This window comes from Falco peregrinus, chromosome 2 (genome assembly GCF_023634155.1).
Source record: "Falco peregrinus isolate bFalPer1 chromosome 2, bFalPer1.pri, whole genome shotgun sequence".
NCBI lineage: Eukaryota > Metazoa > Chordata > Aves > Falconiformes > Falconidae > Falco > Falco peregrinus.
This window is the reverse complement of record NC_073722.1, coordinates 97,238,429-97,375,789: the sequence shown is the minus strand read 5'-3', so window position 1 is coordinate 97,375,789 and position 137,361 is coordinate 97,238,429. Positions and strand designations below refer to the sequence as shown.

At 49.0% G+C, this 137,361-nt stretch overlaps 9 protein-coding genes and 5 non-coding genes across 16 annotated transcripts; 8 read left to right on the top strand and 6 right to left on the bottom strand.

Annotated features, from left to right (window-relative positions):
- Nucleotides 1-1,176: 1,176 nt before the first annotated feature.
- Nucleotides 1,177-3,047, bottom strand: LOC129783736 (serine/arginine repetitive matrix protein 2-like). Its single transcript, XM_055794658.1, has 4 exons — nt 2,945-3,047; nt 2,343-2,616; nt 1,677-1,755; nt 1,177-1,370 (listed from the first exon to the last, which is right to left on the bottom strand). The coding sequence occupies exons 1-4, from the start codon at nt 3,012-3,014 to the stop codon at nt 1,314-1,316; spliced, it is 480 nt and encodes a 159-aa protein (XP_055650633.1). The 5' UTR covers nt 3,015-3,047; the 3' UTR covers nt 1,177-1,313.
- Nucleotides 3,048-4,523: 1,476 nt separating this feature from the next.
- Nucleotides 4,524-7,333, bottom strand: LOC106112523 (TRAF-type zinc finger domain-containing protein 1). Its single transcript, XM_055795082.1, has 4 exons — nt 7,050-7,333; nt 6,923-6,976; nt 5,462-5,732; nt 4,524-4,603 (listed from the first exon to the last, which is right to left on the bottom strand). The coding sequence occupies exons 1-4, from the start codon at nt 7,080-7,082 to the stop codon at nt 4,524-4,526; spliced, it is 438 nt and encodes a 145-aa protein (XP_055651057.1). The 5' UTR covers nt 7,083-7,333.
- A 7,309-nt stretch (nt 7,334-14,642) lies between these two features.
- Nucleotides 14,643-17,201, bottom strand: LOC129783774 (TRAF-type zinc finger domain-containing protein 1-like). Its single transcript, XM_055795080.1, has 4 exons — nt 17,169-17,201; nt 17,042-17,095; nt 15,581-15,851; nt 14,643-14,722 (listed from the first exon to the last, which is right to left on the bottom strand). The coding sequence occupies exons 1-4, from the start codon at nt 17,199-17,201 to the stop codon at nt 14,643-14,645; spliced, it is 438 nt and encodes a 145-aa protein (XP_055651055.1).
- Nucleotides 17,186-39,163, bottom strand: LOC129783735 (acetoacetyl-CoA synthetase-like). Its single transcript, XM_055794657.1, has 9 exons — nt 38,924-39,163; nt 35,563-35,666; nt 30,940-31,060; nt 28,083-28,180; nt 24,109-24,223; nt 23,481-23,562; nt 22,753-22,900; nt 18,450-18,530; nt 17,186-17,304 (listed from the first exon to the last, which is right to left on the bottom strand). Exons 1-9 carry the CDS (start codon nt 39,039-39,041, stop codon nt 17,281-17,283), a joined length of 891 nt encoding a protein of 296 aa, XP_055650632.1. The 5' UTR covers nt 39,042-39,163; the 3' UTR covers nt 17,186-17,280.
- A 6,595-nt stretch (nt 39,164-45,758) lies between these two features.
- Nucleotides 45,759-52,465, bottom strand: LOC101912837 (uncharacterized). Its single transcript, XM_055795079.1, has 8 exons — nt 52,349-52,465; nt 51,261-51,437; nt 51,027-51,187; nt 49,673-49,968; nt 48,741-48,814; nt 47,156-47,261; nt 46,554-46,827; nt 45,759-45,966 (listed from the first exon to the last, which is right to left on the bottom strand). The coding sequence occupies exons 1-8, from the start codon at nt 52,463-52,465 to the stop codon at nt 45,759-45,761; spliced, it is 1,413 nt and encodes a 470-aa protein (XP_055651054.1).
- A 3,333-nt stretch (nt 52,466-55,798) lies between these two features.
- On the top strand, nt 55,799-62,257 carry BRI3BP (BRI3 binding protein). The gene is made up of 3 exons (XM_055795383.1): nt 55,799-56,005; nt 56,919-57,021; nt 57,678-62,257. Exons 1-3 carry the CDS (start codon nt 55,817-55,819, stop codon nt 58,094-58,096), a joined length of 711 nt encoding a protein of 236 aa, XP_055651358.1. The 5' UTR covers nt 55,799-55,816; the 3' UTR covers nt 58,097-62,257.
- A 261-nt stretch (nt 62,258-62,518) lies between these two features.
- On the top strand, nt 62,519-80,499 carry DHX37 (DEAH-box helicase 37). The gene is made up of 27 exons (XM_055795382.1): nt 62,519-62,756; nt 63,474-63,643; nt 64,749-64,861; nt 65,609-65,936; nt 66,923-67,071; nt 67,866-67,958; nt 68,433-68,529; nt 68,917-69,030; nt 69,750-69,851; nt 70,347-70,461; nt 70,791-70,886; nt 71,506-71,582; nt 72,330-72,471; nt 72,727-72,803; nt 73,398-73,630; nt 74,077-74,188; nt 74,781-74,887; nt 75,289-75,477; nt 75,605-75,729; nt 76,015-76,131; nt 76,254-76,426; nt 76,824-76,938; nt 77,372-77,509; nt 77,863-77,957; nt 78,386-78,459; nt 79,413-79,510; nt 80,104-80,499. Exons 1-27 carry the CDS (start codon nt 62,639-62,641, stop codon nt 80,184-80,186), a joined length of 3,450 nt encoding a protein of 1,149 aa, XP_055651357.1. The 5' UTR covers nt 62,519-62,638; the 3' UTR covers nt 80,187-80,499.
- A 1,397-nt stretch (nt 80,500-81,896) lies between these two features.
- Nucleotides 81,897-81,968, bottom strand: TRNAA-UGC (transfer RNA alanine (anticodon UGC)). Its single transcript has one exon. It is a non-coding gene; the product is annotated as a tRNA-Ala (tRNA).
- Nucleotides 81,969-82,130: 162 nt separating this feature from the next.
- Nucleotides 82,131-88,382, top strand: LOC101910506 (polyubiquitin). Of its 2 annotated transcripts, none has more exons than XM_055797650.1 (2): nt 82,131-82,153; nt 87,842-88,382. In XM_055797650.1, the coding sequence occupies exon 2, from the start codon at nt 87,848-87,850 to the stop codon at nt 88,307-88,309; it is 462 nt and encodes a 153-aa protein (XP_055653625.1). In that variant the 5' UTR covers nt 82,131-82,153; nt 87,842-87,847; the 3' UTR covers nt 88,310-88,382. The 2 variants fall into 2 exon arrangements, with proteins under 2 accessions (XP_055653625.1, XP_005231212.1); XM_005231155.4 differs by lacking the exon at nt 82,131-82,153 and adding an exon at nt 87,229-87,368.
- TRNAD-GUC (transfer RNA aspartic acid (anticodon GUC)) lies at nt 82,137-82,208 on the top strand. The gene has a single exon. It is a non-coding gene; the product is annotated as a tRNA-Asp (tRNA).
- On the top strand, nt 82,568-82,640 carry TRNAF-GAA (transfer RNA phenylalanine (anticodon GAA)). The gene has a single exon. It is a non-coding gene; the product is annotated as a tRNA-Phe (tRNA).
- Nucleotides 82,821-82,892, top strand: TRNAD-GUC (transfer RNA aspartic acid (anticodon GUC)). The gene has a single exon. It is a non-coding gene; the product is annotated as a tRNA-Asp (tRNA).
- On the top strand, nt 83,197-83,268 carry TRNAA-UGC (transfer RNA alanine (anticodon UGC)). Its single transcript has one exon. It is a non-coding gene; the product is annotated as a tRNA-Ala (tRNA).
- A 3,180-nt stretch (nt 88,383-91,562) lies between the features above and the next one.
- Nucleotides 91,563-111,988, top strand: SCARB1 (scavenger receptor class B member 1). 2 transcript variants are annotated; one of them, XM_055796331.1, is made up of 12 exons: nt 91,563-91,786; nt 95,649-95,806; nt 97,527-97,668; nt 98,103-98,306; nt 98,713-98,808; nt 99,398-99,510; nt 101,455-101,621; nt 102,282-102,400; nt 104,044-104,117; nt 104,998-105,049; nt 105,526-105,594; nt 108,025-111,988. In XM_055796331.1, the coding sequence occupies exons 1-12, from the start codon at nt 91,667-91,669 to the stop codon at nt 108,148-108,150; spliced, it is 1,440 nt and encodes a 479-aa protein (XP_055652306.1). In that variant the 5' UTR covers nt 91,563-91,666; the 3' UTR covers nt 108,151-111,988. The 2 variants fall into 2 exon arrangements, with proteins under 2 accessions (XP_055652306.1, XP_055652305.1); XM_055796330.1 differs by having other exon boundaries at nt 91,567-91,786; nt 105,526-105,672; nt 111,471-111,988.
- Nucleotides 111,989-137,361: the final 25,373 nt, after the last annotated feature.

Genomic DNA, 137,361 nt, shown 5'->3' with positions numbered 1-137,361 from the left:
TGAGTCAGAAAATGCTGCTAATGTCCGTCTTCTCCTTCCAGAGAGCACGTCCGAGTGGAACATATCTGCGTCTTGGCCCTGAAAGGCGTGCTGCAAAGTTACTTGATACATATTTATTACAATTAATTATTTGTGATTACAAATAACACAGACTTTGTATCGATGCTGTTTATACCTCGCTGTGTAAATGAAGCTTCTTATCCTGCAGAAACGTCACACCGGTAAATACCCTTCACCGGCTGGTTTTCTCAGAGGGATGGTCTGAGCCCTGCAAGAGGAGGAGCTCGGGGGTGGGGGCGGCACTGGCTTTTTGTTTCTTTGGTTGGTTGGGGTTTTTTAATGCCACTAGAATGGAAGTGCTGCAGCGGTTTGCCTGGAGCTCAAATGGCCTTCTAATTAAAGCTTTTTCTAATCATCATCACTTCCTTGTGCTCTAAATCACTTGACCTTGTCTGTAACAGGCTTCTTTGTCAAAGCAGAGATTGGTTTGTGATTTTTTTTTTTTTTTACAACTATCTATTCATTCAGAATGTAAAATTACACTACACAATGGCAGAACTCTGGAGCTGGGTATTAGTTCTGGCTTGGTGTGTGTCCATCTCGGTACCGTTCGCAGCATTAACCTGTTAAGTGCTCTTGGCCATGGAGTGTAACTTGCATAAAGGAGATTCTTAACATCCCTTGAGATGTATCGTGTCCTTCTTTGGGGCTGGAAAGAATTAACTCCTGGGCTGCTGCAGCTGCGCTGGTGCAGGGGAACGGAGCTGCTGGAAACAACGCTGCAGACTGTCTGGCCTCCCGCAGGTGGGGAGCTCCGGACACCCCTCTGCGGCACACGGCTCCGGGGGGCCTCACTCCGCTCGAGACTGACTGGCACAAGGGGCTCAAATCTCAGGGGGTCAGAAACACTGCGTCAGGGAGTAATCAAAGAGCCGGCACAGAAACACAGCCCAGGGGGGTTTCAAGGTCACGGTGGGGGCCGCTAGCGTGGGGTGCTACTGGTATAGATCATAGGAGTGAAAACCTGTAGTATACTTGAACACCCTAAAAGTACCTGTATATATCATGATCACTGCCTGTAGCCGCCTATGCCTATAGCCAGCTGTAGCTATAACTGCCTATACCTATCTAAATTTGTAGAAACTCGGTGACATGGCAATATAGGAATTCTCCTGTGCAAAAATAAATAATTTATTTGTAAATGACAATATCTGTAGAAATTCAATGACATGGCAACATAGTAATTTTCTTATGCTAAAAGAAATGACTTCTACTGCATGGAATTAGTCCGCAGAGGGCCGAACGTGGCTTTATCAGTTGCTGGGTCCGTTCCCCTGTGGCTGCGAAGCTGCCTGGCTCCTGGTCATCAGCTAAAGGGAAAGGGAAAAAGAACAAGTGAAAATGCTGTTTGCAAAGAGTCCCTGAGTGGAAGCCACTGATAAGAGCCTCGCTGGTGCAGGAAGGGCTGTAACATCAGCTCACGCCCCTGAACAAAGCGCCGTGAGGAGCAGCAGGGCAGGCGCTGCCCTCTCCTCCCAGCAAGCCCCGCTCAGGATGAGCCCAGCGTGCAGCGAGCCCACAGCACATCAGCCCTCAGCGCTTCATGCCGTAGCGCACCCGACGCGGGAGCGACGCCACGCGCTCTGCTCTGCTCTGCTCTGCGCTGGCTGCCTCACCTCTGGATCCGGCGCCTGCAGCTGCATGGAGCAGCCCGTGTGCTGTGTCCTGAGGCTGCTTTCTCCTTCGCTGCTGGTGCTGTCAAGGATGGAGAGGGATGCTTTCAGAGGAAGCCAGCCCACCCACGTCAGCGCTCTCACTGCTAACTGAGCACAGGTCCTTCACACCAGGGAGACTTTGCGGGGGCTGGGAGGAAGCTTCTCCTGAGCCCTGACCCACTTCTTTTGGAGCAGAACCACCAGATTGTACTCAAAGAGCAGAGAGGAAAGCTCAGGTGAGAGCGCTGCCTTGGACAGGGACCAAGGCGCTCTGCGACACTGTCTCCCAGGGACCCTTTTGCCCGTTCTACTTGGCTATAAAAGTCTACCTTTGCTGTTTGACACGCGGATAAGCACCAGCCGCGTTACATGGAGTGACACCCTTTCAGCTGCAAGCACACATGAGGGCACCCAGGTTTGCAGCGCAAGGGGACAAGGCAGAGGACTGAAATGCATTTGTCACTGCCGCCGCTGCTGGGTCGCTGCCGCCTGAAGACGCGAGTGCGCCAGGCTGAGGCTGCGCCCCTGCTCCCAGCAGAGCAAAACTTGTTCCTGCAGCGCCGCCGGCCCCTCACCCTTCGGGGCAGCCCCGGCGCGTCTGCCTGGAACGGAAGGCAGAGGTGTTACCTTGGCTGGCTCGGAGAATATCTCGATGGGCCGGACGTGAAGGGTTCCGAGCGGGAGCACTTGGCAGGCCTCTGAGGGGATGGTGACGCACCTGCACGTTCACAGGCCCCTCTCTTCCTCGCTCTGCCCCTCTTGCCGGCCGCCTTCTTCCTGGCCTTCCCTCGTGAGGTGGGAGCGGGCAGCTGTGCATTCCTGCCGGTTGCCGTTTTCCTTGGTCTCCTCGGCAGCTGGGCCTCTTCTGCAGGAGGTCCAGGCTCCTTCTTCATGCAGCGACCTGTGCGCCAAGGAGAAACATCTCCTCAGATGACACAAACACAGCGCTTCACAGAAACAGTCAATGCAGCCGGAGAGATTCAAGACCATTCAGGTAACAAAAGTAGAGCCAACTGCCATTCCAGCAGCATACAGCTTTGCAACCAAGATCTTTGAGGATACTGAGTTCTAAGGATTTCATCTTTCTTGCATAAAATGGTGGAGGATCGAAGATTTGTAAATTTTGGAGACCAAACAGGGTAACAACATCTACTGAGCTTGGAACACGCCCAGTGTTCCTGCAACGTAAAGGAAAACCGTGCGTGTGTCAGTCTGTGTTTTGCCCATACCTTGGCACTTGCTTCGTGTCCAGGGTGGCTCTGCTGATTCTTGTCTCTGCCTCTTGGCTTTAGGAGGCATGGAGTCCTCAGCTGCTGGGCGCAGCACACAGACGAGCTAAAGCAAAACAGATGTCTGTCTGTTTCCATGACAGTTTATTCAGACTTATCCCCATAAAAGCACTGCAGAGCATCCCCCCTCAGCAAGGTGAAGGTTAGTAGGGAACTGTTTGTTCGGAAGAGGGAGGTATCGTTTGCTGACACGTGCATTTGCTCTTACCCAGAGCTTAGGAAGAATGACTGGCTATCACAGGACCTGAGCAAAACTGGACCTGGCAGCATGAGCCGGTCCTGCTGAACAGAACCACCCCGTAGCTGGGGCCTTGCCGCCAGCCAGCCAACAACCCTACCTGCTCCTGTTCATGCTTGTGCCTCTCACACCTACACATGACCCTGGAAAGCCAGTGCCAAGCATGGGGAAAGCAGCCCTAGAGTCCTGTCAGGGTAGCTCTGATCAGGTTCCTGATATTGGCCTGCTATGAGTGGCATCTTAAAAACCAAATGCAAAGACAAAAATCAGTTTAACAGTGATTTCCAAGTCATGCTGCCCACAGAAGTGCCCCTCTTGGCTATCCTTGTTATAACGTCATGTTTTCCTGCCGGTTAATTGCATCGAGGAATAACAAAAGGAGACGGCAGAGACCCACAAAACAAAAATAGGAACTAGAAAGGAAAGCATCTGTTATCTTTGTGAGATAAAGTCGTCTTCCACCAGCCAGCTGCCATAGGAGGTGGATGGGACTTGTCCTTCCTGTCAGCACGACCATTTAACACGTGGTAAGCTATGAAATTTTGTCAGATCTCATTTCTATTCATACTGACTTTACTATCACCTAGGACAGGAAAGGCCCAGAAGAACCAACCAGCAAAACACAACGTCACTAGTTAGGACTGTAAGAATGCAAAAGAGCTGTGAAAGAGAAAATGAGCGAGCGTAGCGTTTTCCTAGCTTCTCTGTCCTAGCAGCGAAGCCCAGAGGACTGCCTCTTCCGCGGGCACCCCCCTCCCCGACTCTGCTCTTTAGGTGTACGGAAGCATTAAAGCACCAAGCGGTCTAGTTGGTACCTGTCCAGTGTTCTTGAACAGCAGTAACAGCTTCAGCAGCACCAAGACCTGGTGTTCTCTCCATAGCAGAAATACCAGGCAGCAATATCGAGAAGCGTCTGAATCCCCTGCTGAGCGCTGTGCGGCACTCAGCACTTCATAAACCCACCGCTCCTCGCTTAGCCTGAGCTCCCGATAGATTCACGTCCTTAACCTTTCTCTCTCTCTCTCTCTTCACATCTACCCTGCGAGACATTCCTCCATCTCCTAGATGGACAGCCTGCGTTGCCTCCTTCCCCTCTTACCTACACAGGTTACACGCCTCTGCTCCTCTCCCACCTGAGCTGTGAGCCACACATGCTGGTTTTAACATCACTCGGATGTGCAAGGCAAACATTTCTGTTGCGCAGCTCCAGGGCCTTTAGTTTAGTTTGCGTTACTAGAGCTTTCAAAATCATTATTTGTCAGTAGGTAATACAAGAAAATACTAAACCTCGTGATCCATCCGCTCATAGATAGGGTACCGCAAGCCACAACTTTGACACGGCAGGGTGACGGGCTCGTCATCTGCAAAGCAAAGCAGAGTCACATCCCCTACCAGAGAGAAGTCTGGCGCAGTTGGATCCCTACGCAACAGGCTGCTGTTCTGTGTCACAGGACGGCAACCTGAGCACACGTTAAGGCAACAGTTACTCTAGTCACACTTGCTGAATTCATTCCACATCAGCAAATCCACGCCATCCAGCGTGAGAGTAGTGTTTTGGGGTCCAAGATAGAGCCAGCGGTCTGCTAAAAAAGCCCACGACTGCCTCCAATAAATCCTTTAGCACCATTTCTCCTTCCACAACCAGCTGACGCTTCATGTCTGCCCCGCTGATAATAGTCTCAGCGATGTCCGGGACGTCACTGCAGAGATGCGCAGTGCTACAGACGTGACCCCACATCCAGATCTTACCTACCCTGCTGCTTAACCGAGGAGGAGCGCAGCTGCCGCACAACCCCAGGCAGAATGTGCCGCGAGCAAACAACTCCCGCTTTCATTGCGAAGCTCGATACTTTGAGACAAAAGAATCGGCAGTGGCCTGGGCTCTCACCCCAGGGACCTCAGCAGTCCTCTGTGTAGCTGGCTTATACCTTTGCAGTTCTGTTCCACGGGAAAATCAGCCCACTCCCAGTGGCTCTGGAGCTGTCATTACCCAGTGTTTTCCCAGAAAGAGTTACAAACCCTTACGCTTGGATCGGCTGCCAAATGTCCCATATGAAGCTGGTTATTACTCATCTCTGCACCTCACCTCGCTTCTGATTTCTTTGTGCTGCTGAAACATTGCTTCTGCTAATGTCCTTAAGGGGTGTCCCCTACACAGCTGCTATAAATCTGCTTTTCTAGCCCCTTGGGCATTCCCCACAGTGGCCCAGCACAGTTACCTGTTCCTGATTCTCTTCCACTGTGCCGGAGGTCTTGCAAATGTGCATCCTCATCCTCAAAGTCAGACGGTGCACTTCCTCGGGTTTGTACCCCCACTAGCCCGCAGACCCGAGGATGTTCTTTCAGGTCTCGCACCAGTATGTAGCGGTGGCAGTTTTCGCATTCCTCCGTCCGTGTGCTGCAGTAAAGTTCATGGTCAACCATGGCTCTCAAAGGCAGCTGTATTTCGCAGTAAGGGCAGAGGACAAGTCGCAGAAGGCACACAAACGCCTGGAAAATAGAACGAGGGATTATTCTTCACATATGGAAGAGCGAGGCAAAGGTGGAGGGAGGTTCCCCGTTTGCTGAAGAGCTGAGCGGTCCATTCTTTCTTTAGCCAGATCTAAAGCTACGCTGAAGGATAGCCTGGAGTAAGATAGCACGTGAGAAATGTGAAGACCAGCAGGCTGTGTAACCTGTGTAGTCATAAACACGCCAGCTGAAGCACTCCGAAGACTCAGGACATTCCTTTAAAACCTGTCATACTTGGACAGCAGATTCCTTCCCACTGTGCTTCTTGAAGATAGCTTTCAGGGACAGTCTCAAAACCCAGTCCTGATCCCATTGCACTGGGCACTGCTAAAAAAACTTCTCCGTGTGTGTTCTGCGAGGGAACAGATTTACAGCTCACTTACTACTCGGCAAGAATTGCTTGCCTATGTCCTTCACCCGCGACTGAATGACAGGTAAGTTGCCCTTCCAGAGGGGTTACAGAGAGATGAAAGCCCTGTTAGAATAGCAGATGCTGCAAGAATACGTCATCATTTGCTTTACAGGCAAAACTAGAACCACTACGCACAAACGTGCAGGATGAAGTGCTTCCAGGGGTTTGACCTGGTCATATCTTCACCGTTTGAAAATCCTTTGTTTGTCAGCAATAAGCAGACTTAGGTGGCACTTGCAGAGCTGTCTGCAAGGGGGGGCCATAGGAAGGGAAGGGGCTGACATTGATTACAAGATTGCCTGTGACGGCAGCCAACTGGAGTCAGAAATTGAAAAAACCCCTGTTGATTTTACAAACTCTTTTCAAAGTCTGTTGGACACCATGACTTATTAAAATGCACATGACCACTGCAGCAGTCAGAAATGCGTCATGTGAAAGGACCGGAAGAAGTGGAGTTCATCATATTCGGTGTTTCTGAAACAGCGCACCATTTTTCATCCTCATCACTAACAAGGACAAAATCACCAATTATCGCAGATAACCCTTGGATATGAAGACTTGAGCAGGCTCCACTGCTTGAAGGCAGTTTCCAACCACCTTCTCTCAGAGGGTGTGAATTTAGGGCTCGATAAAAAGGGTGCCTCAATCACAATTTGCAGTCCGGCTCCTGGCTGACAGAAAGGCTCTGGAATCGGTGCTTGGAAATGCCATCGAGTAGCTTCAAAACATCTCCTAACATCAATAGATGTTCACCAACCTTGTGGTCCTCCAAGTGTTGTTTTTCCATCTTCATCCCACACTCGCAGGTAACCTACAATAAACAGACCTCGTGAGATTAATTGCCACAGAGGACAGCAGTTTTAGAGGAGGAATGCGTTTCTCACCTCCACGTGCTCAGATGCAAAATGGTTCTTCATTTCCGAAATTGGGATGTAAACCTCGCAGTACTGGCACGCTGCAAGAAATCTGCTGCAGTGGACTTCATGAATCGTGAAATTAGAGGCAGGAATATCCTTGTTGCTATGAGAAACATCACAGAGGTTACTTTGCAGAAAATAACACTGACCACAGTTGCAAGCAGTTTTTCACAGCACAAAAATCCTAAGAAAGCTTTTGATGAATTCATGGTTTAGAGAACCGAGTAACTAAAGAGCAAGGCAAGCCCAGCCAGGCCTCCACGTTCCTTCATAGGTGGGATATTAGCGCCTATAGCATGCAAAGGTCACAATGTTCACACTACATGGAGATAAAATCAAGGGGGGTGGGCTTCATTATGAGAAAGGCAAATTTTGCAGCATAAACAAGTTATCACCAGGTTCAAGGTGATGAACTAATTAGTAAACTCATCCGTGAAGATCACAGTTTCTTCCTGAAACTAACCGGGCTATGAGAGGTCGAACAGTGCTCTGCTCGGAAAAACTACAGAACAGACCCTCTTGGGCCAGATTTGCTCAGTGAATGATAGCAGTAGCCATCTTACTCTGGAGCCAACACTCCCCCGCTCACCCCCTTCCCCAAAAAAGACTCATTTTCCTGTCTGGAGGACAAGGCAAGGCTTACAAACAGAGAAGATCCAAAAAGAACTGAGGCACTCTGAGCTTCGCCCTTGTTCCTGCCTCAGGCAGGTAGCATCCTTTCTAGACGATGCTCCCCAGACTAAAGCACAACTCAGAACACCAACATTAGTTCTATAACCTGTTGTGCCTTCCCATGTCACCAAGGAGAAAACCAGCAGAGCCGTTCAGTTTTCTCCTTGGCCAGATCCCGAGCAGGCAACAGCCCGGCAAAGCAGCAAAGTCCAACAGCAGCATCTCAACTGCACGTACACAGCTGCCTGCAAACCAGCCGGGCTGATGCTGCCAGAAACTGCTTGGAGTCCCACGTCCCTTTGGGGAAAAAAAGGGAATGTCTTTAGTTGCTTGTACTCAGGAGGTAACTTCTGAGCTGGCATCGCTGTCGGCGAATGTATTACCGACACCGGTGTGGCTGGGAAAAGGGAAGCGTCATCAGAGAGAAGCAGGAGGTGCCTCTTGGTTCTGTTTTCAACATCCCGGCTTCTGCCAGATGCTGAACCGGAACTTGGAACCATGGAGTTCACGTGTGCCTCGCTGAAAACCAAGTCTTTGTTTCTACCAAATACTTTGGTTCCTGCCTACGTGCTCAAGTCAGAAACTTGAGTCAAGGCTGAGCAGGTTGTCAGGCCCTGACACTGCAGAACCACGTGCCAGCCGTTTGTAATGAAGGGGGCATGTTCGTTAGTGAGCTGCCCCTCCCAGCCCGTGGCAGCATGTCAAGGGGATACGTATGGATGTGTGTGCAGTGATGGCTCCCGGAGACCCCTGGCAGCCTCCGCTGCATGCCTTACCAGTGACCGCACCGCAGCGTTGCCGCCTGGTTATCGGCGGCCGAGGGCATGGCTGTGTCCTGGGATGAAGAGCCGGGTTCCTCCTGCTGCCTCGGCCCCGGGCCTCCCTGGCGGGGGGCAGGTGTGTAGGGAGGAAGATGGTGAGGGAGGTGGGTGTGTAGGGGGGAAGGAAGATGGGGACGGGGGTGGGTGGGTGGGTGGGCAGGTGGCTAGGGACGTGGGTAGGTGAGCAGAGAGCTCAGGAGAGACGGCTGCGCTCTCAGCACTGCAGGGAAAGCGGCTACGGCAGTGCGAGGGGCCCGGCGCGGCGCAGCACGGGCAGAGCTGCTCCCCGCTCCTGGCTGCGGGCGCTCCCAGCTCTGCGGGGATGGGTCCAGCCCAACAACGCACCCGACAATCCACCCAACAACGCACCCAACAATCAACCCAACAATCCACGCAACAATCGACCCGCGCTCCCCAGCGCCGTGGCAACGGGCGGTGGCACGCGGCCAGGCCCCACCCCCTTTCCCGGCCGGGACCCGCCCCCTTCCCTTCCACGGCCAGGCTCCGCCCCGCCGACGCACTCGGCCCCGCCCCACTGCTCCTGGCGGTGCTTCAGCCCTGCCCCCGGGCCAGCCCGGCCGGCGGCTGCGCAATGCGGTTCCGCGCTCTCCTCATTGCGGCTGGGGCAGGGCACGAGGGCTCTTACGCGCTCTCCTTTTTGTCCTGGATCTCTGCCCTTGCAGGTGGAAGAACAAGGATGTGTACGCAACAGCGATCCACAGCTTGAGGGTGCGTGAGCTGCAGACTCCGGCGTGCATGACTGCAGCGCGTGCTGGCCTTGGGTCCATCATTCCCCTGCAGCTCCAGACTATGCTGAGCCCTCTAGAGATGGAGCTGAGGACGTGCGGGCTTCCCTACATTAAATGGAGTTCCTCGAGGTGAGGAGAACTGCAAACCTGAAGATCAAATGTGAGGAAGAGAGAAAAGCCTACACAAGTGTGTATATTCTTGTTCTGTCAGCGAATGGTGAAAAAAAAAATCAACGTGTGCGCAACAGTTGTAGAGCTAGTTGTTGGCATCCAGAGCCTGCAGCTCCTGCGCTTAGGAAAGCTGTGTTATTACCTGTCTGTCGCGTATTGCCCTTTCCAAGAGCCGGATACATGTCAGAAGAATATTTACTCTTGAATCTTGTCCATTTCCTGGTAGAAGCGTATCTGTAGCTGAGAAATGACTCGGAGTAAGCGCAAACACACGCGGAGCTGACAGAGACCAAGGGGAAAACTAAGCAGAAGGCGCGGCTGGGAGCCGCTTTGTTCCCGTCTGGGATGCGTGTTCCCAGGCAAGTGCCACAGGGAAGCGCGAAGGAGGTCGGTGGAAGTTTGTGGCGCTGGTGTTGCTGCCAGCAATGCGCTTGGGGGTTGTTCCTGGCCCGTGGATGGCGCGTTTGGTTTGGGTTTCACGCCCCCGTTCCAAGGCCTCGGCGCCTTGGGTGGACTTGCTCCCAGGGGCCGGAGAGCTGGGAATGCCGGTGTTCTCCAAGGCCGGGAGTACGGCTGTGAGTCAGAAAATGCTGCTAATGTCCGTCTTCTCCTTCCAGAGAGCACGTCCGAGTGGAACATATCTGCGTCTTGGCCCTGAAAGGCGTGCTGCAAAGTTACTTGATACATATTTATTACAATTAATTATTTGTGATTACAAATAACACAGACTTTGTATCGATGCTGTTTATACCTCGCTGTGTAAATGAAGCTTCTTATCCTGCAGAAATGTCACACCGGTAAATACCCTTCACCGGCTGGTTTTCTCAGAGGGATGGTCTGAGCCCTGCAAGAGGAGGAGCTCGGGGGTGGGGGCGGCACTGGCTTTTTGTTTCTTTGGTTGGTTGGGGTTTTTTAATGCCACTAGAATGGAAGTGCTGCAGCGGTTTGCCTGGAGCTCAAATGGCCTTCTAATTAAAGCTTTTTCTAATCATCATCACTTCCTTGTGCTCTAAATCACTTGACCTTGTCTGTAACAGGCTTCTTTGTCAAAGCAGAGATTGGTTTGTGATTATTTTTTTTTTTACAACTATCTATTCATTCAGAATGTAAAATTACACTACACAATGGCAGAACTCTGGAGCTGGGTATTAGTTCTGGCTTGGTGTGTGTCCATCTCGGTACCGTTCGCAGCATTAACCTGTTAAGTGCTCTTGGCCATGGAGTGTAACTTGCATAAAGGAGATTCTTAACATCCCTTGAGATGTATCGTGTCCTTCTTTGGGGCTGGAAAGAATTAACTCCTGGGCTGCTGCAGCTGCGCTGGTGCAGGGGAACGGAGCTGCTGGAAACAACGCTGCAGACTGTCTGGCCTCCCGCAGGTGGGGAGCTCCGGACACCCCTCTGCGGCACACGGATCCGGGGGGCCTCACTCCGCTCGAGACTGACTGGCACAAGGGGCTCAAATCTCAGGGGGTCAGAAACACTGCGTCAGGGAGTAATCAAAGAGCCGGCACAGAAACACAGCCCAGGGGGGTTTCAAGGTCACGGTGGGGGCCGCTAGCGTGGGGTGCTACTGGTATAGATCATAGGAGTGAAAACCTGTAGTATACTTGAACACCCTAAAAGTACCTGTATATATCATGATCACTGCCTGTAGCCGCCTATGCCTATAGCCAGCTGTAGCTATAACTGCCTATACCTATCTAAATTTGTAGAAACTCGGTGACATGGCAATATAGGAATTCTCCTGTGCAAAAATAAATAATTTATTTGTAAATGACAATATCTGTAGAAATTCAATGACATGGCAACATAGTAATTTTCTTATGCTAAAAGAAATGACTTCTACTGCATGGAATTAGTCCGCAGAGGGCCGAACGTGGCTTTATCAGTTGCTGGGTCCGTTCCCCTGTGGCTGCGAAGCTGCCTGGCTCCTGGTCATCAGCTAAAGGGAAAGGGAAAAAGAACAAGTGAAAATGCTGTTTGCAAAGAGTCCCTGAGTGGAAGCCACTGATAAGAGCCTCGCTGGTGCAGGAAGGGCTGTAACATCAGCTCACGCCCCTGAACAAAGCGCCGTGAGGAGCAGCAGGGCAGGCGCTGCCCTCTCCTCCCAGCAAGCCCCGCTCAGGATGAGCCCAGCGTGCAGCGAGCCCACAGCACATCAGCCCTCAGCGCTTCATGCCGCCCATGCACCAGCAGAGCCCAGCGCTGCCCACCAAGCGCTCCGCAACGGAGGCGTCCTGCAGCGCACCCGACACGGGAGCGACGCCACGCGCTCTGCTCTGTGCTGGCTGCCTCACCTCTGGATCCGGCGCCTGCAGCTGCATGGAGCAGCCCGTGTGCTGTGTCCTGAGGCTGCTTTCTCCTTCGCTGCTGGTGCTGTCAAGGATGGAGAGGGATGCTTTCAGAGGAAGCCAGCCCACCCACGTCAGCGCTCTCACTGCTAACTGAGCACAGGTCCTTCACACCAGGGAGACTTTGCGGGGGCTGGGAGGAAGCTTCTCCTGAGCCCTGACCCACTTCTTTTGGAGCAGAACCACCAGATTGTACTCAAAGAGCAGAGAGGAAAGCTCAGGTGAGAGCGCTGCCTTGGACAGGGACCAAGGCGCTCTGCGACACTGTCTCCCAGGGACCCTTTTGCCCGTTCTACTTGGCTATAAAAGTCTACCTTTGCTGTTTGACACGCGGATAAGCACCAGCCGCGTTACATGGAGTGACACCCTTTCAGCTGCAAGCACACATGAGGGCACCCAGGTTTGCAGCGCAAGGGGACAAGGCAGAGGACTGAAATGCATTTGTCACTGCCGCCGCTGCTGGGTCGCTGCCGCCTGAAGACGCGAGTGCGCCAGGCTGAGGCTGCGCCCCTGCTCCCAGCAGAGCAAAACTTGTTCCTGCAGCGCCGCCGGCCCCTCACCCTTCGGGGCAGCCCCGGCGCGTCTGCCTGGAACGGAAGGCAGAGGTGTTACCTTGGCTGGCTCGGAGAATATCTCGATGGGCCGGACGTGAAGAGTTCCGAGCGGGAGCACTTGGCAGGCCTCTGAGGGGATGGTGACGCACCTGCACGTTCACAGGCCCCTCTCTTCCTCGCTCTGCCCCTCTTGCCGGCCGCCTTCTTCCTGGCCTTCCCTCGTGAGGTGGGAGCGGGCAGCTGTGCATTCCTGCCGGTTGCCGTTTTCCTTGGTCTCCTCGGCAGCTGGGCCTCTTCTGCAGGAGGTCCAGGCTCCTTCTTCATGCAGCGACCTGTGCGCCAAGGAGAAACATCTCCTCAGATGACACAAACACAGCGCTTCACAGAAACAGTCAATGCAGCCGGAGAGATTCAAGACCATTCAGGTAACAAAAGTAGAGCCAACTGCCATTCCAGCAGCATACAGCTTTGCAACCAAGATCTTTGAGGATACTGAGTTCTAAGGATTTCATCTTTCTTGCATAAAATGGTGGAGGATCGAAGATTTGTAAATTTTGGAGACCAAACAGGGTAACAACATCTACTGAGCTTGGAACACGCCCAGTGTTCCTGCAACGTAAAGGAAAACCGTGCGTGTGTCAGTCTGTGTTTTGCCCATACCTTGGCACTTGCTTCGTGTCCAGGGTGGCTCTGCTGATTCTTGTCTCTGCCTCTTGGCTTTAGGAGGCATGGAGTCCTCAGCTGCTGGGCGCAGCACACAGACGAGCTAAAGCAAAACAGACGTCTGTCTGTTTCCATGACAGTTTATTCAGACTTATCCCCATAAAAGCACTGCAGAGCATCCCCCCTCAGCAAGGTGAAGGTTAGTAGGGAACTGTTTGTTCGGAAGAGGGAGGTATCGTTTGCTGACACGTGCATTTGCTCTTACCCAGAGCTTAGGAAGAATGACTGGCTATCACAGGACCTGAGCAAAACTGGACCTGGCAGCATGAGCCGGTCCTGCTGAACAGAACCACCCCGTAGCTGGGGCCTTGCCGCCAGCCAGCCAACAACCCTACCTGCTCCTGTTCATGCTTGTGCCTCTCACACCTACACATGACCCTGGAAAGCCAGTGCCAAGCATGGGGAAAGCAGCCCTAGAGTCCTGTCAGGGTAGCTCTGATCAGGTTCCTGATATTGGCCTGCTATGAGTGGCATCTTAAAAACCAAATGCAAAGACAAAAATCAGTTTAACAGTGATTTCCAAGTCATGCTGCCCACAGAAGTGCCCCTCTTGGCTATCCTTGTTATAACGTCATGTTTTCCTGCCGCTTAATTGCATCGAGGAATAACAAAAGGAGACGGCAGAGACCCACAAAACAAAAATAGGAACTAGAAAGGAAAGCATCTGTTATCTTTGTGAGATAAAGTCGTCTTCCACCAGCCAGCTGCCATAGGAGGTGGATGGGACTTGTCCTTCCTGTCAGCACGACCATTTAACACGTGGTAAGCTATGAAATTTTGTCAGATCTCATTTCTATTCATACTGACTTTACTATCACCTAGGACAGGAAAGGCCCAGAAGAACCAACCAGCAAAACACAACGTCACTAGTTAGGACTGTAAGAATGCAAAAGAGCCGTGAAAGAGAAAATGAGCGAGCGTAGCGTTTTCCTAGCTTCTCTGTCCTAGCAGCGAAGCCCAGAGGACTGCCTCTTCCGCGGGCACCCCCCTCCCCGACTCTGCTCTTTAGGTGTACGGAAGCATTAAAGCACCAAGCGGTCTAGTTGGTACCTGTCCAGTGTTCTTGAACAGCAGTAACAGCTTCAGCAGCACCAAGACCTGGTGTTCTCTCCATAGCAGAAATACCAGGCAGCAATATCGAGAAGCGTCTGAATCCCCTGCTGAGCGCTGTGCGGCACTCAGCACTTCATAAACCCACCGCTCCTCGCTTAGCCTGAGCTCCCGATAGATTCACGTCCTTAACCTTTCTCTCTCTCTCTCTCTTCACATCTACCCTGCGAGACATTCCTCCATCTCCTAGATGGACAGCCTGCGTTGCCTCCTTCCCCTCTTACCTACACAGGTTACACGCCTCTGCTCCTCTCCCACCTGAGCTGTGAGCCACACATGCTGGTTTTAACATCACTCGGATGTGCAAGGCAAACATTTCTGTTGCGCAGCTCCAGGGCCTTTAGTTTAGTTTGCGTTACTAGAGCTTTCAAAATCATTATTTGTCAGTAGGTAATACAAGAAAATACTAAACCTCGTGATCCATCCGCTCATAGATAGGGTACCGCAAGCCACAACTTTGACACGGCAGGGTGACGGGCTCGTCATCTGCAAAGCAAAGCAGAGTCACATCCCCTACCAGAGAGAAGTCTGGCGCAGTTGGATCCCTACGCAACAGGCTGCTGTTCTGTGTCACAGGACGGCAACCTGAGCACACGTTAAGGCAACAGTTACTCTAGTCACACTTGCTGAATTCATTCCACATCAGCAAATCCACGCCATCCAGCGTGAGAGTAGTGTTTTGGGGTCCAAGATAGAGCCAGCGGTCTGCTAAAAAAGCCCACGACTGCCTCCAATAAATCCTTTAGCACCATTTCTCCTTCCACAACCAGCTGATGCTTCATGTCTGCCCCGCTGATAATAGTCTCAGTGATGTCCGGGACGTCACTGCAGAGATGCGCAGTGCTACAGACGTGACCCCACATCCAGATCTTACCTACCCTGCTGCTTAACCGAGGAGGAGCGCAGCTGCCGCACAACCCCAGGCAGAATGTGCCGCGAGCAAACAACTCCCGCTTTCATTGCGAAGCTCGATACTTTGAGACAAAAGAATCGGCAGTGGCCTGGGCTCTCACCCCAGGGACCTCAGCAGTCCTCTGTGTAGCTGGCTTATACCTTTGCAGTTCTGTTCCACGGGAAAATCAGCCCACTCCCAGTGGCTCTGGAGCTGTCATTACCCAGTGTTTTCCCAGAAAGAGTTACAAACCCTTACGCTTGGATCGGCTGCCAAATGTCCCATATGAAGCTGGTTATTACTCATCTCTGCACCTCACCTCGCTTCTGATTTCTTTGTGCTGCTGAAACATTGCTTCTGCTAATGTCCTTAAGGGGTGTCCCCTACACAGCTGCTATAAATCTGCTTTTCTAGCCCCTTGGGCATTCCCCACAGTGGCCCAGCACAGTTACCTGTTCCTGATTCTCTTCCACTGTGCCGGAGGTCTTGCAAATGTGCATCCTCATCCTCAAAGTCAGACGGTGCACTTCCTCGGGTTTGTACCCCCACTAGCCCGCAGACCCGAGGATGTTCTTTCAGGTCTCGCACCAGTATGTAGCGGTGGCAGTTTTCGCATTCCTCCGTCCGTGTGCTGCAGTAAAGTTCATGGTCAACCATGGCTCTCAAAGGCAGCTGTATTTCGCAGTAAGGGCAGAGGACAAGTCGCAGAAGGCACACAAACGCCTGGAAAATAGAACGAGGGATTATTCTTCACATATGGAAGAGCGAGGCAAAGGTGGAGGGAGGTTCCCCGTTTGCTGAAGAGCTGAGCGGTCCATTCTTTCTTTAGCCAGATCTAAAGCTACGCTGAAGGATAGCCTGGAGTAAGATAGCACGTGAGAAATGTGAAGACCAGCAGGCTGTGTAACCTGTGTAGTCATAAACACGCCAGCTGAAGCACTCCGAAGACTCAGGACATTCCTTTAAAACCTGTCATACTTGGACAGCAGATTCCTTCCCACTGTGCTTCTTGAAGATAGCTTTCAGGGACAGTCTCAAAACCCAGTCCTGATCCCATTGCACTGGGCACTGCTAAAAAAACTTCTCCGTGTGTGTTCTGCGAGGGAACAGATTTACAGCTCACTTACTACTCGGCAAGAATTGCTTGCCTATGTCCTTCACCCGCGACTGAATGACAGGTAAGTTGCCCTTCCAGAGGGGTTACAGAGAGATGAAAGCCCTGTTAGAATAGCAGATGCTGCAAGAATACGTCATCATTTGCTTTACAGGCAAAACTAGAACCACTACGCACAAACGTGCAGGATGAAGTGCTTCCAGGGGTTTGACCTGGTCATATCTTCACCGTTTGAAAATCCTTTGTTTGTCAGCAATAAGCAGACTTAGGTGGCACTTGCAGAGCTGTCTGCAAGGGGGGGCCATAGGAAGGGAAGGGGCTGACATTGATTACAAGATTGCCTGTGACGGCAGCCAACTGGAGTCAGAAATTGAAAAAACCCCTGTTGATTTTACAAACTCTTTTCAAAGTCTGTTGGACACCATGACTTATTAAAATGCACATGACCACTGCAGCAGTCAGAAATGCGTCATGTGAAAGGACCGGAAGAAGTGGAGTTCATCATATTCGGTGTTTCTGAAACAGCGCACCATTTTTCATCCTCATCACTAACAAGGACAAAATCACCAATTATCGCAGATAACCCTTGGATATGAAGGCTTGAGCAGGCTCCACTGCTTGAAGGCAGTTTCCAACCACCTTCTCTCAGAGGGTGTGAATTTAGGGCTCGATAAAAAGGGTGCCTCAATCACAATTTGCAGTCCGGCTCCTGGCTGACAGAAAGGCTCTGGAATCGGTGCTTGGAAATGCCATCGAGTAGCTTCAAAACATCTCCTAACATCAATAGATGTTCACCAACCTTGTGGTCCTCCAAGTGTTGTTTTTCCATCTTCATCCCACACTCGCAGGTAACCTACAATAAACAGACCTCATGAGATTAATTGCCACAGAGGACAGCAGTTTTAGAGGAGGAATGCGTTTCTCACCTCCACGTGCTCAGATGCAAAATGGTTCTTCATTTCCGAAATTGGGATGTAAACCTCGCAGTACTGGCACGCTGCAAGAAATCTGCTGCAGTGGACTTCATGAATCGTGAAATTAGAGGCAGGAATATCCTTGTTGCTATGAGAAACATCACAGAGGTTACTTTGCAGAAAATAACACTGACCACAGTTGCAAGCAGTTTTTCACAGCACAAAAATCCTAAGAAAGCTTTTGATGAATTCATGGTTTAGAGAACCGAGTAACTAAAGAGCAAGGCAAGCCCAGCCAGGCCTCCACGTTCCTTCATAGGTGGGATATTAACGCCTATAGCATGCAAAGGTCACAATGTTCACACTACATGGAGATAAAATCAAGGGGGGTGGGCTTCATTATGAGAAAGGCAAATTTTGCAGCATAAACAAGTTATCACCAGGTTCAAGGTGATGAACTAATTAGTAAACTCATCCGTGAAGATCACAGTTTCTTCCTGAAACTAACCGGGCTACGAGAGGTCGAACAGTGCTCTGCTCGGAAAAACTACAGAACAGACCCTCTTGGGCCAGATTTGCTCAGTGAATGATAGCAGTAGCCATCTTACTCTGGAGCCAACACTCCCCCGCTCACCCCCTTCCCAAAAAAAGACTCATTTTTCTATCTGGAGGACAAGACACTTGTAACAACTCCATGGAGTCTGGAAATTGACTATCACTGTTGAAGTTTAGAAAGGAACTCTTGAGGAAAGACATTAGCCTTCTCAAACAGTTACAGTAATAGAAGACTTTGGAATAATTTTCCTCAGCACAGCATAAAGAAAACCCACTACGTAACTCAACTCCTACATAGATCAGTTTTATTCCCTTTCCTTTACTGAACTTAAAGTTGGCCAGCTTCTTTCCTTCACCACCAAAACAGAGTCACAACAGAAATTCTCATCTTCAGCATGGTCTAGCTTTGCATGATGCAGGAAGGTGGAGCCTATGTTGCTGGTGATATTGATGAGGCAGATCAATAAGCCTAAGAGACTGTAAAAAATCAACTTACTTCCTCACTAATTAGATCAGAAACATTTAACACTGGTTTGACCTTTCATCAGAAAGGTTCCCGATGCATTTTATTATTCCACCTGATTTTTTTTCAACTCAGGGAAGTAGGACAATCCCTTGCCGAACAAGAATTAAAAATACATAAAAATGTACTTGTAGACTTGTATGAAAAGCTCTCCTATCTTTATAAGAAAAATAGATTGAAGTGTTCTTTAAAATGCCTTATTAAGCCACACTTGCCGTTGTATAGTACATAAGAACGTCATTGCTGGTCATGTTGCCATGAAGAATGTGTTCCTTCAGATGCTGTATTAGCGTACCCTGAAAAAGAACAGAGAAAGAAAAAAATCAAGTTCACACAAGTGAAAAGCAAAACTCTTGACAGCACATTCAGGCTTCAGAAAAAACCTAATGTTGGCAATACTTTGCCGGATGCACTCCAGGATTAACGGCAAGTATTTCCTTTAACCACAACTGAACTAAATCCCAGGGCCTATCTACAACAGCAGCAGCAATTACATTCTCCATTTTCTCACACAACTTTTCAGCGTCTCTCATTAGACCTCAGCAATTCCCACCGCACATCACTTTTACTCCATGGAATTAATAACTTCCTTCACTTCCAACTCTGCTCAGCCATCACAGTTGCAGAGTACTCCACACAGGCTGGAATTTTAATAGCATGCTTTTACCAGTCATGTTTTCCACGAAAGTAAGCCCTTTGACTTTTCAGTTTCATTTTCAGAATATCAAGGCAACTGGGAGGGATGAAGGACCTAGAACTGCTATAAACTGCAGCAGCTGCTACGCATTAACACTACGTACCCAAGCCATCTTACCTGTTAACATCTAGGAGACAAAAGACCTAACTATATACATCTCTCATGTATGTGTGTGACTAGCAATGTGAAAAAATCTCACTGCTCAAAGCATCAATAGTAATAACGTAGTTAAACATATTGCTTCCGTTTCTTTGTTCAAAATGCTGCTAAAGTACCTTCCTGATCATCATTAAAGCGTACCTTGTTAGGATAAATAAATTTACAAACTACTTCATTAAGTCACTTCACTGCACTGACAAATTCATGTAGTTGATTTTAAAATAAAGATGCTTTTTGCATTTATGCAAGGAGTTATAGTGGAACTATTAAGAGCCTCATAAGCACGGAACAAGATTTATGTCGGAAGAAAAAGGTTACAGATGAACATTCGAAATGAAAAAGAGAGTCATGAAACTGGCACACGCTTCAGGAGAAAAGGCAGAAAACATTAAATAAAAATAAAGGAGTAAATCTTATTTTCTCTTTGCAGCTCAAAGGAGCCAGGTCTGAATTCACCTGCTACTGGTTTGAACACACCAAGCTGTCACAATGCTGCCGCCTAGCGGCAGCTGTGTCTATCTTCATTTTAAACCGAAAAAAAAAATACAAATCAGGATTTAGAAACACTGTTTCTAACTGTAAGGTTGCCAAAAACATTGCAGGTGTTAACATAATTGTTCCATTTATAAAGGTAAGCATCTTTGCCCTGCAGGTGAATCTGAAAGAGCCACACAAGATAGTGAAATTAAAGACACATTAAATTATAAGTATTTGTTTTCTTTTTCCTTCATTTAGTTGGTGCTGGTTTACACTTTTGGAACCAAAACTGTTCTGTTAACAATGACTAGGCAGAGGCTATGAACTGTTTCCCTGCAAAACCTGGTAAGTCACAGTCCAGAAACAGAGGTATTGTGGTAGAAGGTATAGCTGCTCTAAAAAGCTTACAGCCCATGATGCTCTCTCAAGTTTATTTATAGGACTTGTATGACCCTCAAAATAAATCCTCAGCATTGACTATGACACAGATCTGGCAGCTGACAGAAAACTTACTGGTCTGCTTGTCTTCATTGGGCTTAACATACAGCTGATAAAAGCGCCGAGCATCTGAGTGTCCAAAAAACAGCGGGCAGGGCTGCTGCTGAACCACATCATCAGCACATAAGGGACCAGTGCTAAGCCGTCACGTAGAGAAAGAGCAGCTACTCATGGTCCTGGTCTCACACCAGCAGCATTCTCTATACAGCGTTCAGAAAGAGCCTGAGTGAGAAAATCCCCACGCGATTTGCCAGCAGTTACACAAGCAGCCTGCGGCAGCACAGCTATTTAAGCCCAGGTCTTGCGAGTCCTCAACACAGACAGAAACAAACTGATCGGAGTTTTATCAAAAAATTCTCCCGTTAAGTAGTTGAGAATATGGAATAAAACTGAAAAGGGGCCTGTATCAACAAGGTAAGAATCGCCACCAATGCTTTTGGGACTTAAGAACAACAACTACTCACTGATGTTTTTCAATTATTAGAAAGAACCCTCCAAACGTCTTCCCACAGCATGCCCAATTGTTCAAGACAATACAGCTTTATTTCCAAGACCAGAAACAAGCTTACTCCCTCTGAGGAACGACTTTTTAAATCATCTCCCATGACCTGGCTTCATTTTCTTTATTTACATATGTTATTTCACTGTGTATCAAGAAAACAGAATATGTGCGGAGAAAACAGAAACATACTGCAGGATTAGACACACACAGTTGTGAATTTGACGTAAGCTGCCTATTGGCACCTGTAAGATCAGTACAGCAACAAAACAGTATCGAAACACACTGCAATAATAGAAATGTCTTTACTGAAATGTCACCTCTTTTTGCATTTTTAACTGTCAAACCCAAACTTTGCTTAATCTGAGGCTGGAAAATGAGACAAGAGACTGTGGGCTAATTCTGCTTTTGTTGAAATCAGTGAGAATCCTCCTATTCCAGTGGAAACGAGATTCAGCCCAGAACATAGGAAGCCAAGCAAGCGTGCAGAAGACACCTCAGAATTTCTTTGCATGGATTTTTACCTACAGGCCTTATCCAGACTGACACATACAAAGCACACAAACCATGGGAGCCTCTGATGCAACAGTGTGCTTTTAGGCCAGAGGTGTTAGCACCAGAACTCAAGGGGAAATGACAAAAAAAAAAAAAAAAAAAAAAAAAATCACCCTGCAATACAGGAACTAGAGAGCTGCTCAGTGGGAACGGAGAATCCTCATAAATAACATATCCCACTCCGCAAACCATCCCATTCTCTCCTCCCCAGCAAGAATGAGTAGTCTTCACCTGAAGTCTAAGGTAGCTCTGTATGAACCGAGAAGACTATTCGGATGGAGAGCAGAGGCAACAATTCAAGGGCAACCTAAGCAGCCATACAGGTAACATGGAAAGGAAAGAACTGTGCCACACAGAAGTCCTGTTCTCTGAGCTACGTCAGTGTTTTTCATCTCTACTGTTCATCACTGAACACTGAACAAAACACCCGTCTTGTTTTTGCTAATCCATCTCTGCAAGTACTTAACCAGTCTAAAGCCAGCACAGCTTCAAAACAGCTGTCAAGCTTCAAAATATACCTCCTCCTTTCTTCTTCGCAAACACAGGACTTGTGTCCCAAAGGGACCATTTTATGTCACATGCTCCCTGGTATGATCTCCTACTGATAATGTACAAAGTCAGGTGTTTACAGGCAGCATGGGATTTGTCTGTGGGCAAATCCTCCAGTCCTTGCCATCAAAGGGAGGCTAGAACATACACACTGCGGCTGTAACATCAAGGTGATCCTGCCTTCCGGCTACCTAGACAACGCTACAGCCAGTCTCGCAAGATGCTCCTCCTGACTGTGAGCTAACAGCAGAAACTATGAACTCTGGCTAACAGTTGTACCAAATTGTATAAGTTAAACTGCACAAATGTGCTAGACAACACATTCTGCCTGCCTTAAGGGGAAAAAGCCCTGCTTTTTATTAAGGACTATACTAATGGCAGAGTTAAAGTTCCAACTGCATGCCTGACGGCTGGAAAAATTTCCTGAACTTTAGTAAGTTGCCCAGAACAACTTTTAGAACATGACTAGAGTAGATGGAAAGCATGTGAGCACAGGTCATTTTGTCAGTAATGTTGTACATACCTCTAGCCACAACAAGACAAAGCCTAAAGCAAAGCCTCCATACAAAGCAAAACCTACACCCAAAGAGACAGCCAGCCTTCTGGCTTCCTTCCTTATAAAAAGGAGTGGTGAAGATGACATGCTCTGAACTGATAAACATAGGGAGTAAAGTTTACAGCCAAAAAATTTCTAGATAATAAAACCTGCAAGCTCTCTATGGGCCTCAACTTGACAGTGTCCAAAAATCAGTTCCAAGCACCCAATTCAAGTTATCTGGCCTTTCTTCAACTACCAGTTGGGCCAGTTCTACTAATGCTTTTCTGACTGATGCTTAACTCCCAGGAAACAGCTGAAATCTGAAAGGTCTCCACACCAATCTCTACACCAAACTATTTTACATCCTTATTAATCCATACTTGCTTTCAGTCACTTACAAATAGAAAAGTTTCATTGCAAGTTGTTGAAAAAGTGGCAGCAATCAATTCCTCCTTGGAGTATACACCGTGGTATGATACCGTTAAAGGAAAAATATAACCCCGGTAGTTAGATATAGATAGCGCAGCTCCAGGAGGGAAGACATACCCCTGCTGAATGAACCATGCATTTTGGTGCCCCTGTTGTGCCTGACGAATACATGATAAAGAGAGGATGACTGAAAGGCAGCTGTTCAAACTCCAGCTGAGGGGCCTGGTCTCCTTTCCCGGTAGCAAGGAAGTCTTCTAAAAAGACACTGCATAAGAGGGGGGGAAAGAAACATTTCAAAAAAATATTTGAAAACATTACCCCAGCCCATATATAGGACTTCCTCTGTATCTAACAGCTCTTTTATGATAAGCTGTATCTTCACACTATGTACAGTACTTGTATTCCCAGTCTTTCTACTCTTCAAATTGCTGATTATTTTATTTCCTTTCTTGGTTTTAAAGTAAAACATTAGTATAGTAATTGAGATGTGACTCCAAAAGTATCTAACCTCCATAACCCAGGGCAGTTAAAAAGCAAAACAAATTATCCCTAAAAGTGTCACTTACATTATTAATTAGTCATTTCTGGAAGCCACGTTCTTCTCCCTTCTATATCCTATTGAATTTTGCCTTAATTTAAGAATCATTAATACCAACAGTGATTTTGTAGAAGCAAAACGTCTGCAGCAACATACTACTACTGTTTTCAGTATGAAGCTGGACCCACATTACAAACACTGGCTAAATGCTAGCTTTTGAAACTGCCTGACCTCTTGAACTTGCGATAGGTATCAGCATCCATCTCATCCCCCCTTAGGACAGTCACAGCTCACAAGCTCCCATTACCTGTTTGGAATCTTAGAAATATCTATGGCTTCCCTTGAGGAGACATACGGAATCACCACCACTTTTTTTACATCTGGAAGCCCTGGAAGAAGGAAGAAAAAAAAAATTATTTCCTACATTCAGTTACATAAAACAAAGGCCTTTTCTGCCCGATTGGACCGTTCAGTGTAATGCACTAAGCAACAGAAACAATTCTGATGCGCCAAGTACTGAAACCCCAAAAGACTGAATTGTTACCTAAGAGATAGTTTCCTCAATATTGCCAGCCCTTTAAAAATACATGTGTAAACCTGCAAGCTTTAGTGACGTAATACCTCTTCATTTGCCTTCAGCAGCACTTCACTTGGGCTTAAAAAAAACCACCCAGCATCATCAGTCCCCGTTCCCCCACTTACACTGCTGATTTATGGTGATATGTTTAAGCTAGCAAAAGAGTGATAGAATTACACAAAAGACTGGTTAGTTTTTATTCACATCAGTTCTGAAATCCTAAGTGGCCACAGAGATACCGTAAAGTAGGAAGGACAGTGACAAGCAGCTCAAAAATGACACTTTTAATGGCAGTGCAGCCTTTGAGCGCTCACACAACTGCAGCATGACTAAGACTAGATGGTATGCAATGAAATACCTTTCACCACACTGAGCAGCTTTTCCAGGTGGTTATGTTCTTTGCCATTGTATATAACGGATTCAACAGAGAAGATGAGCTTAGGCTGAATTTGGGAAAATCTGTCCAGTACACCCTAAGGACACAGAGAAAAGTTAGTTAAAGAATGGAATTAAATTGCTACAGTAGGAAAATGCACTGGATGCTAAAAGCAAATCTAAATTCAAGAAAGGAGTAGAGTCAAGAATTAGCAGGAGAATTGTTAAAAGACTGCCAGTTTGTCTTCCACTCTCCCAAGATCTTCAAAGTACAACAGGTTTGTAACAATTTATTTCATGACCCCCAAATATATCAACCAACAACAAAGCTAAAACCACCACAGATCACAGGACATTGTTCACTGAAAGATCAAGTTCACAAAGCAGTTAAAATTTCACCGTGGAAGTCAGACTTACAAACTCACCTTAAGAGGATAAGCACCTGTGATGTGAGCAGGAGTTAAGCACTTAATTTACCTGAAGGTCCACAACACTCCTGTCTGCATCTGCAGGCAGGTGCTCTCTATGCCCTTGTGAACTGCCCCAGGGCTGCTTTGACAATGTCCCAGTAGTTTGGTAGTCTCACTGGGGGAAAAAAAAAAAGCCACCAGTCTTCCAGAGGATGTGTTTATCACAGGGCAAGGTGGCACTTCATAGGAACTGACCGCTTTGCTCTGCTACAATTAACAAAGGAAACCGTGCCACTGATTTCTACCAGAACAACTAGATATTGAAAACGTACGTACATACTACCAACAAGCCTACCACAGCTCCTTTAGAACCTCTAGGGAAGGACACGTTCAAATGCTAAATTTTCAGGTGTCCTCCAGCTTACACTGTACTCAGGAATTCACCACAGCTATTATCACATTTGAGAGAAAAAATCCTTCTGGTATTTTTTTTTTTCCCTAGGTACACTGCATGCAGCAGCATGCCAGAAATAGATCTTTTTGTATTCAACAGCAAGAAGTAAATCCTTCTACTAAAAAGCTCTCAGCACACAGTCATGTTCATTCCTCTCTAGCTACATTACTTGAAACATTAAGAACAAGATTATTCTGTATTGTAAAATTGTCAGCTAACTGTTCAAGAACAGTATCCTAAATCATACTGAAAAAAAAACCCTCAAGACTTCAGTTGTGTTTATTCTTCACAGCATTTTTTATTTCTCTCCATCTCCTGCTTTGTCCTCTGTTTTGCAGCCAAAGCGAGACAAATTATTACCAAATCAAAAGACCAATGCAAAAACATTACAGTCAACTAATCTCTACTAAACTCCTCCTTTCCCAGCTGGGCTGGTCAGGGTTACAAGAGAGGCTGCTGCAAAAGTACAGAGGTCCTGCCCCAACAACTTCTCCCTGTTGTCTTTTTAGGCAAGCTCACTGACCACCACAGGCGAGGTACAGGGATATGGCAAAATATGAACACGGACCTGTCTGCTGAGTATGTCACTTAACAGCTTTCCCTCCTGTCACCCCGAGATGCACTTCCTCTTCCTTGCTCACATCACAAGAAAACAGAGTGACAATGCATTGACACCTAACTTGATCAATTAGTTCAAAACAAAAATCACCAGAATCTGTTTTGGTGGCAGAAGAGGGTTTCAAGAAGCCCTTAACACATTACCTAACACACTCAGACATGTAGGCTTAATGCATTAAAATTACTCTCTAAGGGAGTATGAAATCGAGTTTCCTGCTATTTTAGGTATGTTATCATACCTACTTCATACCATTTTCAAAGAACAGACCAAGCAGCCAAATCACACATAGCATGTGTGCGCTTATATATGTGTGCATATGTATGCACGTATACACATTCACGCTGAGCACAGAGCATACATACCCTATATCCATGCTGTCTGATGTTTAAAAACAAAGACCAATGAGAGGACTAAGGGTATTCTAACAGAAGAATCAAATTTGAAGAGAAATGCAAATCAGAAGCTGGGATAACTACAATTCTCAGGGTTTTACCAATCCTGCTAACACACCCCGTTGGATTCATTAGCACTGGCAAGATCAAATCCCACAGGGCAGCCTGGTATGATACAAAGGCAATACAAACAGATGGGACAGGTAACTGCGACACTGGAACTTTAATCCAACCAGATGGCTCAGCAAGGAACTGCTTTCACGAAAATCATGAAAAGCTCAGGTAAAACAGATATGGCTCGTTCTAGTCTATGAGCCTCAAATCCGGTACTAAAGGTTGAGAAGGACCCCATGAACGGAGCTGCCCTGGCTTTGCTAGGGCTCACCAAAGGTTTCTCACAGACCCAAGAGCACAGCCTCTTTTTAAACTTACATATCCAACTTCTTATGCACAGGCTGCAAAGAACCACTTTCCTATTAATATATGCAAATGGATAACAGGGACTAGAGAAATGAAGCAAAAGCTGCCAAGAGTGGCGTTCTGCGTGGGAGGGAGCTCACTGGTTCTCTGACAGCAGACTTCCTGAACGCTTGCACAGTCTTCAGAGGTATGGCATTCAGAGCCTGCAACGTGTAGGCAGCTCTGAACAGTGACGTTTTCTAAGCTTCACAAAATATATACACACAATTGGGTTTGAAATATTGAAAATGCTACACTATTTCCCAAAACACAAACAAAATCTTCATTTATGTTAACAGGACTAACGCAACTGCACAGAAGCAGGAATATATTTTCCTTAGGGTGGAAGCCAATATCCCTGAGAACCTCTGCTGATCTCCCTCAAGATTTTAGGGTTTGAATTCATACACCAACACATGCTGCCAAGCCAAAGGAGAATAAATGATATCAATGGCACTGCTGCTCCAAGGCTAAGTTTTTTAATGAAACTATCACAAAAACTAAGTAAGCTGGGCACTGAAAATAACAGCACATCAACGTGGACAGAAAACACACCAGTACTCTGTAATGCAAGCAAAATGAACAATCTTCCCCCAGATGAGAGATCAAATCACATTGCAAAGAAAATACTCCATACTGTCATTTTCTGAGCAAGCAGAAAATATTTGTAGAACAGATTGATCATTACGTGCTGTAATGACTTTTTTAATCATTTTTTTTCCCAATGATACAACCTCGAGTGCGAGAAAGTGGAATGCTGCTGCCCTCTAGCGCTAATCCAGAGAGGACAGTTCCCTACATCTAACCAGCTACGGGGGTTAAGCACTGAGACTGAGGGTACGCATTACCTAAAAAACCCCCCACCTTTGGTATTTTCTCTGTTCTGCAGTGCAAAAAAAGCATGATTTCAAGCACATTTTAGATAGAACACTCCATTTTAGAAGTGATTCGCACCTGTTGCTGCTTATGACGTGTGCTAAAGACTTTCCAAAGAAAGTAAAATACGTTCCCAAAGCTTCCAGTGAACACTGCAACATCTGTTTGGATATCATAATGATATCGCAAAAATTTTTACCGTATTTTACACGCAGCATTTATTCCTATGCTAAAAAGAATTGAGTTAGTGATATTAGCCTGAAATCCCTCACCTTGTTGGCAAACAAAGCCTCCTCGAGGAAACCAGGTGGGATAGTGCTCAGTTTAACCACGCAGAAGGCAGAGGAAGGAACTACTTGGGCAAAGGAACTGGATCGTGGCTAAACAGCCTGGGAAAAGATTTGGGAATGAAGGGCCAAGTCCCAGACAACTGTTGCATTGCTGCTCATTTGCACAATTAATAAAAGCTCACCAAGACCATGGATTCTGCCTGAAAATATCCCCCTGTGAGTCAGCTAAAAGATACTCGAATTACTACGCTGAAAGTCATTATTGACAACTGAAAGCACGAGTTTTCATTCAGTTTGTGGTAGCCAGAAAAAAAAAAAATATCTGGTGTACTTGGCTGTGCCAGGAGATGGCAGTAAGGCTAAAGCAAACAGGATCTATATCCCGCACTGTCACTTTCACGTCTGTCTCAAACAGGAGGAGAGCTTTTCTACACCACCTGATAATACAGCTACTCACGTTAATGCCAAAGTCCGGTGATGTTGAACTCCAGATAGCACCAATACTTGCAGCAGCGAGCATTGCTTCCACCGCATGAATGCTGTTTGGTAAGTAACCTATGGCAGAATTTGAACGGTTAGAGACTGAAGAAACTAAAAACCACAAAATCTTAACAGTAAACATAACGTATACAATCGCCACTTCAAACAGACCAAAAATGAAAAGTCCCAGACTGAAGGATCCTTTGAAATTTTCCACACAATCGTCACTTCCTCCTTCGAAGTCAAATCAGTTGCACAAGGAGTAAGACACAATCCCTTTTATAAAAAGAGTTGTATCCATTTCTCTATCTACAAGGTTACTCCCAATTTACAAAAGTTTCTGCTTAATTAATGAAACTTTCAGGATAAGAGGGCAGCATGCTCCACAGAACAACTGGGAGAGAGAGAAAAAGTTTGTGGATTGAATAGGCTACATAGAGACTAAGGATACAGCACCAAGCAGGGGAACAGAACGGGTCTGTAGAAACACCCCTTAGAAAAGGAACAAGTAGCTGGAAGCAAAGGTTATAAATACTCAGTTCAAAAGTGGGGATGCCACTTTACAAAGCTAAACATTGTCTGGTAGACACTACCAGAATCTTAAACACAAACAAGCAAAACCAGCGTCTCAGCTGATAAGGAAGTAATACAGTGTGACAAGCCCTGGAACATCATCACACCAATGGAGCTCTTCAGGCTTATCTCATCAACTTACAGGAAGATTTCAAGGTTTAAATTCAGTTTACCAAGGCACACAGAAGAACCAAACATCAAGAAAGTTACATTTTCAGTGGGCTCCATTTGACCAGCTCTCCAGAAGGTGCTGGGTGGCTGAGACTGACTCTCAACTGATCAGAATCCAACCCACAAATGAAAACACGCAGTCAAAATTCACCAACTACACTAAGGTAGATCAAAGATCTCTTAAGCAACCAAGAAGATGCCCAAGTCCTTAAAAAAGGCACATGACAGGCCTAATTACAGTACTTGGACACCTAATTAGAATTCAGTGTTTGAAAGCGAACTGAAATGGCAATAAAAATGCTTTCCAACCCACTAAAAAGCAGCAAGCACTGACAGATCTTGGACTGCAGTGCAAGCTGCAGGTGCTCCACAACTATCTATCAGACAGCAAACGCTCACTAGTGCTAGGCACTTTTGAAAGACAGATTATTTAGGGATGTACGTTTCAGGACAGGAACTAAGGTCCCAGACCTTAATAGCTATTTCTGCTATGTTAACTTTATCAAGTAGGAGGGTACTAAGCTTGATTTTTGCCAGTGTGCCTACAGCTTGAAAAAAATCCATCCTTTTTCAACTTTGTAAGAAGTAGACTTTAAAAAAAAACCCTTGAACTGAGGTTTTTCTTCGCAATTCAAAAGTCAGTGAAATCTGTTTCTTAAACCAGCTTGACCACTTCAGTCAGTCTCTAAACTGCTGTGGTTTTGAGAGTAGCAACTCCGAAAGCAGCACTATGACTTAAGGCCAACAATTTCTGGAAAAAACACACAACTGAGTAAAAACTCATACCATGTTAAGATATAAATTACTCCCTAGAACTGCCTATAGTTTGTGGCGTTCAATAATTATATAGTATAATACTATATAGTTATGTAATATATATAGTCCATCCCTTCGAAGCCAGCTTCCTGTCACCAGCCTCATTTCCGCCAGGCTTCACCAGATCCATTCTTACTACACCGGAACTGGGTCACAGATTTTCCCATTCTCTCTGAACTGGTAGGTGATGATTCTACATTTATATACACATACATAGGATCAGAGAGGTTTCTTCCAATACCTCTATACAGTAAAATGCAAGTGATAAGTATTTCTTCTCCAGCAGTAAGCTTAAAGAAGACTGTTCTGTTGTCTCATATTGTTTCTGAACAGCTATCTGAACAGCACTAACACATGTAATTCAAAACCTGATCCCTATGCATCAGAAATCAGAATCCAAGACTTCTAACGCCTACACAATCAATCCATAGTTCTGCGTAATTTTCTCTCCTCATGAGCTGTAGGAGTTCGTTGTTTATTGTTGAGCTATTAAGAAGCATCACTGCTTGGTCTTATGATAAGGATTAGGTCCAGCAGAAGGGAAGCTCAGAATACAACTCCCTAGGGAAGCACTCACTCACCCGCATAGAAGCTAATCCCATCAAACAGAGATTAGAATCGTGTTTAAGTTACCAAAGTCAGCAAACACAGGGAAGGGACACTGTCTTAATATCACCACCCTCAGCACGGAGTACGTCCAGATTTTACCAGACTTAAATCTTCTCCAGCACAGCAAAAAAAAATAAGACTGAGCTGCAGTGTTCCAGAAAAGCAAAATTCCAAGTCTCCCATTCATATAACTTTCCTTGCTGTTGACAACACGGTAAGAAGAGTTAATTCCTACCTACGCCCCATGTAGTCCTGAGCATTCGCAAGAAAAAAAGGCATAGTAAGAGAGTGGGAAAGGCAATATCAAGTAACAGTGCCAAAAGGCTTGCTGAAGGCAGGCATTAGGCAAGTGTTTATAACAAGTGTGAAGTAATAGCTCAAATAGAGTGATGCTGAACGCAGCATGATCTCCACTACCTAAACGAATTCAAGCACATTCTAAGACAACTTTAATTTGCCATAAACCTGCAGAACTATCTATAGTCCCAGAGCATGTTTTGCTGGGTTTTTGCAGAGCTGTACTGTAGATTCTGCAGAGTTCCTGACTTCATTTTCCTCTTTTCCTCCTCACCCAAGCCAGTTTATTTCCAGGACTCATAAAAAGGAGAGCTGTTTTAAGGCCTAGTCCAGTGAACTACAACTATAAGCCATTAATTTTTTCTTACTTGCTGCATACAGTGCAATCTTGTCATTGTCCTTGTGCTTCAGAAGATTTTCTGCATAGTTCAGACGGCTGCCTTTAAACCATTCCGGGACATCTGCAATACTTTTGGATGTATCAACCACCTGAAAATAAAATAACGTATTAGCGGAAAACTGCAATGTAATTTCTTTTTCAGAGCATTGTACAGAAATCAGCTCATTAATTCCAAGCTCTTCATACACTCCACCAGGCAAGAATCATTTTTCCCAGCTTACAGATGGCAAACAGACACTACAGGCTTGGAAGGATTAGTTACTCGTCAACTGTCACAAGCAAAGACATCATTACAATAAAACTAGAAACAGTTCCTTGCTGACAGTCCTACCTTTGGACCAGCCTTAAATACACAGAGGGAAGCAAACCACTATGACTACATCCAGACCACAAGACACACACAAACCACAGTGCACACCAGGGCTTTGCCTCTGGAAACATCCCAACCAGGGACTGAGCTACAGTGTGTTGCAGCTCCCTAGCAGGCCACACCACCCAGCCTCCCCCTTACGAAAACCAAACCTGGGAAGGTGCGAGTACCCATTCCTCCCCAGCGTGAGTCACAAGGTACAGAGTCCAACAGCAGGAACTCAGACAAGGGTAATTCAAATTAACCCTAGACTAAGTAAGGGAAATGTATAGTCAAACACAGAATAAAAAGCTTGAACTTTTTAGTTAATTTTCTGATTTTTTTTTTAATTTATTTTTTTTTAGGATTCAGTTGTCATAAACATTTAAGTACTCCACAGCTTCGTCCAGAGTGCAGAAGAAGGACCGCAACTAACCTCCACACCCAAGAAATACTGTACCACAAACTGACTGCACGCATTTCTACCAGCCTTCACTTGCCATTTTCTAAAAAGATGGTTCAACCTAATAAGCCCACATTAAGGAACTCCCCACTTATGTCTTAGCCCTAAGACACACAAAGAATTGAAACACTTTAATGAAAAGTCGCAAAAGCCATGTTCAGCTGAAACAGCCTCCCCCATCCTGAACTAATCAAGCCTCAAAATATTAAATGACCCCTTGTTAAGTCACAGTTAAGACTATACCTTTCAAAACAGTGACAGGTAAAGAGCCCCTTAGCGTTAGCCACAAAGTTAGGTAAATTCTTTCCAAAATGCCCCACTGTTTAGAGATTCAACTGCCCAGCAGCACATGAATTTTCTTATCTTAAAATTGACTAGTCTACAGTTGTATTTTTGAAAGCTTCCATTTATACCCTCAGGTTCTCTCATGGACTGCACATGCATCGCCAGAAACAGCATTCTTTTGGACCAAGTAAAGAGCTCTTCTGAAAGCCAGGCAGAACTCAAAATGCTTCCCATTCCAGAAAACCTAACATTGTTGTGCTTTCAGACACGCAGTGTGTTTATTACCATAGGCAATCCTGAATTTGTAGAAGAGAACTTAAAGCTCATGTGAGGTACTCTACTACTTTCACTTGAAGTGAATTTTCTAAAAATGGGAACTCAAGCAGATTTCTCTGCTTGTAACGATTGCCTAGAACTGACTTACAACATTTATAGTTTATCAACTCTGGCTACAGAAATATTGTTTTATACCAGCATGTATTACTGCAGTAATTAGAGGCCACTCTTGAAAAGTGACTCATTCCCAACTTCCTCAGCTTGAAGAAAAGCAAGCAGAATGTTTCCAACATTTTCCAGGACAAGTTCTAATACAATTCTATTTTTTCCTGAAGAGGAACACCACCCCTTCAAAGAGCTCCGCTAGCATAAGGTGCTGGACTCCTATACTTGATGCTCCATCATTTTCTACTCCATTAACACCCATGACTCCTCGTTAAGCCCAATCCCTTTGGTAGTGGTACTCTGTTACACAAACAACCTGATCTCTCCCTTAGAGGCAAGGTCTCAGCAAGCAACAGAAACTGAAGGTCTTCTCATTTTTACTGGAAGACCTCAGTTCTAGCAGGCTTGTAAAAATGCAGAGCTTTGCAACAAATCTTTCACTTCATACAGTCCCAAACGCTCAGCAAGTACAGGGAAAGAGTGCAGTCTACAGTGCTGCTGACTGCACTCCTCCTTTAATGAGTAAGGCTGTACTCCCACCCACAGCAGCACTGAAGCACACAAGGCCCATCTGTGTGGTTAGGTGAACATGCCAACTATCAGCTGTACTCCCACACCACCAGCTCCTGTTCTACAATTGCTTTTCATAGCAGCTCATCAGTGACTACTTCCCAAACCTCAGCAGCTACAAAAAAGCATCATATTAGCAATATCGCCTGTCCACACCTCTACTGCATTTTCCCCTCACTGAAGTGGTTTGCTAGCTGCGCTAGAACCATGTATTGTCATGCCCCAGCGACTGTGCTTACCCTAAGCAGAGACTATACCTTCGAGAATGAATCTCACCCTTACCACGAGACAGATAATCCTTGCCTTACGGTGGTACATATGAGGTTCTGTATCACCTGAAGAGCAAGAGCAGCAAAACAGCATGCCTCATGAAAAGCTAGAGAGCAGACAATACCAGAAAACACTCCCTCCACAGGAATAACAGCTTCTCGTAGCAGAAAGTTGAAAGTTTTAAGGCATTTCATATGAACAGCTACTTGACGTAACACCACCAATGCTGCCGTGCCAATCTAGCTTTGTATACTGCAAGTACTTGCAGTACTTCTTTTAAAAGTGACATGGATGTCAAATGCTGCAGAGTGACATGAGCATGTCTACAAACACTTAAAAACTTTACTAAGTTTAAATAAAACACTGGCTTCTTGTATTTTATACATATACAAGGTTTTATTGGCTTTCTTGGAATGACCTGTGGGAGTATAAACTGTTTACCTGGCTGGGGACAAAGGAGTCATCTCCAGTTCATGAAAAAAAACTAATCTTCCCCAAAGCATAATGCTTACTTCCAACAAGCAGCAAGGATCAAGTCATACGACACTTCAAATCAAACCTTCTCAGCTCTTTAGCTACCACAGAACAGCTCAGTTACTGTGACCAGCCTTTCCTCCTGACATACAACAGAAAAGGACCCATGGTAAGGACCAACAGCAAGTCAGCTTTGACGCTCAAAGCTGGAGCCAAGCCTTGAAGCTGACACTAGGGGGAAGCTAGAGGCAAACAGCAATAGCCATTAAAAGTGAGTCAAGGATCTCCTGCAGTACTTGTCTGTCAGCTGACTGCTGCTCCCGTTTTAAGATCTACAATGGTCTCGCCATGATGTGAGAACAGGCACGCAGGGGCCCAGAAGCTCACAAGTAGTCTGGTTAAAGCCTTCCTAAACATCCTCGTCTTCTTGCTCCTTATCCTCAGGAAACCTGCGTTTTTAAGCCACCGCTGCCTGCTTCAGCCTCCCTTCCAGTTCAGCCGCCACTGGCGGTGTCTGGAGGGCCAGACTTCCAGGAGCACCGGCCCTGCAAAGCAAGAGAAAAGTGTTATTGTCCAGCTTGCTCAGTACAGATACGCAGGTGCAAAACAGCTCCTCTGAACTACTTGCTCAGGACAATTTGCATTCATGTGGAAATTTAGAAAGATGGCCTTGCTAGCAGCACAGAGTATGTCAAGAAAATACAGGATGCAAATACAACCCGGTCAGATTTTGAACTACCATCTAGAGAAGATAAAAGATCAATGTTTAGTCTTCAGACTACATACTTCAAAAGGCAGGCTAATTCTTACATTCTTGCTCAATTCACCTTTCTAAAGGGTGGGTCACATCACAACACCCGAGCACAGTTTCACAGCAGGAGGAACCACTTTATCATATCACACAGCACAGAAATTTCTAAGACAGGAAGAGGCAAAAGAAACTTACCAGTTCCCTCTGCAAAACTGCCAGTACTCCGAGTGTGCTTGGAACAGATGGCCTCCAGGGATTAAGACAGAAGTCCAGTCCTCTCTTTACTAAATCCAAGGAAGGCTCCCCTGTGTCGAGCTCTTAAAGTAATTAGCCAATCATCTTCCTCAGATGGAAAACCACAGGGTGATGCTGATACCCTACAACAGGGCTGTACCAAGGGCTCCAGCTTTGCCCTCCATGCGCAAGAGCTTCAAGGTCACCTTTACCTCAAGGCAACACCGCAGCATGGTCTGGTATTCCACCTGTGACTGCAGTCAACCACTACCGTTCCCTCAGAGACATTTCAAGCCTACATCTGGTTGCAGAGACTTCCACAACCAGTTCTACAAAACCAGAGGGCAAGAGGTGTGCTTATCAGATAAGCTGACTCAGGGAACATAAACATGAACTTGACTGCATGCCAGCATTTACAAAATCAAGATGATATTCTGCCAGCATGATCTAAGAGCAGGAAGCAGTATATTGGTAGACTCCCCACAAGCAGCCAGGACTTGCAAGGTATACGAGAGCACAATAACCACAAGGACACTACAGCAGAACTGTTTAGGACAACAGAACTTCGCGATTTCACTGTCCTAATGTGTACCAGCAACAGAACACCACCATCCACCACACAAGGAAATTCAGGACTGTACACTCGACAGATTCCTCACATCACTTGCAAAGGTTCCAGGAACAGGTCAAAAGACTGATTGTAAAACTGGTTTATTCCCATCTTGCGTTGCACTTGACCAAGAGAAACACTTACCTCATCATACAGGCGAGAACATACAATGTTACTGTACTTCCAGAATTCTGCCCAGAAGTCTGAGAAGGATTCCACTGACCACTGGTATAAGTCATTGTAGTTGGCTAGAAGTAATAGATACCCGTTAGCATTATGTAGAGAATTATAGGAATGTAAACAAACTATAATTACAGAGATCCTGGATAAAGAAAATTTGTGGCTAAAACAACTAGTAAGGTCAAACTGATCACATAGAGTAGGTCAGAACAGATCCCTTCTGTACAGGGCAAGTGACTATAGCATCAACAGAAACGGTCTACCTGAACACACGGCAACATTTCACCCGTTACAAGCCATTCACCACCACAGAGACAGAGACCTCTTCTAGTAACTCTGTGCAACATCTACCCACTCCCTCAGTGAAACCAAAGATGAGATACTTCAGAGACTCTGTCCCGCTCACTGATATTTCCGCTCCCCATCGTATCATCAACCAAATGATTTAATACAGCAGAAGATAAACAAGTCTTCCTGACAAGAACCCTTATGGCTCCAGTCTGGGACCAAAGACCTCCAAGAGCATGGCAACACGGAGATTAGATGCACTTGTCATCTAACTGTAGCATCAACAGCACTGTTACAAAGGAAGCATGCATTATTCCTTAACGAATAAGGGGTCTGACAGACTGCAGCTTACCTTCTCATGCTAAACCAGCATGAATGAAGCTAAAAAGAGATGTTTACTAGCTAGATAGTAAAACCGTGACCCGACATTAAAAACATGGAAGCAAGCAGTTTAAATCTTGCATGACTGTGATACCAATCAAGTAACCCGAGGAATGCATATCAAAACTCCACAATTCAAACCAAATACTGAAATTCAGCGTGTAGAACAGTCTTGGGTATGAATAACTGAAGCTGATTCCTCATCACCAGCTTGAAAGTGACACTCCCAAGTCACGGCCACACCGTCTGAAGCTGTGCCAACAGCCAAATTGAATACAAGTCTGCCATAAGTGACAGTACTAACAGTTTCCTGCTCTGCCAACTGTGCTTCCTATTTAACGCTTCCAGCTAAACCACCTGAAGTCATTTTCTCAAATTCTCTTTGGTTTGTCATTCTGTTATCCAGCTCTTTGCTTCAGAAATCATCTTTGCATCCTCCTCCTACAAGGAGGACATCTTCCAGCTTTATAAGAGGAAAAAAAAAACAACCATTCCAAGCCATCTCTACACTTACACTCGATCACTACAGCTGTTTCCCCACCCAGTCTGCCCCTTCCACATCTTATTCCACTCAGTCTTTTCCATCGATATCAGATTGCTCCCTAGGTATTACTGACACAGACACAAAGACCCTTCTCCGTAACTCAGCTTCTGCCTACATATTGCCTCAGCCTCCTACATCCTTTTTTTATTTTTACACTCCACCCAAGTTACTCTTCACCACTCTATACAACGCACATCAGCTGGCGTGGGGCTAAGACTTTACCAGAGGAAAGTTCAAATTTCCATCTCCTCCTTCAAAGAAGAAAAAAAAAAAAAATAATCAGTTGTACCAGTTGCTCCAAGTAATCTGATAAATGCAAAAAGCTACAAGTCACCGCTAACTTGATTTCTTATAACATGAACAGTCCGTTCTGTCTTGTCTACACGGTTTGACCCCAAAATGAGCTTTAGCATGCAAGTCCTTCAGGGCATAGTCCTCTTAGCCAGCAGTCAAACACTGCATCTTGTCACTATGTTTTCAGGGTTGGACAGAGCCATGCTGTTCAAAGGGTTACATTGCCCTCAGCTCTCCTCGGCGAGTCCACATCTTAACGTTACATAAAGAATCCATTCTTCATTGTTGCATAGCACACAGACCAATGAATGCCGCTTCAAATCTAATGGAACTTGACAAAAGTTTCTATATACGCCCAGGAATCCACTTTTGAATGGAGACAGCCACTTCAAAATGGACTGAAAAGAATTCTAGTTGCTACATCCGTAAACATGGGAAGCCCATCTGAAACTGTATTTGGTCTTGATCATACAAGTACCAGTTACATGGCTTTTCTACTCAGGAGTTAGCTAAAAACCTGTAGTAGCTTACTTCCTATGTAGCAGGAGTTCTGACACGATAATGGGAAATCCCCCACCAGTCAGAGTAATGACCTGGCTTGCCGACACAGTAAGTTCCCAAGCGAGGTACGCAATTGTCTTCCAGACAGGAACCGCTAGAAGCACTAGCTACTTTGCTACTACTCCAGAATATGTCTGCTTATGCCACAGACACATTTATACTGCACTGACAAACTTGTCAGGCCACTTGCCAAAACCACTCCCTCCAGTCCCCATCAGACAAGCCATTACAGGAAAGCTACACAAGTCAACCCCGTCCCCAGACACTCTGGGAAACCAGACGGCATAAACCAAGCTGGTTTATGTGACCCCCACATGCACTGGCATCCACCTGGCTCATGATGTGAATGAACCCACACAGCCAGCACCGCTGGCTCCTGATAACCCCAGAGACACCACCACAGTCACTGGAAAACCATGGCAATCTGGGTTGAAAGCCACCTCTGGAGGTCCAAGCCCCTACTCAAAGGGGTACTACACTCAAAACTGACAGGTTGTTTCCAGCTGCAAGGACTGCACACCTATTCACAGCCATACAGGTATTTCTGAATGAGCATGAAGCAGAGCTTTAAGTTCTAGAGCTTAGGCAGATGCACAGCAAAAGAACCAAAACTTCCACCCCTGAACCAGCTTACACATCACCTTTCCCTTCCCAGCGTGTTTAAATATTACAAAAACATACTCATCACAAAGAAAGACGAGCATGGCCTTAATTCAGATCTCACATATGTATACCATTAAAGCACTATACTAAGGCTCACAGGAGCCTCACAGCCACGGTGGCAGAGATCCCTCCTTCCCACATCCCCTTACACCACCAAGTCACCACAGCATCGCTCCAGGCCCAAGGAAAACCCTGCACGCAGGGCCTGGCCCACACAGGAGCAGCCGGGAGCACAGAGCTGGTACCAGCACGGCCGCCGCCTGGGCTGCCATCCGGCAGCCGCAGCAAAGGCTGTTTGCATGCCCCATCAGCCTGGATCTTCACGCTACACGAGATGCTGCACCGGAGACCTCTACCCCAGGCACAAGCCGAGCATCCCTCTCGCAGCCTGGGACACCTCACCCCCCACCCCCGCCCCAGGTGGGGTGTGCAGGCACCTTGCCCCCCACCCGGCTATCCGGGACAGGCAGACTGCCCGCAGCCACCGCGGTAAGGCCAGCCCCGGGGAAGCAGAGCCCCGCACGACTTCCCCCCCCTCCTCCCCCTTCCCCCAGTCAGAGCACGGCCCCCAGGGCCCCCCCGCCCGGCGCTCACCCAGGCGGAGCCCGCAGCTGCTGGCCACGGCGGCGCGGAACCGGTCCATGTGGGTGTTGCGCTTCGTGTCAGGCTCCCACATCACCTGCGACTCCATGATCTCGGGCTCCCGGGACATGCTGGCTGTCAGGCGAGCAAGCACAGCGAGCTACCGCCAGTACCGCGGGAAACCCACCCCACACCACACCGCCCCGCCCCAGCCCTGACTACGCTCGCCCTCCTCCGGCCGCACGCTTTAAGGGCGGCCGGTCCCTCCTCGGTCGCCGCACCCCGTAACCTTCCGCCGGAGGAGAAAAGAGTGCGGGGCGTTGCGCACCGCCCCGCCCGCCGGGACAGGGCGAGTCACCCCCTCGGTCGTGCGGGGTGAACGGGGGGCAGGCGCCGGCCCCCGCCCGGCTCAGCAGCGGCTGCGGCGAGGCCCCTCACGGCGGCAGCGCCCGGCCTCCCCCCGGCGAGCGGTACCTCCCCTCCGGCGGCAGCGGCCCCCGCGCTCCTCCCGACTGGGGGCCGCCTCGTATCCCCCCGGCCCCCGCCCTGAGGGCAGCCCCCGCCGCGGGGAGCGACGGAAACACCGGACTAACGCGCAGAGCCCCGCCGCCCCTGAGGGCCACCACACGCGGTGCGGGCAGCGGGGTGGGGGTGGGGGGACACCATCCCTTCGTTCTTTCCACATCTGCAAAACTGCTGCTGCTTTGGCATTTCCACCCCCCCCCCCCCCAGGTCTGAAGCAGTCTCCGCTGACAGATGTCTTGGACCCACTAATGAGGCAAGAGCTGCCTTTCTCCACAGCCTCACTATCCCGGTTACGCTTTTGTAACGCGCTCTGCCTACAGAGCTCGCACCTCAGATTAAAATCGATTGCTTCTCTTCTTTCAAAATGCGAGGTCTGGCTCTTACTGGCAATTGCAATGTCACAACAGCCGATTTTCACCAAGAAGCGGTGGTAACAAAGTGCTCCATAGCAATGCTCAAGTCACGGTGCATACGTACTGCTTCTGTAAATGTTACTTTCAAGGTCGTGATTTCCCTTCTAATTCAGGGAAGCCTAGAAAAACACAAATTAGATGGTAAATTAGGCATACAGTGTAAATATGAAAGTAAAAGACATGTCGTAGTAGCAGTACACTACCTATAACTTTCATTCCGATTTTTGTGCTGCTGCAATACTGCCACTTTATTCAATTTGAAGGCCATGGCAACTTGACTTGAACAATCCTGCAGTGACTTGCCTCAAGAAAGACTGTACGTATAGCATATGTTCAAGTAACTCTCCAGAGCCCAGAGGACTCACGAGAGGCTGGGGATGGAAATAGGCCACATTATTTGCTTTTAAGTGCCTCCCTTGCCTTGGCAGCAGCGCTGGGAGAGGTCAGTGGAGGTGTGAAATCTGTGGCGCGGACAGGCTGCCAAGGCCTGAGGTAAAGCAGGCACACGGGATGCCTGCTCCAGGCCCGGGCCTGGCCCTTCCACCGTTTCATCTGGGCTTGGGAGCCGCAGCCTGTGGCAGAGAAAAACGACCTAGAAACTCCATCTCTCTGCATGCCTATGGAAAACACATTTTTTTGCCCTTTGGGATGTCAAGACATTTATTACAGTAGCAAGACTGCTAACCGATGCGGATATACGTACTGGCTTCGGATACAAGGTATTGCGGCACACATCAGTGTCAGTACAGCCCTCTGCTAGGGATCTCGAGGGCAGCCCCTAGCCCTCCACATCAACTTACCCCCAGTCTGTCCTGCTCTGGGGGGTAAAGGTGAGCTTTGCATCAGGTTTTCTACAGGTCTCCCAGAATTACACCCGACATGACTTCCAGGTGAAGCTGCCACGGCCGGGCGTTGACGCACTCCCTGTGGCTACTGGAAACAAACCTGAAATCTCCCATTTTTACCTCACTTTCGTGCCCCGCAACCCGCGGCCCGAGGCATTCCCCGCTCCGCCGCTCCCCGCCGCGCCGTGGCTGAGGGGCCACCGCCCAGCCCAGCCCGCCCCGCCGCCGCCGCCGCCGCCCCTCAGGCGGCCTGGGACCGGGCGGCCCCGCGCGGCGGACGGATCCCGCGCGGCGCACGGCGGCCACGACGCCGGCGCGCCTGATTGGCTGCCACGCGCCGGGCCCCACATCAGCCCAGAGCCTGCTCTCCTCACGGCTGGGCTGACGGCGGGAGAGCTGGCACCGTAAAGAACCAATTGCCGCAGAGCTCTCGCAAAGGCGCTTCCCTGTCCACCAATGAACAGCCGGATCAGAAGGAGGTGTGCCCAATCGGAGCAGAGCTCTCATCCTGCTCGGCGGGAGGGAGGGTCCCTCCGGGAGGCCCCTCAGCGCTGAGGCGAGACCGGCGTGTCACGTCGGTGGTCGCCGTATTACGCGTTTTAAGATAAAAAAGCACCAGCAGCCCAGCAGCCTTCCTCACCCAAAGCAACCTGTGCATCTAGAAAGAAAATGGGCAGCCAAATCACCTGAGAAGGGACCAAAAATCCTCTCGCAGAGCTGAAAAAGGCAGTTTAAAATGGACTGACCCACTTACTGCTCAAGGAGGAAGGGGTGGGCTGGGAATTCGGTGATTACACTTGGGCTTCTAGGAAAGCCTGTCAGAGCTTCTCATTTATTAGCAGCAGTTTTACTATTACGGCCTTCCTTAGAGTGGGTTATGCCTCCATGTCCCTTGCCCTCTGTCTAGTCTTGCCTCAAGGAAAACCGGTTTTCCTTTCTTTCAAAAGTGACTTTGGAAAAGCGGGAAGGAAAAGAAGGAAAATCAAGCAGCTTTTAACGAGAAAGTGGGCATGAATGGGACCTCCGTGACTACTAAAAATAGTTTGGAGACTAGATTAGGATAGCTGGAGGAAATTAGCCTGAATAAGATTAACCGGAATTGACCATTTTCAAACCTTTTTAAGCCGTGCTTTATACCTACTAATAGTAATAATACCTTAAAAATGAAATCATGTTTTCTGCTTTAGATTAAAGTAGTTTAGAGGCCCTTCAAAAGAAGATTCTGATCCCATTAACAGTAAAAAGGATGATGATGGCACTACCTTGCTTATGGCCTCATAAGGTAACAAAGCTGGAGTCAGACTGTGAAATTAACATCAGCGATGAAATGCAGGGACCTGTGAGATAAATGTTTTGTAATAGTACCTCACAGCAGTCTGTGCGGTATGCTGAGGCCTCACCATGATTCATTGATCCAACAATAGATTAGGAAATCCAAAGATTTTGGAAAGTTTTTAAAAATTCCTATATTCACAGTGGCCCAGCTGGTTATAATGGGTCTGCATTAGAACAAGAAACTTCTGGCTCGTTTGACATCCATGATCTCTGCAACCTCTACATGGTGTCAGGATACAAGTAACCAGAATCAAAATCAAAAGCATTTGCAGAAAGAGAGGAAGAAAAAAATCAAAAAGGGAAAAAGAAGAAAAAGCAGCAGTGACACATTGCAAGAAAAGCCTCACAGAGCTAGTAGCAAAACATGAAGAGAGAAGGCCTACAATGACAAGAGGTCATAAAGCGGTCAGCTATGGCAAGCTGAGGCTGTGAGGTGAAGTAAAGACAGAAAAATAAGGGTCAGTGAGGTTAAGGACTGGTCCGTAGTAACACCAGGTGTCCTTCAAGGCTATGCCTTTTTTATTTTGCCCTGAAAGGAAAGAAAAAAAAAAAAAAAGGAGAACCCCACGATCTGCTACATTTTGGCATCTCGAGGACCCCTATTTATTCTAAATACTGTTCAGATTGCTGTTAAATACCTGTATCTGAGTAAGACATCTTATGCAGTTTCTAGTGCAGATCAGGAAACACAAGTACCCTCACGCTTCTTCTGTCCAGTTCAGACCCTCATCAGAGGATCTTTCCAGAAACCTCACAGTTGTCCTAATTTTATAAGTTTAATGTGGATGAGATCAGTATTTCATGCCATGATGCAATGTATTCTTTGAGCAGACGTGATTTCATTTATTTATAATGAGAAGGGTGAAATACTGTGTAATTTCATAAGAGCTGCAGATTTGGAGAGATGAACGTACCTGAAATAGGCCCATTGAGACAGGTTAGGAAATCAATTAAATACCAGGGAAGATTCCCAAAATATCCTGACCTCATATGAAGGCCAACCCTGAGCGCAGGCTTCTAAAGGCAGACAATAAAATAGGCCTCTGAGCCTCTGTGAAGAATGGGTGGAAAGAAAAAACAAGCACTTTGCAGAAGCGATTTTGAGGGGAACTCAGGATGGAAACTCACATAGAGAAAGAGGAATGTCCCCGAATTTGCAGAAACAAGACCCACTGAACCAGAAACAGCACAAGGGGACCCAGGGAAGTCCATGCCAACTGGAAGCAGTGAATTGCAACTGGTGCAGAAGACAACACACATGACAGTTAATTATATGACTGTCGTGGTTTTGTACCTCCAGGTTCTTTACATGCCAGAAATGCCCTAGAAGCAGACACTTTACTGCGTGCTGGGAGTCTAGGCACAGCACAACACTGAGGGCAGAAAACCAGAAACCTGATAAGCACCTCAAAAATACCTGTCATCTGTTACCAACCCGTTTTGGAAGAGTATGAGGTAGACTTCAGAATATACACAGGTATTAACGTATCAGCAATTTCAGGACGACCTTGAAAGAGAACAAAAGCACCATTTATAAATATATAAAGAATCTATACGCTGCTGAAATCAAGATCCTAACTACCTTCCTGGATTTGAGCCCAACCCTTTCAGGGCCAAATATAAATAAATAAAATAGTAGGAGGTCTGGGCCATTCTGCTAAATGTGAAAATAAGTGTTTTTGCCAGACTGAAACTGGGAAGAAGGCCATAGCAAAGATGTCTATATTCTAGATGTCTACTCAGCTACTCAGCAACTGGATTTAGGCTGAGCCACGAGGTTTAATCGTCAAAGACACAGCATGTAAAATTGGAAAGAGATACTTCAGGTTCTTCCAGTGACTGGGAGAGCTACAGGCTGCACTCCTGACTGTGCGGGAACTCCCTGGGAAGGGGCTGGTAAAAGCAGAGATCAGCCCTGTTGTTTTCAGAGCAGAGATGCTGGATAGTGCGCAGATGTGGGCATGGGCCACCTACACCGTCCCGAGCACAGCAAGAAGCTCTGGGGAGGGTGTTGGGATCCCCCGTGCTTTGGGGTTCTTGTTGGACAATTTAGCATGCGTTTTACGCCCCAGCTCACGCCGTCAGTGCAGAATCTACACTGCAAACCTATGGCTCTGTGTATTGCCATCGCTGTGTTCCTGCCTTGTCTAACTTGGCTCCTGTCAATTAACAATGAGTCAGAACGTGCTCTGAAGGCAATAAAGCACTTTTCTGTCTCTTGGGGATTCTTACTTCGCTCTGCTAACATCCTGATTGGGTTTCACTCCAGAAGGAGCTGATAACATCCTCTGACTTATACTTCCCAACTGGTCTTTTCTTAGCCTGGTTAGTCAGGGAAAATCAACGTGAAACCTATCAGAAGAGGGAGTCCATTCATTAATTGGGCTGAATTTCATCCTATACATCCGAGTCAGAGTTTCTCAAGAGTAAAAGACACGAGACCCTTCAGAATCCCTTGACCTCATGCTGATAGTGCACTGAACAGAGATGTCATTTTCTGACATTAGCCTACTATATTCCATATGACATTTGGGGATTGCACTGTATTTGGAGAAAACATTTAACTCTTTTTAGAATGTAAACTTTTGCATACTACATGAGTCTATACTACTAACAAGTGTCCCCAAGGGCAGCCCCGGCTCAGAGCTTATCCCCGGCTGCCGCCACCCCCCTCTCCATGTCCTGAGCACACAGGTGACCCCCAAGGATGTGTGGCGGAGGCGCAGACTCCCCGTCCGCACGAGGCGCCAGTGGCTTTGCTGGGCCGGGCCCTGGGGGGATGCGATGCTGGGCTCCAGGGAGGGGTTCAGCAGCCAGGGCTGTGGCAGTGCCCCAGCACCAGCCCGGCACCTTCCCACTGGCCTCCATCCCGCATCCCGCTGCACCTCGGGCATGCTCCAGCCGCCAGCCAAGGAGCCTGGCCTCCTGCAGGTGGGGAGCTCCAGACACCCCTCTGCGGCACACGGCTCCGGGGGGGCCTCACTCCGCTCGAGACTGACTGGCACAAGGGGCTCAAATCTCAGGGGGTCAGAAACACTGCGTCAGGGAGTATTCAAAGAGCCGGCACAGAAACACAGCCCAGGGGGGTTTCAAGGTCACGGTGGGGGCCGCTAGCGTGGGGTGCTACTGGTATAGATCATAGGAGTGAAAACCTGTAGTATACTTGAACACCCTAAAAGTACCTGTATATATCGTGATCACTGCCTGTAGCCGCCTATGCCTATAGCCAGCTGTAACTATAACTGCCTATACCTATCTAAATTTGTAGAAACTCAGTGACGTGGCAATATAGGAATTCTCCTGTGCAAAAATAAATAATTTATTTGTAAATGACAATATCTGTAGAAATTCAATGACATGGCAACATAGTAATTTTCTTATGCTAAAAGAAATGACTTCTACTGCATGGAATTAGTCCGCAGAGGGCCGAACGTGGCTTTATCAGTTGCTGGGTCCGCTCCCCTGTGGCTGCGAAGCTGCCTGGCTCCTGGTCATCAGCTAAAGGGAAAGGGAAAAAGAACAAGTGAAAATGCTGTTTGCAAAGAGTCCCTGAGTGGAAGCCACTGATAAGAGCCTCGCTCGTGCAGGAAGGGCTATAACATCAGCTCACGCCCCTGAACAAAGCGCCGTGAGGAGGAGCAGGGCAGGCGCTGCCCTCTCCTCCCAGCAAGCCCCGCTCAGGATGAGCCCAGCGTGCAGCGAGCCCACAGCACGTCAGCCCTCAGCGCTTCATGCCGCCCGTGCACCAGCAGAGCCCAGCGCTGCCCACCAAGCGCTCCGCAACGGAGGCGTCCTGCAGCGCACCCGACACGGGAGCGACGCCACGCGCTCTGCTCTGCTCTGCACTGGCTGCCTCACCTCTGGATCCGGCGCCTGCAGCTGCATGGAGCAGCCCGTGTGCTGTGTCCTGAGGCTGCTTTCTCCTTCGCTGCTGGTGCTGTCAAGGATGGAGAGGGATGCTTTCAGAGGAAGCCAGCCCACCCACGTCAGCGCTCTCACTGCTAACTGAGCACAGGTCCTTCACACCAGGGAGACTTTGCGGGGGCTGGGAGGAAGCTTCTCCTGAGCCCTGACCCACTTCTTTTGGAGCAGAACCACCAGATTGTACTCAAAGAGCAGAGAGGAAAGCTCAGGTGAGGGCACTGCCTTGGACAGGGACCAAGGCGCTCTGCGACACTGTCTCCCAGGGACCCTTTTGCCCATTCTACTTGGCTATAAAAGTCTACCTTTGCTGTTTGACACGCGGATAAGCACCAGCCGCGTTACATGGAGTGACACCCTTTCAGCTGCAAGCACACATGAGGGCACCCAGGTTTGCAGCGCAAGGGGACAAGGCAGAGGACTGAAATGCATTTGTCACTGCCGCTGCTGCTGGGTTGCTGCCACCTGAAGACGCGAGTGCGCCAGGCTGAGGCTGCGCCCCTGCTCCCAGCAGAACAAAACTTGTTCCTGCAGCGCCGCCGGCCCCTCACCCTTTGGGGCAGCCCCGGCGCGGCTGCCTGGAACGGAAGGCAGAGGTGTTACCTTGGCTGGCTCGGAGAATATCTCGATGGGCCGGACGTGAAGGGTTCCGAGCGGGAGCACTTGGCAGGCCTCTGAGGGGATGGTGACGCACCTGCACGTTCACAGGCCCCTCTCTTCCTCGCTCTGCCCCTCTTGCCGGCCGCCTTCTTCCTGGCCTTCCCTCGTGAGGTGGGAGCGGGCAGCTGTGCATTCCTGCCGGTTGCCGTTTTCCTTGGTCTCCTCGGCAGCTGGGCCTCTTCTGCAGGAGGTCCAGGCTCCTTCTTCATGCAGCGACCTGTGCGCCAAGGAGAAACATCTCCTCAGATGACACAAACACAGCGCTTCACAGAAACAGTCAATGCAGCCGGAGAGATTCAAGACCATTCAGGTAACAAAAGTAGAGCCAACTGCCATTCCAGCAGCATACAGCTTTGCAACCAAGATCTTTGAGGATACTGAGTTCTAAGGATTTCATCTTTCTTGCATAAAATGGTGGAGGATCGAAGATTTGTAAATTTTGGAGACCAAACAGGGTAACAACATCTACTGAGCTTGGAACACGCCCAGTGTTCCTGCAACGTAAAGGAAAACCGTGCGTGTGTCAGTCTGTGTTTTGCCCATACCTTGGCACTTGCTTCGTGTCCAGGGTGGCTCTGCTGATTCTTGTCTCTGCCTCTTGGCTTTAGGAGGCATGGAGTCCTCAGCTGCTGGGCGCAGCACACAGACGAGCTAAAGCAAAACAGATGTCTGTCTGTTTCCATGACAGTTTATTCAGACTTATCCCCATAAAAGCACTGCAGAGCATCCCCCCTCAGCAAGGTGAAGGTTAGTAGGGAACTGTTTGTTCGGAAGAGGGAGGTATCGTTTGCTGACACGTGCATTTGCTCTTACCCAGAGCTTAGGAAGAATGACTGGCTATCACAGGACCTGAGCAAAACTGGACCTGGCAGCATGAGCCGGTCCTGCTGAACAGAACCACCCCGTAGCTGGGGTCTTGCCGCCAGCCAGCCAACAACCCTACCTGCTCCTGTTCATGCTTGTGCCTCTCACACCTACACATGACCCTGGAAAGCCAGTGCCAAGCATGGGGAAAGCAGCCCTAGAGTCCTGTCAGGGTAGCTCTGATCAGGTTCCTGATATTGGCCTGCTATGAGTGGCATCTTAAAAACCAAATGCAAAGACAAAAATCAGTTTAACAGTGATTTCCAAGTCATGCTGCCCACAGAAGTGCCCCTCTTGGCTATCCTTGTTATAACGTCATGTTTTCCTGCCGGTTAATTGCATCGAGGAATAACAAAAGGAGACGGCAGAGACCCACAAAACAAAAATAGGAACTAGAAAGGAAAGCATCTGTTATCTTTGTGAGATAAAGTCGTCTTCCACCAGCCAGCTGCCATAGGAGGTGGATGGGACTTGTCCTTCCTGTCAGCACGACCATTTAACACGTGGTAAGCTATGAAATTTTGTCAGATCTCATTTCTATTCATACTGACTTTACTATCACCTAGGACAGGAAAGGCCCAGAAGAACCAACCAGCAAAACACAACGTCACTAGTTAGGACTGTAAGAATGCAAAAGAGCCGTGAAAGAGAAAATGAGCGAGCGCAGCGTTTTCCTAGCTTCTCTGTCCTAGCAGCGAAGCCCAGAGGACTGCCTCTTCCGTGGGCACCCCCCTCCCCGACTCTGCTCTTTAGGTGTACGGAAGCATTAAAGCACCAAGCGGTCTAGTTGGTACCTGTCCAGTGTTCTTGAACAGCAGTAACAGCTTCAGCAGCACCAAGACCTGGTGTTCTCTCCATAGCAGAAATACCAGGCAGCAATATCGAGAAGCATCTGAATCCCCTGCTGAGCGCTGTGCGGCACTCAGCACTTCATAAACCCACCGCTCCTCGCTTAGCCTGAGCTCCCGATAGATTCACGTCCTTAACCTTTCTCTCTCTCTCTCTCTTCACATCTACCCTGCGAGACATTCCTCCATCTCCTAGATGGACAGCCTGCGTTGCCTCCTTCCCCTCTTACCTACACAGGTTACACGCCTCTGCTCCTCTCCCACCTGAGCTGTGAGCCACACATGCTGGTTTTAACATCACTCGGATGTGCAAGGCAAACATTTCTGTTGCGCAACTCCAGGGCCTTTAGTTTAGTTTGCGTTACTAGAGCTTTCAAAATCATTATTTGTCAGTAGGTAATACAAGAAAATACTAAACCTCGTGATCCATCCGCTCATAGATAGGGTACCGCAAGCCACAACTTTGACACGGCAGGGTGACGGGCTCGTCATCTGCAAAGCAAAGCAGAGTTACATCCCCTACCAGAGAGAAGTCTGGCGCAGTTGGATCCCTACGCAACAGGCTGCTGTTCTGTGTCACAGGACGGCAACCTGAGCACACGTTAAGGCAACAGTTACTCTAGTCACACTTGCTGAATTCATTCCACATCAGCAAATCCACGCCATCCAGCGTGAGAGTAGTGTTTTGGGGTCCAAGATAGAGCCAGCGGTCTGCTAAAAAAGCCCACGACTGCCTCCAATAAATCCTTTAGCACCATTTCTCCTTCCACAACCAGCTGATGCTTCATGTCTGCCCCGCTGATAATAGTCTCAGTGATGTCCGGGACGTCACTGCAGAGATGCGCAGTGCTACAGACGTGACCCCACATCCAGATCTTACCTACCCTGCTGCTTAACCGAGGAGGAGCGCAGCTGCCGCACAACCCCAGGCAGAATGTGCCGCGAGCAAACAACTCCCGCTTTCATTGCGAAGCTCGATACTTTGAGACAAAAGAATCGGCAGTGGCCTGGGCTCTCACCCCAGGGACCTCAGCAGTCCTCTGTGTAGCTGGCTTATACCTTTGCAGTTCTGTTCCACGGGAAAATCAGCCCACTCCCAGTGGCTCTGGAGCTGTCATTACCCAGTGTTTTCCCAGAAAGAGTTACAAACCCTTACGCTTGGATCGGCTGCCAAATGTCCCATATGAAGCTGGTTATTACTCATCTCTGCACCTCACCTCGCTTCTGATTTCTTTGTGCTGCTGAAACATTGCTTCTGCTAATGTCCTTAAGGGGTGTCCCCTACACAGCTGCTATAAATCTGCTTTTCTAGCCCCTTGGGCATTCCCCACAGTGGCCCAGCACAGTTACCTGTTCCTGATTCTCTTCCACTGTGCCGGAGGTCTTGCAAATGTGCATCCTCATCCTCAAAGTCAGACGGTGCACTTCCTCGGGTTTGTACCCCCACTAGCCCGCAGACCCGAGGATGTTCTTTCAGGTCTCGCACCAGTATGTAGCGGTGGCAGTTTTCGCATTCCTCCGTCCGTGTGCTGCAGTAAAGTTCATGGTCAACCATGGCTCTCAAAGGCAGCTGTATTTCGCAGTAAGGGCAGAGGACAAGTCGCAGAAGGCACACAAACGCCTGGAAAATAGAACGAGGGATTATTCTTCACATATGGAAGAGCGAGGCAAAGGTGGAGGGAGGTTCCCCGTTTGCTGAAGAGCTGAGCGGTCCATTCTTTCTTTAGCCAGATCTAAAGCTACGCTGAAGGATAGCCTGGAGTAAGATAGCACGTGAGAAATGTGAAGACCAGCAGGCTGTGTAACCTGTGTAGTCATAAACACGCCAGCTGAAGCACTCCGAAGACTCAGGACATTCCTTTAAAACCTGTCATACTTGGACAGCAGATTCCTTCCCACTGTGCTTCTTGAAGATAGCTTTCAGGGACAGTCTCAAAACCCAGTCCTGATCCCATTGCACTGGGCACTGCTAAAAAAACTTCTCCGTGTGTGTTCTGCGAGGGAACAGATTTACAGCTCACTTACTACTCGGCAAGAATTGCTTGCCTATGTCCTTCACCCGCGACTGAATGACAGGTAAGTTGCCCTTCCAGAGGGGTTACAGAGAGATGAAAGCCCTGTTAGAATAGCAGATGCTGCAAGAATACGTCATCATTTGCTTTACAGGCAAAACTAGAACCACTACGCACAAACGTGCAGGATGAAGTGCTTCCAGGGGTTTGACCTGGTCATATCTTCACCGTTTGAAAATCCTTTGTTTGTCAGCAATAAGCAGACTTAGGTGGCACTTGCAGAGCTGTCTGCAAGGGGGGGCCATAGGAAGGGAAGGGGCTGACATTGATTACAAGATTGCCTGTGACGGCAGCCAACTGGAGTCAGAAATTGAAAAAACCCCTGTTGATTTTACAAACTCTTTTCAAAGTCTGTTGGACATCATGACTTATTAAAATGCACATGACCACTGCAGCAGTCAGAAATGCGTCATGTGAAAGGACCGGAAGAAGTGGAGTTCATCATATTCGGTGTTTCTGAAACAGCGCACCATTTTTCATCCTCATCACTAACAAGGACAAAATCACCAATTATCGCAGATAACCCTTGGATATGAAGGCTTGAGCAGGCTCCACTGCTTGAAGGCAGTTTCCAACCACCTTCTCTCAGAGGGTGTGAATTTAGGGCTCGATAAAAAGGGTGCCTCAATCACAATTTGCAGTCCGGCTCCTGGCTGACAGAAAGGCTCTGGAATCGGTGCTTGGAAATGCCATCGAGTAGCTTCAAAACATCTCCTAACATCAATAGATGTTCACCAACCTTGTGGTCCTCCAAGTGTCGTTTTTCCATCTTCATCCCACACTCGCAGGTAACCTACAATAAACAGACCTCATGAGATTAATTGCCACAGAGGACAGCAGTTTTAGAGGAGGAATGCGTTTCTCACCTCCACGTGCTCAGATGCAAAATGGTTCTTCATTTCCGAAATTGGGATGTAAACCTCGCAGTACTGGCACGCTGCAAGAAATCTGCTGCAGTGGACTTCATGAATCGTGAAATTAGAGGCAGGAATATCCTTGTTGCTATGAGAAACATCACAGAGGTTACTTTGCAGAAAATAACACTGACCACAGTTGCAAGCAGTTTTTCACAGCACAAAAATCCTAAGAAAGCTTTTGATGAATTCATGGTTTAGAGAACCGAGTAACTAAAGAGCAAGGCAAGCCCAGCCAGGCCTCCACGTTCCTTCATAGGTGGGATATTAGCGCCTATAGCATGCAAAGGTCACAATGTTCACACTACATGGAGATAAAATCAAGGGGGGTGGGTTTCATTATGAGAAAGGCAAATTTTGCAGCATAAACAAGTTATCACCAGGTTCAAGGTGATGAACTAATTAGTAAACTCATCCGTGAAGATCACAGTTTCTTCCTGAAACTAACCGGGCTATGAGAGGTCGAACAGTGCTCTGCTCGGAAAAACTACAGAACAGACCCTCTTGGGCCAGATTTGCTCAGTGAATGATAGCAGTAGCCATCTTACTCTGGAGCCAACACTCCCCCGCTCACCCCCTTCCCAAAAAAAGACTCATTTTCCTGTCTGGAGGACAAGGCAAGGCTTACAAACAGAGAAGATCCAAAAAGAACTGAGGCACTCTGAGCTTCGCCCTTGTTCCTGCCTCAGGCAGGTAGCATCCTTTCTAGACGATGCTCCCCAGACTAAAGCACAACTCAGAACACCAACATTAGTTCTATAACCTGTTGTGCCTTCCCATGTCACCAAGGAGAAAACCAGCAGAGCCGTTCAGTTTTCTCCTTGGCCAGATCCCGAGCAGGCAACAGCCCGGCAAAGCAGCAAAGTCCAACAGCAGCATCTCAACTGCACGTACACAGCTGCCTGCAAACCAGCCGGGCTGATGCTGCCAGAAACTGCTTGGAGTCCCACGTCCCTTTGGGGAAAAAAAGGGAATGTCTTTAGTTGCTTGTACTCAGGAGGTAACTTCTGAGCTGGCATCGCTGTCGGCGAATGTATTACCGACACCGGTGTGGCTGGGAAAAGGGAAGCGTCATCAGAGAGAAGCAGGAGGTGCCTCTTGGTTCTGTTTTCAACATCCCGGCTTCTGCCAGATGCTGAACCGGAACTTGGAACCATGGAGTTCACGTGTGCCTCGCTGAAAACCAAGTCTTTGTTTCTACCAAATACTTTGGTTCCTGCCTACGTGCTCAAGTCAGAAACTTGAGTCAAGGCTGAGCAGGTTGTCAGGCCCTGACACTGCAGAACCACGTGCCAGCCGTTTGTAATGAAGGGGGCATGTTCGTTAGTGAGCTGCCCCTCCCAGCCCGTGGCAGCATGTCAAGGGGATACGTATGGATGTGTGTGCAGTGATGGCTCCCGGAGACCCCTGGCAGCCTCCGCTGCATGCCTTACCAGTGACCGCACCGCAGCGTTGCCGCCTGGTTATCGGCGGCCGAGGGCATGGCTGTGTCCTGGGATGAAGAGCCGGGTTCCTCCTGCTGCCTCGGCCCCGGGCCTCCCTGGCGGGGGGCAGGTGTGTAGGGAGGAAGATGGTGAGGGAGGTGGGTGTGTAGGGGGGAAGGAAGATGGGGACGGGGGTGGGTGGGTGGGTGGGCAGGTGGCTAGGGACGTGGGTAGGTGAGCAGAGAGCTCAGGAGAGACGGCTGCGCTCTCAGCACTGCAGGGAAAGCGGCTACGGCAGTGCGAGGGGCCCGGCGCGGCGCAGCACGGGCAGAGCTGCTCCCCGCTCCTGGCTGCGGGCGCTCCCAGCTCTGCGGGGATGGGTCCAGCCCAACAACGCACCCGACAATCCACCCAACAACGCACCCAACAATCAACCCAACAATCCACGCAACAATCGACCCGCGCTCCCCAGCGCCGTGGCAACGGGCGGTGGCACGCGGCCAGGCCCCACCCCCTTTCCCGGCCGGGACCCGCCCCCTTCCCTTCCACGGCCAGGCTCCGCCCCGCCGACGCACTCGGCCCCGCCCCACTGCTCCTGGCGGTGCTTCAGCCCTGCCCCCGGGCCAGCCCGGCCGGCGGCTGCGCAATGCGGTTCCGCGCTCTCCTCATTGCGGCTGGGGCAGGGCACGAGGGCTCTTACGCGCTCTCCTTTTTGTCCTGGATCTCTGCCCTTGCAGGTGGAAGAACAAGGATGTGTACGCAACAGCGATCCACAGCTTGAGGGTGCGTGAGCTGCAGACTCCGGCGTGCATGACTGCAGCGCGTGCTGGCCTTGGGTCCATCATTCCCCTGCAGCTCCAGACTATGCTGAGCCCTCTAGAGATGGAGCTGAGGACATGCGGGCTTCCCTACATTAAATGGAGTTCCTCGAGGTGAGGAGAACTGCAAACCTGAAGATCAAATGTGAGGAAGAGAGAAAAGCCTACACAAGTGTGTATATTCTTGTTCTGTCAGCGAATGGTGAAAAAAAAAATCAACGTGTGCGCAACAGTTGTAGAGCTAGTTGTTGGCATCCAGAGCCTGCAGCTCCTGCGCTTAGGAAAGCTGTGTTATTACCTGTCTGTCGCGTATTGCCCTTTCCAAGAGCCAGATACATGTCAGAAGAATATTTACTCTTGAATCTTGTCCATTTCCTGGTAGAAGCGTATCTGTAGCTGAGAAATGACTCGGAGTAAGTGCAAACACACACGGAGCTGACGGAGACCAAGGGGAAAACTAAGCAGAAGGCGCGGCTGGGAGCCGCTTTGTTCCCGTCTGGGATGCGTGTTCCCAGGCAAGTGCCACAGGGAAGCGCGAAGGAGGTCAGTGGAAGTTTGTGGCGCTGGTGTTGCTGCCAGCAATGCGCTTGGGGGTTGTTCCTGGCCCGTGGATGGCGCGTTTGGTTTGGGTTTCACGCCCCCGTTCCAAGGCCTCGGCGCCTTGGGTGGACTTGCTCCCAGGGGCCGGAGAGCTGGGAATGCCGGTGTTCTCCAAGGCCGGGAGTACGGCTGTGAGTCAGAAAATGCTGCTAATGTCCATCTTCTCCTTCCAGAGAGCACGTCCGAGTGGAATATATCTGCGTCTTGGCCCTGAAAGGCGTGCTGCAAAGTTACTTGATACATATTTATTACAATTAATTATTTGTGATTACAAATAACACAGACTTTGTATCGATGCTGTTTATACCTCGCTGTGTAAATGAAGCTTCTTATCCTGCAGAAATGTCACACTGGTAAATACCCTTCACCGGCTGGTTTTCTCAGAGGGATGGTCTGAGCCCTGCAAGAGGAGGAGCTCGGGGGTGGGGGCGGCACTGGCTTTTTGTTTCTTTGGTTGGCTGGGTTTTTTTAATGCCACTAGAATGGAAGTGCTGCAGCGGTTTGCCTGGAGCTCAAATGGCCTTCTAATTAAAGCTTTTTCTAATCACCATCACTTCCTTGTGCTCTAAATCACTTGACGTTGTCTGTAACAGGCTTGTTTGTCAAAGCAGAGATTGGTTTGTGATTTTTTTTTTTTACAACTATCTATTCATTCAGAATGTAAAATTACACTACACAATGGCAGAACTCTGGAGCTGGGTATTAGTTCTGGCTTGGTGTGTGTCCATCTCGGTACCGTTCGCAGCATTAACCTGTTAAGTGCTCTTGGCCATGGAGTGTAACTTGCATAAAGGAGATTCTTAACATCCCTTGAGATGTATTGTGTCCTTCTTTGGGGCTGGAAAGAATTAACTCCTGGGCTGCTGCAGCTGCGCTGGTGCAGGGGAACGGAGCTGCTGGAAACAACGCTGCAGACTGTCTGCTTTTGAATTCCCCTTTTGGGTGTTAATACCCTTGTATTTACTTGGCAGAGAAATTAAATATTTTGTACCAAATGGAGAGCAAGCACAATGCTAACATCTCTCTTGATGGAGAGAGCCCGGGATTTCTCATGCCTGAGGAATAATGCCGCTAAGCCACGCTGTCAGCTCGTGTTCATCATAATGATTCCTGAGCCACGGCATCCCTTGGGAGTACTCAAGGAGGGAAAAGGTGGGACCTTACCCATGCCTGCATCTACCTGAGCGGAGTGGGAAGGGAAAACAGAGCCTGAACATTCCCAAAGGTACATGCCAACAGGAGGAGAGCCAGTGGTCCTAGACAGATACATGGGAAATCATGATTAACGAAACAGTAGGGGAAAAAATTTTTTCCAGGAGGATTGTTAAATATAAAAATTAGCTCGGAACAAGCTAAATACTGTGACAACTTAAATACTGGAAGAGGTTTAATATTCGGAGTGGTTATAGACTGGAGAAGCTAAATCCCGGGGTGAGGTGCTCACTGGACACAGCAGTAGACGTGAAGAGGCTCGTTTGGCCTGGAGGGGTTGCACAGGAGGACCGTCGCCCGCCCCATTTCAACGCCAGTTATTATTTTGTGATCTCGATAAACCCATTGAATAGATGAGGGGCATGGCACACGCAAGGCCCCACCCCGCTGGCGGAGGTGGCGGAGCGGCCTCCAGGCGGCGCTAGAGCAGCGTCGCTGCCTGGCGCGGGCGGCCATGGCGGGCGGGAGGCTGCCGGCGCTGCTGGTGCTCGCCCTGCTGCTGGGCGGCACGGCGGGGCCCGGCGCTTGGGCAGCGCGGAGCCGCGGCGCCGAGAAGCAAAACAGCCTCCGCCGCGCCGCCAGCGGCCTCTATCAGGGCGTCAGCGGCCTCTTCGGCGAGGACAACGTGCGGGCCCTGCAGAAGGTGAGGCGCTGGCCGCTTCCCCCGCCCCCTCCCAGCCCATCCCTTCCTTTCCCTGCGCGCCCTCTCCCCGCGCCGCTGCTGCCGGGGGTCCGGGCAGAGCCCCGCCGCTGGCCGCCCCCCCGCCCGGCTCCCTGCTCGGCGCTGGTCCCGCCGCGGTCTCGGCTGCCCGGCGAGCCCGCTTGCGGGCGAGGCGGCGGGGCGGCCGGAGCCTTGCTTTGGAAAGGGAAAGGGGAGGCGAGGCTTGACGTGGAGCGAACTGCAAAAGATATCGATAAAAGAAATCTGGAAATAGAGGTTATTGAAGGTGGGGGAGGCGGCCGGGGCAGGCGGCTGGCCGTGGGGAGCCCGCGAACTGGGGGAGGGTCCGTCTGCATCAGCAGAGCATCCTGTGCCTGTCGGGCCTCGGAGGAACTTGCAGGAAATCGGGCGTGCAGGCGGGCGGGCCTCGCGGTCCCCCGGTGCTCCTTTCTTCAGCCGCTGGAACAAATAATAAATACCGCCAAAGTGACCTTTAAATACATTTGAGACACTTGGGTCTGATGCATCTCTTAGTTGCTCGATAAAACTAATTCCCTGGTTTGCTTTACCGATGTCCATTACTAGTAATAGTGTCTTTTTTACGCTTCAGAACAATGGTAAAGGTAATAAAGTGCACTTTTAAAGCCTGTCAACAAATACATTTACATGCCAAAATACCTAGAATAAGGGCAATTGGAATAAGTAAATTTATGATTTGCAAAGTTAAGAAACATTTGCAGAATTACAGGTTTTTTCCCCCCTTGGGGACTTCAAAATAGCCTGCAGTTCTTGTTTAATGAATTATAACTCTGCTCATGACTAATAAGTCTCACAGTATGTGTAAGGAATTCAGGAATTTATTTATTTATTTTTAATTTTCAATTTTATTTCTCAGTTTTTCTCAAGGTTGACAGAGAGGTTTGTGAATGGGGTGGATATATTAATGGACACATTCTGGAGAATATGGACTGATTTGTTAGATGTTCTTGGAATTGATGGTAAGTGTGATGCCTGTTAACTCCTGAACTGTATCAGCCTGTATTACTGTTTACAAGCATGGGCCGAGTGCTAAAATAATTGCATTTTATCATGCTGCATTAAGCATCCATCAGTGGTGTCTCTGTCCACTTCATGTGGCTTTGGTTTTGGTGTCAGTAGCTTCAAACGAGAGGACTAAAACCACCCATTCCCTTTCTGTGTGTGTATCTACAGGATGTCTATAAAACCCATTACAAGTCACGGTTGGTTTCTTGGTATCATCATTAAATGGATGCACATGGCCAGGAATGATGCAGGGAAATAAAGGAGGACTAGAAGAAAGACAGATGCAACTGGAGAGCCTTTATAAAATAACTTTGACAAAGCAAGATCTTTAATCTCAGTATGAATTTTGACCTTAGGCCCTACAGTAGTTTGGCTTTAAAGAAACTTTAGCTCCTCTGCTTTAAGGCAGTTAATTCAGGTGCATCATTGGAGCAGAGCCAATGATTTGAAACTGGTCCATCCAGAAATGGATGAACTAGCTTTACCCCTGACTTCAGAAGACACTGCCATGGCCCCACTGCATGACCCTTTGAAGCTGTGCTTGCATTTTTACCCATACTGCTTCGGCATGCACTCATTAACATCCTGTAAATTTTCCTTTGTTTTTCAGCCTCCAACCTGACTCATTATTTCAGCCCAGCGGCAATTGCCAACAACCCGACCCGTGCTCTCCTGCTGATTGGCGCCATTTTACTTGCCTATTGGTTTTTATCTCTCTTCCTTGGATTCTTCTTTTATCTCCTGCACATGCTGTTTGGTCGCTTTTTCTGGATTGCGAGGGTTGCCCTTTTCACTCTCTCGTGTGTGTACATCCTCCAGAAGTATGAAGGTGACCCAGAACATGCAGTCCTGCCTCTCTGCTTTGTTGTAGCAGTCTATTTCATGACAGGGCCAGTTGGATTTTACTGGAGAAGAAACAGCAACAGCAGCCTTGAGGAGAAGATGGACCACCTCGACAGTCAGATCAGACTTCTGAACATACGTCTTTCTAGGGTGATTGAAAACATGGACAGAGGCAGTGACCAATGAACCAGCTCCTATAGACCACTGTACACCAGCTCTATAAAATTCCTAAGCACTGTCTCATTCAGAGTTACAAAGCAACAAAACATCACATGGTAAAAAGTGTGCAAAGTTATAACTTTTCATCATGTGTAAGATTAATTTATCTAGATTATACACTCAGCCATTATACTTGTAGGAAAAAAAAACATGCCAACATTTAAAAAATTCAGCTGTATATTCAGAGAGTTTTATCCAGTACTAGAATTTTCTCAGTAGATAAACGCTTACTTTTACAAGCATTTAAAAACATCTTTTGTAAAGTTTTTATAAAAGCAAGTTGAGTAGTCTTTCAAATATTAAAATTGAGCTAAACATATGCAAATTTGACAATTAAAAAGTTAAAAAGAAAAAAAAATAATCTCAAGCTACCAAACACTTCCATCGAGAAGTAACTGCTGTGGGTCCACATTTTTTTTTCAAAGTTGAGAATGTTTTTGGTTTATTGTTGGCTTATTTCATTGCCTTGAAGTTGCCTTTCATAGAGTATCAGATGAGGAAATTTCTGGTATCCAGGCCAAAAAAATTCACACCATAGCTTTTAATAGGAGGTGGGGAATAAAGGAGAAGGAAAATTTCATAAATTTTAAGTCCTTAAATGCCAGTCCAATATGAGGAATTGAGAAGTGAATGTGTGGTGTTATTTCATTGCATTTCATCTCAAGAACTTTAGTTTGGTGTCTGAAAAGAAATCTCTTTTTTAATAAATAATTGACACAAAGGGAAGAGATGTAGTGTGGCAAATTGTAATTCATATTTGATCTTCACAGTGAAGCATTTTCCAGGCATAAGTGCATAGAGTAAAACATGATTTTTAATCTCAGGACCCATGTACTTTCTCAAAAAGGCAGCAGTTAAAACACGTGCAAATGTATTGTTGCTTAAATCTTTCTCAGGACCAATAAGCGGCAATAAATTATCTTCAGGAAGATCTGGATTTTTTTCTAAAATTGTAATAGTTTTATAGGAGCGTTTTGCTTGAAGTCTGTGTCCTCACTATCTTGCATTTTAGGGAGAGTGAGTCACCTTATGAGAAGGGTGTATTAAACAGTTATATTTCAAAGTGATGTAGGAGCTTAGAAGCAATTTTATTTTGAAGGATTCTACGTATTTGTAACCTTAGTATTAACTAGCTTGGTAGACTATCACTGGCTTTGTAAGGTTTGCTGAAATGCATTGAAACAAAGGTAACCTCAGGGAAGAAAGTCCGGTAAGTGGTTTAACTTGGTCACCGGTAGCATTCAAGGATATAAATGGGGGGAGGGAGGGAGGGAGAGCATCTAAACCGTAGTGATGAGCACAGCATCGGTACCATGAGAGGTAAAACGGGCCGCAGCTGAAGTACTTCATAGAGTCTAAATAAACAAGTAAAGATAAAAAAGCAAGAGAAACTGGTCTGTGATAGGGCCATGCCAAAAAGCGAGGGGAACGATAGAGATAGGTGGTCTGCCTGCTGTTGCTTTGCCTGTGAGCGCCGTCTCCGGCGGGACTGGCCTGGGGCAGCTGTGCACAGCCTGGCACTTGATCTTCACCTTCTTGTTTTGTTGGGCAGAGCTTATGTTGGATGTGACGCTTAACTGAATGTAACTGTGGGGTGAATTTATTTCTCTCTTTATGCTGAAGTTTAATACTCTTCTTAAAATGTGTGTTACTTGTCTAACCTCTTTCGGTCTGTATGTGACATTTACATGAAGGATTATTTGAAGATCCATATTAATGGCCTTTACTCCAAACTGTGATCACTTAAGTTCAACACGGTTGAAGTTCATATGCAGTTGGCACTGTTGTTATCTGTTTTAATTTTTTTATGGCACCTGTAAATTCCCCTGCTCTCCATTTTTCAAGAAATACACAGCTAGAGTTGCAAAGTAACTGCTTTTCATAACTTTAAATCTTTCCCGTAAACAGATAAGTACTATGGCAACAAATAATCTGCTTTGTAAAGCTGAAAATGTAAATTGCAGTATACTCCTTTTTACAGCTCATTTTCCATAGTATTACAGAGTCTTCCCAGTAAACTCAGTTTTCCCTGCTGTTAGGTGCAGGGGACTGAGCTAAAACACCAACCTGGAAATTAGGACTTGATAAGCAAAGCTTGTCAGGTCTTTACGTGTTTCACTAAATTTGGGGCCTGAGGACCAAAGTCTGCAACTGTCGCTTGTGTGAGCGGCTCCATTGACTTCAGTAGGACTGTGTGCATGAGTCAGTTCTGCATAGATTATATTTTGTGTAATCCGCATTTATTGTTGAAGTTAAAAATACTGAATCGTTTATATATTAAGAGTTGTCTATGATAAAGATTTCTTTTAAAATCCTGTATAAAAGTTAATTTGGATTATAGTTTCTCCCTGTCCCGCTCTAATCATTTATCTTGGTTTTGTAAAATCAGCCCTCCTGTATTAATACTCTTAATTTTCATCACCCTGCTGCTTGGAAAGAATGTATTTTTGTATTTACTTGCATCCCATGTATAGAAAAATGTTATGTGAAAAGCGCTATATATAAAATTGGGTATTTTTAATCAGTATTTTTCCCAGCACTCAGTTTTCACGTTAGTCAAATTCAGAAGTAATGATTTTTTTTAAAGCACAATCTAATCTTCAATATATGTACATATATACTTTAAAAATGCTCTGTATTTTTAAACATGCACTGTAGTGAAAGCGCTTTGGGGACATGAATGTGTTACTGTATTTAATCTCTTTCAACTTTTGTAAATACCTTTTACAAATATTTTCCATACCAAGTCATCTAGTTTATCCATCGAGGTTTTTGCTCTGTTTTTTAGAACTCGTTCCAGTGACAGTGGTTGCACTGCTTTTGTATTGCCATTGACGGGAGCATCTCGGGCAAACCCCCAGAGGGGCGCAGGTGTCGCTTTGTCACCCACGGATAAACTGAGACATAGAATTTGGCAGGCTTGCCCGAGTCGGTGGCAGAAATGGGAATAAACCCCCATGTCTCAGCTCCCTCCGCCTTCAGCTCTGACCACCAGACAGCTTGGCCAAAGGTGGGTGGCCACATCTCCCACCGGTGGGACAGCCAGCTTCCCTGGGCTCTGCCGCGGCTGTGGGTGACCCTGCAGTGGAGGCTGCACACCCGCCGCAGCCTCTGCCTCCCCACCTGCCTGCTGGCAGCAGCCACACCAAGCAGCATTGCCCTGCGTCACCAGCTGGCGTGACTTGGAGATGGGCTTCGGGCTGTCCAGGGAGCGAAATTCTGGTAGGGTCTGAAGTGTTTTAAACTTCATACTTTAAGACCTAATATTTGAAACTACTGAGTATTTTCGATACATTCAGTTTCGCAAAGCTAACATCCGTAGCGGTTTCTTTGCAAGCACACACCTCCGCTATAGATAACTGATTTGTCGTATTCGGAATGTAATGCTTTTAAAAGTGGTATTGGGTGTCAGAGTACAGTGTATCAAACCTGGTGTAATTCAGTGCTGTACTTAATAGTGCGTCCTTCAAATTGTGATTTGCTTTTTGAGACTCGTTGCATCGTTAGTGTGGAAAATAGACCAGTATCGATCTTTGCTCTTTGATGGCGTAGAAGTTTTTAAGAGTGATTTGCCTCACGTACTGATCCGTATTTGGCAGCTAATGATGTAAATGACCATAAGTTCTCTTTGTCTGGGTTGGAAAAATAAAAGGTTTTATTGTATCTGCATGTATTTGAAACTTTTGGATAATTCCATCAAACTGTGATGACAGCACATTTAAAAAAAATGATCTTTTCCTTTTGATCAGAAATTATCTTTGCTATGGTAGCACTCGTTATCGGCACTGATGTTAGTGATTCCACAGCCTGTTTTGTACATTGGATTTCAGGATTATAGTGTTTAAGTTTGTACAATTGTGGTTATGTAAAAAAAAAATATTTGGTCTGAAGAGATGTCTGTATGCTTTTGACATATGATCCATAGGCAAGTATCAAGATTCTACTGATAATATTGTTAAGTAGTTACAAATATATCAGACTTATTTTTTACAGAGCTATACATGCCTTTATTTATTACTTATCAGACCACCAAATCAATGTACTATGTAGTTAAGTATTTGTAGACCAATTTCACAAATCAACTATGGTATTGTGACAAAGCTTAAAATAAATGTTTACTGAAACTTTGCACTGAGAAATGGATTGCGTGTGAGACAGGCCCCGGCGGAGCTCTCCCGGGGGGTAGCGGGCGGCGCCCGGGCTGGTACCGGGGTCCCGGCTCCGTTGTGAAACACCCGGGTAGCAACGGAGGCGCGACCCGGCGCTGGGGCGGGCACCGGGACGCGGGGGGCGGGCTCGGCTCCGCTCGGCAGCGCTCGGGCAGGTGCGGCGGGCTCGGCCCCGCTCGGCTGGGGCGGGCCTCTGGGCCGAACGGCCGCCCCGCGCCGGCGCAAGCCGCCCCCTTCTCGCGAGACCCCGCGCCTACCGGAAGTGGCGATCGGCAGGAGCCGCACGTGTGCTCGCGCCGAGCCACACCGGGCCGGGCCGCGCCGTGCCGCTCCCGCTGCCATGGGCCGGGCGCGCCGCCGGCACAACTGGAAGGCGCGGCTGCCGCAGGGCGCCCCTCAGCCCCCACCCGCCGCCGAGCCGCTGGAGCTGCCGCTGGAGCTGCCGCTGGAGCTGGGAGGTGCGGCGGGGCCCGGCCCGGCTCTTCTCTTTCTAGGCGTTACGTGCAAACCGGCGCTGGTACCGTCGCGACAGTGGCTGTGGAATCGCTGAGATTAGAGCTATCGTCGTATCTTCTCTGCATTTTGATTATACTTTTATTGGAAGCATTAAAAGATATTTTAAAGTATCATATAGGCGTTGCATCAATAACTATTAAAGCAACTTCTGCATCTAAGCAGTTTGTTATTAAAGCAATTATTTAAAAGATTTTTGTGTTCAATATTTGCATTCCTAAATGTTACTTTTTAAAAAAAACCACGTTTATTCTATTTATATTACTTAAACTTAAGTAATACAGATGTCTAGTATTAATTGAAAAGGACTTCTGCCTGGGAGGGGCAGGATGCTGCAGGGTCACCCCAGGATACACTGTGCCCTGGGCTGCTCCCAGCCCCCGGGGGATGAAATAAATAGGCAAAAATTTCATAGTATTGTTACACAGGTCAAGGAAAATTACCCTCACGGCTGCAGTAAGCACCGGGTGATCAAGTCCCTGGTTTTGTGGCCTCTTGCCCTTGCTGATGATCTGGGAATTTTTTTAATTTTTTTTTTTGGCTGGGGCTGAGGGTTGTGTTTGTTTAGAACAGCTATATCTGGTATGGTTTGCAATAGGGCTACGAAGTCCTGAAAATAATCCACCTGACACAGGTGACTGACTAATCAAACATGCTTTCAGATGAAGCAAGGCTGAAGGGAATTGATGGGAGCAACGCCCTGGTCCTGCCAGCAAAAAAAACAAAGAAGAAAAAAGTACCGTGTGTTGTGCAACGACAGAAGAAACCCCTGAGCAAGAAACAGAAGAAAATCCTGCAGAAAGTTTTAGAGCAGAAGGAAAAGAAAAAACAGGTACATTGCTGCTTGCTGTTAACTCTGGGTTTGTGACTTCTGTTAAAACGATAATTTAATATCAGCATGTGGAAAAGGTTGATGTTAATAAGCAGCTCTTGAGGTTTCCCTCATGCTGTGACGCTGGCAGTCCCTGATGTGACACAATTGCGTTGCTGGTGTGAAAAACCAGAGGGGGGGTGACTGCTCTGCAGTGCCAGCGAGCAGTGTTTGGGACGTCAGCTGTCAGGGGCCCTTTGAGGACGTGCAGGTGCTGAAGTTTAAGAGTTTATGTTACAACAGCATTAGCCATCCTTTTGCTGGCTCTTTTGGCAAACATGCTACCACTCACGGAATCTTGAGTGTAACTGGTGGGGAAAAGCATTCCCCGTGCTCTCAGTGGGTCCGGTGTTGCAGGAACACATCGTTGTGTCCTCATTCCCGTTCTTTCTTTGACCCTGAACAAATAGATGAGTATTGTGGAGTTTATCACTAGCAGAGTAAATGACATCATATTTTAAAAGCATTCTGTGAAAGATTGTATGAGAAACTTTGTCCTGCTGGAAAATACAAAGTTCGATGCACCTCTAGTTCTGCTACTGCCAACGCTGCTGAAATATTTATTTCCAGCTCTTGTATATTTTATGTATGCAAATAGAACTTTTCTGTCTTTGTAAAAGCTTTCCAGACAAAATTTCTGTTCATTTTAGTGTCTGAATAATGGATTTGACAAACGAACTCTATTTTTGGAGGTAGTTTTAAGCCTGTGGCTGTCTGACCTCCGGCCAGTACTATGTCCCATGTGAGGCAGTTGATGGGAGGCTTCCATTGCTCCAGCCCTTGCTCCAACATTTTAGTTCAAATCCATTTTTTTTGCTGTTGTTTGAAGGGTGCAGCTGAGCTTTTCATTGTAGCGACGAAGGGTCAAGTCCGCATTTCTATTTTCACTCTAGTGCAGGGCTGAAATCTTCACTGGAGAGGACTGACCACATAGCAGCAGGGACGTCTTCACAACTTCACAGCAAGATTTGCCAGAACACACCCATTAAATCTCAAGTGCAAATTCTGAAATGAAATTATTTCCTCGTGAAAATAAGCACTGATTTTTGTTGTTTTTCCCGAATAGCGAGCTGAGTTGCTGAGCAAGCTGAATGAGGTGCAAGCTTCTGAGTCAGAAATGAAACTTCTGTTCACTACTTCAAAACTGGGTATTGGGGAGCGGCTGTATCAGACTAAAAGGTAAAGCATTATTTGAGAAGAACCATTCTGGTTTTTCGCTGTGGTTGAAAACTTGGCAACCTTATTAGCTTTTTTTGCTTGATTTGTTTTTTCTTCTTAATGCTTATAGGTTCTTCAGAATGGGTGGAATTAAATAAATTTCTGGCTTTATCTGATAACACGGTAGCTATTTTCTTGTTAACTTCATCCTCTTGAGAGCATGCTAGTTAAAATAACTTGTCCTTCCCTTTCATAAGGGATGAGGTGGGTGACCATTACCTCTGCATAATCTTACAAATTATGCTAAACTACATAATTGGTGAATTAATGTTTACTTTTTTGTTGTATTGGAAAACATTGACTGAGGTGGCCCTTGGTTACTGGGTTTATCAAGAGCTGCATTTTCGCAGAAGTTGAAATAAACTAAACTATAAAGATGTCTTCTGAAGAAATCAATGAATGCCAGTATAGAGCATGCTTTGGTACGAATCCAGCAGCCAGGTCAGTTGAGGCTTTACCTAGCAGAATTGTGAAAACCTCCAAGAATGGAGATCCTTGGAGAACTGGGTTAACCTCTCAGCAGTGTTTTCTCATGCTGCACTACATCCAGGGTGTAGAAGTTTTTTTCTTACTTGAGTAAAACTTGGGTTCAGGCTCAGTGAGTTTTGATGATGTGAATTTTCTGTTTTTTTGTGGAACAAATGTCTGGCTTGGGCTCCTGGAGAATATTGACCAAAATGTAGTTGACACATGGATGTTTTGTTCTAGGGTGATACAGGAGTCAGGGACTGCTGTACCTGAAAAAATCAAGAGCATCAGTGGTGCAAACAAGAGAAGACGAAGCACAGATTCAGAATCGGAGCCTGAGGAAGAGCCCAGTAGCTCTGAGGAGGAGAAAGAAAAACAAAAGCAAGAAATTGAAAAGTCCTTGGCCAGTGATTTAAATACTGCAGAGAAGCCAGTGGAGGGCGTGAAGAAGGCAGCGGCTAACCAGCCGCCAGCTGGTCCTGGTGTGCTGGTTTGCCAGACAGCCTCCAACAAAGCACCTTGCAAGCCTGCAGTTTTTGTTCCAGTGGACAGGTCTCCGGAGATTCAGGTGAGGCTCTGAACAGTAAAGTGCTTACCAAGGGCGATGGACATTATGGTGTCTTCCCTCAGGTGAGGTCACTGCAGACACCATAGCTTTGTCTTGCGTCTCTTGCTAATGCTGCGTGTGCAATGTGCGCTTAGGGGCCACCTTCTGGCACATTGTATATGGACATAGAATTGTTCAGGTTGGAAAAGACCTTTAAGATCATCAAGCCCAACTATTAACCCAGGATTGCCAAGTCCACCACTAAACCATGTCCCTAAGTGCCACGTCTACAAGTCTTTTAAATACCTCTAGGGATGGTGACTCAGCCACTTCCCTCAGCAGCCTGTTCCAGTGCCTGACAACCCTTTTGGTGAAAAAATTTTCCCCAATATCCAACCTAAACCTCCCCTGGCCCAACCTGAGGCCATTTCCTTTTGTCCTATCACTTGTTGTTTGCGAGTCTGAGCTTGAAGCCTGTCTATTCTAGCAGAAGGAAAGCTAGTTTTGTCTTAGGATATAAGGATTTGTCTTTAGTTTTAAATATAGAGTCTATTAGCAGTCTTTTATTATTCTTCACTGGACAATCTTGTGAAGTCACATAGCTCTCCATTACACTGTATCTTCTGCTGGGCAGTTTTATTCCATTCGCTGCAGGTATGGCATTCTGTAGAAATGCGAAAAACTATGCATGTGCCTGAACAGACGAGCTAGGGTTGTGGAATGAGTTCCTTTAACTGCTATTTTAATAAACTCAAGGGACTCTGTGAAGTTTCACAAATTACAGTGCAGGGCTTGCCAGCTGCTTTCTGGAAGCTGTTTGGGTGAGTAGTTCTTGGACGTGCTGGTGTGATACTAGCTGGCTTAGAGCTTTTCAAGCCACAAAGCCTGCAGAATTGTTTTGTGTGGGTTTTATAATCAGAGGAAGATAACAGTTTTCAACCCTGGGGAGCGCAAAAAGGGAGTGGAAAACAAAACAGTGTAACTAAAATATGTTTTGTATTATTTAGGAAGCAAGACTAAAGCTTCCAATCCTTGCCGAAGAGCAAGTCATCATGGAAGCCATTAATGAGAATCCCATTGTGATCATCTGTGGAGAGACGGGAAGCGGTAAAACCACGCAAGTACCTCAGTTTCTCTATGAAGCTGGCTATGCCAGGTATGAGTCGTCTTTTATATGCAGCAAACGTAATCGGAAAAATTCAGGCTGAGCTCAGTCACTTCTGATTTTGTGTCTTTTCTTCTGATGTGGCTGAACTGAACCTGGTCTTTCTGTGCAGTGGTAGTGGCCATGTTGAATGGGCTTTTAAAAAAATCTGAAGGGAACAAGATTGACTTACAAAACTCTCTCCACATAAGCAATCTTTTGAAACCTCTTAACGTAAAAAATTCTTTTAAAGCCACTGGCCTGTTTTTTCAGAGGGGCTTTATTGTCTGCCCATCTCATGTAGTTTATCCTCTGCTTACAGAAATTTGGTTTTACCTTTCCAAGAAAGCGTGCATATTTCTTAAGAACATCTTTGGACATAGCTGTGGCTTGTCTGGCATTATTGGTGACATTATAAGCTTGGACACCTCATAAGATGCTTCTTGTGAGCTGTATCACGGTGCATCCAGCTTCTCTGCTGCCCCAACCTGAGTTTCCCCTGAAATGGACCCTGTTGCCAGAGGGATGCCCAGGGAAACTGGAGTTCAGTGAGCTGCAATTACAGGGACATTTGGGGGAAAAATTCCTGGGATGACACGCATCTGCAGATGAATGCACATATAATAGAAGGGTAATCCCAGAGCTTCCTTTCTGTCTTTTTCTTCGAACTGTAGGTGATACTGTGTGAGTGTTGCTACTTAATTTAGAACCATTGTGCAGAAATCCTGTTGTCATCTTTCGAAGTGTTTCTCTGTTTAAAACAAGCAGCCAAACAACCCCTCCTTTTCTTTCCTTCACCCCTTTAGCTCGAACGGTACTATTGGTATCACTGAGCCTCGGCGTGTGGCTGCAGTGTCCATGTCCCAGCGAGTTGCTAAGGAAATGAACTTGTCAAACAGGTGAGGGGAAACAAAGCTGAGACCTTGCTAGGGAGGTTACACTATGTCATAGACTGAAATCAAGGCTTGCGCATTGCTTGTTCAGTCTTTGATGAAGAACTGTGGGAAAGTTACTTATAAACTCCTCTATGGGCTGGTCTATAAAAAAAATATGCAGACTTGTTGCTGCTAATGGTTGTAAGTTACTTTTTAGAGAGAACTTTGTGGAGATGATGTGTGGGAAAGTGGTCCTAGTTTGTCTCCGTATGAGAACATGTCCCATAACAGTGAAATAATTCAAAGTGATATTGCTGTATATCCCAGCTTCCAGCATTTTGTGTGTGCTAGGCTCCAGGGAGCTGATGATATCCTTCTGGTCTTGTCCTGGCATCAAGTCTTAATTTCGTTAGGGTGAAGGCTGCCTCCTGGTCTGAACGTGAATTTTCTGTTTCTTCCCCTGCTTGTTCTTGTGGCTGCCCTGGTATTTCCTCACAGAGTGGTTTCCTATCAAATCCGGTATGAAGGCAATGTTACAGATGAAACACAAATCAAGTTTATGACAGATGGTGTACTGCTGAAAGAAATTCAGAAGGTAAGTGGCAAGTCGTCAGTGTTACAAAAAAGGAAAGTATTTTGTATAGCTGGGAAGAGAGGCCAGTTGCTTTCTGGGGATTTGTCAGCAACTTTTGAAAGCAAAATTGCTTTCAGCACCGCAGATGTATTTTATCTCAACCCTTTATATTCCTCCTGCCCAGGTCCGTAAATGTTAGCTTATCTTGTTGTGTAAAATGAGAGTAAGGAAAAGACTCTCAGGAGCTAGGCTGCTTCATGTAGGGTAAACGCATTAAACTGCTCAGACACGTGGGAGAGTCTACAGCCATGTATGAGGATGGGGGGTTGGTGTTTGTGTAGCTGTAGGTTGTCGTGACTTAAAGATGTCCTTGGGTGAGGCTTCACGTGGTGGGATTGATCTTCTCAGGACTTTCTGCTTTCGAAGTACAAAGTCGTTATTATTGATGAAGCCCACGAAAGGAGTATGTACACAGATATCTTGATAGGCCTCTTGTCTCGCATTGTGCCTCTTCGTAAAAAGGTAAGAGAAGCAGTATTCTTGTTTTGACACAAATGTGCTGGGGAGGGAGATGTTAGATGTGAAAAAGCTCTGTGGGAGAACAGACTCTGTGTGACGTGGAAGTTGATCATGAAATAACACTTAGATGATGTGTTTGTCTTTCCATATGATCAAAGGAAGCATAGAGCCTACAAAATGGGGAAGATAGTACGTATCAGTACCAACAGATAGATAACTTTTGAGACAATATCCAATTAATTTTAGACTTACAGTGCCACAAGACACATGTAAATAATTGAAATTAGCAGCCTGTTAGAAAGCAAGGTGCTTACTGTGGCACTGGAATAAGCCACCAGCAGCGCTGCTTGGGAGGAGATGTTTCAGAGCAGACATTGTGAAGGGTTTGGTCCTGACTGATGCTGGGGCTGGTGGGCTGCAGGGCAGAGCTTGGCCTCTGTGTTCGTTTCACTTAAGGATGGAGAGAGAATGCAGAGGTTTAGAGGCAGGTCGCTATCAGCATGAGGATTGCCAGCATGGGGGTTTGTGTATTTTAAGACATGTTGCATTTGAAGCTGCACATATCCTCTGTCACTTGACATGGTGCTTTTGTTGTCTGAGATTTTGAGGGGTTTGATGCAGAAACTTGTATCCAACCCTGCTAATAGCTCTGGGTTTGTGTGCTGGGTACGTCGCCTGCCCTGTGCTTTCCAGCCCAGAGTAACGCGTTTGTGTCCCTGCAGAAAGGGCTGCCACTGAAGCTGATCGTCATGTCGGCCACGCTTCGTGTGGAAGATTTCACTGATAACAGCAGGCTGTTTTCTGTTACACCTCCTGTTATTCAGGTATTGTTCTCACTGGGATCTGTGTCAGATGTAATGGCTGAAATACAGTGAGGCCTTCCTTTATAAAACCAATTAAAAATTAGGAGCCCTCTAATCTTTCCAGTTGGTGCTGAAATCTTTCAGATGTCAGTTTAGAAATAGTTATTTTGTTTGGACTATTTTTTCTTTTGAGACTTGGTGTTTTTCTTTCCACTTTTATCAGAAAACTGCCTTGGCAGAATCTCGAAAAACTCTTAAATTACAGTTCAGGAGAACTAGAAAACCACATGAGTTCATGATTGGAAAGAGAGAAAAGGTTTGGTTTCTAGCTTGGTTTTCTGGCAGTGAGCGTAGACAACACTGATAACTTCTGTGGATCTGGTGTTTTGTAGGTTACTAAACCCAAGAGCTGAACAGAACTACAGGGTTGAATTTTTCTAGTTTTCCCATGAAAACTAATGGTTGTGATGGAGTTAAAACAGCAAAGACACCCTTTTTTGTGTATTTCCTCTCTAGGTAGATGCAAGGCAATTCCCCGTAACGATTCATTTTAACAAGAAAACCCCCCTAGATGACTACAGTGGGGAGTGCTTCAGAAAGGTGTGTAAAATCCATCGGATGTTGCCCTCAGGTAAGGTCACTGCTGAGAACCCTCTGAAGTGCTTTATATTTAACATATCTAAAGTTTTTTGGGTTGATTTTTTGGGGAACATGCAACTGCAGTGATGTATTGTGTACTTTTACTTACAAGTCTTTTCTTATTAAAATTACCCTTCTATTAAATCATAGTTACATTAGCATGCTTCTTGAGGGAGTAGCAGGAGACAGATGCAGTCAAACACCCTCTTCCTCATTGTTACTTCACAGTATATCCTACCTGTCTTTTATTAAGAATGAGATCTGAAGCTTTCCAAGGTGAAATACCTGTGCTGAGGTTGAGTGTCGTTTCTTCTGTTGCAGGTGGGATTTTGGTGTTTTTAACAGGCCAGGCAGAAGTTCACTCTCTCTGTAGAAGGCTAAGGAAAGCCTTTCCATTCCAAAAAAACAGCACTGCAGGTAATGCTATAGAATAAAGGACTGTTAAACTTGGAATTTATCCCCCTGAGAAGTGAGCTTGCTTTGCACCTAAAAATGAGAGCTTTTATTTAAAACCCCAAAACCCACGGGTTGCAGAAAGTGCTCATTGTGGATGATTTTGATGACTGATTCTCAGGTTTGTACTGTTTTAAGTTTGGGGAAAAGGCTTATGGATGTGATCCTTTCCAGTTCGCCAGAACCCATTGCATTGCTTCACTTACTTTCTTGGTTGTGGATCGAAGTGGAAATGTTGCTGCTTGGTGGTGACTCTTCATTTTCAGGATAGTAGAGTTTCCCAAGACGACTTCAGAAAGTCAAGGTCTAATACAGCTCAGCTAATTGTCTCCTAAACCTTGAGGCATATAGTTGCTGTGCACGCTGTTGCCAATCACCTGTATGGCTTCTAAATGCACTTACAATGTTAAACTTGTGTGTTGTCCCTGTCCCCTTCTGCCTTTAATGTGACTATTTGCTGCTTTCACACTGTGATGCTTTTTGAATCACCAGAAAGATAGGAGTGGGACCAAACTCTCCCCACTAGCTTTTCCAAGAGGAAAGCATGCTCAGCTAACGGTGATTCCACTGGCTCTTTGCACAGGAGGAGATGACGACAAGGAAGAATCAGTGGAAGAAATCAGAAAATTTAAGAAATCGAGGAAGTGGAAGAAAGTTACGGTAATGTGTGATGGCCAAAATTCCTCCAGGAGGCAGGAAGGAGCAGGTGTCTCCCTGCAAAACAGTACTCCTGTGTAGCTGTTTTTCTCACCAGGCTGTTTTAGACTTGCATGAAGCCTTGTAGCCTGGGTGCATCCCCTCAGAAAATTCAGTAATAACTGCCTACACCGATGACTGCTGCGTTATGAGCAGCAGAGTGCTAAAATGTGTCCCTGGATATTAGGGGCCGGAGATTCATTTCACTCGAGTATTGACTATTAAAACTTTAATGGAAGGAGTTTCAGCCTTGCTGGCTCCAGGGCTGCTCCTCATCTTGCTGTTTGTTATCCAAAATTGGGACTGATGCACCTGTGATGAAGGGTAGTGTTTGGCTTCCACCCCCGTCCTACATGCACTTTGTCAGCAGATCTTGATGTTATAGATATACTGTCTATTGACACTGGATCCTCATCACTGAAAGGGCTGAAGTAAAGAAATTTTACTCTTTGTCACTGTCCTCCAAGTGAAGAAGCTTGCCTCAGCACAAAGTGTTGTTTAAAATATTTGGGTTACTCCCCCCCAACTCTCACAGTTACCAAATGCTGAACCTCGGCCTTAAAATCAAATGAAGTCTCTTAATCCCTCTGTCACCACCTTCATGTCAACAAATGTTTGGAGTAAGCGTTCAGCTTTGCTTTCAAAGCAATAAAAAGTGCTGTTTGCGTCCCTGCCTTAATGCTCTGTGGTCATCTTTCTTGTCTTTCTCAGACATTACCCAAAATTGATCTGGACAATTACGCTGTTGTACCAGTGGATGAAGGAGACGAAGACAGGGATGCTGAAACTGATGATGATGATATTGCAGGATCTGATATTGACCTTGATTTAGGAGATGGAGACTCAGAAGAAGGTTTGGCACTTACAAAATAAAAATTCTGTGTCTCCTGTCACCTGTGAAATGTGGGATGTAAGCTAGTTGTCCTTTGCTAAACTGGTGTGATAACACAGGAGATCTGTGTTATGGAAAAGCTATTAAGATTTTCCAGCTTCAGCTTTATACCAAATACTGGCTTACAATGATGTGGTGTTTGTGCAGACATTGTTGGAGCTAAGCCTGGAAGTTGACTTACCATGTATTTAACAATATTGGTTTGTTTCTTCACAGATGAGAAATCTGATTCATCCCTTCCACTCTATGTGCTCCCGCTCTATTCCTTGCTGGCACCAGAGAAACAAGCAAAGGTAAGGAATTACCATGAGCAGTGATCCTCACAAGTATGTGTCGTCAGTGTCTGAAGGCTTTGTGAGTTACAGTTTCCATCCTGGACTGTCCATCAGTGGGCAGACTTGAGTGGCCTGGTGGGCAAGCTGGGATGGGATCGGAGCAGGCCTTGCTTGGGATGGGATCAGAGCAGGCCTTGCCTGGGCTGGGATCTCTGATGTGCCAGTTCAGCAGGTTGGGGAAAATGAAAAGTGACAGTCCTGCAAACATGTTAAAGTTAGCCACAGCCCTGGGGCATGTCAGGGTCCTGCTGCCAACAGGCAGTTCCTACAAATTCTCACGTTCCTTCTTGGGCTTTGGTGGTGGCATCAGTATGTCTAAATGTGACTTGACACTGGTGTCTGTTCCACCTGGAGCTCCCATGGATGTTTTGGAGGGATTAACTGAGCTGGATAGAGAGCTCCAGACAAAGAGTTAAGTCTTTGATCTCACTCTTGCGTTTCACCTGTAATGCCATGTGCATTGTCATCCCTTTGCAACCCATCCAAGTTGACTGCCGGTCTCTTTCCATCGTCATTTGTGGTGCATTTCACATTCCTATCTGTTCCTTGTAGGTATTCAGGGCTCCTCCTCCTGGCACGAGACTGTGTGTTGTAGCCACCAACGTGGCTGAAACATCGCTTACCATCCCAGGCATCAAATACGTGGTTGACTGTGGAAAGGTCAAGAAACGTTTCTACGACAAAATTACTGGGGTTTCGTCATTCAGAGTGACCTGGATATCTCAAGCCTCAGCTAACCAGCGGGCAGGTCGGGCTGGCCGGACAGAACCAGGGCACTGTTACAGGTGAGCTGCCTGCCCTCGAGGGGGTTAGGAGGGAGCAAAAACCCTGACCAGTGTCAGTGTGAATTTGACAGCTTCCCTCGTCCTGCTGCCCCTTTCACAAGGACCTAGTGCTGCTTGAAGGATTCTGGCTTTGTCTGCTCTTCATTCAAATGGGAGAGGTGAAGCCAAGCATGAACTGTCACTGGTGATGTTGGTTTGACAGTTTGGCTTCTCAGGGGCCTGTCTGAAAACCCTTATTTAGGTGGCCAGGTTAGCATGGATTCCACTCAGAGCCAAGTCAGCTTTTTGTGACAAAGGCAGTAGGCCCCAACCATATCTATAATTACATGGCTATGTAATCAGTACCCACAGCTGCCTTTTTTTAAAACACCTTGCTTGATTTTTCACGCTTATCTTTTGGGTTAAGATTTCTTCAAAGTCTCTAAGCAGCGGTTCTGGCCCACTAGGTTATACTCTTCGGCAGTCTTCATGGACTTTGAGAAATTTTCTGCTCCAGAAATAACAAAGCGACCAGTAGAAGACTTGATTCTGCAAATGAAGGCATTAAATATAGAAAAGGTGAGGTGTAAATTGGCTTTGTACTACAGCGCTCATTAAAGTGGTTGCCCCTAGGAGCCCGAAACAAACACAAATGTCATTTATCATCGTTGCTTGAGGTTGTGTCTTGCATTAGAAATTAGGATCCTGGGACTTGACTTTTGGTTCTGCAAATCGCAGAAGCTGCTATGAATTCCACCAGGCCTTAACAGACATGTTTGTTTAGGTAATAAGAGCTTTCTTATATTCTTGGTAGTGAAAATAACTGTCCAAACAGGGGTTGTGTTTTGGACATATTTGAGCACTTTCAGGAAGCACAATACTTAAGGTTAGATGTTAAAGCAGCCTGCCCTAGGCGGTGCCTGGAGTTAGTGGCAGCTAAGGGTGATGTTGGTATTCCTGTTTCCTAATGTTTTTGTTCTAAGTGTTTCCTGCCATTATATGTCCTTTCCTCTCGCTCCTGGCAAACATCCTAAATGTTTTTCTTTGGTATATGTGACCAGAGGGGAAGGTTTCACTCCCTTCCAGGACTACTTACTGTGTTCAGAGTCTGTTTTTCAGTGAGAGCCTTGTCAGTGTTGTACTGAGAAGAATTTTCTCTTGGTGTCTGTAGGTAATCAACTTCCCGTTCCCAACACCACCTCCAACAGAAGCCCTTGCAGCAGCTGAGGAGTTGCTGATAGCCCTGGGTGCCTTGAAGGAACCCCCTATGACAGGAAGGTAACGTCTGTGGTCCCCCACAAACTGCCTCTAGGCACTGCTGCTTGTCCTCCGCTGTCGAGGTAGTGGGTACTGCTGTCTTCTCGCCTGCTTTTCCATCTCAGCCCTTGCATCTGAGGGTGTGCTTTTGTACGGACACCAGCATCATTTTAACAACCTCTGGTTCACCTGTGTTTATTTTACTGGTGCTGGGTGTGTTCAGGCAGGGAAGCACTGTGCTAGGAGCATGCCATGCATGGCAGGTGGGTGCTGCATGAGGAAGAGAAATCCTTCCTTTGGGACCAGCACATAAGAAAATCTGAGACAACACATCAAGTTAATTGGGCTGCCAAACGCAGAAACACAAACTCGTTCTGATGCAGAAGTTCCTTTATTACATGACTTTTCTCTTCTTCTCGCAGGCTGAAGCAGCAGCTGGCAGCAAAGCTGAGTTGCCCTATTAGTCCCCTGGGCAGAATAATGGCCACTTTTCCTGTAGCCCCCCGCTATGCAAAGATGTTGGCATTAAGCAGGCAGCACAACTGCCTGCCATACACCATTACCATTGTGTCCGCAATGACTGTCCGGGAGCTTTTTGAAGACTTTGACATGTGAGTGAGTTAGCCTGACAGCCTGTTTATAGGACACATCACCTTGTCACAGCTGATGCCTTTTACATTGAGGCCCCCCCTGCATGTGACCCCGGTACTCACTGATGCTGTTTTGTGTTTCTTGTAGGCCAGCAGTAAGCGAGGAAGAGACAGCGAAGCTGAAGGGGAAGAAAGCGAGGCTTTTACAGATGCAAAGGATCTGGGCTGGGCAGGGGCCGATGCAGAAGCTGGGAGACCTCATGGTGATGTTAGGTACTGCAGACAGCTATTTCCCTGGGCTGTTACCTTCCGTTCTGTTCTCCTCCCCATCACCCTGAGCTCTCAGCTTTCTACAGCCAAAGGCATCCCCATGCTGTAGGACTAAGCCTGGCAGTGTGTTTTCTAGACTCTTCTCTGGGCAGCCTGCCTGTGTCCCAGGCTAGTGACAAGTGGGAGCTGTGATATGCACATGTTGACTCTGACAGTATCATCTTGCAGTTGGTTTATTGAGAGCTGAGTGGCTAAGATTTTTTTCTCCACCTGGCTGTTTACTTCCAGGAGCAGTGGGGGCCTGTGAATATGCTGGGTGTACCCGTAAATTCTGTGACGAAAACGGGCTCCGATACAAAGCCATGCTGGAAATCAGGCGCTTGAGAGGGCAGCTGACAACAGCAGGTGAGTGGGTTTTGAGAGGTATTTCTGCGTTTATTTTTTCAGGGGTTGACGAATCAACTGGGTTGTTTTGTTGCAACTCTTTTTCTCTATTGAATCCTATCTCACATTTTTTTTCCTTGCAGTGAACTCAGTCTGCACTGATGTTGGGCTCTATGTTGATCCAAAGATGAAGCCCCCGACAGAAGCTCAAGCAATTTACTTGAGACAGATTGTGCTGGCAGGGCTGGGGGATCACGTTGCCCGAAGGGTTCAGGCAGAAGAGCTCCTGGATGACAAGTGGAAAAATGCCTACAAGGTAAACAGCTTGATTTGACTGAATTCCTCTTCCCCTGTATGGCAGAAAGACACTCCTGTGCAAAGCCTGGGCTTCTGGCTGGGTGCAACATTGAGGCTGCATGTGCTGGCTTGCTTCTTACTGCTCTCCATAGAATTCTAAATTTCCAGTGTTACAATGTCCCAGTCCTCATGTAGGAATTGTTATGAAAGAGCTAAGAAGTAGAGCATTAGTCTATCTTGCAAAGTGCTTGATGTTTCCAGAGAAGGTGAAGCAGAAAATTGTGGGGTTATGAAGAGCCTCCATCACTTAAGGAAACCATATAAATGTACATCTGAGAGAGGCTGAAATTAGATGCAATCAAGAAACTGGATTACCAGTAACTCACGCTGCTTCAATCTTCTGTGCTTTCTTAAAGACTCCTCTCCTGGATGACCCAGTGTTCATCCATCCAAGCTCAGTCCTCTTCAAACAACTCCCGGAATTTGTGGTGTATCAAGAAATTGTCGAGACTACAAAACTGTACATGAAAGGTGAGGCTGCTGCAGCCCCTGCGTGTCCTGTAGGTGTGGTGAGGAACTCAGAAACACCTTTGCAGAATGTTTCCCTTGCTGCAGTGACTGGGTGCTCTCTTTAAAGAGTGGTCGTGCCTCCTGGGATTTGGGTACTTGTGCTTCCTAGATGTGGATTGGGGGAAAAATTGGCCTGGTTTATTCTTTGTCTGACAGAATTGGCTGGAGCAAAGCTCTGCTGCTGCAATCGCTGCTCTGCACCAGCCCCGTCACCAATAGTTACCTATTGCTGGTCTCTGAACAGGAGAATGTAAAAAAAGTTGACTTGAAAGACGAGATACAAGTAACTCTGTGGAAATGAGATCCTGACCGTGCGCTGTGCTCTTGGGACTGCCAGTGAGTGGTGGCCCTTGGCAGCAGGCCGGCGTTCAGGTGTGTCTGTGCCCTTCCTCAGGTGTGTCTGCCATCGAACCAGAGTGGATCCCTGCCCTGCTGCCACCGTACTGCCACTTTGGGAAGCCTCTAGAAAACCCTCCTCCGACTTACTGCCCCGAAACAGGCCGAATTCGATGTCACAGACCGAGTGTCTTTTGTAAGTGTCTCAAAAAGTGTTACTTGGTAGTTTTGTCTGAGAGCTGCTCCACAGTTATTGTAATGCTGCTTTTAACAAGACTGTCAAACCAGAAAGGTCAGGCTTAACTTGAGCTCTTCAAAGAGCTTAACAGTGGTTTGAGTGTCTCCATGGGATCTGTAGCATTTAAATATCATCTTCCTGTTGGCGTGGGTGTTTTCTGCCCATCTGCTCCCCCTGTGAAGGAGCGTGGCTGGCTGGGGGGTGGCACTGTCCCCTCCGCTTCTCTTAGCACCTGTGGTGTCACATCTCCCTTGGAAGCGTACCCTCCTCTTGGAGCATTTAGGAGGCAACGATGGGATCTTTCTTTCCAGATCGAGTTAGCTGGCAGCTCCCTGCCGTGGAAGTTGATTACCCGGAGGGTATTGATCGCTACAAGTACTTTGCCAGGTTCCTGCTTGAAGGAAAGGTGAGTGTTTTCCAGCTGTGTTACTTCTTTGATGTTACCAGTAAGTTTAGCCCAGTTTTTGGAGGAGGTGAGACATGTGGCTTCTTTCTTGGTGTGCGTGCCCACTCCTTGTGACTTGCTGGTGGCTGGAGGGATTTGCTGCGGTTGGTGGGCAGGGGGAGATACCTTTAAAATGTGATACCCCGAATTTAAATCCTGTTTTTGCAAAGGAAGGAAGCTATAGCTCTTGTCTTTTGTCTGTTCTGATTCGCAAGAGTAATCTAGCAAGCCAGTCAGGAAAAGATAGGTATGGAGACACGGGTGGGAGAGAGGTGGTAAGAGAAAATATGGGATGGAGATCTATAGTAGTCCAAGTTCATTGATGATTGTCTCCACAGAACAATCGATTTACCTTACTCATTGTGTACTTGTTATAACAAATCTTCCAGGTCATTGAGAAGTTGAGGTCTTACAGCCGGTGTCTGCTGTCCAGTCCCCTCATAATGCTGAAGACATGGTCCAAGTAAATTGTTAAAAACAAACTTAAGTTTGTCATCTCCACTGAATGCTTTTAACTTCCTTTTAAATTGAAAAAAAAATTCAATTCAGGGAGGGGTGTTCTAGATAGTGATCTTGGCTGTAGCTGCAGAGAGAGGAAAATTATGTTCTCTTACCAAGAAAAATTGTGTCTCAGGAGAACTGGGTGGTGGTGAGGGTGGTGTGGGAGAGCGCAGGCAGCCTGCTGGTCGCACTGACCCCTGCGGGCTGCCTCACACAAAGAAATGGCTCACGTGCGGCAGAAACTGGCAGATGAGCACTACTGCTTTCCTTGCTGTTCTTTGCAGTTTAGCCAATTATACCATCTTTATTTCTTCTCAGAAACGTGTTTGCAACAGACCATGTTTTTGTTGTAGTTTTCATTACATTTATAGAACCGTGACCCTCAAAAGGACTGTCTGTTGTTGCCTCCCTTGCTATCCCCCCCATGTCCTCTCTTGCTTACCAAAATAAGCTTTCTTGGAGTCTTCTATGACTTTTCCTGGAGTTGACAGACACAAGGATTTTGAAAGCCTGTTAGAAGTGACTGGTGTTAGCTGAGGGTCCTGCAGTTAGGAAGTGTTTTCCCGTTGCAGTCCATTCAGGGTTCAGCATGGGACCTGTGGGTTCCTCTGTGCTTTACTGCATGCTGTGCAGCTGCATAGCTGACAGCTTCGTGCTGGCAGTGACAAGAGCAACCTGCTGTTACTTTTAACAACAAAAAGTCACGGAAGGGGGAAGAAACTACCTCTAGTGAGCTTTCTTGAGCCAATGATGTGTCTCTGTATCCAGGGGTCGTGTGTTTCTGCATTTGTATTTAAATTTTTTTACAAATATTAGGAGTATGCATTCAGAAAGGTAAGCTGAATGCTGTAACACTTTGCTAAATTGTGCTATGAACGTTGATTTATTGCACTGTTTTATTTTGGACTGATTTAGACTTCAGCCCCGGACAGAATCCCTCCTGCAGGCTCTAGTTGCAGAAAATTGTGATAACCGTGGTGCCTTACTGGCTGCATGGAAGAAAAATCCTAAATGTAAGTGTTCTGCTTTTGCTTAATTATTAGTTATGTCAGTACAGACTTTGTAGTACCTTGAGCACTGTTGAATTATGATTTTAAAAATAGATAATTTCACTTGATAAGCTCGAAATATTTGTTCTTTTCTTACTGGAAACAGTAATTTTCTGTGGTTTTCTTCTTGTGAAGAACTGGTGTTCCCTGTACTTCAGAAAGCAACATCTATTTGTATTTTAAGATTTTTTTCTGTAGTTCTAACCACAGTTAAAATGTTTGGTTGGGCTTTTGAAAAATTAAACTATGACAGTACTGTTGGTGGATACAGGAATTTTTTTTTCCAGATAAGATGGATTTTGTACAACATAAGGGTGCCAGACTATAAGAGTTCTTTACAGAAGCAGCAGCAGTGATGGCTTTCACAGTAATTCTCCCGTACTTGATACTTTTATATCCGCATGCGAGTGTCCAAGCTGCAGCACTGTCCTGGCAATGGCAAGTTGGTTCTTGCTCTTGCTGTGGGCAGGGTGACACCACAGACTTTGTCTTTCCAGCAAAACTGCTCCTGGCCCTGACGCCCGCAGCCCTCTAACCGCCCCTCTCTCTCACTGCAGATTTGCTCGCAGCCTATTGCCAGTGGATCCCTGAAGCTATGCATGATGATCTAGCCAAGAAGTGGCCACCAGTAGCACTGTGAAGGACCTGACTGTTCTTGATGGATTCCTTTTCTCCAAGATGCCTCGATAGCTTGGGTTTCCTTGGAAATCTGATGACAAAAATGGACTTGCTGACTGTTAGTGATACCTTTTTGTAAGAGAACTGGGTGTTGCTCTGGTTTTCTGGGCAGCCCTCTGTGTCCCCAGAAGCCCTACTGTTTTGCTGGTAATCTGTAATATTGATGTTTGGATAATTTTATCCATTGTATTTTACAGATTGGTATTTTTTTATCTGAAATTTCTCTTTGGACTATATTAGTCATATGGACTGTAATAAATTTGTATAGTTCTTGGTTTGGGTGGAAGAAATGTTTTCCGTGTGGGCTGCTGCAATAACTAGAATTTCAGAGCAACGTGGACCCTTCCTCATGGGTGACAGCAGCTCCTGCTACAGGCTGAGCCTGTGGCCCGGGTGCTGGGCTGACCTGACTCTGGGCTGCAGCTCAGCAGTGCAGCCGCTCCCACTCCCTCCGGCAGGACAGGGAGAGCAAAAGTGAGAAAACTCTTGGTTTGAGACAAAGAGCGTTTAATTAGCGAAGGGAAAAAGATTAATTAAAAATCCCCAGTGAGGCAAAGGCAATCACTTGACACCTCCAGTATGATGACCAGCAGGTCCCTGAGTGCAACGTGACGTTATGCAGTGTGCTCTGGCCAGCTCAGGTCAGCTGTCCTGGTTGTGCCCCCCCCAGGGCCATGCCCACCCCCAGCCTACCCCTGGGTGAGGAAGAGGGGGAGCGCCTTGACGCTGTGCAAGTGCTGCTCAGCAACAGCCCGAGCACTGCTGTGTTACCAGTGTTGTTCTAGTTGCAAATCCAAATCGCAGCAGCATGTGGGCTGCTATGAAGAAATGGACTCCAGCCCAGCCACACCCAGTCTTAACATTTTCCTGCTTCTCTGGTTTGCTGTGAGTAGAGTATCCATTAATTTTGCTTTCAGTAATTACATTTTTTTAAGTCTCATACCTGGCTTGATGCTGCAGGCACTGGGCTCTCCTTGTGCCTCTGCTCAGTGGCGTGGTTTGCCGGTACAGTTTTGTGCAGCCTGGTGCCACCTGACAAGTCATGGGCTTGGCACACTTCTGGGAATGCAGCGGTTTTAGGAAATGGGGCAGGCTTTAACCGTGCCCTCTGCAGTGTTTGCAGCAAGAAATTTTGGTAATTCCAGAAGGAAAATATACAGCTTGGGTTTACCTTCCATTCCTCCTAGTCTTCTGGGGTATTTTGCTCCTTTGTAAACCCCATGTCCTGCTAATTTGCTGTTGCTTGTGAGGCTGTAAGAGCAGAAGGTGCCAGCAGTGCCCCTCCACAGGCGGGCGGCAGCTGGGGCAGCCCAGCAGAGGAGGCTGGATGCATGTGCCTGCTGCTCTCACGTGCTGCAGGGCCTCCAGGCTGGGACAGGAGTGTTACTTTAATGCTGATGGAACAGCAGCTTTTGTTTTTGAGCAAGAAGGAAAGTGGTTGCAGCTATGTGTTTATAACGTAAATGCATGCTGTTGCATTCAGTGGCAGGCTGGAGGGGGCCGAGAGCTCATTTCTCTAGCATGAATTGCACTAGAACTTGCAAGCTGCTCTATACTTGCGGAAGGGAGAAAAGAAAATATGGAGCCTGGTTAGAAATTACGGCTCTTTCGGGGAAGTGACCAAGAAGAAACAAACCCAACCGGCTTCACAGCACTAGGGGCAAAATACAGGTGGAGATGCCGGGGATTGAACCCGGGGCCTCATACATGCAAAGCATGCGCTCTACCACTGAGCTACATCCCCTTGTTGCACAATGGGTCCCTGCGCGGCGAATATGAAGCTTATCCAGGCCTGACGTCACGGCCCACGTCGCCACGTGCTCGGCCCCACGTGCTGCCACGGGAACGGGGTGGGGCGGGCGGGCGGCAGCGCCCTGATAGGGGGAGACGGAAAAGACCTTACTTGTCTCTGTCCTCGTTAGTATAGTGGTGAGTATCCCCGCCTGTCACGCGGGAGACCGGGGTTCGATTCCCCGACGGGGAGGTTGTATTGTTTTTGGCCCTAGCGGCCGTTTTAGGTGGGGCGGGCCCCGCGTGGGGCTTGGTGACGGGGCCGCGACACCCGCCGGGGGACAGCCCGTGGGCAGAGCTGCTTTTTATGCCGGGGAGGGGAGGGGGGCCCGCCGCGCTCCCTCTCGGAGCCCCCCGCCGCTGGTGGCTGGGGGCTGCCTGGGTCCCGCCTCCGCCCTGCGCGCGCCGGAAGTCGGTGTGGAGCGCGGGGGGCACCCCTCACTGCTGGCGCATGGGTGACACCCGCGCGGGGCGGGCAGGCGGCGAGACCACCCGCACTCCGGGCTGCGCTGGGCGGGGTCGTATCCGCGGTCAGGAAAGCTGCCCTTCGCCGCCGAAATAGCTCAGTTGGGAGAGCGTTAGACTGAAGATCTAAAGGTCCCTGGTTCGATCCCGGGTTTCGGCAGAAGCCTTTTGTCTTTCTCCCCGCGGGTGGCTGTGGGTCCTTTTGACGCGGGGCCGAGCCTGCGGCCCGCACGACGGAGCGAGGGGCAGTGGCCCGGGTGTCACCGGACAGGATCACGCGTGCGGGTGCTGCGGCTGGCGTTGGGGTATGGGGCGGCCCGCGAAACTGTTTGGTGTGTTATCCTCGTTAGTATAGTGGTGAGTATCCCCGCCTGTCACGCGGGAGACCGGGGTTCGATTCCCCGACGGGGAGACTGTGGGTTTTCTTATCTCTAAAACTTATTTTTCCTTCCCGGCACGACTCGCTCCTGACTCTGGTGAAGAACAGCCGAGTTTTGCTGTGCCAATCCAGAGCGTTCCCGTACTTCTAAGAGTCGCCTGAGGTTCACGCCTCGCTTTGTAGGCGCCGCAGACGGCTGCCAGCACAACGCGGGAGGCGCACACGGCTGCGCGCCCCCCCGTGCCTTCTCCCTCCCCGCAGCGCTCCTCGCAGCACCGGCGGGACGCGGCCCGATTTGGACAGACCTGGCCGGCAGGCAGGGCGAGGTACATGGGCCGGGGATGTAGCTCAGCGGTAGAGCGCATGCTTTGCATGTATGAGGTCCCGGGTTCAATCCCCGGCATCTCCACGGCAGGTCAGCTCCTTTTGTTGTTTTTTTTTTTTTTTCCCGTGATGTATTTTATTCGGGGTTAAAGTTGCCATGTCACATTAAACGACGGAAAACCGGTGGAAGTTTCCCAGTGGCACAAAATGGCACTGTTTTGGTCACTGGGATCTCCTCAAGACTATGCAAACACACAAGACTGGGGGTTTCATTGCCCCACAAAGTCCTTGTCTGGTTTCACCCCAGCTGGCAACTACATGGCACGCAGCCACTGCTCCCCCCGCCTGTTCTGGTGGGATGGGGGAGGAGAGAGTCGAAAAAAAGGTAAAACTCATAAGGTGAGGTAAAAACAATTCAGTAACCTAAATAAAATATTAATAATAACAATTGTAATGAAAGGAGAGAGAGGGAGAGAGGAATAAAATCAAAAAGGGGGGGGGGGTAGTGATGCACAATACAACCGCTCACCACCTGCTGACTGATGATGCCCAGCCAGTGCCCAAGCAGCCATCAGCCTGCCCCAGCCAGCCCCCCTGTTTATAGACTCAGCGTGAAGTTCTGTGGTCTGGAATGTTGCTTGGTCTGGAATATCACCTGTCCCTTCCCGATTTCTTGTGCCCCTCCAACCTTCCCACTGGCAGTGCCTGAGAAACTAAAAAGTCCTTGACTAAGTATAAACATAACTCAGCAACAACTAAAACCATCAGTGCATTATTGATGTTGTCCTCATACTAAATCCAAACCATAGTGTTGTACCAGCTACTGAAAAGAAAATGGCCTCTATCGCAGCTGAAACGGGACAGCCCTGCAGGCACAGGGCAGCCGAAAGGAAGGAAGCGCCAAACCCTGCCAGCCCGGCCCCACGCCTCTTCCCCCAGCACCCAGCAGAGCTGGCTCCCTGCAAACCAGCACAGAGCTGGCTCGGGGGCTCTGCACCACAGTCCCAGAACCAGGGACAAAAGGCACAAAAGCCAGGACACTGCAGATGACCAACTGTGCTGGTTGCGATGGTGCAGGAGCTTCTCCCTGGCTCAGAGCTGGTCCTGTGGCACCTTCTTGCCCCTGCTGTGCTGCTCCAGCCAAGGCTCGTGGGTAGCCCCTTGGCAGCGTGAGCAGGCTTTGCTCGGAGCTCTTGGGAAACAAGCTCCATGCTTTGATCTCCTCAGGCTGGCCAGGCTCATACAGTTCTACCTGGGAAACTCTCCGAGCCGGGAGGGCTGAAACGTATGGCCCAGAGCCCAGAGCCCACGTAGAGCTTGAAACAGCTTTTATTTACACAGTTTGGTTACCAGCGGTTTTATCTGCACTGCTCAGTTATCAATGACAAATCCAACTCTCTCTGGTAGGGAGAGCTGACTAGCAACAGCAACGGATGTAAAAAGACATTTTCTGCCAGAGTGGTTAAAATGCTCCTTGTGCTATTTATTTACTTGTGTTACTTCTAGTTGTTATTTTGAGCCAAATGTTCAGCTAGAGTACTGGTAAATCTGAAGAACCCCATTGTAAATAGCTCCCTGGACAGGATCTCTTTGGGCAGCTGTACTTCTGGAATATACCCTGCACTCTGGGACAGTTCCTGCCCCAGAAAGTTTGAAGTAACAGGCACAAGTAACAGACTTTTCAGCACAGGAAATCAGTATTTATTGGTTTAATAGGTCGTGGTTTGTTATCTGATGCCTGTACTGATGCCACTGTATGGGTACAACTGTATGTACATTTTTGTCAAAGTATTCTGTTAAGGGAAGGTTGCTGGCTCAGCAAAAGGACAAGATGTCTAAACTCCCAAATTACCAAACTCTGATTTAGTGTTTAGCTATAAAGAAATCTGGGCTCAAAGTTTAGGCCAAGCTGACTCTAAAAGTTGTTAAAAATGACAATGCAGGGACTTGAAATTAAGGGAGTCAGCCATGGGAAGGATGGGGAACAAAGAATGGATGGGGAAAAAGAACACTATGAGCTTGACAGAGGGAGAGCCTCTTAAGTAGAAAGAAGCCTCCAAGTGAGGAAGTTCTGGAAGCAAGAGGAGACAAGTTGATGGAGTGTCGCAATTCACAGAAAGTTGGTTGAAAGTAGGACAAACATCCTACTACTCACCAAGCTTGTCTTGAAATTGTAACAAGGGGAACTCGTACAGACAGTGCAGGAGAAACATGGAGTGTCTTTGTTCATAGAAAGCCCACGCTTCTGGGTGGGGGGACCCAGCCTGGGAAAGCACTGTTCTGCAAACCAGCCAGAGGTATTTAAGGACTCTGTTGCATTAGGGCATAACATCTGCCTTGCAATCCAGATATAACACAAACCTGAGCCTTTAGGGGTGTACTGCTCCACCATTGGACTTGGACATGAGGTACAAACTCACACAGGATGCTCAGCAGCTGGCTGTGTACCTTAATTAGATGAAGAACAGCACTGCGTCATCTTAATTTCTTCCTGTTATAAAACTTGTCTTGTCATGAAATACAGTGCCATGTGCCTTTTCAACTATTTTCAGACCAGTTCCAAGTGCTTACTCTGTAACTAAAAGAATAAGCTTAACATTATTATTGACTTTCATATGAGGAAAGACCTAAATCTGAAAGGCTATTCCAATCTTTGATGTTTATACGATTCCAAATACATAAGCCACTGAGCACAATTCTAACCTGAGAAGAAACCAAAAGACTTTTGTGGATTTTTTTCCCCAGCTAAATGACCTGAGTGTTTGAGGTTATTATTACTATTGCAATGCTGAATTTTAATACAAACACAAGGCAGCAGAGACTGTGAAGCTCCCCAGCCTATTCCCCTCCCTTAAAATCTCCATGTGTCAGGCAAATACAGGCAGGTTTCCCTCAAACCAATCACAAAGCTGTTGCTGGGCTTCTGCTCTCTTCTTACTGGTGTGCAGCGCTCAGTGTTAAGGAGGCAGCAGTTTTCCTTGGGTGCTGGCAAAGGAAGGATTTTGTAGGCCAATCGAACCAAATGGCATCTCATGAATCTTGCAAAGCACCATGTTGTCCTTGAATGGCTGTGTAGCTTGACTAGGATGGCACAGGAGCCAACAGAGCGCAACAGAGCTCTGCTAGAAGGTGCTCTGTGAGAACAGAGTGGGAAATAGGAATCATTATTATTATTACTATTTCTATTTATGACTGATTTTACCCCAGTGGCCTTAATCCTGAGTTATAATCTCTATTATATCTCAGGTGCATACTCCACTTTATGCATATATATACTCACTGATGGTATCTCAGGCAGACTGTCACTGGGACTTGGATCTCTGTAACCATCAGGCCTTCTTTGTCCCTCGCTTCAACCCTTCCCTCCTGGGGCTGCCTGATCTCCATCCCCTGGCAGGAGTCTCCTGCAGCCTTCCTGATCCAGAACGGCCTGAAAAGCAGAAGACTGCACCAGCCTTGGGCCCTGGCAGGCATCCCAGCATCACTGTGGCAGCTGCACACCACTTGTTTCCCCTGTGCCTTGCTCCCACAGGCCATGGCTGCACCGAGGGCATGGCACAACCCTGCCTGCAGGCCTCACCCCACCAGGCCCAGCTGCACCGCCTCACCACGGCCCTGCATGCCACTCTCTCTATCATGCTGAAACACGCTGGCAACTCCTCAAACAGAAATACACTGCTTTTTTCGGAGTAGGACAAGGGTCGCTCTCCCTCCAGGCACCTCAGAAACTGCCACCCAGCAAGGCCTCAGGGCAGAGCTGCCCCTCACCGTGCCCCGGGGAAGAAAATCAAGGAGGCGCCTTTGAAACAGGGATGCAACCGTATGGCTTTACATCACCGAATGAAATGTGGGGGTCTGAAAGGCGCTTTAGGCACGGGGGCGTATAGCAAAACCGAGACGGCTGGGCTCGCCGGGGCACCACCGCCGCCAAGCGCCCCTCCGAGGCTCCGGGCCGGGCTTTCCCTCGGGCACTGCACAGCGCCGCACGCCCCGCTGCCCCCTCCGCGCTCCGGGACACACTACCGCCCCCCGCCCCGCAGGAAACAGTGCCTGGCGGAGCGATCCGCGCCGCGGGGCGGGGCGGCAGAGGCTATATAAGGGGCGGGAGGGGAATGTGTGGCGCAGTTGCAGCTGGGTAAGGCTGAGGGAGCGTTGTTGTGCTGGCTTGGCCTGCGCGCCCCCGCGGTGAGTGCTCCGCGCCTCGGCCTCGCCGTGCCTCCGCGAGAGAGCGGAGGGCAGAGCCGCTTGCCGGGGCGGCGGCAAGGCCTAGAAGCGCGCTGGTGGGCCGGGCGGGATGTCTGCGTGTGCTGAGGGGGATGCGGCAGCAGGAGATGGCGGGCGGGGCGTAGGCCGGGCCGTTCCCCTTCCCCCTTAGCGGCAACACCGCGGGCCGGCAGCCGAGAGAGGCGGGAGAGCTGGCGGGCAGCTGCCGGCAGCATGGCGGCCGCGCGGGCGCAGCGGCCTCTCAAGAAGGGGGCGGGCGGGAAGGGGGGCGGGGCGGGCGGGAAGGGGGGCGGGGCGGGCGGGCCCGCCGCTCTGACGTCATGGAGCAGGGCTGCCCCGGGGGAGCCGGGCCTAGCGGCCGGGCCCCGCTGTGGCTGCCCCGGGGCGGGGGGCGAAGGAGCTGTAGCTGAAGTACTGTGGGGTTTTTTTGCTAGATAAAAATGCAGATCTTCGTGAAGACCCTGACTGGCAAAACCATCACCCTGGAAGTTGAGCCCAGTGACACCATTGAGAACGTGAAGGCCAAGATCCAGGACAAGGAAGGCATTCCCCCTGATCAGCAGAGACTCATCTTTGCTGGCAAGCAGCTGGAAGATGGACGCACGCTCTCTGACTACAACATCCAGAAGGAATCCACCCTGCATCTAGTGCTGCGCCTGAGGGGTGGCATGCAGATCTTTGTGAAGACCCTGACTGGCAAGACCATCACCTTGGAGGTTGAGCCCAGTGACACCATTGAGAACGTAAAGGCCAAGATCCAGGACAAGGAAGGCATTCCCCCCGATCAGCAAAGACTCATCTTTGCTGGCAAGCAGCTGGAAGATGGACGCACGCTCTCTGACTACAACATCCAGAAGGAATCCACCCTGCATCTAGTGCTGCGCCTGAGGGGTGGTAACTGAACTGACTTCTTGCTGACTTCCAAGTAAAAGTTTGTCTACACTTGTCTGTTCCAATAAAGCTGTTGCATCCACAGTTCATGTCTAAAGTTATGTGAACAGCTCTTAGTTGGCCATTAGCCAGTGTAGCTGTCTAATAAAACTATAATTACATAGTTTCCACATACAGAGAGAGGCATTGCAAAACTGCCTTATGCAAGGCTTACACATGCCCGGTAAGCGTAACTAATCCTTTGGCTGTGTTTTTTCCCGAGTTTGTATAAGTGTTCTCATAACTAGCTGAAGCGCTGGCTGAAGTTCAGTGCCAGCCTGCAGATGTTACGCAGCTGTTTGGTTGTGTAAGCATGCAAATGTAATGTGAAACTGCAGTTGTTCTTGAGCTGGGAGGTTTTGCCCCCTAATTGCCAGGTCCTGCCCCAGGTGTTTTTGCCATGATGGAGTAACGGTGTGAAGGTGATGGCAGGGTTTGATGAGATGCCAGCAGCAGGCTCTGGCATTTGGGTGGCTGTGTGGTGGGAGGTGATGAAACCTCACTGCTGACAGACAGCCTTTGGGCCAGGGGCTTGGAAAGTGCTCTGGGTAGTGTGAGGTGCTCATCATCCAGTTACGGGGTAGACATCTTTTGGAAACACTTGGGCATATTAAGCAAACTTTGTTATTTCAGAGATAGTAGCTTATTTGAAGTCTTCTAGAATGTGCTTTCCAAGTGAAATGAGGTGAAATGTCGTGGCGCATTTCTCATGTGCTTTAAAAACAGGAAGAAGGGGTCTCCACTGAAGTCTATTGTGGAGGTTGCTGAATGTGGGAGGTGACGAATACATAAGCCTGCTGTACTGGGGACTGGGAAAAGGGCAGCTGAGAAGTAAAACCTGAAAGATGCCCTTCATGAGCATGGTGATGTGATTTGCCTTTGGAGGGGGATGTGGCGGGGGCTCGAACAGTGGTTTCAGCTCATGACTGACCTCAGTGGGATCTTACACTATCCAGACTGGAAGGGTGGGATAGCAGGATTTGATTCAAGTAACACTGAAGAATTCTTGATTAAGAGAGCAGTGGAAGATGCTTTCAGTGTTTTGTCACCTGGAAGGAGCAAGTGTGGATGGTCAAGATCTGTGCTGAACTGGGGAAAGCTAAATGCCACTGAGCTAGCACCCATGCTGGGTAAGAGCTGGTGTCCCACCAGTGCTGAGCTCCTGTTGTGTCCCAGCAGGGGCTGGCCTTGGCCTCTTGCCTGTGTGTCGTGGCTTTGTGGGACACTTGGTGCTGGGTGGGAGCAACACGGTGGTGCTGGTGCAGTGCCCTAACGGCACATGGGGGACCCTTGCTCAGCTGATGTAGTCCTCAACTGATGTAACTGAGCTCTCAACAAATGCAAATGACAAAGCTTGCCGTTTATGGCTTCTCTGGCCTCTTGAATCATCTACATTTGTGCAGCAATTAAAAAGTTCAGCAGCCCTTCAGCAGGGTTTTGTGTATGCGGTAATGGACCTCCTTAAATGTGGGAGTCTGACCCACTTCAGGGGTGGGTGTTTCTAGGAGGGATCTGCTCTTACATGAAAAAGAAGATGATGCAGCCTGGTTATGTTTTCATAGCTCCTTTCTCTATGTGCCCAGGAAGCTTTTGCTTGGAAATCTGGTGATCGGGGGAGGCTGAGGGGGGAAAGCTGGAAAAAAATAACTGCAAGTGGTTCTGATTTGAAGGTGGCCTGACTGCTGCGGGGGGAAGAGCTGCAGGAGGACATGGGGACATACAAGGTCAAAAAGCTGCACGAATGATTCAGGTGCTGTGTCTTAATGAATATTTTTTTTTAAAATGCCTCAGTGAAAAAAAAGTGCAACGCTGTCCTTAAAAACTACAGTGCTGTACAAATACATAACGGCCTGGAGTGTGATCCAAGTGGTCTGCTGCACCCAGGCGGAACAGAGAGCTGCTTGGAGGAGAAACCTGGGCATGGTTTCATAAGTGGAACCAGCCTCTGCCTCTTGCAACATGCTGATCTCTGCGGGTGGCTTTGCTGGATGTGACAAACTTAAAGGGGCTGGTAACGGTGGCACTGTGAACACTTTGGAGCATGGCACCTGTGAGCCCGAGACCACAGCTCAGGTAGGATAAACCACAGAACAGCAATGTTTGGTGAAAACAGCAAAGCATTTTGTAAACAAAGGATGTCTTTTGTTGTAGCTGTGATGATACCTGCTGCCTCACTTTGGACAACTCCACACAGTTGGTGCGGTCCTGCAGTGCCTCGGGGCATCTCCTGGATGTTACCTGGGTTTACTGGGTTTGGAAGGAAAATTCCTTTCACAGGATTTCCTTCTAGCAAAATTTAAAGTAGAGGAAAGCACAGCATGTGCTGAAAGCATTACTGCTGGGGAAATGGGGCACAGCCAGCAGCTGCCTCCCCTGCCGAGACCTGGGTGGTATTGAACAGAGACACGTGCTCTGGCCATTAAACAGAGGTAGCTATCAAGGTAAAAATGTCTAGAAGGAAAAAAAAAAAAAAGACACCATTAAGTGCAAAGATACAAATGCAGGTGTCCCACCAAGGTGCAGGCCATGGCAAGAGCTAGGGGCTGGGCTTTGCCCGGCTGTGAGCTGTGAGCTTGTGCCTGCCTGGAGGGTGGCGTTGGGCAGGTGGGTGCCTCCGGTTTCCAGACACTTTAGCTCAGATCAATTCATATTTTGGACGAAGATGTGTAGAATTATTTTAAAATAGGCTGTCCCAAGCTGGACTCTTCCCTTTGTTCTTTATTTTCTGCTGACTTCTAGATGCTTTTAGAGATGAGCGGCAAGCAGGCTTTCATCCAGCACTGCTCCAAGTGAGCAAGATGGACCAAAGACCTGATTCCTTGGGGAAAACCGAGGCGGGTGAAGGGGTGGTGGACATTTTCTCCTCGGGGAGAGCCTGAGGTTGAACCTTGAGTTACCGGCTGGCTGCCGGGCAGCGCCCTTCAGCCGCTGTTCTCGCCCCTTTCCGAGACACCGACTCCCTGCTGTGACGGCAGGTGTTTGGCCGCGCTGCGGGGGGCCCCGGGGCCGTGTGTGTGTATACATACACCCCCACCCCGTATTTTTAAATTTATTTATATATTTTATGTATTTATATATATTAATGTAGCGGTTTATATTCAGACACATGTATAGGGTTCTCTTGCCTAGAGGCTGGCGCGCCGCGCTGCTCCCCGCCCCAAGTGCGCTGGGTGGGCGGGGCCGGGGGCGTGACAATGCGCCCCGCCCACGCCTCCTTGGCCCCTCCCCGCTGCCTGCGCCGCGCCGGGCCGGGCCGGGCCGCACCGGGCGGGGGGGACATAAAGCGGCGTTGGGGGCGGCGGGCCGGCTCTGCGCTGCTGTGCCGAGCCATGGCCGCGGCACGCCGCAGGCTGCCGCTGGGGCTGGGGCTGGCGGGGGCGGCCTGCGCCCTCCTGGGGGTCTGCCTGCTGCTGGTGGGGCCCCTCATCATCAACGACGAGGTCGTCAAGGTCAGCGGGGCCGGGGTGTATGTGTTTGGGGCGGGGGGGCCGGAGCTGGGGGCTTGGCAGGGGGCTGGCGCGCATCCTGCGGCCGGTGCAAGGTGCAGCGGTGATGGTGGTGCAGAGCGGGCTGCGCTGCAGCTGGTGCATGGCCGGGGCCGCTGCGTGGGCACCTTCGCCTTGTGGAGCGTGGGGCAGGTGGGCGCCGAGGGGTCCCTGCGGCGGTGCCGCTGCTGCAGCTCTGAGCAGCCTCCGGAATCTCAGGGCGAGCAAATCCAGCCTTGGGATATTCCATCCTTGGTTACAGCAACAGTGTGGGGGCTGGATGGGCTCTGCTCCCTGAAGAGCCAGGGAGTTTTGTGTAGCTGGACTTGGCTCAGGGGATGGTGCTGGTGGTGCTGGGCTGGACAATGCCCCAGCACCTGCCGTTCCTCCCATCCCTACTGCCCTGACCTGGAGCGCTGGCTGTTCCTTTTATAAATAGGTGTGCAAGCGACCGGGCTCGGACGTGTGCTGGTGAGAGGCTTTTCCAGCTGCATGTGGGGCAGATGGCGTGCAGGAGCACTCTGAAGGAGCCTGGTGCGTGGAGCAACCGCAGGACTTCCTCTCCTCCTAGACAGAGAACCTAACAGGTTGCTTCTTTGAAGACCTGTCTTATATGCAAGAGAGGTCCCAAGGCCGAAGGGGCATTTGTCCCCATGGTTAAGATGTGGGGCTGTGGGTGGAATTGTGAGCCTGTTCGGTAACTCCTGCGCAATCTTGGGAGCAAGTGCTCCTCTCCTCACTGTCGGGATACCAGTTATCCTGCGGGTTAACCCGTTGGCTCATTCCCACCTTTAGCCAAACGCTTTTCTCCCTGCCCAAAAGAGACATGCTCCCTGTCTTGGCGTTTCTCCAAGCTTGCACCTACCCCAGGTCAAGTACCTGGAAATGTGCTTCTGGGGAAAGAGGTGAATAAACACCCTGTGGCCAACGGCTGCGGTTACATGTGCTCAGAGTCTCTGCTGAAAACGGACTTCCCTGTAAATGTGCCCGCTGGAAGTGCTGCTGGCTGGGCAAAGCCAGACAGTCCTGTGGCTTAAGCAGTAAAATTTGATCTTTGTTCAGTTTCGTGGACATCAGGAGCTGGTAGCTGCAAATAAAAGGCTGAACGGCCACTGCAGAACAGGAGTGATATTTTTGGTGCAAAAACCTTTCTGCCCTCTTTTTAGCTAATCCTGATTCTTTCTACCTGATTAGTTAAATCCTAGTAACTTGCAATGAGAACAGAAGCTGACGAAAAGACCAACCCTTGTTTCTCCTCCCTTCATCTCAAGCCCTTGGTCTCCACCATCTTCAGCATGACCCAAAATGGTCCTGAGCTCTTATGAGGCTTAACATGAAATGGAAAAAATAACTGACTGATGATGTCTAGGGTGATGAGAAATATCCAGTGCCTTACTGAAACTGCTGAGTTGGTCCTGAGCGTGGTGTGGGAAAGAGGAGCTGGGCTTTGAAGGACTGGGCTTGGGTGGGTGAAGGCTGGTTTGTCCATCCTGGCTTCCTGAGCTCGGTCAAGATGGTGCATCCATCATGACTGATGGAAAAGTACTTAGTTGCAAGCAGGTGGTAGTTTTGAAGCTATCTTTGAGTAAAGCATGCAGGGGAACACAGCAGAAACAGGGAACTTGGAGCCCATCTCTTGCCCCATTCGCAGAAGCTGGATCTGCGTTGGCAGCTTTGCTGCCTGCAGCGTTGGCCCTGCAAAACCTGGGGCTGCGGCTGTTTTGGAAGCACTTGGAGTGCCGCTGACCTGCCTAGGAGATGTACTTTAACACAGTGAGACTGCATCTGCCTCTTAACATTTCTGTTCCACCTGGGAGCTCTTGTGCTGTCCTGCCTGAAAGCTGGGAGAGGACTGACAGGGCTACCTGTGGTGCTTCAGTGGGGTGGCGGAAGGGCTGTGGTCCGACGCTGGGGTTGTGCTTGCACACAGCGTGGCTGCTCCTCTCAAGCTGAAGAGGAAACCTCAATTCTTGGTTTTACCCAGCAGGGTGGCTGGAGCCTCACTTCTGGAGAAGCAGGATTTGGGCACTGTTGGTGGAGCTGCTGCTCTTCTGGTCCTGTCTGGAGGAGGTGGGCAGTAGCCAGTTCCTCCTTTCAGTTCCTCAGGGTCAGGGATCAGCCTGGTCAGGAGGGATCAAAGATCTGTGTGACACTTTGTCACCAGTCTAAGTGAAAAGTACTCTCTTTTTATTTCAGACACATGACCATGTCTGTTTAGACCTACAGGTAGCTTAATTCTGAGGGTACCCTGTTAAGTAGATCTTAGCAGCAGATCTGTGGAGGACCTTGAGCTGCTGTGCCCAGATGGGAGAGGGCTGAGCTGAGAAAGGCATCAGGGAGCTGGGGTGCAGCTCCATCTGACCCGGGTATGCGTTATATAAATCAATGTGTATGCAACGAGGGATCAAGAGAGTGCAAGACGGAATAAGCAAGTAAAGGAAAACAGATGTTGCTGTTCGTACTCTATCGGATATTGGGAGTAAGGATTATAAAGTAAGCTAAATCAAAACTTGTCCTGTCACTGCTTCTTAGCCACGAAATCCTTGAGGCCAGCGGGATGGAGGCTCTCAGCCAGCAGCATGTGGGCATTGACATGAAGGTGGGAAGGGTTTGTAGGTGGGTTACACTGCATTGTGGAGATGTCTGCTCAGGGGGTAGCGCTTGGAGGATCTGGGCTCGGATGAGCCACCACTTGCCCTGTTGCTTGTGGGTAGCACAGCCTCACCATGAAGTGGCCAAAGAAAGATGGGACGTTGCAGGGAAGCTTCTGCTGGCTTTCCTTCTCAATCCCCTGTGGCAGCAAATATGTGCACAGTCAGAGCGAGCTGCTCCAGGGCAGGAGAGCTGTTGTGGGGCTGCCAAGCTGCAACAGGAGAATGCTCACGTGCGTTCACCAATTAGTGGATCAAACCTGCTTCCATAAGCTGGCAGGGTTACTTAACCATGGCAAGGGCTTGTGCTTGCAGAAGCAAAGATTATGGTGGAACACACCCAAAAGAAAAGCTCAAGAAGGAACAGGCTCATGTCTGTAAGGCAGCCCCCAGAAGGCAGGGAGGGAGTGGAGACAGATGTGCCCAGATGCTGGCTCCTGGGCTGGGGAGCTGATGAGGGCTGAAGTCATGTTTGGGCTCCTGCAGGCATTTCCCAGCAAACAGGACAGTGATATGGAAACCAGGATTGTGCATTGCCTGTGACATGCCTTGTGACCAGCTACAGGTCACTTCAGGATGGCAGCTGGGAGGAAGCCAGGGTATCCTGCACGGTGCTGTCAGGACACAGCTGGGTTGCCATCCCAGTTCTCCGTCTGCTTTTTGGGAATCTAGTGGGCCCTCCCTGCTGGTACCCATGCAGTTGCCACCTCTCCCAGCCCTTGCCTGCTTCTGGCTGTGTGGAGCTGCCAAAGCCGGCAGATGAGCTGAGGCCTTTGGGATGGGGTGACTTCTGTCAGGCGAGTCAAATGTGCAGAGCTGTGAATAATTCAGCGCTGGCTTGTCTAGCACAGAGCGAGCCTCCAGCGCATCAAAATAGCTCCAAAATCCTGTGGGTAGGATCTGGAAAGTTGAGTCTGAATAAATAAGCCTACAGGCATCCTGTGGCATGAACTTGATGCTGCTGCATACAGAAGAGTTCCAGGTTTGGGTCTGGCTCGGTTTCAGTCTGCATAACGTGCCTGGATCCTCTGGAGAGCCCCTTCTGGAGCTGCCGCCTTCAGCTGGGCCTGACGTGGAGCTGAGGGTGGATATGCTCAGCCACTGAGCACAAGAATTGTGTCTTCTTACTTTTTTTGGTTTTTTTCCTCCCCTCATATTTTTTTTTCTCCTTGCAGAATGTCAGGATCGACCCCAGCAGCATCTCTTTCAGCATGTGGAAAGACATTCCTGTTCCTTTCTACATGTCGGTGCACTTCTTTGAAGTGCTGAACCCCAAGGAGGTCCTCCTGGGAATGAAGCCGGTGCTGAACCAGCGTGGACCTTATGTTTACAGGTCAGCTACCACTTGTGGTCCAGCTGGGCACGAGCCTGGCCACTGTGCTGCCTGCCCAGCTCCTGGCTGATCCTCTGGCAGGAGGGCACGGCATTAATGTGCTTGGTGCGAGTCCAGTGGCATAGGATTTTAAGTGACCCAAACGTGCTCTAATTGCTCTGACCTTGCTAAAGCTGCAAGTAGGACCTCTGGGCACTAGGGTGATAGGGCTGGGCTGTGCTTTGCTGAGTTGTGGAGCTCAGTCCTATGCTCCTGGCTTTGCCTGTTGTGCAGTCAGACCTGGGCTGATACGGTCCAAACATAGGTGTGAGGGGTGATGGGGTGGTGGTGGACAACACTCATCTTCAGACTGGACTTGTTTCATCTTCACTGTGCATCGAAGCATCCAGCTCTAGAGCTGGAGTCACCTCAGTATCAAACTTTATGGATTGGCCTTAGACCTCTTTATCTGACATAAGACCTACAGTCTGCCTAACATGAATGCTCTGGTCATGAGAACCAGCACAGAGCGCTAAAATTTAGTCAGGTCCACTTGCAGCGGGGCTGGGTATATTTGCCATGGCTGTGGATAGTGGTGGAAGCCCCAGATGCTTCTCTGGACCTGAAGCGTGAAGTGATGGTTCATGTTGAGTTGAGCACGTGAATTGAGATATTCAACATATTATTGCCTACACATGTAGGCGAAGTTAGGTCAGCAGCCTAAGCTAGCTCATGTGGGAAGATTACTGGTTTAATCCAAAGCTGTTTGAGTAGCACTCGGGGGAAACCTGGCAGTATGTACGTGTCCTCATTTCTTCTGGGCTTGTCAGGTCACACCATAAGACCATGTGGATTCTGTATGTTGTGATGGCATCAGTTGCTTGGCTTGGGGAAAAGGCTTTACTTACTGTAAATAAGAATAAACAAAGGGGCAAAGCTTATTAGCATCCCTATGTTCCCACTGAGCAAGATTAGTGCCCTTCCCTATTGTGGGCCATAAAACAGAGGCTCCACAGTAACGGACTTTGGTTTTGCTGGTGGGCTGAGCTTCAGCTCCCTGGGGAGTTTTAACAGGCTCGTGATGTTGGGGACAACCTCGTGCCGCTGTGGAGCATCGTAGCCTCAGTGAGCCTGGGTGGCCCTGCGGCACAGGCGAAGGGGTGTGATGCTGGGTGGTGTGCGGGCGATGGCGTGGCCACAAGCCCTGCAGAGCAGGAGAGCCACGATGCTGCACACGGGGGCAGGCTGCCCTGAACCTGGGAGCAGTCAGGGAGCTCCGGGGCAGATCAGTGTGGGCTTGTTGGTGGGTCTTGTGGCATCTTGTTGGGTCCTCTTCTGTTTTGCAAGTTGTTCTGGTGTAGATCTGCCTGTCTGGGTGTCTGTCTGGTAGGGCTGGGCTTTTCAAGGGCTGTAGGTGAAGCGACAGGAGATTTATGTTTTTGTCTCCAACTGCTTGTCAGGTGGGGTTTGAGATGGGAGGAAACACTCGGCGTGGTGCCTTGGTCCCGGGCTGCCATCTCCTTCTGCTACACCCTAACCCTGCTCAGGGTGCGAGGGTGACACTGCTTGCTCCCTGGCACGCTGCCTCCCCTGCTGTCCCTTCACTTCTTGCTGGGGTTTGGTCTCTTTCCTCTGCTCTTCTGAAGCAAGACCAGGCCTGTGCAGCCCATCCTGGCTCTACAGGTGCTGCAGGGACACTACGTGGGAGAAGGTTCCCATGATCTCTCCCATCTCTTTGCAGAGAGTTCAGGTATAAAACAAATATCACATTCCATGACAATGACACCGTCTCCTACCTGGAGTACCGGAAACTCTTCTTCCAGCCGGACTTGTCCAATGGCACCGAAGATGAGTACATCGTTGTGCCAAACATTTTGATGATGGTAAGAACTTGCTTCCTGGATGGGTACCGACTTCTGAGCTTGTGAGGGCAGCGATGATGCCCAATGCTGACTCAAAGGTTACTTTCTTGAAGGGCTTAAGGCTAATCAAACAATGAGGTGGTTAAGCTTATAAAATGCAGTTTTCTGCTTTCTGGGTATTGGTTATCATGTTGGGCTGTTACCCATCCAAAACCAGAGCGTGCAGAAGGGCTGGCAAAGCATCTGGGCTTAAGTCTGCATCCTTTGGGGAAATGAAGCCTGTGACCCCTCAACAGCTTTCTTCCCAAACTGGGAATAAGTGGTGAGCCTCAGTTTGTCCAAAGGATTTTCTCTAGGAGTTGGTGCAGCAGAAGGACCCTGCTAAGCACCAAAGATGTGTTTCTTCCTCTTTGGTAAAGATGGTACTCTCATCTCAGAGGTTTGTTTTTTCCCAGGGAGCAGCTGTAATGATGGAAAACCTGCCAAATTTTGTGAAGCTTCTTCTCAGTGGAGCCCTGGCTGGCCTGAAACAGGAGGCATTCATGAACCGGACGGTGGGGGAGATAATGTGGGGGTATGAAGACCCTCTAATAGACACAATAAATATGTTTGTTCCTGGCCTAATCCCTTTCAAGGGGAAATTTGGCTTATTTATGGAGGTGAGTAAACTGTTGGTCAGGAACACTAAAATCACAGCAATATTGGTCTTGGGCATAGCCCAGACACTCAGTCCACTCACAAACTGTTTGGAGCAGCCATGTGTAGCTGGTGGTGGTTGTGTAAAGCTGCCTTAGTTCTCTCCTTAGGCAGCCAGACACTCGGTCCACTCACGAACTGTTTGGAGCAGCCATGTGTAGCTGGTGGCGGTTGTGTAAAGCTGCCTTAATTCTCTCCTTAGGCAGAAATGCATCTGTTGGAAGCTGTCACTGGCAACTGAAATAAGTAAAAGTTCAGTAGCTTACAGTATGTGAAGCACCCCTAGAGCTGACAAAGCATGCAAAGTCATTAAGATATTGCAGTCTTGCCGTGTATAATGGGTTAAGAATTAATTTCTTCTCTCTGCAGCTTAACAACTCCAATTCAGGGCTGTTCACAGTGAACACAGGCATGAAGAACATCAGTAGAGTTCACATGGTGGATTCATGGAACGGACTAAAGAAGGTAGGTTTAGGCAGCAGACATCTCATACAGGGGCAACATTTGATCTGAAGCAGAAGAAACTGAAAGCTGTGTGCCGTTGGTATCTCTGGGTCATAGGTTTGAAGGCAGGTTTCTATGGGGCTTCAACTGCTGCAGCTTCTGTTCGGGCACACTGCTGGAAGGCAGCCATGTGTCGTGAAGCATTATGTCCAGCTCACTGTTGGTGGCATTGGACCCCCTGAAATGCTGTTGGAGCTGATTGCTTCTAAGGGTTGAAGTCCCTGGTTCCTGTGGCCTGTGTTTAAGATGTTACTTTAAATACGCTCGTTAAAGGTGTGCTTGTTCTTCCCTTGTGGAATTCCACTCCTGATGAAAATCAGCAAAGTCTACAGATCAGCCACTGTGGGAGCACTTGGGACAGGCAGATTTTGTCCTGATTTTCCATTAACTGGGCAGGTGCCTGAATGGCAAGGATCTTGGCTGTCTAAGTGTTGCTATCTCAAGCTGCTGTGGAAGCAGCGTAGAGTGGTGGGTGTCCCACGCAGGGGTGGGAGCCAACTCCCCAGCAAGCTCCTTGTTCTGATCTCTTCCCTCCACACCTTTCCCGTAGGTGAACTACTGGCGGAGCAGCGAGTGCAACATGATCAATGGGACCGCAGGGGAGATGTGGCCACCGTTCATGTCCCCGACATCGCTGGAGTTCTACAGCCCTGATGCCTGCAGGTGAGACCACAGCTGCCAACTTGTCCCTGTGCAGGTGGCAGGAGTTGCAGTGCTCACCCTGTGCATGCAGAGTACCTAGGCAGAGGGCTGGGGCCTTGCTTCAGTAGGTAAAGTTCAGCTGCAGTCGAGTGTTGCAGTATCTGAACTTTGCAAACAGTGTCGTTGTTTAATTAGCAGCATCTTGTGGTGTTCATAAATACCTTCCAAATCACTGGAGAAGTCTAATTTGCCCATGTTGAATCAGTCAAAGATAACCAGACTAGATAAGATGTGGGAGGCAAGAGGGAGAAGTGAGAGTTGTCATAAGGAAACGCAGCTATAACTATTTGCGGAGCTATTTCAGCTGACTAAATGCTTGCAGAAGTGATGCCAGATGGGGCTTGTGCCACTGTCTCCAGGCTGCCGCTTTTTTTTTTTTGTTTTTTCATTTTGCTGCCTAGTTCATGCACTGTGGTGCATGTCTGTCCCTTATAAGACACACTGGCCTGAGCCGATCACACAGGGGTTAAAGTACCCTGCAGAGCCTGCCTGTGTGGAAACTCCCTGAGGCTGGAAGGAGGGGAGGAGGCCAGGAGGCAGGCAGTGGCATGAAACTCTGTCCCCAGCTTGGGGAAGACAATACTAGTTCAGGTTTTGCAGATAGTGCTGCAAAACAAGCAAGTGCTCCCGTTGAATAGAGAACAATGACCTCTTCAGTGAGCAAGCAGTCAGCTGAGCCAAGGATTAGTGCAGGAATTCCTCTATGAAAGGGACATCAGCACAAACCAAAATGACCTGGAGCCAAGAACTTGCAGGGAAGTTTACCAGTAATCGAAGTTTAAATGCACAATACCTGTTTCTGTAAAATTACCAAAATCTTCTAGGGAGCAGAGCATGTTTCCAGACAAGTTATTAAGTGAAGTGGAGGAAACCAAGCTTGGTTTCTTGTTATCGCAGGAGGTTCCCCCTGGACAGTGCTGTGAGGGAAGTGGCTCTGCCTCTTCACCAGGTGGTGCTCTCTCTTCTCCCCAAATCTCTGTCTCAGCCTCTCTGCTTGCCTGTCTGGCTAGGAAGGAGCCACAAATGTCAGCTGATTGAGTAAAAGCATATCTGCCTTGCTGCAGGGTGTGCAGGGCTCATCTTCTATGCTGTTTGCACATTAAGTGCAGCTGATGCTGAGATGCAACTACCTGGATGTCCCTGTGAGCTAGGCAAGGCTTTATCCTGCTGATGTGCTGCAGCAGCCTCTGCCTTCTTGCTGGAAGGTGAGCACAGCCAAGAGGCATGTATGTAACTGCTGAACATGCCCTGAATCCCCCATCCTTGGTCCTGGTATCAGAAGGCAGCTGTAGGTATAAGCATCCCCTGGGCCTGCCCAAGCTGTGAGTATTCCTGCACACCTCGCTCGAGTGTGAAGGGAGCAAACTTCCCTCCTGGAAACATGCATCTCTCCTGGCCAGCTGGTAGCAATAATGCAGCATAACATCACTAGCCTGTTGTATCAAGAAAAAAAAATCTTACTGCATAATGTAGTAAAATTTTCCACTCCCCTGACAGCCTGTAATGCTAGAATTGTGCTGCAAAAGAGATTTAGCCAGTGTCTATCCGCTGCAATGGAGCACCTCGGAGGCAAGGCTTGCACAAAGAGAGTATTATCTCTTGGAGAGCAGCCCTGGGGATTACTACATGCCTTTAAACAAATCTCATCTAGATACTGCAAACACACTTATAAGCCTGTGGTTTCTCTCCATAACTAGCCCTGACCAACTCTATCTGTGCTTAAAACATGGAGAACAAATGGCTTAAATACTCATTCCTCATCCAAAGCACTGCTCTGAGTGTTTATCTTGATCTCAAAGTCTAAGTTACGTTGCAACTGCATCTTATCCAGCAAAGATAAGAACCCAGTTCTGGGCTGGGAACCTGTTGGCTAATCCTGATCCTTCTCCACTGAAACCTTTCCAGATCCATGACACTGGTGTATGAGCGCTCTGGGCAGTTCAAAGGTGTGCCCACGTATCGCTTTGTGGCACCAAAAACTCTCTTTGCCAATGGCACGGACTATCCACCCAACGAAGGCTTCTGCCCCTGCATGCAGTCTGGCATCCAGAACGTCAGTACCTGTAGGCTCAGTAAGTCCTTTCCTCCTGGGCTGTCCTTGCTGTACCAATATTAAACTGCAGGGATGTGATACGAGCTTGGATAGATGGAAAATTGGCTCTACTATCTGCCGGAGTGCTAAAAGATACCACTGGGATCCGCGTGCACGGCATTCTCACTTGCACTCCTGCAGGCATCTCAGCAAAGAGGGAAAATCCTTCTGCCCAAAGTCCTCTTGGTCTGTGGCCCCATGGCAGCCTGGTGCTGGTGGGAATGTCCAAGGATATGGTGGGGAGCATTGTGTTCCCTGGGCTGGGGAGGGAGTGGGCAGGGGAGCAAGGGTGGGAAGAAGCAGGGCGCGTAACTGCCAAATTAAATGTTAACTTTGGACGCTGAGTGCAGGTCACGCAGGAATGAGAAATTCGGACTTGGTTTCCTAACCTGTGTCTGGGTACAATGAGTCACTGTGGCGCTGTGTGGTGTGTGGGAGCAGAGGGTGGCTTGGACACTGGATCTCCCCCTTCCCCAAGCCATGGAATAAGCTGCAGGGAGGGAAGGGAAGGAGTTTTCTGGCTGAGAGGAGAATAGTATAAAAGCCTGTTCAGAACAAGGGCTGCAAAAGGCTTTAAAAACCTCCACAAAAAGTCTCTGATGGGTTTGGATGACCTGAAGGTGTCTTTGTTCTCATCCAGATGCACCGATATTCATTTCCCATCCTCACTTCTACAATGCCGACCCAGCCCTGGTGGATGCTGTCGAAGGGCTGCACCCCAGCAAGGAACAGCACGCGCTCTTCCTGGACGTGCACCCGGTGAGTGGGACCTGCTGGGATCCTCACCCTGGGGCTGCGGCCACTGTCCGGGAGCCTGCTGCCGGCCGCCTGGCTCTGCTCTCATGGCAGTGCTTTGAGCAGGTTTCCATAGTGCAAAGACTGGTGAGGACACGTGCAGATAAAAATGTCAAAGCTATAAACTAATAGAATAATTATCTGGCTTCTGGAGAATTGCAGAACTAATCACAAGCATTGCTTTGATAAGCACAGTCAAATTCTTTCCACTGACTCAGGTCTATAACATCAGGAGGGGTGTCTAGCAGTGGCTCAGTTACGCCCCAAGTCTGCAAACATGTATTGCCATGAGAGCTGACTGGCAAAGCCTGAAGACCATGCCGTAGCTGAAGCTGTTGCCACCATTTTTGGGCCAGCTTCTTCCAATCTCTCAACCTGCCCATCTAGCTGGCTGTTTTTGCACTGGGCTGCTGCTGCATTACACTTCTTGCATGCCTGTAGCGTAAGGGGGAAGTTACCACTCCAGTGGTGATGAGTTGGGGTGTCCTGAGCCGTTGTCCCAGCTGCTGGTGGGGAGGGGACTTTGGGATCTTCCACCCATGGCCTTTGTTGCATGTGGTCAGATCTTCCAAATGCTCAGTGATGTTTGCTCAGGCAAGAAACCAATCCCCATCTTGAGGTGAGGTCTGTGCTTCTTATCTGGGCATTGGGCTCTGTTTGCTTTTCTTACCACAGTTATAGAAATCTAATTAAATTTATTACAGTATCAATTATCTACTGATAACGGTACAATTAAGTGTATTCTCATGTAGCTCCAGCCTGCTGATTACAAACAAGGGCAATCCAACAAAAATTCTCTGTCCTTAAAGTGTTGCAAAACTGCAGTGTCATGAGAAACCAATGCCTTAATGGGTGTAAACAAGACCAGCTTTGAAGTGTGCTGTAGGCATGGTCTCAGGGTGCTGCTGGGCAGTGGTGTCTGTTGGTTCCAAGTCATGAGAACTGTTTTGTCCTTTGCTCTGTGTGTGAATTTTTGCACTGAGGGGTTTCCATCCTGCTGTGGGTAGGACGAACAGCAGAAAGGGCTTATCAGGCTTCAGAAGACACTGAAGTTGCCATTCAAACAGCCTGCCTAGCGGGTCACTTAGAGGTTGCATATGCTACTTGGTGATTTGAACTTGCTTACATTCAGTCCTACAAGCCCTGGGTCACACATCACCTCCCTGGCTCTGCTGTCTGCCTGCTGAGCATGTTGCTTCCTGCAGCAGCCATGTCTGTTCAGGTTAGCCTTGTGCCTTCAGGCTACCCCAAGGGTGGTGCTCCCTTCTGGATGCTGCTGTGTGGGAGTCTCGCTGGCTGGTGAGCGTTAAAGTAAAGGAGATGGGCTGCAAACTGCTGTGGGGACAGTGTTGTCCCTCCATGTCAGTCATTCCCAGAGCCTGGGGACTGGTGCCTGGTTGACTGATGGCTTGTACTTTAGTGGAAACCCCAGCCACGCTCCTGGTCTTGTGGTGGTGACAGCAGTGGATCCCTGGGTGATCCAATCCATTGCTCTGGAAGATGACACCCAAGACAGCTATAATGGAAAGCAAAGGGCTGCTTTTCTGCAAAGCTCTCCATGCAAATGTTGGCTTTACTAATGAACTGCTTGGTCTTTTCCCATGCAGATGACGGGCATCCCCATGAATTGCTCCATCAAGCTCCAGCTGAACCTGTACATAAAGCAGGTGTCTGGTATACTGTAAGTAGCCACCTTTTAGAAATGTCCATCTCCCTCCCTTAACCAGGGAGTGCTGCTGGTGCTGGGGTCACTGCAGAGGTTACTCTCCCCAAAGATGAAGTAGCTTTAAGGTTACCAGTTGTCGTGGTTGCAGAAGCCAGCTGGCTGGTGTGGCGCAGTCAGTTATACCAGTGACCCTAAACTGCCATCCCTTAGCAGTGCAGTGTGCGGCTGGCTGTTCGCTCGGCTCCTGCAGCATCCCTGCAGGATTCCCGCACCTGAGTGGACAGCCAATGGACAGACTGCTGCTCCTGTTGTCTGCTTGGAAGGTGTCACATCCAACATGAAGAGGCAAAACACACTCAGCCTACAGCATTGATGGTTGAAGCCTTTGTCTGAAAAGACTTTCAGCTCTATGAAAGCAAACTGAAAGGCTCTGTAACAAAGGTGTGTGGTACCAGATGTTAAATACCCGCCAGGGTGGGAGTGTGCTCTTGCTGCTTTGGCTGACTGCACTGCATACACCAGCAGACAGCCCCGATGCTGTGAACTTGGCCGCATCACCCTCTGGTACTGTGCAGGTGACTGGGACATCTTGGAGCTGTGTGAAGTTTACCATTGCAGTCAGTGTCCCTGGTTTGGGATGGCACTTATTTCTGTCATCAGGCAGTTGGGCACAAATGGAAGCATGAGCTCTGCTTTTACATGAAAAACCCAAGTCAGACCTGGTCCCTCGAGAGGGAGCAGCGTACTGAAGCAGCAGGAGTTGCTGCTTCCTTATGCTGGTCTCCTGGCTACTATCAGTCTGTCAGACCTGTCCCTTTAGGAAGAATTACGGCACTAATTGTGGCCTGATCAACCAGAAATCTAAGTGTGTATTTATTTATTTATCCCCCTCTAGTCAAACAGGGAAGATTAAGCCGGTGGTCCTGCCGCTACTGTGGTTTTCAGAGGTGAGCTGCCTTCCTCAACCTGATTCCGCAGAGCCTTTCCTGCAGGAGGGGGGAACTGCATCCCCATCATCCAGTGCTGGGGAAACTCTGCTTTGGATAAAGCTTTAAGCCAGACAGACTAATTAAGCACCAACAGAAGGCTTTGCAGTACTTGGCTGTGTCGTTAATCCCTCTGAGCTGAACAAACCCTGCACTATACTTGGTAAACCTCTGGCTCTGTCCTAGATGTGGGGTTAAATAGGGCCCAGAACAGAACTGCCAGCATCCGCATGCTAATGTGGGCCAGGGAATGCGGCCTCCAGCTGTGTGTGTGTCCTGACTCCAAGTATTTAGTAAAAGCTTCTAGCCTGACTGAATTTTGCATAAATTCCCTAAGCTATGCCGGGAGGAGCTGGTGGGAGAGGAGTTGCACAGCTGATCTGTCTCAGCCCTGGATGGGAGGGAAATGCCACTGACAGCCTTGCTTTTTTGAGCAGAGTGGTTCCATTGAAGGCTCAGTCCTAAACCAGTTTTACACCAACCTGGTGCTGCTCCCGTCCCTGATGGTCTACCTGCAGTATATCTTCCTTGGGCTGAGTGTCCCGCTCATTATCGCAGCAGCTGTACTTATGGCAACGAGTCAGGTAAGAACTTGCAGATTCTAGTGGGAAATGCTGTTAGTCAAATCAGTCTTAATCAGATGATGTCGATCGGGCTGACAATCTAACACTCCTGAGGAAGCATTGGCTGATGCCACGAGCAGCGTCCTAATGGTGCCAGCATATAGCAGCAGGACTTCCTCAGCCATCTAGAAACTGGGCTGCAAATAGATAATATAAAAGCATTTCTGGCCTTGATGCACAGCAGTGATGGAAGAGGGTTCCTGTAGGAGGAGGTATTTCTCTGCTCATCCAGCTAATGCAAGAACTAGCTCATCAGCCCAGCCTCCACAGAAAGCAGCCGGTCTGTGCCATTGCGCAAATCTGTGCATCTCCGCAGAGTCCCGACAGTTTTCTAATCTGAACAGAGCCTTCTTGAGGGGCTGGAGCTACCTGAGCACAGCTTGTTCACAAATGAAATGTAGTTGCTGTGTTCTCACAGAAGGAGCACAAACACCGTGGCTGCTTCTCAACCTGGACCGGACTCTGTCTTTCCCTGAAACTCACTTGGTTTCTCTGCAAACTACTCCAAATAGCTCTGGAAGTTAAGCCTTTGTGGATCTGGGCTGACTGGGAAGCAAAGACCTTCGAAGCCTGCAGGGAGCTGGCAGCAGGGTAGAGGTTGGCCCACGGCGGGTGGCGGGTGGGGTGGGGGGGTGAGGGTGCCTGGCTGGCACATCAGCCTGAGCTGAGCTGCGAGGACAGAATATAAACCCACGAAAACGCCTGGTGGAGATCTGTGGCTCCAGCCCCAAAATATCCATCTGATAACGCTAAGCTCTCTAAAAGCTTAGCTCTTGAAGTAGAGATCTAGCTCCCTACCCTAACCTATATCAAAGCAAGTGTATTTGGTTTTACACTACAGTCAAATGGCATGAGCTAGCTCTAAAGCTGCAGAAGTGAAGAGGCTGCTTGTGGGGCTGAAGAGGCAATGCTCAGCGTGGGAGCAGGCTGGGGGGACAGCACATGCAAGGGGCTGCTTTTGCCCAGCCTCCTGTAATGGCCCTTACTGAAGCACTAATACAAACCCACTCCAAATAGCGCCAGGGTTCTCAGAGTATCATGTAATTGGATTGTAACCAAGCCTACAACTGTTTAATTGACTTAAACGCATGATCTCAAATCCCCTTGTTACTCCATGCACTTTCCTGCAGGGTGGGAGCGATGCTGGGGCTGAGGGCTCGGAGCGGAGCCCATGGTGTGTTCCTGGGACGGTTGGGTATTGTGTGCTGAACCTCTCTGCTTCAGCAAGCGCGAGTGGTTGCTGGCAAACACACTTTGCTCTGCTGCATAGCACCAGCGTATCTGAAAAACCTCTGTATTTGCTGGGCAGCTACTTCTAAGACCTTACGCAGCCTTGGGCTGGCATTTCCTCACCCTGCTTTGTGTAAGTCTTAATTCCTGGTATCAAAGAGCCTTAACCATGCCAGACAGGGTCAGGAAGAAAAGCTGGATTTTAAATTCGCTCAAGTCAACTGAATATCTACTTGTGAAATATCCCAAACCCAGACGTAAGCCAGCTGTATTTGGGTGCTCAGCCAAAAGTGTCATGCAGTGCTAGAGCTAAAAGTCAACTGCAGGAAGTGCCTGACTACCTGGAAAGTGATTAGAAAGCCTCAGTGACCTTATAAATCTCTAAGGAAGCTGAGTAACACGACATGAAAGTCTCTCCCTAATGAAGAGATAAGAGCCTGTGAACTGGAAGACAGCAATTTGCAGCCAAGGTGTGTTCCTCATTTGATTGAAGTATTGCTGATCTAGTGATGATTGCTTAATCATGCACAGTCCTCCCTCTTGAAGTCACAGGTGAGGTCAGAGGGGACACGGAGCCTGGGCACTTTTTGCACCTTCATGTGTCTATCATCATGAAGGTCTCCCTGAACCCAGCTCCATCCTGGAATATCTTGGGTGCCTCTGGCTTCTGGAGGGGAGCAGTGTGCTGTAAACCCCGTCTAGATGAGGTACTGTGAAACACTTAAATCTTAGTCTAGTTTAAAGTGGAGCCAGTTTGAAATGAATCTGTTGGACCTGCAGTTCCAAAAAAATGCATAAATCTGTACAGACGTAAAACATGCCCAGACGCAGCCTTGTAGCTCTCCTCTGCTAACATGGCCTAAAGCCTGTGTGGTGACACTTCTAAAAGGCAAACAGACCATTTTAAAACTGGCCTGACACTGACCAAAATCTTAAATAGGACTTAGTTTAACCTAAATTTTGAAATCTTCATTAATAACTAGATTCTAGTTAAACAGTGATTTTAAAAATCTCCTTCTAAAATTGGAACGCTCGTGGAATTCGTGTCCAAGTGCACCATAAACTAGCCTGATTGTCTTCTAGGAAAAATGCTCTTTATTTTGGAGTAGCAATAAAAAGAACTCAGACAGTAATAAGGCCAACCAGGCCACCTCTGCCAAAAAGCTGCCTCCAGTTAAGGGGACGGTGTTGCGGGAAGCCAGACTGTAGGTGGGTACCCAGTCAAGGTAACATGCTTTTCTCTCATCCTGATTTGATTAAACTTTGCTTAAAACCAATCAAACGGAAATGTTTACTGCCCACATCTACCAGACATGCCCTCTTAGCAAGCTTTGATATAATGATGTTGTCTCATGGCTTTATTCAGGGCAATTTAGATGTCTTAATACTCACGCTTAACCAGGCAGCAAGTACACGCTCTTATTGTTTCTCCTGGTTTACCTGATCTGCAGCCCTAATAATATCAGCAGGGATCAGCGTGAAAAGTAGGATTGGTGTGAGGAAACTGTTTTCTTGCCTGTTTCCCCCCACACCTCCAAGTGTGTTAAGATCCAGAGGTAAGTTTTTGAATGGGTAAAAACTCATGGGGATAACAGAGGTAGTCAACTGGTGGGCATCACTCCCCTCCTGCATGCAGGGAGCCTTGACAGAAAGGCTTTCAAGAGGGAATTTCTGATACATAAAATATCTGGATTTGTATTACAGGATCACAAAATCACTGAGTCGTTGAGGTTGGAAGGGACCTCTGGAGGTCATCTAGTCCATCCTCCCTGCTCAAGCAGGGTCACCTAGAGCTGGGTTGCTCAGGACAGTGTCCAGATGTCTCTTAATATCTCCGAGGATGGAGATTCCCCCAACCTCTCTGGGCAACCTGTTCCAGTTTTTACAGTTTTCACAGTTTAAAAAAAAAAAAAAAAAAAGAAACAACCCAAAAAGTGTTTCCTAATGTTCAGATGGAACCTCCTGTGTTTACATTTGTGCCTATGGGCTCTTGTCCTGTCCCCTGGACACCACTGAGAAGAGCCTGGCTCTGTATTTACACCCTGCCTCCAGATAAGTGTATACATTGGTAAAATCCCCCTGAGCCTTTTCTTCTCCAGGCTAAACAGTCCCAGCTCTCTTAGCCTTTGATCACATAAGAGATGCTGTAGTCCCTTAATCATTTTAGTGGCTCTTTGCTGGACTGTTTCATGTAGCTCCATCTCTCTTGTCCTGGGAAGCCCAGAACTGGACAGAGTACTCCACGTGTGGCCTCACCAGTGATGAGCAGAGGGGAAGGATCACCTCCCTCGACCTGTTGACGACACTCCTAATGCAGCCCAGGATAGTTAGCTGCCTTCACTACACAGGCACGCTGCTCGCTCATGTTCAACTTGGTGTCCACTGGCACCCTCAGGTCCTTTTCTGCCAAGCTGCTTAAGAGTTGGGTGGCCCCTGGTGTGTACTGGGGTATGGGGTTGTTCTTCCCCAGGTGCAAGACTTTGCACATCCTCTTGTTGAACCTCATGAGGTTCCCGTCAGCCCATTTCTCCAGCCTGTTGGGGTCCCTCTGAAGAGCAGCCTGACCCTCTGGTCTATCAGCCACTCCTCCCAGTTGTGTCATCAGCAAACTGACAGATCACTAATAAAGATGTTAAACGGGATCGGACCCAGTAATGACCCCTTGTGTATACCGCTAGTTACTGGCCTCCAACTGGATTTCATGCTATTTCTCATGACCCTCTGGGCCTGGCTGTTCAGCCAGTTTCCAACCCACCTCACTCTCTGCTCATCCAGCCCGTGTTTCGTGGCTCCTCTACAAGGTTCTTATGTGAGACAGTGTCAAAAGCCTTACCAAAGTGCAAGTACACAATATCCACTGCTCTCCCCTCACCTACTGAGTCAGCCATTGCATTGTAGAAGATTATTAGATTGGTCAAGTGTGATTACCCCTTGGTGAAGCCGTGCTGACTACTCCTGGTGACTTTCATGTCCTTCATGTGCCTGGAAATGCTTCCTAGGGTTAGCAGCTCCATCACCTTCCCAAGGACCGGAGGGTGGCTGACTGCCCTGCAGTTCCCATGGTCTTCCTTCTTGAACGTCTTCAAGATAGGAGTGATGCTTGCTTTTCTCCAGTCTTTGGGCACTTCTCCCAGTTGCTAGGGTTGTTCAAAGATTATGGGGAGTAGCCTTGCTGTGATACTTGGCACTTGTGGGTACACCTCATCAGGGTCCATGGAGTTATGCATGTCTAGGTTGCTTAAATATTTTCTGACCTCATACTCTTCCACCAAGGGTACGTTTTCCTTGCTCCAGATTTTCCCCTGGTCTCTGGGGTCCCCTGCCTCATTCAGCAACAGGTCCACGTGTTCCCTAGTCTTCCTTTTGTCACTTGTGTACTTACAGATGCTCTTGTTGTCTCTGACATCTCTGGCCAGCTGCAGTTCCAGTTGGTCTTGCTTTCTGAACTTCATCCCTGCATGCTGAGTGTCCCTTATTTCTGCTAGGTTACCTGTCCCTGCTTCCACCTTCTGTATTCTTCCTTTTTGCATCTGAGTTTGGCCAGGAGCTCCTTGTTCATTCCCACAGGCCTGCTGGTATTTTTGCCTGACTAGGGATGGTTATTGGGATGGACCACTCTTGAGCTTGGAGGAGATTATCCATGAATACCCACTAGCTTTTCTGCCCTATCTCCCCACACCTGAGCTCTGTAGTTATTTTTGATACTTTCCAGGTGGCGCTGGTGGTATAATTGGTGCACATGCAGCAGCAGCAATGGGTAACAGTCAAAGGGCTGGACGAGCCTTACGGTCCCTCCACAATGCCCCAGATCCAGGTCCCCAGCAAGCAGCAAATGTCTCTAGATGGCAAGTCAGGTGGGCAGATGGGTGCCTCTGTCACCAGCAGCAGGGAGTGACCCACTGCTGTCATGTACTGCTTCCTCCTGGGGGTCTTGTATGAATTAGTGTCAAGGGGCCCACAAGATCTGCTTGAAAGCATATCTGGCTCCTCTTCAACTTTGAAGGAGGTGAACCTATTTGGTGATTGTAAGCTCTGGTGGAGCAGGACCCTTTGTCGTGGTGCCAGAAGGTACCAGCTTCCATCCTTCACCTTCCCCAGAGGTTGCCCTTACTGTTATGCTAGGGTTGGGTGCTGTCTGTATCTACTGCTGCTGGGGTCTGGGGCTCTTTAAGCTGTTGTGTCCCTGAGAGAAGACCCTCCCCATCTCTCTTTCATCTTCGCTGGTGCTGTGCAGCAAGCTGACTTTGTCCTGTAGCTCCTCTGCTGGGTGATGGAGCTCTCAGGTTGGGTGTTTGGGTGGTGTTACGTGTATCAGTGGGCAGGAATGGAAATAACTTTATTTTGTTAGAGGAGGAGATACAAAAATCTTCAATTTAAGAAGCCTACAGAAAAGGGTTCTTGGTCATGAGAAAATCCAGGAGGTTTGGGGGGGGGGGGGTGTCCCAAGTGGGGATGTGGTGACAGATTAAGGTCTGGCCGTGGTGCCATCACTGAGTGCGCGGCTGTAACTGCTGTCCTCTCCTCTCCAGAGACCCGCTGCAGAGAAGAACCTGCGCCGCCCCGCCAATCAGAGCAAACCGCCCCCCTCCTCTGAGACAACGCCGCTCCTACATGACGCTGACACAATGAGCCAGGACGATGCCGAAGCCTGAGCCGCCAGCCCCAGCATGCTTCCCACCGGGACACATCCATGCTGGGGGCAAGACCTGCTTTGCGTCCCTAGAGGTCTCTGGAAGGCGAAGTCCTCCTGGGCAACTCAACGGGGACCCTGCACACCATGGCAAAGCCATGGGACAGGACTGCTGCACCGGCCCCCCCACACTGGGGCATGGGACGCCTTGTCCAGGTGCTCAAAACACAGCGTTAGAGAACACATGTCCCCAAGGGGCTGGCCTTTGCCTCAGCCCCTCTCTCCCTGTGGGCCAGCAGGAGTGAAGATGGTTGCTGGCTGACCTGAGAAGTTACTTTGCAATTTAAAACTGCCAATTGCTAGGAATAAAAGGCACTTTAACAGGAGCCTTTAAAATAAATGAGGTTTGTATATGTAGCACTGATGGGACTTAGTGGTCTTTTTAAAAGCCACCGTTCATCTCACACAAATGGGGCTTGCAATCCTGAAGCCACTTACGGTTTTATTGCCACTTGATGTGACTGGACTAAACCGCAAATCAATTCTGGTTGCTGTTACTTCAGTGATGTCTCTTCCCAGGCTACCTGGAGCCTGCTGGGGTTGCTCCAGCCTTTGCATGAGTTGGAGACTACAGTGGTGACTTTTTTAAAGTCCCGATTCAGTGCCATGACCTTGTGCTCCAGTGATTCCAGCCCACAGCCCTTTAACTTAAGTCTCTCCTTGCCTTAGGTGACAGTGTGAGATGAGGCTTGCCAAAAAACTCGGCGGTACATCTGACTTGTCACTCAGCTCCTGACAGTTGTCCCTGCTGCCTGCTCAGCAATCCAGAGGCAGCACTTCTGGCCGTGCACCAGCGGTGCTGGGAGGCCACCGCGTCCCTCCAGTCGTGCTGCCTGCACGCAGGACAGGAGCGGGCAGAAGCTTGACCGTGTCCTTGAGTGTTAACAAAGATACTTGTGCTTTTGAGATGAAGGAAGCTATGTGTAATCAGGAAAGTAACAATGGCCTTAGTAGGTTTTGATGAAAATACTGCAAGTTTCTAGAATGATGTCTTGGGGGGTTCTGGGGCTGGATTCTAACTGGGTGGGTGGGCTGGGGTCACTCTGTAATGGGAAAGAAGCCCAAAGCCCAGGGATATTCTTGGCTAGCTACCAGTCAGTAGCTGTCTACCACACCTGCCTTCCCTGCTTCCAACCAGGAGCTGCGGTAGCCCTTTGGGAAACCAAAGGGGCCGGTGCTGGTGCCTCTAGCATGGGCAAAACAGAGCAGGGGGAGTCTCTGGTCTCTCTCGGACCAGAGAACTTGTTGCACTGTTTGTGGTGTTGATGCTGTCTGGTCTGGAAACAGTTGCAATTGCCTAGGACAGCCCTGTGATTTTTTAGTGGGATGAGCAATATTTCCCCTCTTATCCCTCCGTCCCTCTTCCTAGACAGGAAGAGACAGGAGCTAAACCCAAGCCCAGTGGTTCCTACATTGGCGCATTCCCCAGTTGGTGGCCATGTCCCCAGTTCTGCAGCTGGGCTTAGGCTGCCTTATCGTGGAAACAGCTGTGACATAGACCAGGTCATACAGGGGAAGGGTAGTGTCTACCCAGCACGTGGTCCATAGTGTGGATGTCCTTGGGTGCCCAAAGCGCCTCTCGCAGGTGTGATGCGACCAACCAAGCCCCTTCTTGTGGCCAGTACTGCTGGGCTGTGGCACGTGTCCTCACTGAGTGTGATGCTTAAACTACAGCTGAAAACTCCTGCTCCCCTTGGAATCCAAACTTATCCACCCGCAGCACGCAGCTCACAACCTACAGCCTCAGCAAGTGGTGATGGGAACTGGAACAGGGAACAGGGCACCACCTCAGGCGCTCCAGGACTCTTCATCCAGCAACTCACGTGAACCCGACCCAGCGGCATTTGGCAAAGCCAGCGGCAGGTCAAAGATAACTACCCTTGGGCTCACCTGCTTGGGGCTTTAATGACGTACTGGTGGTAATTGCTGTTGTACAGGTGAAAACAAGTAAAATACTGGGATATTGGTCCTAGCACAGGCTTTGTGGTGTTTTGGCTTTGCAGAAGAAGATGCTGCATGAGTTCTTATTCTCAGGAGAATGAGAACCCCTGTGGCTGGGGGGCGCTGGGCTGTCGGGGCATGTTGGGTGGGATGCAGGGGTTTGCTGAGGGGTGCCAGGCAGGATGCAGGGGGAGTGCTGGGCAGGATGTTGAGGGGTGCCAGGTGGGATGTGGGGAGGTGCCAGGGGGTGCCACGTGGGATGCGAGGGGTGCCCGTGGGTGCTGGGCAGGATGTGGGGGAGGTGCCTGGCGGGATGCGGGGGGTGCCCGGGAGTGCCGGGCGGGATGCCAGGGAGCTTGGCGGGGGCGAGGCGCTGCGGCGGCCGCCAGGGGGCGCTGTGGGGCCGCGCCGCGCTGCGCCGCAGTGAGGGGCTCCGGGCTGGGTGAGGGACGGGCCCAGGGCCGAGGGGAAGGGCCCCGGGGTCTGTGCTGCCCCCGCCGCCCCGTGTTCAGGCGCCTCCTGAGGCCACTGAGCCGGGGAGGGGGCAGGGGACCAGCCCGGCCCCCCACGCAGCGCCCTGGCCCTCGGGCGGACTCAGGGCAGCCAAGGCCTCACTTACCCTGGGGGGCCAGAGCTCCCCCAGCGGGGAGGGCCCTTCCCCTGCGAACCAGAAACCCAGGCAGGCATCACCCAAGCAGGCGTCACCCGGCAGTAACCTCATGGTGCCTGGCAAACCTGCTGCGGTGCCCCGGTGAGGGCAGGAAGCTGAGGCGAGGCCAGGGAGCCCCCAACCCGGCCGTCTGAGGGGGACTGGGGTGGGCGCAGGAGGCCCAGCAGCCTCCCTGGCCATTTCCCACCCTCGCCAGCCTGGGCCCACCCCAGTGCCAAGCTGGGTGGACGGCGGAGCCCCTCGGCACCCACCCTGCTCCCTGTGTGCTGGCCACGCTGGTCGGCCACGCTGCAATGTGGCTACCCAGCGGCTCGCAGCGCTCCCATTATCTTTCTGTCTTTCTATATCTTTCACCTTGTTGGCTGCTTGTGAAGTTTCCAATTAATTTTAAAACGCTTCTCATAACCCCAAGGCTTTTCCTGGCCCTGGCTCATTCTCCCTGGCCAGTTCCCTCTGTACATGGTGTTCGGGGCTGTCACAGGCCAGGCAGCCAGCAGCCCGATGCAACATGCTCCACGGATATACAAGGGCCTCCCCTGCACCAAGCCAGGCTGCTTTCACTTAACATTCTCCCAAGGATTTTAACTGGCCCCCGAAAGCTCAGTAATTATCACAACAATCTTGCTTTACTGTGCAGAGCCTTAGGAGCCTCCTTTCACCCAGCCTGGTATGGCTGTGGGAGATGAACAGGTCATCTCTATCCATGAGGCATTTCATCACCAAGAATGCCTCCAGGTGAGAGCAGTTGCCTTTTGGTGTGGGCAGCAATGCAGGGGGGGATCAGAAGGGATGGGGGGAACACTTTCAGGATTTGGTGTCTACTTTACTTTCCTCCACTGTGTGATGGGACTCCACCAGCTCCTCTGGAGGACAGACCATGGATAACACAACCCTTTCCATTTGCACTTGGGTTAGGGTGCTTTTATAAACGTGGTATAAATGCAGCACAGGAACTGTTCCCCTTCCCATTCTCCAGCCCTACCCCACCTTCCCTGAAGAAGCAGCCCTAGCCCAGCCCTCCTCTGAGGCTGCAGGGCTGAGGAGGGGCCCAGACTCTCTTGCACGAGGAGCAGCCTCGGTATTATCCCCTTCACTTGTGTCCTGATGCTCCCAGGGGCCATCACTGGCTGTGCTGGGTTAAAACCCTGGCAGGCACAGGAGGCTCTGGTTTGAGACCCACCAAGCCTTTGCTCTGTTCCGCTGTGATGTGTAGCTGCCTTACTTCTCATTGCATCCAGGTCTGCTCCTGAGCACGTGCAAGCTGTGGCTCTAGTCTCCCATGTACAAGACTCTTACAGCAGTGACAAAATCCTCCAGCGATGCAGGGTGGTGAGTGAGGTTGCTGCTGCAGAGGTTGTGGGCTGGTGTGTCTCCTGGGGCAGAGCTGTGGCTCTTATTTTTAAAAAAAAACAACAAACCCAAACTAAACAAAAAAAGCAATGTCTAGCTGATGCTGTTGCAGTTATAGGGGTGGCATTGTGATATTTGATGGGGAAGTGTTTTTCTCCCTGGCAGCTACAGGGGACCAAGCCTGTGTGAGGCTGCAGTGTGGGACCATAGGGCCCAAAGTCCAGGCAAGAGGTGCAGGGAGGAGATAAAGTGAATTGCAGCACCTGTTTTCTCTTTTATTTGGCCACAATGAACCTCTGTGTCTGGGAGGAAATAGCTGGAGGGAGGACAACAAGCTCATGTGACTCTGGAGGAGAGCCTGCATGGCATGCCCATGCCTAGGCGCTGCAGGGTTTGCCTGTGCTTCCGTGCTGGCTGGGCTTAATCCTATCTTGGGCAGGAATCTCTGCTGTGTTGCACTGTGGTGCAAGGCTCAGGTCCTGGATGGCTGCATGCAGCTTAAACTAGTACTCCTGCATACAAGCCGGGGGTTCAGCCTGGACCCCCATCTCTAGGGTGTGCAGGGGGATCTGCCCTGGTTTAAGCCCTTTCTCAGTCTGACATCAAGCAGAAAATGTTTTTCTGCTCTGTGCCGCAGTGCTGGCACAAGTGGTGCCCGGCAGCCCTGGCCCTCAGCTGCCCTCTGTGCTTGGCTAGCACAGCGCTCTCTGCAGCCGTCTGCTGCCTTGGCTGCCAACCAGCCTGCCCAAGAGGTGCCCCATGCTGCAGAGATCTCTGCCTGCATCCCTTCCCTTGCAGCAGGGTGGAGGGGCAGTGCTGGGTGACCCTGGCATCGCCCCCAGCGTGAGCTGTGCCGTGGGTACACCCTCCATGCATGCAAATGTGTAGAGACCTGTGTCAAGGGTGTTCTTGTTGCAGAAAGCAAATAAGGACTGCTAGGCTTTGGCAGTGAAGTCTCTGCTCCCAAGTGTGTGTTGGATGTTGGCGTTAAACTTTATGGTGTTCAATGCCTCATTTAAAGAGTGTGACTAAATGTCCTTCTACCTCCTTCTCATGAGGACACAGGAGCTTAATTTTATCGCCTCACTAGTCACCAGAGTCAAGTCTGGACCGTTTCTGGGAAAAAGCCTGTGCGTGCATGAGCTCCTCCACCCAGGGCCATCAGAAATTCTCCTGCCCTTCAAAAAGGGAAGAAAAAACCATAATGTACTCCTGCTCTGAGCAGTTCTTTTTACTGAGGTGCCACTGTGCCCTGGCAGTGAGAACCGCAGCCTTAGCCCATTGCACAGAGTATCGGGGGTGCTCTCTTGGGGATGCTTCATCTTTGCTGCTGTGGCCATGACTCCCCAAGTCACGCTGCCATTGCCTTCCCATGGCAGTCCATGTGCTGACCCTTGGCTGTGTTGGGGCAAACCAGACTGCAGCCTCATACTGAGTCCCTGTTTCCCTTTCCCGTTGCCACGTGTATCTGTGTGGGGCAGTGCCTGGTGCGGAGGTCCTGCTGCAATCTGAGGCTGTGGGGCTCGGAGCGGTGACATGCAGCCGGCGTGGAGCCAGGGCTCCTTGTGCTCGGTGGCTCCCTGGGAGTGCTTGTTTTCTGGAGCAAGCGAAACAATTCCTAAAAAGGAGCAGTCAGATGGAAAATTGATACCAAATGGTGATATCAGTCCCTTGAGGAGTAAGGTTTGATCTCTCAACCCGTGGTTCCTGGGGGTTAGGACACAGGCACACAATGCTATTTTAGAGGGATTTTTTTTTTCAAGTTTATTATTTTCCCTTTCATAAGTTCATGATTTTCCCAGACATGAGCTGGCTTAGATTTGATGTTGATGGCACAGGCTGCTGCTTTGGATGCATGAAGCATCTGCAGGATGAGGAGAGTCTGCAGAGCTGTGCCTGGCCCTGCTTTGGCTGCTTCACAGGTCCTGCAGGGCCAGGGACCATGTCCAGCTGCTGGTACCAGATGGGGTGGGGGGTTTGCCAGCCCCACATGGTTATTGTCTTCAGGTAGAGGCAATCCTGAGGAGGCAATAGCCACCCTGGGGGGCTGCCTGCCTGGTTCCTAGGCTGCTGATCCTTCCCATCTTCACTGTCCACCCCTGTGACTGCAAATGTTGCTGCTGAGCACTGTTTCTGGGGGTACCTGGCTGGATTTCTGGGCTTAATAACATTGCTTATGGCTGCACTGCTCTGCCTAAAAAAACCTACCTCCCTACATGACCCAGCTGCTTTCTGTCTTTTCCATCTGAACCGGTTCTGGACTGGTTCTTGTAGGAAATTGCCTGCTGAGCCACCAGTGCTGTGGACGGGAGGCTTCACCTTGTGCCCACAAACCATGGGGCTGTGGGTTGTGGTGTCCTGCTGCATGTAGTGCTGAGCATGAGGCATTGCATGGGCCTGGCAGCCATCAGGGGGAGGGAGCTGAGCTTTGCAACTGAGCTTCCAAGGAAGGAATTTCCAGCAACTGCAGATCCCATCCCCAAAGACAGCATTTCAAGGAATTACCTTCTCCCCCCTCACTGCAGACTTCCTCTGCTTTTCCAAGTAAGTCTCTGGCTTGGAGCCATGTATGTAGTAACTGGACTGGAGCAGATCCATGGGAACATCGGGGGCTGGAGGTCAGTGCTGGCCGGGTTCACAGTGCATGGCTCTTATCTGCATCAAGTGCCTCCAATTAAGACACTGAGCCGCTCCCTCTCAGCTATCTCCCTTGTGAGCACCATGTTTCCAGTGCTTTGGATGCCATGAGGAGCACTGAAACCACCTTCAGTGCCAACAAAAATAAATGGTCATTAGGGTTGTTTTTTCTGCGTGCTATTTTGGCAAATAGCAGTTCCCAGAGTGGGTAACTCAGTCCCCTGGTTTGTGGGAGTCTGGCAGGGCTGCTCTGGGCCCAGATGTGCTGAGCATCCTGGAGGGGTGTAGGGGAGATTCCCTGTGGGATCTGTCTCACCTGCACCGCTGATAACCAGCTGGCTTGTCTGACCCTATGGAGAGGCAGAGACCCAGGGGCAGTCCCTGCCTGCCTGCAGAGAGCTGCCAAATAGCCCCGTGTTTGCTCTTCCCCCTTCTCTAGAAGATGCTCAGTGCACAGTGTTAATTTCCATGCCCTGGTGGGGATAGCTGGGGGGCTCTGGCTGGCCTCCTGAGGGGGTGACCCCTCTCCCTGACAGCCAGGGCTGAGGGCAGGGATCACATTTTCCTCTCCCTGCCCAAACAGTCCTCGATGCCCTGCCGGGTGCATCCCTAGAGACATACCTTGTGGATTTTCTTTGGCTCATAAATATTCCCCTGCCCTCCCTAGTGCCCCTAGCAAATAAATTATCTGAAGCTACATTTCCCCATTTCAAAGCCTTGTGAAAGAAACCAGAAGTTTTAGCAGCCCTGACAGCCTGGAGTAGTTCACATACCATCCGCCCATTTGCATTTGATCTACTTCATCCTGTGTTAAGTAATCCTTAAAAGCCACAGTGGGTTGCAGGCCCTCTGCATGCCTGTAAATCACTGGGGCATGTCACAGGCTGTAAATGAGCGGGTAGGGTACATGAGTGTGTCCCACCCCTTAATCTGATCTGAAACATCCCCCTGCCCCTGAAAGGAACTATCTTTGTTAAATAAGAAATGCAGCTTGCTGGGCTGAGATGATTGCAGGCGGCAGGGTGGGGGCATGTGCGGCCCAAGAGGTGGGTTTCCACAGGGGTCTTAAGCAGAGGGCTCACCTCGAGGGGCAGCTCTCTAGAGATACAGTTTGGGATGGTTTTGGTGTCCCTGTGGGCCCTGTGCTCTGGGTGCTCCTGGCTCACCCCTGCCTGCATCCCCCAGGACCTCCCTCAGTTACCCATTAACCAGGGCTGCCCTGTGCAGTCACCACCACGTGCATCTTCTGCACCTCCCACCCTACTTGGTTTACTTTCCATTGCTGGAAGCCTCCTGGGACAGAGAAGGAGCCCTGCCCGGTGCGGCAGCCCTGCCTCACCCCCTGGTCCCCACTGTGCAATAGGGTTTTAAGTCATTGAGCTTGTGTGATGCCACAAGTCCCATGTGCAGCCAGGCTATGGGCTCTTTCCCTTGTAATAAATCACCCCTCTTCCCCATTGCCTCCCCCCAAAGGTTGCTGTTGCTCAGCTGTGGCCTGACTTTAATTATGAAATAAGAGCAGCTGGAGTGGGCACTAGGTGCTGTTAATTGGCTTTCCAGGAAAGGTTTCAGCAGGCAAAGTTTAACGCACCAGCGATTGATTCGCTTGGTGCCTCGCATGCATTAGTTCAGCCTGATGCAAGCCCTTCGCCAGGTCCTAAATTCAGTGGGCTGGGTGGCATTTGCCCAAAAGCTGCAGCCAGCCTCGAGGTTCCAAAGCATGTTTCTCTGGCTAATTGAAGCCTTGAGGGCCCAGCGCTCCCCTGCCTGCACCAGGATGAATTTTAGCTGCTGAGAACAAATTCCAAGGGAGGATGCTGAAATAAAGCAGATGGGATGATTCTGGAGGTCAGAGCAAGGGAGAGGATGCCCTGCCAGGCATCATGTGATGAAAACATACTTACTGCTACAGCAGCTGTCAAAGGCCTGAACAGATGAGGCAAGGTGCCCAAGGAGTGTGCAGGGATCTCATTTACCTGGTAATTAATGGAAATCGTGAAACAAATCAACACATGCTCCCTATGGAGAGCTTCATGCTCTAGTTTCAAACTGCTGATGGAGAATTGGGTATGGCTTGAGTACAAGAGCAGTAAGTGCTCCCATAAAGCTGAGCCAGGACTTGGTCCCCACCACCCTATCACTGGTGGAGCTCCTAGTTATTTGAGGGATGTCCTTGCCTGCCAGTGTGCTCCCCAAGATGTGTGGCTGTGGGATGCCTGACCCTGTCTGTGCTGTTAGGGCACTGCTAATTGCTCTACCCCTGCAGCATGTGGGGGACTTGCAGTGCTGTCTGTCACTGGCAAAGATGCCTCTGCTTAAGGCTGCAGAGTAGGAATGAAGATGTTCTGATGAGCCCCATCATCTCCCTCTGATCCCGCTCGGCTGAACATGTCACAGCTGATTTTCCTGGTCCAGCCCTCCTGCCACGCTGCACTGGCACCTACGCCCCATGCACCAGCCCTGCTGGGAGGGAGGCGGTGATGGGAGCCTGAGCTGGCAACTAGACATGCCCTTTTGTTTTCTGTAGGGAAAGCTCATCCTGGTACAAAATGCTGTGCCATTTTTTCTTGCAAGTTAATTAAGTTGGCTCAGTTTAAATATTAAAAATGCTGTTCTCTGATATTTTCCTTCTTCCAGAGCAGTGATGTGCCACTCTGCAGTGCTCTCAGATGGGAGCAGGCACACTTCCTCTGATTCAGGGATTTAAGGATGAGAAGAGTGCTTTGGTTCCCTGTTGTCTTGTTTATTCACCACGTACAAAACAGTTTTGCAAAACAAAATCTTGCAAACAATTAATGCCAATCAGACTTGCTGACAGCCCAGCCCTGGCTGCTCGGGTCATGGGCTGAGCTGTGCATGGCAGTGTCCTGGCTCTGCCTGCTCCTGGGGGCTTCCAGGGAGGGGATCTAACCCCAAAAAAGCAAAGGTGAGTGCGTAACTCACCTCCTCAGTCTCCTGCCAGTAGTTAGCAACTGGCATAATCCCTGAAGCATAAGGTTTATGATCCCTTCCAAAAACTCTGTCTGAATGTTAACTATATTCTGAGGTATAGTAAATGCCAAATCCCTTTTGAATCTTGCTAAAAATCTCATTTTAAATTATGCAAATGACCTTTCTGTCTTTCTAAACAGCTCCCTGCTTCTGGAAATGAAAAAAAAAAACCCAACAAAACCAACCAAAAAACCACATCCAAAAAACCAAAAAAGCAAACCACTTGCTACTGGATAAAAATATCTAGTCCTTGAGGTTGTGTGAAGTGGTGCAGCTCCTCTGGCTGTGATGGAGGTGGGTCAGGTAAAGATCCTGCCCCTCCTCGATGGGCCCTTTACAGGCTAGATTTGAGCAGATCATTGAACCACTGTGATAAAAGCTCTCCCAGATACCCTGACAGGAGAAACTGCAGAAACTCTGCCTGAGGAATTGGTGGGCTCTTGCTCTCTCTGATATCACTCACATTATAATTAAGAGATAATGTCAATAGAATAAAACATTGTCTCAGGATAATGGTCTCCTGCTGCTACAGGAGTGTCAAGGCGAAGTCAAATCATTTATCAAAAATGAATGTTGAGGCAAGTCTGGGACGTTTGTTTTCACAGCAAGAGGCATTAATCCTGGGACAACAATATTCTAGTGCTTTTATTTCTCCTGCGCCCGGTGATTGATGCCAATGCATCATTGTGCCTGTGAGCCGCGGGTGCGGCTGAGCGATGGGCTCTTGTTGCAGCATTATTGACCAGGTGAATTCTGACTTGTTGAAATAACTAATAGTAAATCGAGGAGCGCTGGATCATGTGAGTGTGTGTCAGTAAGTGTGATTTTTATTTCTAAAGGTGAATAGTGCTGCATGTGTGCTGGCTCCTGCCGGGCCAGGGTGTGTTTCAGGGCTGTGTCTGCCTTGCTGCAGCTGCTGGGGGGTTTTTAACCACCCAGGGATAATCGCAGAGCCTACTCCCATCCCCAGCCTGATTTCAGGCTGCTTTGGAGGTTTTTTGGGCCCCCCTCCCTGAACATCAGGGCTGGCCAGGCTTGTGCAAGTTCTTGGTGTGGGGCTGAGCAGCTTGCTGACTTTCTGCATGTTTAAGTGCTGCTGGGTATAAATACCCACCGTTCAGCCAAGGTGAATGTCCGTGGATCTGGGTCCTTCAGCAGAGGCTGGGGCAACCTCTGCCCCATCCCTGGCACGGTGAAGGGCTGGGGGGGGCTGGGAAAACTGCTGCTATCTGATGCAACACCCGCTGCAATCACTGCTGCCTCCAGGGCTGGGCAGAGGAACAGCCTCTGCAGTCCATCCTCAATTTGCATTAGGAGAAGTTGCAAGGTCAACACTTGAAATTAAAGATGTGCAAGTGGCAATAAGACTTGAAACAAAGTCACAGGAGGGTGTACAAAAGCCCTTCCAGATTATTTTTTTTTCCCCCCATCTGGATTTGTTAGTGGAGAGAATTACACATCTAGCAAACATTTGGGCTGCAGAGGAACACAAGTGCTTTGTACAGTCTCCAAATAGCAGATCTGTTTTTCTGAAGCAGCCACTGGTACCTTGTGCACAGAAGCTGCTTGTTGGCACAAGCACGTTTGGTTCTCACAAGCCCCCTGCCCTGCCAGGGGACCGTCCCTTCTGCCAAAATGCTCTCCGCAGCTCCCTGCCTTTTGCAGGAGAGACAGGGTGATTACACTGGAGCGTAACTAACTGTATTTCATACACAGGATGGTTGTGGAAGAACTAATTGGAGCTGACTTTGACTTCACTGCATACTCTTAAATCGTCCCCTAGCATTGCACTAGTCTGAAGGACCTGAGCAGGATCAAAGCCCTGTGGTGGCAGGCAGTGTCCGGACGAGCAATCTGCTCGGTTAACTCGTCCTCTCCTCTCCCCGGGCTGTTAATCCTATGTTGCAGTACATTGCATTGAGATGCCGTCAGCAGCTTGGATACAGGACAAGGATTGGGATGCATGTGGACTTTTGGGCGCAGGCTGTCTTTTAAAACTCTGGGTGGTCCTGATCTCCCCGTAGAGTGGGGGGAGCTGCTCCCTTCCCAATAACTCCCAGCTGTGTGTCTGATCACCTGAGCTGAGTTTGGCAGCCAGGCTGCCCGCCAGGGGGGTCGGCAGAGCTGACTGTGCGGCAGCGCACAGCGGGCAGGAGAAATGCCCTTGACGTTTGCGCAGCAGCAGAGATCTGCAGAGGTAGCCGGGGTCAGGCAGTGGCTATGCTGGCGCGGTGATGGTCAGAGTCTGAAAGCGCCTGCAAACGACTTTCACATGCTCTTTATGCCTGGTGCAATGAGATGCGGATTCACAGGGGTTTGGTGAATTCTCAGTCTTCTCTAACCTTCCTCTATACATGACTGCCCTCGTGGTGCTGCTTTGCTTGATCCTCAGGGCAGGCAAGTGCATCCTGCTGGGTGCATGGGGAGGGCAGCTCAGCTGGGGTGTGGATGCGTTTTGGTCAGTGTTTTTTCTCTTTTTCTCTTGCTTGCCAGCTCTAGGACAGGGCGGGAGCCATGGAAAGTGCTTTGTTCGGAGGAAGCTCTGACTTTCCACTGTGGCATGGCTTGGGTTATGCCACCTGGACAGCCCCATGAGCATCACACCTGTGAGCATCGTGTGAATGGCTACAGCAGAGGAGTGAGACCGGCTCAGACTATTACAGGAGGAGACTGAGAGGCACAGTGACATAAAGAGCCCTTAAAAGGCCCAGAAAGTAGCTGGGGAGAGCCACCCCCTAACACAGCTGCTTTGGGAGCAGCCTGGCCATATGGTGATGTGTCTTGCAAAGCCAGGCATGCCAAGGGGGGCTGGAAAAGCAAAAGGTCTGTGTGCCACAGCATGATGTTGGGCAGTGTGGTAGGGAGCTGCAGTTTGGGAGCAGGGAGGGTGCTGCTGTCTCGCTTGCTCTCATGGTCTGAGTGCACCACTCACACCATGCTGCAGCACTGGGAGGCTTGCAATGTAGTGCAGAGCTGGCCCAGAACCTGCTGACTGCCAATATAGGTGCATGTTGTGCACGTCTGGCTTAAAAAAATGTAAAAATCAGATTCCTAGATTTAGACACCCAAATCCATGGGCTTGGTGCCTTTGCAAGAGGGTAGTGAAGACAGAGAACTGGTTCTCCAGTTGAGATTGAGGACATTAAATCAGGAGCTTATAATTATAATTGTACTTCTGTGTAGCATTGGGCAGGTTAGCTAAAAGAGGGGAGGGAAGAAACTATGCGTCTTCTGGGCTGGTGTTAAATTCTGAGGCCAGAGAGCTCCAACTTGTTTGAAAAGGGACAATTTCCACTGCTGTGCACTCACCCTCAGAGAGTGGGCACTCACACCAAGCTCAAATGTAAGATGAGCACTCAAGAAAAAAATCCAGAAGAAAGCCTTGCCCTGTAGCTGCCAACCCCAGCCTGAAGCACAGCAAGCTCCTGCACAGGCTGTTATCCTGGCAGCTGCAGCCATATGGCAATTTAGCCAGGAAATGATACACTCCAGATGAGGGATGCTCAAGGGCATCCCGAGACCCCAGAGCACCCTGTGCTGGGCATTGGAGAAATGCAATTGCATGTTGGGGTCTAGATGCGCGGTCCCTCCTGCACTGAGGTCTGTTCCTGCAGCAAACACCAATAAAGATGTCAAGCTGATGCTTGTGGGGAAATAAATCATGACATTTATTTTCCCTGTCCAGAACATCAAGGTGTCTTCTGGTGCGGCGTGAGGGGGAGCAGAGGAGAGGTGGCCTGTGATTGTAGATGTGTGCTATGCTGGGAGCAAGTGCTCCTGTGTCCTGCCCACGTTGGGCACAGCTGCTCGTACCCCCTTCCAAACTGCCGTGGTCATGCATGACCACTGATCTAATGCACCCTGGGCACTTGGAATGTGACCATCAGCTTGCTGCAGGGGTGCTCCTTGCCCTGGTGGGGCTGCCCATCACAGTGGCCTCAGGGCAGATATGAACAGGAGTCCTCACCAGAGAGGCTGTGTCCCCTCACCTTTGCTGTGTGCTGCAGGAGGGCCTGACCATAAGATGTTGCCATTACCTGATAGTGGTCAAAGAGGAAAAAAAGGAAGGTGGAAAACTTAAAATGATGAAGTGCTTTGAGCCAGACCTTTGCTGTCAGTGTGAAACAGCAAGCCCTGATTTAAACAGCCCCTCCAGTAACTGACCTACACCGAACAAATCCATTTACAGTGTCTTGTTTCTCCTCACTGTTTAACCACTAGAGTTCAGAGACGATTCCTTAAATGTTAATGGTGCAGGAATTTGGAAACTTTCCCAGAGTTGCTAGGGGAGCTGTGCAGGAATATATCTGCCGTGCTTGTGCAGTTCAATTTCCTGCTGAACATCAGGCGGGCTGTTCTTGCCTACTGCTTTGTAATTAAAGTGCTGAAAGACCATCACTCTTTGAGGTTGATCATGCTTAGATTCACCCCTGGGTGAGGTCCAGCTTTGTGCCTAGCTGCAAGGAGGGCAGGTTGCAAAACAGATAAAGATATGATCCCAGCCTGCTCTCGTCCTGCTGTCCCATGGCTTGGATGGGCACCAGGGACCAATCTGTGTATGCAGGACTGACTGTTTGATAGTCCCTGCAATCCAAACCCGTATGTCTGCTTCATCCTTTGTGCTACCATCCGTGAGCACTATCCATGGTGCACATCGCTTAGGGGTCAGGGTGAGGGCTTGCCCCAGTCCCTCGAACGGCTTGTTCTACAGGGCTCAGCAGCAGGAAGCTGGCAGGTGAAGGTCTCCATGGCTGTGTCTGTGTGTCTAACCGCTGGAGTAAGTTTGGGCCATACCTGAAGGTGTCAGTACTTCTCAAGACCCTTTTTTCCAGAGGAGCATAGCTAGCATTGTGGATGCTAAAATACAGGGTTTGATCAAAGCTGAGGTCAGAGTAACGAGCCTTGGACATACGTCAGCCTGAAAGGTCATCGTTTCTCTTCTTCCTGTGATGGGGCAAGTGTGAATGTAAATGCATCGAATATCTGGGGCTGGAGGGCAAAGGGCAGAGTCCCACGCCTGGCAATTCAAAGCCTTTTTGTGAAACCCTACCTCTCTGCTTGCAGCAAAGGTGTGGCTGTGCCTGGGGCACCCTCCTGCCCATGGGGATGCCAGGGCCTGTGCCAAGGGATGCCTTGCTGGGCTCACCAACACCTTCTGTCTGCTCTGGGACAGGTCCTGGTCTGGGAGCAGGGAAAGCCAGCTGTCAGCACCAGGTAACGCACTTGCCATGGACATTGCTGGTGGAAATGAGGGCTTTAAAAGGATCCACAAGTGGTGAGCTGGCATGTCCTCCTCCAGCTCTTGACTCTAAACTTGGATCTGACTCCTTCTGCTGTCTCGTTAAGAACAAGTGCTTGGCCCGAATTACATGGCAAATCCTGACATTGACAAAATTGATGCCTTTTTCTGCTCATAACTTAAGCTGTCTAGTTTATCAGAGACATATGGAAAGTTTATTACATTCTTATTACAGATTCAGCCAAGTGAGCTGACTGATGAATGTGATTTTATTATTTTTTTTGTTAGTTAGGACTTGGCATGGGAGACCTCCTCCGAAAGGGATAGCTTTGGTCGAGAAATAAATCACCAGAAGTTTTTCCCTCTGTCCTGAGAGTTCAGCTTGGCAAAAGCTGCAGCATGTCTGATTTGGGGGTGGAAAGTGAGGCACAGGCGGAAACCAAGGGTTTGCAGGAGATTCATTGTGCTGCCCTGTGACGACCGCAGCAGCAGCCAGCAGCGTGGCACCCTTGGTGCTGCTGGCTCCCTGCCACTGTCCTGCCCATGTTGTGGGCAGGGAGCATGGATGGCCTGCCAGGACAAATTGCACAAATTCATGGGAAAACCTCATTTTTTTGCTTAGAACAACTTGGGTTTTGTTAATAAGGAATAGGGACGCAACTGTTCTGGGGGCCGGGTGGATCTTGTGTGGCCTGCAATGGCTGGGGCTGCAAGGGTACAAACTTGCACGTGGTTTTTAGCAGCCAAAGGAAGTGTTAAACTCTTCGAAAGCTGCTCTGGGCAAGCTCAGCTGGGTGCCAGGTATGAGAGAGTGGAAACAGCCTCACACTGGCTGCCCTCCAAACCCTGCTGCCGGGGGATGCTCCCATGCTTTGCAGTGGATGTGGAGCACCCACTGCCCTGAGCAGCCCCGTTCCCTAACCTAGGTGCCTGCCTGTGGGCAGCTCTCCTAGTGTTTTTAGATTGAAAATGGTGTTCTGTTGCTGTGTTCGGACTTGTGAGGTTGTGATCGGAGAGGACGGCCTGTGTGTGCCTGTCCCCTCCTCCTGTGCATCCTCTGGCTATACCTGGTCCTCTCCTCCTGCACATTCTCCATCCCTTTCAGACCGAGGTGTTGGAGGGTGCAACCCTCACATCTGTCAAAGCTGATGCCACATTTTCACACTCCCCAGTACAAACTGTTTCTTGTGCTCAGGAGATGCTCCATCCCTCCCAGTGATGCCCTGGTAACCCTGGTGCAGATCTCCCTGGGTCTCAGCAGCTCTGAGCATGAATTTTGGTTTTTCCTTTGTAGGAACCACTTACTTCAGCTTTGGGCTCGTTTGATTAATTAATTCAGTTGGTTATAACTGATATTATTGTTGGTTTTCCACTACTCAAAATATCCATCTGTATCTTTCCTCTGCTGTTCTGCAGTTTATAGTGCCTGCTGGGACGATGACAGCAGCACTGCAGAATGCAAGTTTTTTGGCTGGGCTGTTGTACTTTTACTGTTTTGCCTTGCATAATGTGGAGATCTTCAGGCCAGCTCCCATGCTTGTCCTACAGCTGGCATTTCGTGGCTTGTTACATCTCTTGGTGTGTCACCTCATCTGGTGAGTTTCCCACCCCCTGCTTGCCTCCTTAACATCTCACACGTTCTGTGTCGCATCTCTACCATCTATAGGCAAAAGCTCTTCCTCTGACTCATTACTTGGTCCTTTTTCTCCCCTCCAGTCTGCTAACTTTGGCATAATTTCCTCTTGCTGTAAGCATTGCAGGGGGCAGCACATACAAGGCACTTGTCCCAGAGAGTTTTTTCTCTGTAGCACGCTAGGGACAAGCCTTTGCTAGTTTTTCTCCTTTGCTATTTACTTCTACAACTACATTCTGCTTTTGTATGACATAAGAGGTATATTTCCCTGTGGAGCCTGGTAAATCATCTCTCCTCTAGGCTCTGCTTCTTCCCTGGGTCTCTTTGTAGACCACATTCACTGGCTTTGAACACAATTGTAGGCCTTGGCAGAGCAGGAGCTTGCCTGCAAGGGTGCTTAGTGAGCCAGGGATGAATTTTACACCATGTTATCTCTGCAGTCCTTTCTCCTTATGGCTCCACACCCCGAGTACTGGCTGAGCCTGGGGTTACTGTGCTCTGTTGCTCACCCCTGCTCCTCCTCTACAGCAGCTTAGTGCACCTCTTGAACTTGGATCCTCACAACATCAGCCATCTGCTGCGTTTTAGCAATACAAAGAGCTATTGTTTGCTCTGGAATCCATGTTCTGGCGAGGTAGCTCTGCTTCTGGAGCACTCTGCGGGTTTGCCAAGGGTCCTTCTGCTCTGCTGGCAAGTGCAGGTGCATTTGGAACAGCCTTTGTCCCTGACAGAGGCACTGCTCAGATTTTCTTTTCTTGTTTTTCCTTGCCTAATCATAATCCTGAGGTTTCCCACAGTGAGCCTACACTGACAAGTGTCCCCATCCTTTGGCAGGGATGGGACCCAGGGGAGCCCTGGGAGCAATGTTCTGAGCTTTGGGCTTGAAGTCTTAATGTCTTTCCTAGCTTTAAATGTCTTAAAGACCCTTCCTCAAAGCCAGGGTCTCGATCAAATTGCAATGCTCAAAGCATGCTCCTTGGGGAGCTACGCGGAAAGGAAAGCAAGGGGTTAAAAGCAGAGCCCTCTTGCCAGCTGGGGACACTGATGCATGACAAATGTGGCTTTTGCATTTCCCTCTGCAAATGAGCCCCTAGTCAGCCTAATTTCGGAGAGAGCCGCCTCTGAACCAGAGTGACTCAGAGGAATTTATTTTGCGAACCAGGCGGCTGTGTCTGGCGGGGCTGCAGCAGCCGCTTGCAGGTTTAATTTGTAAATGCTGACACATGGCATTTCCTCACCGTCTCGTTGGGAAGGGCGGTGTGTCTGCCGGCACTTCCAATTTGTCACTGTCAGGACTGGCCCCATCTCCTGCTCATCTCTGAAATGTCTTCTGATCGGTGCCGGGGAAGTTATTGGCACATAATTTATCATTTAATATTACCAGAAGGGTTTCTTCTACAAACATCCCCCAAATGATTATCCAGATTATGTTGGGTAGCTCTTCCCTTCACCTGCAAACATCTCTCTCAGCGCCTGTTTGGTGCTCTGCTGGTAGTGCTGGGGAGGAAAACTGCCCTTGATGAGACATCGTCACTGAAAAGCCTTGATTAACAACCAACTAAGGCTGCCCAAACGCGGCACTTTCCTACACCCGTGCTCTTGCAGAAGATGTTGTATTAGGGACTTTCAGGACTGCATGTTCCCATTAGCATCTCTTGTCAGGCAGCTGGGGGAAATGTTTCCCCAGACTTTATTCCTCTCTATGGAGGATGGATCTGAGGGTGAATAAAGACCACCAAGGTGCCTGGATGCCCCTGGACGGTGCAAGAGGGCTGGTACTGGGGTGCTGTCCCCCTGGGAATAGAGGTCTTCTGCATTGCTTGTCATAGCAGTGACAACTTGCTCTTCCAGATGAGTGCTGAGATGTTGCATGGCACCCAGGGGAAGCAAACCTGTCCCCAAAGGCTGGCACAGAGATGGGGTAGAAAGCACCTGTGCCTCTGTCCTTGTTCAGACCCCTCCAGTGCAGAGGAAAGGGCTGATCCTGATGGTCCCCAGCTCCCACTGGTGTACAGCGGGACCCAGGTGCTGCAGGAGCACTGCATGGGCTGTGGTACAAGACAGAAGGAGGCAGTTAACTTGCACACAGCTTTCCCCAACTTGCAGCCAAAGGTGGGACATGGCAGCTGCTTTTGGGGCTAAACCACAGTATTTCTCAAAAGGGGCATGCCAAAAATTTCTTTGCATGTGTGAAATGACCAAAGCAGATCTGCAGCTTGAGACCTGCAATGCAGTGAGCTGGGTGCCTGCTCCTACTGAGCACGGTGGATCTGGTGGGGGCAACTGGGTGCCACACTGTGGTGCACCAGCCTGACCATGGGAACCTGCATCTGCATGATGCTCTGGGGATACTGGAGCACCCAGAAGGACCACGCTGAGCACTCTTCCCATACTGTGGCTTTCCTCCCTGACTCTCTAAAGTGCATCTTCCTGCAAGGCATCCAGTACCTTTGCAGCTCCATTGCACCTTGGGGCAGTGCTAATGCTTTGCTCTGCCTGCAGGCTTGGCTAAGGCGCAGCACCCAGTGCTGCCCCAATCACAGTGAGGTGAGCCCTGGGGCTGTGCCATGTTCCTTGCAAGATTGGGATGTGCTTCCCCAGCACAACCTCTCTCTTCATGCTTGTTTCGGCCACAACTTTCTCCAGCTCCTCCTGGGCTCCTCGACTGCAGCCATGCAATCAGTTAAAACCCTGGCTGGCGCCCTGACTCTCACAGGGCAGCTTTTCTTCGAAGCTAGCTCATGGTTTTATAGTTCTGCTTTATTAGAGACATGAAAGTGATTGTTGTTGTTGCTGTTTTATGAGCCAGACTTCAAAGGACACAATTAGGCAGACTGGGAAAAGACCTGCTGGTATCTCATGGAAAACTGTGGAAAACCCCTTCCCTTCAGAGCCTGTTCTGCAGCTAGGCTGTACTTCTGTTATTTTGATTGAAATAGCTGATTTCTGAGCAACAGTGCAGTTAGACAAGGTCTTTGGTGCCTGTGGTCATCATTGCCTTCCTTGGCTGGACATCCTCACCCTCGTGACATGGCAGGAGCAGCTGTGGAAGTCACTGTGATCTTGCCAATATTGGGTGATGGCTTTAGGGTCAGAGAGCATGAACTCAGGGGAGACGGAGGAGACGTTGCTGGAAAACTGTCTCGGGAAAGTGCAAAATGGCCGGAAAAAGGGGTGTTTTACCTGTGAGAGCCAGGTGGTGCTCCTGCTGTGGGCAGTGCCAGACACAGCTGTGCCTCAGCTCTCTGTCTTGCCCCATGTCCTCTCTCGAGCTGGGTTTTGGTGCTCTGATGAGGTCCCTGGGGTGGGGGCTTGCTGTTCTTTAGGGGGATTGCACACAGGCCCTGGTCTCAGCTCAGGGAAGGAGGGACACAGGGCAGGTACCTCCTAACCAAGCATCCCAGGAGTAGCCAGGCACGTCCTCCAGCAGACCTCTGTGCCGGGCTGGTCCTTCACACATCCTCCCAAATCTGAGGCTGCTTGGGAGACAGTGTTGTATCCACAGCCATCTCTCCCCCTCCACATTCCCGGGGAAAGGTGCCAGCTCCCCTTCCTGCCCTCTGCAGCTGAAAGAGGCAGGGGACCTTGCCTGAAACCCAAGCAATGCTCTCGGTGGGCATGGGGTTCGTTCCCATCAGTAAGTGTGCAAGGTTGTTGACATTTTGGGATTGTTTTTGAATTGCGGAGGGATTGTGCTGGCAAGAGTCATGGCTCAAATGCTAGCTTTTCCTGTGGCCCCTGAGCATCCTAATGCAGATAGTCCCCTCAACAATCCCTGCCAGCTTCCTGATTTCCAAAAGCAAACTGTGGGCATGGGACAGCTTCCCAAGAGGCGACAGGTCTCTCCCTGTGGCTTCGTTTCACTGCTGTTTCCCAAGCCTGTAGGCATGGGGAGCCAAGCCCTTTATCAGCTCCTGTACACCAGGAAGTTTTGTAAGTGTCTGAGAAGACCCTGAGGCTATATAAAAATTCAACTTGTGATTAATTTCCTTCCTATTCAGGGATAGGCTAATTTGAGAGTATGCGCTGAACGTTAATTACCTTCCCTGCCATGGTTTCCTATTCAGGCATCCTTTCCCAGATGACTTTATGCTCACTCAGGTCCAAGGCCATAAAAGCTCTCCTATTAGGAAAGGAAATATTTTACATCAGGTTTATACTGTATGCCTGAGGTCATCAGAAGTACAGATCGAGTGGCAGAAATACACACTGTGCTCTCTCCTTCCAGCATGAAAAATGAATCAATAACTCATTGATTTAAATTAAAATGTCTGCCTTGCAAAATGCCTCCGAGTGCTGATATTTGCAGCCCCCATGTTTTGCGACAGCAATTGGAAATCCGCTGCCCCTGTAAAGCATGCAGGGATCCATCTCTGCTAACGGCATGCAATTGCTGACGCCCAGGAAAAAAAATGCTTTCCCTTCCCCTGGAAGGATCCAACAAGGTGAACTTTTGGAAATTGCCTCTCCTGGCACATGAATTATGTATCGAACAGGCGGCGGTCAATATATCTGACTTCTTCACGAGGTAATTAAGAATAAATGTGGGAATTCAGGCAGAACTGTTGTGCTGTGTGGGAGGCGAGTGTAACCATATGGAGCCGGCTGAGAAGTGAATGGCTTGGTTGTGGGGGTTGCTTGGTGGGGATGCTGCAGGGATGCAGGGGGATGTACGGCTCAGGGAAACCCCATTGGTCCCTTTGGCTCTTGCCATGTCCTGCTGGTGCCTGGGCATCATGCTGGACCGAGCCACTGTTTGCATTCCCACCTCCCTTCTGACACTGGGAGTATCCCACATTTTCAATAATTCATTGGGTTATTTGCTGCTCTGGTGTAGTTGTGGGTGCTGCCAGTCCTGGATGGTGAAATGAGCCTGGATCCAGCTATCCGAGCCTGGATGGGTTATCGCCCCCAAACCACTGGGCTTGGAAGGGGGAAGGAGGCTGCACACTTTAACTTGTGCTGTCTCAAGTATCTTGGGATAATATTGACTTCCATTAAAAAACCTGAGTGTTCCTCTCCACTCAAATCTCTTCTTGTGAGCTAATTAAAAAGTGGCTGTATTAGCGAACACATTTATGGTCATTAGCAAACAGTCAACTAACTAATTTTAAAGATTTATGGTGTTGGCAGCAGGTAAATTATAGTCTTTAGAGAGTTTTGTTGCAAATGATCTGAAAGTAAGGTTTGTTCTAGCCTCAGGGAAACATAAAAGAAATGCATTTAATGACCACAAATTGTATGTGCTGATAGTCTCAATAAGATACTTAATGCCTACTTGCAATTTTAGCTGTTGGAAAAGTACAACAGCTTTAATAGCAGCATGCGGGTTGCATGTCCTCTTTACCTCTCACCTGGTTTATTCCAGGATCTGCCATCTCTAAGCAGCTCATGGGGCCCCAGGGGAAGGATTTCCTCCTCTTACCTGGTTAGAGAAAAGCTGTGATGTATTAAAAATAAGTGTGCAGCTTTTGTTTTCCAGATTTGGTTATAAAAACCTGCTAGTCTCCAACCGTGACATGTATTATGGTCTTGGTTTCACAGTTAGAATAATGTTTAGGTTGGCAATGAAAGCCCTGAGTGTGCTTGCAGAGGAAAAGACACTTGCTGCACTCGCTAGAAATTGCTTTCAGCTGCTCTGGTCTTTATTTCTCCTCTGGGCAACCATCTCCACCTGCACTGACAGGTCATCGCATTGCTTCCCTGGCATGGCCAAGGCTCAGGGGTATGCTGCAGGCTTGGATGAGACATGTCAGATGGGCAGAAGGCTAGGGCATGGTGTCTCCTCCAGACCTCTTCTCTCCAGGCATCGTGGCAGGGGGACGCTAAGAGCTGTCAGGCTGGTTGCAAGGCACATGTGCGTTATTAAATCCCCACTTCTGTGGTTTTTTTCCCCAAAACCCAATGCATGAGTAAGAGCTCTGAGGCTAATAATGAACAATCTGGGTCCTGAGAAGCTGTAGATGGTCCTAAATGATTGAAGAAGGCAATTTCCCTAACGGAGCTGTGGGCCTCTGGCAGTGATTAGTGCCTGAGCAGAAATGCATCACTTAGCTCATATTATTTAAACATAAGCTACTTGAGCAAGCGCACAAAATTTTGTTTGCTGTATATTCTTTCCCTCGTTGGAAGGAGCCATTATTTACACATATAAGTGCTTGTGGTGTGTGTGGAAGCTTCCTAGCTTGCTCCTGGACCCACATGGAATATAAATGACCACATTTCTCCTTGGTAGCAATGACTCCATCCGAGGGCTATCTTCCCTGCATGTTAACTGTTAATTATAGGATACATTTATATCATTAAGGTTTATCTGCCGTCCTTTCGTTACCCCTGTTAAATCGCTAATGCATCTTCCGCAGATTAATTCCCTAGACTTCCCCTCCTTTTCTGCAAAGGCAGTGGGCAGCCATGCGGGAGGGATGCCCATCACCAGTGAGAGTGGGGCTGTACTGGGCTGGGATCTTGGCAGATGGTTCAGAGTAGCTGAACAGCTGACGGGACACGGCACTGGTGCTCTTGGCTCATCGCCTGCCAAAAGCACCGTGGTGAAGCAACGGAAAGCGGAGATGCCATGGACCCCTGGCTGAGAAAAATGTGCTGCATGGCATGGGTGAGGGGCTTTTGGTATCAGCCCCGCTGCTGTTCGGGAGGTGGAGAAGCTGTTGCTTTTCCTTAATGAAGAAGCCTCATGGGCCTGGGAACGTGTCTGACTTTGGCAGATTATTAAATAACCAACACGTTCACCAGGGAGGATGCCTCCAGGGATGTGCTGCTTAGCTGTGAGCGGGAAGGGCTGCTCTCTCCCCTCAGCTGCAATTAAGCTCTTGTTAGCCTGAAGCCGCCAGGGTGTTGGAGGGAGATGGACGGCAGTCCCGGCAGTCCCCCGGTACCTCCAGCTGCTGGTTAAGCAATTTGTATTTCAACTACCTGTTAATTGGCATAAACCCTGGCAGGGGCTGCTTCCCCATCCTCCTGGGATGGGGCTGGCCCACAGGAGGCTGCCGTGGAGGCTTGTCCTCACTTCTGGAGGCTGAATCCTCCTTTTCTATGGCAGTCAAAGGGTTTTTCATGCCTTTATCTTGGGATGCCTGATGTCTGATGTATCATGAGAGGGCTGTGTTTCTGTAGAGACTGGAGGGCCAACATGCTCCCCAACATTGGTGTGGGTTTGGGATATCAGGGTCTGGCCCTGAGCATGCCCTTGCAGCAGGGCAGGTCCCAAAGCTGAGGGAAGCAAGGGATTCATCATCCAACTCAGTATTTATATGGTGCCAGTTTATCTTGAATTGTAAACAAGGTTTTCCTGGGTTGAGAGAACTTGTCTGTGTCTCTCTGTCTCCTTCTCCTTTTCTTTCTGTAACTGCCGATGGTGGATTTCTGCCATGCCTGAAAACCTGTTCACATAAAAATATTAAAAGGGAGCAAATTATTTAAGAGCTGGGAGCATGGGTGGGAGAGGAGGCAGAAGGCCAAATCTGCATTTTTTGGCCATTAAGCTGCATATCATACTTAATATAGCAGGTGATACCTTCAAACTCCCCACAAGTTCAGGGTAAAAGCCAAGAAACAGAGAAACTGGTTCTTGTCAAGACCAACTTACTTTTACTAGATGCTGCCTTTAAATGCATTCCTTTAAATATGGGCCTGAGCTCTGTGGGCGTTTGCTGGGGGAATTGCTCCCATTGCAGATGTGTCTGTAGGAGATGGCAGCTGCCAGGCAGATGATGCTTCTCCTCTCTTCCTTTTCTGTGCTGTGGGAAGGCAGGACACGATGTCTGGTCCCGTGTCTGGCCAGGTGAGAGGAGCTCTGGGGCACCCCGGCTGCTCTTGCGTGGCCCCTGTGTGGGCTGCAGGTGCTGGCTGGATCTTGGAGACACCAAGTCTGGGTGTTTTCCCACCAGGGTCTATGTCACAGGGCCAAGCTTTGGAAAATTGGAGGTTTAAGAAACCAAACCAAATCCTCCCAGACCCTGCTTCCTTAGATATCTCTTCCTCTCCCCTGGGCTTTGGGTCTGGGCTCAGGCCAGAGGGATCCAACAAGTCAGTGCCCCAGACCAGCCACCTCCCAAGGAGCTGAAGGCAAAAGTCCTTGGGCTTTGGATATCTGTGGGTTTCTCAGCAAGCTTCAGATGTGTCTGCAAGAGCAGAGCACCCACTGGGTGCCCTTGCTGGAGGGGAGCTGTGCCAGCCCTCGATGGTCCTCAGCGTGGCTGTGGGTGCCATGAAGCAATAAATAGGCAGACAAACCCTGCATATCTTCAGGCCCCCTTTGCATTTTTGCTACTGGAGTGATCATAAAAACTTCAGCACAAAAATGTTTATATGTATTAATAAATGGAGACGGGCTTGTTATGTGGCTACTCTTCCAAACACAGCCGGGTGCCCAGGAATGGGCTGACTGGGGAGCACTGCCTATCCTTTAGAGGATAACTCTTACACTATGGAAAGCCCATTCCTACAGCCAGCTTGTAACTCCTTTTTTAAAATGTTTTGGCACTGTGGTCTGCCGAACACTCCATGTATCGTTATTTCTATGCATTTCTCCTCTCCATAATTCCACGTACAATTGCACCTGAGTGCCAAGGTTGCTTAAAATATTCCTGCTTGGCACACGTGCGTGTTGCAGCTTGAGAGATGTGAACGTTCCAGAGATGATGGCGATATGGCAGAAGGCACATGAAGTAGTGACAGGAAACCTAACGCATCAATCTCCAGACTTTCCATCCAGAGCCATGCTTGGGACTTTTCCAGGCCTTGCTAATTGGAGGGAGGGGATGTTTCCTTAACCATCCCCTAGGCCTGAATTCAGCCCCTGCCTTCCTCCCTCATCCTCAGCTGATGCCTTCATTTGGGGAAAGCACGAGGTCAGAGGTATCCTCTTCAATCCAGTGCCACAGCTCTTCTCACTGCCTTTCTCCCCGCGCCCCCTTGGAAAAGGCAGAGCGGGAGGCTGGAGGGCTTGTGCCTTTGTTGTCTCTGTGCCTAAAAAACCCATCATAAGCTTTTCCCTTATTCAGAGCAGGCTTTTCATGCTGGGGGCTCTACCTCATGCCCCTGTCTGGCAGGGGATATCAAGGCAGTTGTTTTCCTTAGGAATTCAGAGCAAAAACTCCCCCAGCGAGTCAATTACCCCCTACTTAAACCATGCTGCTAAAAGCTGGGTTGGGACCACTTAAACCAGACCTGGTTATTTTAATGTGCTCCCTGGACTCTGCTTTGGCATTGCTGCAGGCTCTGTCCTGGAGCAGCAACAGCCAGAGCAGGGC

Bases quoted from the DNA above. Each gene is read 5' to 3' on its own strand.
- LOC129783736 (XM_055794658.1), bottom strand. From the start codon at position 3,014: ATGCCTCCTAAAGCCAAGAGGCAGAGACAAGAATCAGCAGAGCCACCC. The intron at 2,617-2,944 runs GTATGGGCAAAA...CTTGGCGCACAG, and splicing joins GACACGAAGCAAGTGCCAAG to GTCGCTGCATGAAGAAGGAG. The intron at 1,371-1,676 runs GTGAGGCAGCCA...CTTTCCCTTTAG, and splicing joins TGCAGGCGCCGGATCCAGAG to CTGATGACCAGGAGCCAGGC.
- LOC106112523 (XM_055795082.1), bottom strand. From the start codon at position 7,082: ATGAAGAACCATTTTGCATCTGAGCACGTGGAG. The intron at 6,977-7,049 runs GTGAGAAACGCA...TGTTTATTGTAG, and splicing joins TTGCATCTGAGCACGTGGAG to GTTACCTGCGAGTGTGGGAT. The intron at 4,604-5,461 runs GTAACTGTGCTG...TTTGCTTTGCAG, and splicing joins TGGAAGAGAATCAGGAACAG to ATGACGAGCCCGTCACCCTG.
- LOC129783774 (XM_055795080.1), bottom strand. From the start codon at position 17,201: ATGAAGAACCATTTTGCATCTGAGCACGTGGAG. The intron at 17,096-17,168 runs GTGAGAAACGCA...TGTTTATTGTAG, and splicing joins TTGCATCTGAGCACGTGGAG to GTTACCTGCGAGTGTGGGAT. The intron at 14,723-15,580 runs GTAACTGTGCTG...TTTGCTTTGCAG, and splicing joins TGGAAGAGAATCAGGAACAG to ATGACGAGCCCGTCACCCTG.
- LOC129783735 (XM_055794657.1), bottom strand. From the start codon at position 39,041: ATGTCCCGGGAGCCCGAGATCATGGAGTCGCAGGTGATGTGGGAGCCT. The intron at 23,563-24,108 runs GTATTTCATTGC...TCCTTCTTCCAG, and splicing joins GCTGCTCAGTGTGGTGAAAG to GGCTTCCAGATGTAAAAAAA. The intron at 18,531-22,752 runs GTATGTCTTCCC...GTTCTTTTTCAG, and splicing joins GCATGGTTCATTCAGCAGGG to GGTACGCTAATACAGCATCT.
- LOC101912837 (XM_055795079.1), bottom strand. From the start codon at position 52,465: ATGGTTCCAAGTTCCGGTTCAGCATCTGGCAGAAGCCGGGATGTTGAA. The intron at 51,188-51,260 runs GTGAGAAACGCA...TGTTTATTGTAG, and splicing joins TTGCATCTGAGCACGTGGAG to GTTACCTGCGAGTGTGGGAT. The intron at 48,815-49,672 runs GTAACTGTGCTG...TTTGCTTTGCAG, and splicing joins TGGAAGAGAATCAGGAACAG to ATGACGAGCCCGTCACCCTG.
- BRI3BP (XM_055795383.1), top strand. From the start codon at position 55,817: ATGGCGGGCGGGAGGCTGCCGGCGCTGCTGGTGCTCGCCCTGCTGCTG. The intron at 56,006-56,918 runs GTGAGGCGCTGG...TTTATTTCTCAG, and splicing joins ACGTGCGGGCCCTGCAGAAG to TTTTTCTCAAGGTTGACAGA. The intron at 57,022-57,677 runs GTAAGTGTGATG...TTTGTTTTTCAG, and splicing joins AGATGTTCTTGGAATTGATG to CCTCCAACCTGACTCATTAT.
- DHX37 (XM_055795382.1), top strand. From the start codon at position 62,639: ATGGGCCGGGCGCGCCGCCGGCACAACTGGAAGGCGCGGCTGCCGCAG. The intron at 67,959-68,432 runs GTGAGGGGAAAC...ATTTCCTCACAG, and splicing joins GAAATGAACTTGTCAAACAG to AGTGGTTTCCTATCAAATCC. The intron at 68,530-68,916 runs GTAAGTGGCAAG...TGATCTTCTCAG, and splicing joins TGCTGAAAGAAATTCAGAAG to GACTTTCTGCTTTCGAAGTA.
- LOC101910506 (XM_055797650.1), top strand. From the start codon at position 87,848: ATGCAGATCTTCGTGAAGACCCTGACTGGCAAAACCATCACCCTGGAA.
- SCARB1 (XM_055796330.1), top strand. From the start codon at position 91,667: ATGGCCGCGGCACGCCGCAGGCTGCCGCTGGGGCTGGGGCTGGCGGGG. The intron at 91,787-95,648 runs GTCAGCGGGGCC...TTCTCCTTGCAG, and splicing joins TCAACGACGAGGTCGTCAAG to AATGTCAGGATCGACCCCAG. The intron at 105,050-105,525 runs GTGAGCTGCCTT...TTTTTTGAGCAG, and splicing joins CGCTACTGTGGTTTTCAGAG to AGTGGTTCCATTGAAGGCTC.